At 40.4% G+C, this 144179-nt stretch overlaps 1 protein-coding gene across 1 annotated transcript; it reads left to right on the forward strand.

Annotated features, from left to right (window-relative positions):
* The first annotated feature begins 12126 nt into the window (after positions 1 to 12126).
* Positions 12127 to 117573, forward strand: PRDM6 (PR/SET domain 6). Its single transcript, XM_024247295.3, has 8 exons — positions 12127 to 12405; positions 12886 to 13486; positions 22609 to 22916; positions 79178 to 79305; positions 82806 to 82930; positions 94005 to 94347; positions 103462 to 103638; positions 110401 to 117573. Exons 2-8 carry the CDS (start codon positions 12901 to 12903, stop codon positions 110513 to 110515), a joined length of 1782 nt encoding a protein of 593 aa, XP_024103063.2. The 5' UTR covers positions 12127 to 12405; positions 12886 to 12900; the 3' UTR covers positions 110516 to 117573.
* Positions 117574 to 144179: the final 26606 nt, after the last annotated feature.

Genomic DNA, 144179 nt, shown 5'->3' on the forward strand with positions numbered 1-144179 from the left:
CATTCCAATAGACCAGAATATACATTTGACAAAATCCAACATCCTTTCATGGTAAATAAAATAAAATAAAATAAAATAACTAGGAAAAAACAAAACTGCATCAAACTGATAAAAGCTATGTTTGAAAAATTCACAGCTAACCTTGTAGAAGACTGATTGCGTTTTTCCCTAAGGTTAAGAAGGACAAGAATGTCTACTCTTGCTACTTCTCTTCAATATTGCACTGGCTCTAGCCAGGGAAATTAGGCAATAAAAAGAAACAAAAGACATCCAGATCGGAAAACAAAAAGTAAAATTACTTTTTTTCACAAATGACATGATCTTTTATGGAAAATCCTAATGAATCCACAAAATAACAAATTTTAAGTGATAAAGTTCAGCAAGGTTCCAGGATACAAGATCTACCCACAAAAATCAATTGTATTTATATATCCAACAATGAACAATACAAAAATGAAATTAAGAAAACAACTCCATATATAATAGCATCAAAATAATAAAATACTTAGGAATAAATTTAACAAAAAGTGCAAGACTCGTAACTGAAAACTACAAAACGTTGTCAAAAGAAATTAAAGAAGACAAATAAATGAAAAGACATCTCATGTTAATGCATCAGATGACTTAATATTGTTAAGAATATAATACTCCTTGAATCGATCTACAGATTCAACACATCCCTATAAAAATCTCAGCTAGCTTTTTTTGCAGAATTTGACAAGCTGTTCCTAAAACTCATATGGAAAGTAAAGAAGTTCAGAATAGCAAAGAAAAAAATATTGAAAAAGAAGAGCAAAACTGGAGAACTCCCACTTCATGATTTCAAAACTACACAGCTGCAATAATCAAGGCGGTGTGGTGCTAGTACAAGAAGAGATATGTAAGTCAGTGGAATAAAATTGAGAGTGCAGAAATAAGCCCTTACATTTATAGTCAATTGATTTTTCAAAAGGATACCAAAACTACTTAATGGTAAAATAATAGTCATCTCAAGAAATGGTACCTTGACAACTGAATATGCAAAAGGGTGAAGTTGGACCCCAACCTCATATCATCTACAAAAATTAACTCAAACTGCATCATAGACCTTAATATAAGAGTTAAAGCTATAAAACTCTTAGAATAAAATACAGGAGTAAATCTTAATGACTTTAGTCATAATATGACCCTAAAAGACCAGTGGGGAAAGAAAAAATAGGTAAATTGGACTGCGTGAAAATTTAAAACTTTTGTGCTTCAAAGAATACCATCAAGGAAATGAAAAGACAATGCACAGTTTAGGAGAAAATATTTGCACATTATATATCTGAGAGGAAACATATCCAGAATATACAAAGAATTCTTAGAACTCAACAACAAAAACATAAATAACCTAATTTAAACATGGGGAAAGGAATTAAATAGACATTTCTCCAAAGGAAATTTACAAGTGCCCATGAGACACAAAAAGGGCCAAGCACAGTGACCCACACCTGTAATCCCAGCATTTTGGGAGGTCAAGGCGGGAGGGTCCCTTCAGCCCAGGTGTTCAAGATCAGCCTGGGCAACACAGGGAGACCCTGTCCCTACTGACAAAAAATTTTAAAAATTAGCCGGATGTGGTGATGTGCACCCGTGGTCCTAGCTACTGGGGAGGCTGAGGCAGGAGGATCACTTGAGCCCAGGAGGTCAAGGTTGCAGTGAGCTGTGTTCATGCCACTGCACTCCAGCCTGGGTGACAGAGCAAAACCCTGTCTGAAAAACAAAAACAAAAACAAAAACAAAAGAAAAGAAAAAGAAAAAAGGACACACAAAAAGATGCTTAACATAATTAGCTATCAGAGAAATACAAATAAAAATCACAATGAGAAACCCATATCAAAAAGAATGGGTTTCTTTTTGAGGTGATGAAAATCTTTTGTAACTGGATAGTGCTAATTGTTGCACTACTCTGCAAATATACTACAAATCATTGAATTGCACACAGTTAAAATGAAAATTTTATAATATGTAACTTATATTTCAATAAAGCTGTTATTTTTAAAAAGCATGAGAGAAAATATTGATAAAGGTAGTTATAACAAATTTAAATAGCAAACAAAATTCTGGAGATAAAAAAAATGGGCAACTCATAACCCAGAACCCAAAGAAGGCTAATTGTCTTAACTTAAAAGGAGCTTTTACAAAACAAAAACAAAAAACAAAACCACACACAATCTAAAGGGAAAAATAGGCAAAGGATATAAATTGAGTTTTTTAATAAAAAGAAAACTCAACATATAAAAAGTTGCTAATTTCCAATAATAAGTGACATAAGTATTACAACCTCACAGAGAAACCAATTTCAACCATCAGATTAGCACAAATCAACAATTTTGATAACACTGTGCTGGTGAGGATTCAGGAAAAACTTTATAAAAGTTTTTGCCTATAATTTTTTTTCTCCAGAATTTTGTTTTCTATTTAAATTTGTTATGACTTTTGCAATGCAGATTATTCAAAGCTTTTTATGTAACTAAATAAAATAAGTGAGGGGCAAATTGGAGAGATAAATATATATATATATATGAACATTGCACATTCACATACCCTTTGACCCAGCAATTCTACTACTCGGAAGGTATTCAGTGGGAACTGTAAATACTTAACAATCAATTCTCCCCACAAAAAAGGGTAATGGAAGCGTTTTATTTGTAGACTTTGCCAATTTTAATGGTGTAAGTAGTTCCACCACACCAATTTCAAGCTACTGTCCTAACATCAACTAATATCAGAATTTCTGGACTTTTCACAAATGGCTGTCACAAACCTGTCTTAGCACACCACTGAATATTCATCAGGAAATGCAAAAGGATATATGTGCCAAATTGCAAAATTATGTGTAATAGTAAGAGATTTGAAACAATCTAAATGGCTATCAGTGAAGAACTGCTTATTAAAATACAGATGGCAGAGAAACAAAGTAGACAACTGCTTAAATTAATTAGAGCATAACATTATAAAAACACATTGAAAATCCTCTTTATATACAAGTATATAACAATCTCTAAGCTATATTTTTAAATGGAAACAACTAAGATGCAGAGCAGTGTATCATATAACATTTGAGGAAGAGGTGTAACTATATATGCACAGAATATCTCTGGAAGGATATTTAAGGTACTAGAATCATTTATTTCCTCAGGAGAGGAGAAATGGGTGACTCATCCACATACCTGATCAGCATGCTGCTGAACACTCTCCAGGACTCTGCGACTATCTGGACTATCCTCTTGAGTCCTCTGTTCTGCACTCTAGCCACCGTGGCCTCCCCAGAATCTTGGCTCCATCTCCTAGACTCAAGAAGTTGCTGGTCTCCACCTGGTTTCCTCCTCCTTGTGCCATGTCCTGAAGGCCGTTTCAATCTGTGTGGCTTGGTTAGGGCTCAGGTCCAGACCTGGCCAGTCAATGTACTCTATTTCCTTGGTTGTAATGGCTAGTTCAGGGATAACAGGGTGACCATATTAGTCTAAGACTCAATTCCAGAATTTCTGTTGGAAGTTTTTCTTCTGGGATTGCTATCTTATTCTAGAAGAATAAGTTGGAGGCAACCACATGAAAGATTCTGCCTGACATTAAATTCAGAACAGAGGAAGGCAGAACGAAGAGACAAAGAGACTGAGACTTCATGATGTTGTTTGAACCTCTGAATGCATCTATACCCGAAACCCATAACTTGTTTTTTTTTTTTTTTAATATTTGAGCCATCTAATCCTTTTTTTCCCAGTCGAGATCAGTTCAATTTAATTTCTGCGACCTGCAGTTGGATGAGTCCTCAGTAATATAGCTAAACTACATCAGCCCTGCTTCTTTTTAACACCCTCCTCAAACTTTGGGGATAAATCACAGTGGTCCTCTATCTTCACACACACACACACACACACACAGTCACTCACAGACTCACACCAACTTGATCCTCTCCTTTTTCATCAAGGAGAAGGGAGCGGAGGACTCATACCACCCATTCTGTATCTGGCAATGAAAAGACAAAGAGTGCCAATAATCATGTCACAAGTAAAATGGCATCTACACAAATGAAATGCAACATTGCTAAATGTGAATGTACTTCCAATTCATTTTTACCAAGAAAAAAATCATTTAAGAAATGCTTGCACTCATCTTAAAAAATCATTTTTTGGAGGACTAGCCCTGTAAAGCAACTCATGGAAATCTGTAAGAGAATGAGACCAACAGAAGATCCTGAGGGTGACAAAATAGTAGTGACAGTCCTAAGCGAGGAGCTGACTGGAATGTTTGACCTTCTCTACTGGCTCCAAGACAAACATTTGTTTTGAGGAAACAATTGTGAAAAATGCTTCTGTTTGAAAACATTAGCTTACGGAGCAAACAGTTGATTTTAAAATCTATACTTAAACTATTAGGTTTCTGCCAAATAAAACACTTGTCCACCCAAACATATGTTTCAATGAAAAATGCTTGCCATTGTAGACAGAGCAGAAGGAAATGCCCAAAATATGGTCAAACTTAGCAATATTTTAAAAATCAAGTTGTTAACCACTGAATTGTCAAGATGGTAATTTTCCAATCAATGTTCCAGTATCACTTGTCAATTATTATAATATAAAAATAGACCAAGAATGTATTTTATGATTATTCATCTTTTAAAACATTCTATTTAAGAATCTGGCAGTCTTATCAATGCAAAAAGTTTTTTTTCTTTGAGTGGCAGGAATCCTAAGTTGCTTTTTTGCAATTTCTTCCTCTTCCTCTTCCTCTTCCTCTTCCTCTTCCTCTTCTCCTTCTCCTTCTCCTTCTTCTTCTTTTTTGAAGGGACATTCACCATATAACTTGGAGTCTTCCCAAACATCTTTTCCTTACAGATTAACTTTACAGATTGGCACTCTTTGTCTTTGTTGTTTCATTCCAGAATACAGAGTAGGAGCCCCTCCACTCCCTTCTCCCTTACAGAAAGGAGAGAAAACCAAGTTGGTGTAAGTCTGTGAGGGACTGTGTATGCATGTGCATCTGTGTGTATGTGAAGTTAGAGGACCGTGGTCATTTGTCCCCAAAGTCTGAGAGAGAGGCATGTTAAAAAGAAGCAGGGCTGATGCAGTCTAGCTATATAACTACCGTTAATCTGTAAGGATCTTTGGGAAGTGTATTTGCTTATTCTAAAACATTTTCCTACATGGTCTTTACCTCAGATGTATCTGGATCACTAGTCTTTTAAACTTCATTTCATTCCTTTTTTTGTCGTAGTTCTTTATAGTTTAAAAAGAGCAGCTCAGAAAATCATAGTTTGTGCCATCCAGAGCTAGGAAATGGCATTGCCAAGCTCACCAAATCACAGTCCAGGAGAATATGTGTTGTATTGATGGCTTTATCCTGGAGCCCTCAACTGTTTTTCAATTGCCCTAATTGTGAGTTGATTCTCAGACTTAAGCCTGAGAATATTTTAGGTCACAACATTCTCGTAAAAGCATCTTTCAGAATCTGTGGAATATGACTTCAGGACCCCTAGTGAGATGAGGTCCTGGTTCTTAGGGAGGGCAGCTAGCCATCCAATTTTTCTCATGAATGGAGGAAGAAAAGTCACCTGGGCCTCTCAGACTGTGTAGGGACCAGTCTTTGGGTTTTTGCTCAGGCAGCCCCCGTCCTAGAACACTTTTCCTCAGTTCCTCCCTACCCACCTGAATGCACACAATCTTTATGGCCCAACTCGTTTGTGAAGCTTTGCTTGATTGTCTCCTAAAGGGATGGCTTTCTCTTCTGAATTCTTATGCCACTTGTCGGCTCTTGAACCCGAGCATTAGAGAGAGAAACTAGGTCTCTGAAAGATTTCCACAGTATAAGATTATGGAAGGCAGGGGTACCACAATTTACACACTTTTGGTTTTCCTCACAGTGACCTGCACGGTGTCTTTATTTTGGTTTAAAGACAAGTTTTCCAGTTTCAAAAGGAAACTGAAAATAGGTTATTTTTTTCTTTGAGAGGCTGTTACATAGAGAACATAGACTCACCGGAAACAATCCAATAAAAACAAGCCTTAGTGTCACCCTCTGACACCCCAGCTCAGAGGAGGGTAAAGGCATGCAGCCAGGCAGGAAAGTGTATGATGAGGGAGGCAGACAGGCTTCCTCAGGTTCCTCTAGGTATATGTAAGAGCCGCTGTGAGAATATGCATTCTCTTTCCTCAAGCCGCCCTGGGAGGGGGGAATCCTCAGGAACCCCCTCATTTAGAGGGTAGCTGGAAGCCGCTCCTAGAGACTGTTGCTGAGCACTCAGGGGAACCTACTATGCACTAGGAACTGCCAACCCTCAGAATGTGAATCAACCATAGCATATGTTTCTAATTCGAACAGATGCACTGTAAAATGCTTACCTCATCCTGGTTATGACTGAAGTCCTATAGGCTTCAACTAATTTAAGCAACAATCTGGTGACCAACAGAAGACTGTGTTTGAACCAGGTAGCATTTGCTAGAAGAGCTTCAAAGAAGATTGCCCCAGAGATGCCTACCAATAGTCTCGTGCACACAGTAGGTGTTCATTAGATATTCTGTACAGCTGTTAAATTGTAGGTAACTATAATTGGGCTTGTCTATCCTTACGGATGCTTGGAAAAATATAAGATTAAATTCCTGGGGAAAGGGTGGGATGGGAAGGAGATAGTGAAGGGAATTTGTGAGTTTCTGAAGGGATAGCTATTCTTGTCTAATCGTTTCTCTTTTCCTTGACTTGTCAAGACAAAAAAAAAAAAAAAAAAAGAGCAGTTGTTTTTCACCCAGTGGCTATTCATTAAATCTTTATGGGACTGAACTGCCACCAATATGTTTTAAACTCACGAGACCTTTGCAAATTATAATAGCTGATTTCCCTGCAAATGGAAAGGATATATTTAGAGGCTTTCCTGGGAGAATGAACTGGCCCCAGGAATTCATAATGGACTGTAGAGCCTTTCACCTCAAGGTCAGTAGGTCAAATCCAAATCAGGCCTGAGGTGGCTGAGAGACATCATTTGAGTGGCAGCTGTTGGGTGACCACGGTGAAAGGAGCTGGAGGCTTCGGCTGCATTTCAAGTAACATGAACAGGTGCTGTCTGCCAGGGTCCTGGAGGAGGATGAAAGAGAGTGGTCACAAATCTCTTGGGCTTGGTCTCCCGGACCCAGAGGCCATTTTTTACCTGGCAAAGTGAGGAGCTGAACTTCCAAGTACTTTTGTGAGAGGAGGAAAGCTGAGGGAAGGACATGTCTAAATGGCCAAGGCCTCAGAAGGGTAGGGTGTGTCAGATGAATGGCGAGGCGCCTGCTGCATCACCTGAGGCCAGAGCTGGCTTCTGCGTGCTAAGCATTTCACTGCCTTCTACCTCCTCTGCCTCACTCCTCGCACCCTTTCTTTCCAATGGTGGTTGGCACTGTCTTCTGTCACTAAGTAAGGATGAACAAGTGAAGATGCAAAGGGATCAACAGGCAGACTGCAGTGATTAAAATAAATGGTGAGGGTTTTCTAGTTTTTAGTTGTGCAATACATTTTACACGCTGCACATCTTAGACTCACAGCATGCAGGAGTGGGGTATAAAATATGTAATAGGGTGGGGGGTCAGAATTCGGTAGCTGCTTCATAAAAGCTTAGGACAGAACACTGCATTTGTCCTGCCTCTTCTTTGGACTGTTGAAGAAATTGAGGTCCAGATAGTTGGAGGTGGGTCACTGTGTCAGGGTCTGAGTTACCAGCAAGTTAGGCGACTCCAGTTGATGAGAACAGTCAATGGAGGTATTGAAAGGATATCGAGTAGTACACAGCAGCTTAAGGGAAGCAAGTGTGGCCAGTAGCGAGGAGGCAAATCCTTGACAGTTCTTTAGGAGAGGCCACTTTTACTGCTTTAGCCACTGGCTGTAGGTTAGGGCAGGGAATATCCTGCTCTGGACAGAAAACTGGCATCTTCTTGCTTCAAGTCTCTATTTAAATTTCACTTTCTAAGAGAAGCTTTCCCTGGCCACTATATGTAAAACAGTAACTCCTTCCACCTACACGCACTCCCTTTCCCTCTATCCTTTATTGCTTTCCATAGCACTTATTCCCATCTGACCATTACTAATTTATTACTTACTATTTACTTTCAGTCTCCGCCTCCAACCCCCTTCTCCAAGATCCCATTTCTGAGGGGTGGAGTGTCCTCCAAAAGTTGCTTGTGCCCTTAGGAGAGGAGGTTCCCTTAGATTCCAAGTCTGGGCAAGTTTCAAATCTCCTCCCTTGAGAACCTCATAGGGATGGGGGTGGGGTCCTGTTTTTTTCTCAGAGCTTTCCCCTTTTGCCTGCAATCCAAGATCCTCAGTGAGAAGGCTCTTCCCTGGTCCCAAACCATGGAGGAAAGGAGCTTTCTAAACAAGCGAATGAACAGGTATGGAAGGAAAAAGGGCCACCGCAGGCCAGAGTCTCTGGGCTGTTTAGATACTACATTTTCAATCAAGTTTTTGCTGGCAGGCTCAAGGGACCTGTCTGCTAATATGGCTTAGCAAAGATTCCTCCTAGCTATATCCAGCCTTTCTCTCTCCATTTTTCTTTTTCTCCTCCCGCCCCCCTCCTTTCACCTGCAGCCCACCCCCCCACCCCCATCCATTTCCTAGGAAAATAAATCTCTGGGAGGAGGCAGGAAGAGTGGATCTCAGCGAACCCTTCTGAATAAATGTCTATATTAATGAATTATTAACTCAGCCACCCGTGACCTTAAACCTAGAAGCAGGAGCACCCAGGGCAGAGCGGAGAGCTGCTGACTCCTTTATTGGAGTCCTGTCAAAGGCAACTGACCATTTGTTCCACTCCCCCATTAAGAAAAATAATTAATATGAAAGGCAAACTTTTGAATTGTGTGTCAAACGAAATCAGATAGAGGGTCTCCTGGACAGAACCCCCTTCTCTCCTCCTACCCCTTCTGCTGCTCCCTCCCTACCCTGGCCTCCAGCTCCATCGTTCCCCTCCCAGCTCAGGGTACAATGGGCTTCCCAAGGATAATTTTCGGGGCGAAAATGCTCGAGAAAATGATGAATTTGGGTAATTTATCGATCCTGGCTCCTCTTCCCACTTGTTTTATTTTAGAGGTCATTAATCAATGAAGAAAAACACCACCATGTCCCCCCGTTTGCATTTAATACACTCAGCCTCCTTATTTATTCCTCTGGAACAAATTCCCAGCAAATATTCACCCATCGATTTGGGAGCGATGGATTTTTATAAAGGTTTGATCGCTTTCTAAGTGGTCGAAGTGATTTGTTTCCGCGGTCTTCTCAGAATTGAAGGGGGTGGGGGAAGCGGATTTGAGGGGGTGCATGTCCTTGCCGTCGGTGGGCTCACTTTCTAAAAACTGCTGAGATGCGCCAGGGTGGCCGTGACCAAGCGGGCCCAGGGTCAACTGTGTGAGGGAGGAGCGCCCCTCAGAGCGCGCGCAGCGTCGGGGGTCCCGCTTACGCCGCTGCGCGCCCTTGTGCGCACCAGGGGAGGATGACGCGGACCCCACCTCAGCCGAGCTCTGCGGGCATCCCGGAAGCCGCGGTGGAGGCAGGGGCCCCGCCCGGCGCCGTGGGCCTGCTCGGGAGGCGCAGGGGAGGTCCAGACTCCTGGTCTATTCCCTTCCAGACCTTTTCGTTCGCTCCCGGACCTTCAGGGCTCTCCCTCAAACTTTCTCCTGCCCCCTTCACGGGAGGTCCCTGTACCCTCTGGGCCTTAGGGTCCCGTAAGCCTCGGGATCGACTTGTGCCCGGGGTGGGTGGGGCGGAAGCTTGAATCGGTTAACCCAGGTACGCCACCTGTAGACGTAGTGGGCGAGGGGGACTTCGCTACCTTCTTAGCTTCTTCCCTGGCCCCCGCAGCGAGGGGAACCAAATCTCTCCCATGGTACCCCCTCTGGCGTCAGTCTGGACCGAGTGGCTACAGGTTTGACTAGGGTGGGCAGAAGATGCACTTGGCACCTTACCGGTGTTTGAATCCGCCTCCATTACTCATTAATGGCGTGACCTTAGGCAACCCATCTAAACGTTCCGAACTTCAGCGGTCCCCATCTACAATATGGGGGTTAATGATAATGCCTTCTCCGCATGGTTGCTAGGTGGATTAAATGGACATAAAGCGCCTACCCGCGCCCGGCACGTCCAAAGCTCTCATTAACAGGTCAGCTAATCTTATTACGAGAGGAACCCTCCCTCCTCCGCTTCCCAGAGTGTGCGCGGCATGAGGCCACGGAAGCAGCTGCTGCAACTAGCATTTCAAAATCCGGAGACTTTCTAATGGTGGCAGAGGGTGAAGGGGTAGGGGGGAGGCGGGGTTGGGACAAGTAGAGGTAGGTTCTTTGGGACTTCCAGTCTTGGGGACCAAGCGCTTGGGAGTAGCTGGGTTTGGGCAGAAACAAGAAGGCAGATGACGGGACCCCGCGGAGTCCGGACTTCCATCCCTGGAGATCACTGTCTCTCCCAGGGAACAGAGGAGTGTCCTGGTTTCTCAGAAATGAACCAGGAGAGTGTGAGAAAGAGCATTTGTTTCTTCTCCCGTGGCCCGACAAGCCATTCTTCGGCAGTTCTGCGAGCAGATTAATTGAAACGGGCCTGGAACTTCATCCTCTCCTCCCGATGGAGTTGCTGGAGGTCTGCGGACACTGCCTGGTTAGCCTCCGGGACCACAGCGCCGTGGGTTTTCCCTCGTGGTGTCTGCCTTAAACTTGGGTGCTATCAATCTATCCAACAATGACGGATGACCTTGTCATAACGACGCCAGTCAAAACATTTTCGTTCTAACTCTGTTCCAACCAACATCGAAGCATCCTGAATGAGACCCGGATGAAGTCTAAACAGCACGTTTCCCAGGCTCAGACAACTTGAGTGGTGGGAAAAGAAAAAGAAACAAGCAGAAATCAGGAAAGAATGGCTATTAATTGTTCAGACTGGCAAGTGCTAAATAAGTTAGGTTGTTTGGAGAAAGATAAATGCCGTTTTTTTTCTTTGCGGTATGGCCAGAACCCCGGCGATGGGAAAGTACCTCCTGAATCGGTCAATTTCACACACCCTACCTGTGCCCTCTACCATCTACTACCGAAAATGCCAGGAAGAGCTGGGGGGCAAGTGCCTAATTCGTGGATGCGAGACTGCATCGAAGGGCTGCCCTGGCACAAAGTCTGGGGAGAGGGCATGGTGGAGGTGGGGCTGCACTCCCACCCTGCCCCTCTAACACCAGGTTTTGGGTAGAGAAACCTATGCGAGACCTCCTGGGGCAGCCGCAGGCAGCTGACTGCAAACAGCCTCGCCCGTGTCCCGGAGCAGTTGTGCCACCAGATGTAACACTGGATACTTGTCTGCGGGCCCCAACAAGGAGAGGGAAAGAGCCCTCCAGAAGACAACCCGAGAGGGGATCAGCAGAGCGCTGGGTGGTGTGCAGACTCTATTGCAGCCGCCTCCCAGCCCCACGGCCAAGCTTGAGTCCCTCCAGGACCAGCCGCTCTCGGTCCCAGGACCCTCGGTCCCACGCCTCCCTGCACCGACAAGCCTCCCTCCTGGGCTGCAGACAGAGGGTTTCACTGCAGCGCGCAACCCGTCCAGCTCCGCCCCCAACTTTTCTCCCCGGAGGATTTATGTTAGAGGTTGCGTGGCGGGCGAGTGGACTCTGGCACCCAGAAGCACTCCCGGAAAAACTGAGCCGGGCAAAAGCGCAAACCCGGTACTGGCGGCGCGGGCTTGCTCCAGCGCGGACACCACAGCATGTGCGGAGATGCATTCCGGTTCCCGCGTTTCCACTGCTTTCAAGATCAGGGCACTGAGCTGGGACCCAGAAAAGACATATCATGGGCAGAAAGAGACAACAGGCTAGCGGGAGACGTCACGCCAAAAAAAACGGGGGATGGGAGGGCGGAGGAGTTTGTGCGGGAAAGGCGCTCTGGCGGTGTGGGTCGGGCCGAGTTAGAACTTCCTTCTTCCCTCTCCCCTCCTCTTCTTCTGGCCTGCCTCCCCTCCCCCCTCCGTTCTCTCTCTCTCTCTCTCTCTCTCTCTCTCCCCCCCCCCCCCCCCGTCTCTCTCTCTCTCTCTCACACACACACACACACACACACACTCTCTCTCTCTCGTATTTTGTGCTGTCGTAAAACCCACGTGTCCAGCCGGGAGGCTGCCAGAGCGTGGAGCCAAGGAGCCAGGACTCGGCAGCGGCCAAGCGCAGCAGCCCACGGCGGTTGAGTCGGGCGCCCAGGTCCCCCCGCGCTCTCGCGCCCTCCGCGGGCCTCCCGATTTTCTCGCTCGCAGGTCGGGAGGGTTCCAGGCGGCACAATCTCTAGGACTCTCCTCCCGCGCTGCTCAGGGGCATGTAGCGCACCCAGGGCGCACACTCTCGCGCACCCGCACGCTCACCGAGACACCCGCACGCACCCACCGACAGCACCGAGTTTTCAGGTAAGGTGAGGCTCGTCTGGAACTTAGAGTCTAGGGCTTGGTAGATAGAAAGGTTGGTGGTCCTAGGTTGGGGGCGGGGGGCGAGACTGTTCTGCCTCCTGGCGCCTGAGGCCAACGCGGCTCGGGCGCTGCGCCACCCTGGCTCGGGTCGGCTCCGGGTGCTGGCTGAGGGCGGGGGCTGCATCCTGCAGCCGAGTTCTACGGGGCAGCGCCCTCCTGTCGGGCCCCAGCATTGCTGGATGGGAGCTGGACGCTGTGATCGGGGAGGCAGAGCAGGGTGCACACAGCTCCCTCTGTGCGGCGCCGCAGCTTTGGAGTAAACTTTGCGCCCAAGCGAAGTTGGGAAGAGGGAGCCGCGGAACCGGGCGGCCGCCGGCTGAACCACCGGCTCGGGCACTTTTCTCCAGAGTCCCAGCGGCCCTCTTCCCGGCCCCTTTCGCCCAGCTCACGCGCCCCCTCTTCCCTGCCCTCTGCCCCCAGTTCGAGGCGCCGGACATGCTGAAGCCCGGAGACCCCGGCGGTTCGGCCTTCCTCAAAGTGGACCCAGCCTACCTGCAGCACTGGCAGCAACTCTTCCCTCACGGCGGCGCCGGCCCGCTCAAGGGCAGCGGCGCCGCGGGTCCCCTGACCGCGCAGCAGCCTCTTCAGCCGCCGCCGCCCCCGCCGCTCCCGGAGCGCGCTGAGCCTCAGCCTGACAGCCTGCGCCCGCGGCCCGCCTCTCTCTCCTCCGCCTCGTCCACCCCAGCTTCCTCCTCCACCTCCGCCTCCTCCGCCTCCTCCTGCGCTGCTGCAGCCGCTGCTGCCGCGCTGGCTGGTCTCTCGGCCCTGCCGGTGTCGCAGCTGCCGGTGTTCGCGCCTCTAGCCGCCGCTGCCGTCGCCGCCGAGCCGCTGGCCCCCAAGGAACTGTGCCTTGGCGCCACCTCCGGCCCCGGGCCCGCCAAGTGCGGTGGCGGCGGCGGCGGGGATGGCCGGGGCGCCCCGCGCTTCCGCTGCAGCGCAGAGGAGCTGGACTATTACCTGTATGGCCAGCAGCGCATGGAGATCATCCCGCTCAACCAGCACACCAGCGACCCCAACAACCGTACGTAGCCGCAGCCCGCGCGCTGTCTCCCGGGGCGCCGGCGCCGGCGGGCGCGGGCGCCTGTCAGGGAAGCGAGACGGATAGGAGTGACACGGGGCCGGGGGGGAGCAGCTGGTCCTGGCCGCTGGCCCGCGCCTCCCCGATCTCTGTGACAAAAGTTTTCTGGCGTTGGAGAAGGAAAGAGAACGGATGGGACGGCCAGTGGCACTTTGGGGTTCCCTCTCTCTCCCTCTCCTCACCTGCTTCACAGTCCCAAGTGTTTGGGGCCGGAGTCTACCTTGGACCCGGCCTAACAGACCTCTGCCCTCCCGCCGGACAGTGCCCGGGGCCAGGCGGATACTGGCAGCGTGTGACAGGGGGTGTCTGGGACAGGCCCTGCCTGGCCTTAGCCGGGACGAGGGAGGGACCCTCAGCGTTTCTGGGGAGCACGCAGACCAGGGCTTGTTTTTGCTACTCTCCACCCCACCTCTGGAGGGGTCATTTTCGGGCGTCGGGGTTGTGTGGGAACCGGCCGGGAGCTGTTCGCTGGCCAGGTCTCACTGGAGTAGGAATTTTGGATGAAACTGAGTCCGTTTTTCCTTGAAGTCAGGCAGTATTCTTAGATCTACTATTCATTTAAAAAGAAGGAAAAGAAAAAAAAATGACTGCTACTTACTGAGAAGAAAATTTCTGTTCTCCTCCGATTCCGCTGATCCCGCTTTATCCGCGCACCTTTGACCCCGCAAACATTCATAACCCATGTTGGTTTATGTATTTATTTTTAGAAATTAGGGTGACTGTAATTTAGTAAAAGACGCTTACTCTCCTCTTCCTCCAAGTTAATAGCAAATGCCTAACTAAACATCAGAATTCCTGTAGCTTCGGTTTCTATATTCATAATTTGAAACGCTTATCACAAGTACAGTTCCATTTGGCGGTTTTGAAGCAAAACTCTAAATGAAGATCAAGCAATATGTACTGCTTTATACCTGCTTCTTTTTGATAATTTCAGAAGTTATACTGTGTTTACACCTATACTGTGTTGGGAGTGTTAAACGTGCTCCCAGAGACTTCTGGAGATAACATTAAAGTGTGTTAAGGCGTCATATTGAAAGCAATACAGGATTTGAAAGATCAGCATTCATTCAGCTATTTTCTTCGTCTCATTCCTTCGTCTGGCTTCTGTATGAGTAAAGTTAATTTAAAACATTTATTTTTATTCGATTTTGAATAAGTTGCTTCTTGCAAAATGTTTACCGCTCTGTGAACTTCTTAATTCGTTGTAAAAGCAAAATAAGTTCAGTTATAGCTTTTTAAAGGATTCCCTAAGTCGTTGATTTGATGAAAAAAGCCACTGGGCAACTGCCTCGTGGTTGAGGTCTATGAATATTTTCATTATGTTGGACATAGCTGTGATGGAATAATAATTACCAACAAAAAGGGCAATCGTATTTACTTTTTTCTTTATAAAGTTTGAGAGTAAAGCACTGGCTTAAAATAGTGGTTTCAACTCTTAATTTTGCTGTGCAGTTGAGAAGTCTTGTATTTCAGAGTTTCAGAAAGTTTTACAAAATTATACTCTCCCAATAGATTTCAAAAAATACTTATCTCCTACTGAATTTCTTGAATGTGTGTTTTTGAAGCAAGTATTTTAAATTATGAAATAAAAAGATTTTTAAACTGCCTTGGAAAAGGTACGTCTTACTGCTAAGTGAAATATAACCATTGCAGGCTGAGAATGCTTCATCAATCTTGCAACTGTACTTCTGAATTAAATATATGCTAGAGAAGTCACCAGCAGTACACCCCAAATCCCTGGCTGTGTGCTGAGCTCCTGTACTGTTTACAATGCAGTCTGGAAAATTAATACGTTTTCACCAGAGAAAACAGACTAATCCGAGAAAGAATTAGGATAGATTCCTAATTAATATATGGGTATTGAACCAGTTTATTGCCTGGATAACTTTTTTCTCTGGTTGGAGAAAATAAATTACAATTTTATTTAAATGATTTATATTGTGTTAATCTTCTGGTATCTCCTTTTGAGCCAACTGGATTGTTTCAGTGTGTGAAGTGCAGGGGAAAAGACAGAAGGGAAAGAAAATTAGATTGTCCTATTAGAGTTACACCCCACGTTGCTCACTAATTAAAGGGCAATTGAGAAAGAAAATAGAAAGCTGAGATAGCGCTGTGTAATGCTGGGAGACGAGATCTCCCATTCTTCCAGGAACTTCTCTGGACAAGCAAGCTTAGGCACTCATTTGAAGCCATGGGATGTACTTTTACAAAGATGAAACGTGATTGAGTTTAATCTAAGTAGGGGCTTAAAACAAGTCAGAAATGCAAATACTGGGAAACTCATTTCCTTTGGCAGGGGAAGTTGGCATAATGGTTATTGAAAGGCTGTGAAAAACAGAAGCTTCTCCTCATTCTCGAGTTGTATGTGAGTGGGGGTGGAGTGAAAGGAAGGGTGGAGGCAGAGGGAAGCTCCTATTAATTTATCATGTATAGATTTCCCTAGTTTTTCTTTTAGTTTTTTTGCCATCTCCCTCTAAAAGAATTCTGTGAAGTGACCACTTAGCATTGCTTCATTTTGTCACTTCGTACTTAAAAGGATAGGTATTGAGTTGTTTTCTCTTTTTCTCACAAGGCAAAATAAAAAGGGCGGGATGCGGGGGTGCCTCCTTACTTCTCCCTTCCCTTTAGCAAAGTAACTTTTTGCCTAGGATCAGCAATACATATCATTGCTCTGTAAGAAAAGAACTTAGGAACACTAGTTTCACCTTGAAACTTTATTGGCATCTATGGCAAATGTCACAGTGATGGGGCTTGTAGTTCTCTTTCGTTCTAAAAGATTTTAAAATAGCAGAAACTGCAAGCTACCCGGGTGAGCTTTTCCAGTATATTCCTAACTCCGTATCAATTTACCCTGTGACTGAAGTACACTTTCCACCGAAGGTCTGAATGCTTTGCTGCTGCTGCTGCTGCTGCCTTCTCTTAAAAATCAAGTGGTGCCTCTTGCGATATAAATGGGGGATGGGGCCCTTCCTTCCCCGTCTAATATTACTGGCTTCATTTGCTGCTGGGCTGCCTGAAGCCATTGATTTAGTCAGGCTCCATCGGAGTGGCCTCTTCCCGGGTTCTGGGAGCTGGTGCGTTGCCTGCTCTTGAAAAGTAGAGAGAGACAGTCACAGGGCGCTTCTGGCGTTTCTGAGGAGCATCCAGGCTGTTCTCTCAGCACAGCCCATTAGTTTTTCATGCCTTTTTTGTAAAGATGTGCTTCCCTAGGACCTGGGAGGGAGGCGGGAACTGAGCCACTTTGGGTGTCTCGGGGGAGAGTTGGACCACTTTGCAAATTCCCCAGTTGGGGGAGGGGTCTCTGTCCCCTCCCGATTTACTGGAACCCTCCTGCGCAGGGAACAGTGCTGGAAACAGCGCCGGTGTGTGAATGGGTGTGGGAGCGGGGCTTGAGGCTTCCTTGTTGGGAACGCCAGGCTTTCCAAGGGTTTAGAGAGAGGGGCTCGGGAGAGAAAAGGGAGTCTGGGCCTAACACTTGTTTGTCCGGTTGCTTGCTAAGGGATCAAGGAAAGAGGTAAAGGAGGGAGAGTGTTTTCTGACCTTCCCTAATCCCTTCGCACCCACGTGGAAAACGCGGGTCCTGTTTGGGCAACTTCGAGCCCAATGGCACACCAGTAGGCTTTTTGTGCAACCGAGGAACATCCACTGCGCCCCTTCTGCCCTGCGCCTCCTCTATCAAAGACCAGCGAGAGCCTTAGATTGCAGACCTGGTCCGGGTGGGAGGGAGCTTTGGCTTCAGTGCGTGGGCTTTTGTGTTTCTCTCTCCCTCTCTCTCTCTCGCGCGTGTGTGCAAGCCCAGCCTCATCCCGTAACACACATGATTTAGCTATTTTACATCTTTCGTTATCTAGCGCCCTGAAACCGAACATAGAGCCATATATTAGATTGAGGTTAGAAGAGGTGGCGACTGTTTATTCAAGGTGATAAAATGGTCCATCAGCAGTAATCTCCATCGATATGTGCCACCAGGAGATGAAGGATGAGGGGACAAGCCACAATTAATTGCCCTATAGTTTTGTAGGAGAGAGTGGAGCCAGCCCAGACCCGCTTCGATCTCCTCTCGCGGCTCCTATTCATCATCTCCGCATTGTATATGGCAGCCTCGCAGGGGCAGGGGCCGGCGAGGTTTATCTCTGCGCAATATTCTCTCACCCTCACAAACTGGCGCTCCCATTTAATTTATTAATACAGTCATCGGAAGACAAGTAAGACCCACATTTTCTCCCTCCCACCTTCTTGCCCTCTTCCTTTTGTCTCTCCCTCTTGGTCCCAGGGTCAAGCCTGCAGCCAGGCAGGGCAGAGAACGCCCAGAGCTTTTGCGATTCGCGGGGAGCTTTAAACTCGCGTAGAGGGAGAGTTCCTGAGAGAATTTCCAGGAGCTGGGCCGCCCCGCAGGATCGAGACTGAAATCAATTGGCTCCCCTTCCGGCGGCCAGGCAAACCTGCCTCGCCTCTGGATCTGCTTCTAGACCTGCTCCCGGGGCTTGGAAGACCCCTGCCGGGTAGAGGAGGAGGGCCAGGTGGGTGGCGGGGTGCAGTAGGGACGTCGGATCGTGGGTGGTGTCGGGGGCCACGCCTCACGTCAAAAGAGAGCCTTTCGTGGGCAGGAGCGGGGTGGGACCTTCAAAACTCAGCCTTCGGCGCTGAGGCCTGGGCGCGCCACCCCGCCCATCACTTCTTTTCAGCCATCGCATCTAGCCTATACCTCGAGAAGGCAGTGGGGGGACCGCAGGCTGGAGCCCCGGGGGCGTGAACCCCACGCGGGAGGTTCGGGCCCGGATGCTCTGCCTGCCCGCCCTCTGCCCGGCTTCCCAGCCCCCACGCCCCTCCCCGCCTAGGGCGCACGCGGCACTGCCAGCAGGCGGCACTCCTGGGTCCTCGTCGCCGGGCTGGGATCGATGGGCGCCGGCCCCTCAGGTCTCGGCCTGCGAGACTGAGGGCCGCGACCTTGGCGGCGGTAGGGGAGGATTTACAGCCGGGGTGGGTAGTAGCGTCCAGGCGGGGAAGCAGGCTTTTCACCTACTCCTTGGTTTCCTATATACAGGGCGGGTGAGAGCCAACGAAGGCCTCGGGCAGGTATTGGGGAGTGAAGATGTGGTGTAGCGCGCACTCCCCGCGCGCCTACACATGACTGTTGGCCTCTCCACACACCAAAAGCCCGGAAGCGTTTTATATTTCACCTTTCCTAGAACGAGAAATGAAATTCCAGAAAAGAAAACCATGGCCTGCTTTGCCGCCTTTACCTTAAAATAGATATATTGTAAAGATCTATTGCACTTTAAAGACATTGAAACAATACAGAAGGATAGGAAATGAAGAGTGAAAGTCTGCTCTTAACTGCACTTGGCCTGGCCTTCTGATGCCAGTAGGCGAACAAGTCTGTAACCTAAAGACAGCACCTTCCTTTACTCAGAGACCCTTAGACAGGAGCATTGACAGATTTATTCAAGATAGAAGAGGAACCATGGTCTCTTATATTACCTAATGCTAAAATGGCATTTCAAAGTGTGTTGCTTAGAGCATATGAAAGTATCTCTCACAAATGTAAAAAATTATTTATGAATAACAATTATAAACTTATACAAAAACTCTTCCCCTGATTTTAAGAGAAAGTATGAACATTTACTTGCTTCCTTGTTAGGAACCTAAGTAGTTGTATTATGTATTGCTTGGCCTGGAATGCTCTGTGTGTGTATATATAATATAATGACATATATTATATACATTTATACATAGTTTGGCCCTCTCATATAGCCTGCTTCTCTTTCACACCTTTTCATGTAGGTGTTTATACTCTGCTAGAATGTTTGTCTTCTTGAGCATATTTGTCAATCCCAAGAAATGTTACTTGTTTTTAATATCCTCAAGCTACCCTGAGACTCAGACATAAGTTAGAACCCAAATGTTTCAGCTGGGGGTATTTTGTGTATTAAAAAATAACATTGGAATATAACCTGTATCTTGATGGCAGTTGGTCAACTTTTCTGGCAGAGTATTTTGATATAGCATGAAGTGGTTCACAAATTAAGAAGACCCCTGTTGGGTGGACTAATTAAAGTTGATTGACTTTGTCTAGCCTGCTGTGGACCTAACACACAGATAGTCTTCTAGATATTGGGAGAGCCTCAGTTTTTCACTCTTAATAGTAGCATAATGCTATTAAGTTTTTCAACTCTTTATGGAGACAAATGAAACAATAAGTTGAAGGCGGCTTTAGAGGACTTCTTGGAGAAAGGCCTTAGCCACAGTTTTATTATCAAGCATTACAAATATTAGAAGTGTGCTTTTTGTCTATGGATGTAGTGGCTGGAGTTGGTACCTATGCTGATGTTGTTGATGGGATGACACGTATGGAGAAGCATGTTGGAAGTTGACTATCTCTGGTACAGGCTGCTAGGGAATGAAAACTAAACACTCTTACTTCTCACCATTTGCATCATTGAGTAAAGCAGAAAAAAAAAAATCAGTTAAGCAACTCCCTGGAGTGACTTATTTCTATTTCCATGGGCATATTGCCTTTGCTTATTGTCATTTGCTTTTAGCTATTTTTGCAAAGGTGCTGAAAGGCTGTCTCTGAAGTCAGACAGTAACATTCAAAATTATAGACATTATCTATGTATTTTCCTATCCAATCTCTTACTTTAATGTCCAAAAACACAAGAGTGTGGGAAAGAGAGAAACCTCTATAACTCAATCATGCTACAGCAATTTTCATGGCCCCCAAAGTTACTTCAGTGAAATATTTCAATTCAATTGAGTCATGAGTTTGAATGTTAAATTCTCCCAGCTTTCATTAGTCTTTTAAAAATCTCTGGGTTTAGAGGCCTTGCAGTCAGGCAGCCTTGACTGTGAATCTTTTCTCTGCCACTTTCTAGCTTCTTGTTCTTGGTGGAGATAATAGTGCTTGGGAATTGCTTTATCTGCAGAATGGGAATCATGATACTTAGATAATATGTTGGTTGTTGGTTCTAGACAGGTGTCTGACACATGGTATGCACTGTAATTGTGTTTATTGTCTTTCATGTAATTCCCAAAATGTCTTGAAGTTTTTATTTTCACAATCAATAAGCTTGAGAGGGTGTGTGAAGCGTGTGTGTTTCAGAGGGGTTGACATATGGATAAGTGTGAGAATACTCCCATCCAGGCCCTGGGGTCAAAAGCAGAGTCTGGAAGAATTTTAACAATAGTTTGTGTTGCTGGCAGAGGAGGGACAGAAGAGGGCCTTTGTGCGAGGGAGGCCCAGCGGCATGGACACTTCTCTACTTTCTGAAATAAGTTGTTGCTTTTCACCTCAGAGGTCTGGGGACATTTCTGAGAAGCTTGCAGCCCTCATTCTTCCAGCTCTCTTGGGAGGAATGGAGGAGTAGCTGCTGACTGAGGCGAAGGTTTGGCTGGGTAGAGCCCCCTCGAGTGAGACAGGAGGCTTACATAGTCAGCTCTCCTTTGCTGTGAAGCAAATGGCAAATCGAGGGCTCCCTTACCATGTTGGGTTGCGATTAGGTGTTCCTGACACAAACGTTTTGTACAGACTCACAAGTTTCTTGGGCATTTCGGCCGTTTCAGCGCAGATAGGGCACATCCAGGGTGATCCACCAGGCCTGGCTGCGGCGAAGGCTGGCGGCAGGTACCCGGGTGCCCCGAGGGCCACCCGCCGCCCCGCGCTTTCACCGTGGCCAGCTTTCACCGTGTCTGCCAGGCGGGACTCGCCAGGTGTCAGGCTCAGTGCCATAAGCCTGACACTTGCGCGGGGTCGCCGTGGCTCCTCAGGGAAGCTGGGCCAAGGAGGCTGGGTCGCGCGGCGGGCGCCGAGGCCACCTTCTCGGGGCAGGCCCTCCGCGCTGAGGCGCAGACACGGCGGCTCCTCCAGGCCCATTAATAACCCGGAGGGCGCTGCGATCCGACAGCGCAGTCGCCACAGGCTCTATTTCCCGTGGCCGCCTGCCCCCTTCCAGCCCAGTTCGAGTGGAGGGATACTGGGCGCCCACTACTGCCCGGCCCGGAGGGTGGGGGTCCCTCTCGCGCAGGCTGCTTTGGAGAGTGTCGGAGAGAGACAGCTTTATCTACAGCTTCACCCATTGTATAGCACAACAGAATCGCATTTAGCCTGGAGAACAGCCGTCTGGGCAGGAGTTGGTCCCTTCTCTAACAATTACGCTGATCGTTAAATTTGCTATTCGTTTATTTCCGGCGTCTAGGGAGAGCGTGCACACCAAATTCTCCAGAACAGCACCCCCGTCCCCCACTCCGCCCTACCTGTCCCCGCCCTGCTTCAGTGCCTGGAGGGAGAACTGACTGGTCGCTTGAGGGACCCCAGTTCGGGCGCGCCCTTGGAGTCCTGGGGCTGCGGCTCCTGCTCTACTGGGCTGCAGGCTTGCTCTGCCCTGTCGCGTGGCGTTTGGGAGGCAGTCGAGGAAGCCTCCGAGTCTCTGGGTCGAAGGAAGTGCGAATGGCACCCGCGATAGACTGGTCGTCTCTCCCACCCCGCCCCGTCTGGTGATTTTAAATCGTCTCCTGTGTAATTGTAAAAAGAGGAAAGCTAAATACCCAGACGACCAGTATAGAATCTCTTCGAGATAGCAGATTGGGCAAGAGACGGGCTTATTTTTCCGCAATACAAGGATAAACACATCCTGAAACTCCAGATAGAAACCTCAGGAATGGGCGAGAGGGTCAGAAGGAACGAGAGACAGTAGGGAAGAGAGAGAGAAAGAGAGACAGAGGGAGAGATGCAGAGAGACTGAAACGGGAAGAAGAAGCCTGGAACTGTCGGTTCCGTGGAGAGCGGACATGCTATCTGCACCCAGATCCGAAGGCTTTTTGGGGAGCCTAGAGTCCTGGCCCGGTACCAGGCAGATCTGGGTGCGGCGAATTCCAAGGGAGCGGCGCGGGTTCTCTTCTCCTCCTCCTCTGAGTTGCTTCGGTGCCCCCAAGGCATCACCTTCCTCAAAGGTGGCTTACCCAGGCGGGCGGTGATGCTGTTGTCTCGGGAGTTTACTCAAAGATGGGCCGCTCGGAGCGGCCGGATTAACTCGCTCCCTTCCCTTCCTCCTCCTTGTCTCCCGCAGGTTGCGACATGTGCGCGGACAACCGCAACGGCGAGTGCCCTATGCATGGGCCACTGCACTCGCTGCGCCGGCTTGTGGGCACCAGCAGCGCTGCGGCCGCCGCGCCCCCGCCGGAGCTGCCGGAGTGGCTGCGGGACCTGCCTCGCGAGGTGTGCCTCTGCACCAGTACTGTGCCCGGCCTGGCCTACGGCATCTGCGCGGCGCAGAGGATCCAGCAAGGCACCTGGATTGGACCTTTCCAAGGCGTGCTTTTGTCCCCAGAGAAGGTGCAGGCAGGCGCCGTGAGGAACACGCAGCACCTCTGGGAGGTAAGTGGCCGGCTGCACAGCGCCTCCTCACCGAGCAGGAGCCTTGGCCAGCAGGGAGCCTTGGCTGGCAGGGAACCTGGCCTTTGGCGGTGGCAACTGCGAAGAGAGCCTCCCTTGGCCCCCAGAGGGTAGCGGAGAATAGATTTCTCTGGTCCTGTAGATGCCTGGTGTCTGAAGCACCTGCAGTAAGGAGACTGACAGAGCTGGGACTGACACAATAGCAACCCAGCCAGGGAAACAGCCTACAGGTGTCTGAAGACAGAATCACCTTAACCTGCCTCCATTCCAGCTGGAATGGATTCGACCGTTGGTCTCTCTGAATTTTGAGAAAAAGAGAAAACAGCTGAGGAGATGGAGCAGAGGAGGGTGGGCATTAGAATGTTTGAGCTGGGTGACCTTTATGTCCCATTCCAAGCACTTCCAGTGTGTTTTTGTGTAGTGAGCAGAAAGGAACAGAAGCATAGAGGGGAGGAAGGAGAGGCTGGCCCCTTTTCTCAGATAAAAACAATTTTGTTAATGTTGAACGTGAGAGATCACATGTTTCACAACTTTCAAAGGGCCCAAAGTAAGCAAATTATATTGGGAATCAAAGGGCCCAAAATAAGCAAATTATATTGGGAATCAGAAATCGCAAATTCTGCTGCTTCTCTGACGAACGGAAATTATGTAATCTTCATCAAGATGGAAAATCAAAACCTGGGAACACTGTGAGCACTTTGGTGTAACCCAATTGAGGATAATACTTTAATGGCACAATCTTACCTGAAGCAATTATTTAAAAATAACCTATTTGAAAAATGTCAGCCTGAGGTTTCTCCCAAAATGTCATGGTGGATTATTGAGGTTCACTTCTGAAGAGATAGATGCTTATCATTAGGTCATCCCCCTACCAATCTTAGCCACCTCCATCCACGGAAAGTTGCTTATGTAATACAAGATGCCAGAAGTCATACCCTTAAACAATATGTAAATCTGACTAACTGGGCAAGTGGTATAATAAAGTGGGAAAAGCTAGAAAATAAAGTTTCTTAAATGCCAGGGGTCAAGTTGACATGAACCCCTGGGCTCCATTAATGCATCATTTCTGCAAGAGATTGCCTCTCGTACTTGGCTTGCTGGCCTGTCAAAATGATCTTTTTCACGTGAGCTGCCTTATATTCACTAAATAAAGCTCATGGGACTCATTAATCCAGTCAAATTTTTGATGAGTGCCCACTCTGGCCAGCACTATATTAGGCCGTGGAGATACAATGTGAAAAACAGACCTCGTATCCAGAACCCTCCCGTGACTGTTGGGGATGGGGTCCTGAGGCCTATGTCTGCAAAGCCTCTTTTAATGGAGGAGGAGCTGAGTGTCTGAGTCTACAGCCCAGCAGCCCAAAATGAGGACGTGGAAGCCAATGAACTACCTACCCTATAGTTATCTGCTGGAGTGCCCCGACTCAAAGCATTTGGTTTGGAAACATTTTGGTTTTTGTTTCTGACTAATTAATTGTAACCTCCAATGTGGTTTAAAGTTTATAAAACACTTTTAGGTACTTCTCATGTTCCAGTGGTGTTATTAGGAACTCTAATATCATATAGATAAAGGTCTGCCAATATTTTTCTAAGAAAATCGTACAGCAATTGTTCAATAGTACAAATTTACTCTACCTGAAAATGTTAAAACTGAACACTATTATATTGCCCTTTGATGCCTATCTATTTTTAGAGTGCCAGGGGACAAAGACATAAACATGAAAAAAAAATCTCATAGTTCATTGTGTGATTTTTCCCCCCCAGAAGGCTTCGAATGATTGGGATGTTGGCAGGAGGCCACTACACATATAGACTATAACAATGCATATTAACACTGACAACTATGAAACCTTGCTTTTCTACTTTTACTTGTACTTGATGAAGTTAAAATTTTGTTGTAGTAAAGAGACTGGGGAATTTAGTCAGTGTTTTTCTTTTTCTTGATACTTCAGTAGATATAAAGTGAATTTTATCTATTGTTCAGGGCATGTGAGTTGAGTGTGCTGGGATGGTTCTTAGACTTGGTTCTCTGTTAGAAAAAAGACTTGCTGGGTGTATGCTTGGATGATCTACAGGATCCAATTCCTAAATTCAGGACATAATCTATTTTTTTAATTATCTGTAACAACAGTTAGAATAAAGTACATTTGGGAATTGAAGGGATTTTAGAACTTCAGCCATACAAAATGTGTCAGTCTCCTGGGAGATCACGTGAAATGCGACTAACTGGGGCCAGGTAACTCAGTGCCAATATCCATTTGTAAAATAAAATACTTACTTTATAAAATAGGTTTCAGATTTTTATTAGCATAATGATTTTTAAGATATAGAGTATGAGTTTGAAATTTTTAAGCATTATGATTTATTTTTATGAAACATGACTGTTTGAATTGTTACATTTATAATACAATATTCCAAATGTTAGATTGTTCCTTAAATTTTAGTTCTTTCTTTCAAAGCTAAATTTTCTTCTGAAATTTAAAAAATCATCATATTATTCATATTAGAATCAGTAAGTAGAATACATTGTAGGTCTATCGGAAACGTTTGGCAATAATTGTTTAATGACTCATGTAATAATTATCCATTGCAAAAACTTATTCTTTTAGATGTCTTCCAGAATAGCAAGCCAACAAAGTGTATTAAAAAAATTAAAAGCAGTTGAATCATGGTTATTTTATTTTAAAAGGCAACTGTAATAATTTCTCTTCCTCACATTTTTTCAAGTCATTTGCTGATGAAGAAATATCTTTTTATTTCAAGTTCAATACTGAGGTCCTGATGGATCTTACCAGGGTTACTTATCTTTATTTCAGTACAATAAATGGATTGCTAATCTTTTCCCGTCACTGTTTCCAAGTAGATGATGGATTTTTGTTTCAGTTTACAGTTCATTGTTTTTAATATGGTTGTACTTTATTATACACATGAAGGCTTATTACAGAAACAATCAGATTCACCTTAGTTACTCCTTTTATTTAATCATTAAAAGCTCTATTTTCTTTGTAGAAAAATGACTTTTTGTTATTTAATATACATCAGCGATGGAGAGCTTGTTTGGTTTGTAAGCATGCAATCATTTTTTTAGTTAATGTTTTCTTTGTGTATAATCATAGTTCTTCAAAATACAGCAATTTAAAGGAAGTTAAATATCATTTCATTATATTCAATACATTTTGACTCTTCTGGGTATTTATGGGAAATTCCAAGAGAGTTTTTTTTCTTTTTTTGCAATAAGCCAAGGTAATTTTTTATTTTTTATAGTTTAAGAAGATTACAAGCTAAAAGCCAAATAATTAGTCATTTATTTTTGCCAGTTTCTTTTAGAATCAGAATTTTAATGTGTTTTTTAAACAATAATAAATTCAGATACTTTAAAACAAAACATTACAGGGTGCATCAGACAATGACTTGCCTTGGTTATATATATTTATTCCAAGACTTGGATGCATGATACATTTCTAGCTATTTGGACATAATATGAAATAAAATCTTTCTCAATGTTTTCCAACGAAAACAATCTTTCTCAGCAATTAGGTCTTATTGATGAGAATGAGATAATTTTATCCTAATGTGTTTTCCAATAAAGAAGTGAAAAGGTACATTTGATTCCAACATTTATGAAAACATTATCTCAATTATTAATGTGCCCCCTTTCCCTTGAGATAAATTAATCTAGTTGCACATGGTTTCCTCTTTCTGCTTAACATCAGAATTTAATATGACTGGACCTGAGGAATGTACCCAGTGTATACTTAAAATTCTACTGGAATAAAATACGGAAGTTTAAAATAAGGTTACAGTTTAAGAGAGGCTAGAATTACTCAGGCCTTTCAACTCAGTGTCTGACTTGACAAGAAATTTTGGCAAGAATGACAAAATAAATTGCACTTATTTTCACCCTAGAAAAATTATCCTGCTAATTGAAATAATGTAGTGACTTGTTAGTAATACAGTTAAGATACTAGAAAGGGCTTTAATTTTACAGAACCTGTCTTCTCTTTGCCTGAGTAAATTTGAGTGTCTCGTTTTCATTTGCACTGTGTGGAAACCTTCATTATTTTTCTTCAGAAAATCAAGGGGGATGACATAATGTGAGCCTTTTTGTGATTTGGTTTTGTGCCATAATATTTTAGATTTAATAAGAGTTTTGCTGTTAAGCAAATGGTCTATTTTTCATCATTACTGCTTAGCTTAAGTCAAAATATATTAATGAAAACCAATATTAAAAATATATTACACATTGCTAAATGTTTGTATTTCAAAGCCAATCATAGGTAATTGGTTCTAGAAGAAAATGAATTGATTTCATATTTTAAATATGTTATGTATGTTTCTATAAATGACTCAATTTCACATATACAGTACTGTACCCACTTATATGTATTTAGATGTTGAAAAAATTATTTTAAATTAATCATTTTCAATTAAATTAGAATCATTTAAAAGTTGTCCCAGTGATAGTACTGTAATTATATATTCCATATTCTGCTTTATAGACTTTGGCTCATTTTGGCGTGATTCACCAAGACACTAGGGGATAGAATTATGTGGCTGTCGCAGTTATATTGAAGTAAAAATCATGTTTTTCAGCAATTTATCATTTAATATAGTAGTCTGCCTGTCAGTTTGGTTTTGATTATGTCAAATTTGTGAAGTTCAAATAATTTGTCCTTAAAAATAAGCCATAGTAATGCTACTATTATGTTTTAAATTATGCAGAGTAACAGCTGCTGTATCTCTCTGGCTTTGCCTCATTTGATTTGAAGATGTCTTTTATAGTGGTGCCCATTTGATAGAGTGTGAGCATTTTGTAGTTTTACATAAACTGTAAAACCATCTGCCACCTCTTGGAATGGTTTCCAGCATTGTGTTAAAAGTCAAAACTTAGTACTTTAAGTTGCTTTGAAAATGTCCATTTAAAGTTCTGGTCCTTTTGGTTTATGTATCATGCTGCACAGTGCCACCCTTGGTTTTCTAAGTCCGAGAATAATTCTGCTTTAAAAAAAATTATAACAGCCATTTGGACATTCTCACATCAGTGAGGTTTAATCCCAACATGCATGTGACACTACAGTGCTTTAGCTGCAAATATTTTATAAAGACTGATGAGTTCTGTATCCACAGGATTATTTTTCTCGTTAGTTCAGTTTATCTATTTTTACAAATTGCTTCTTTTATCAATAGCATTTTGTCAATATGAAGAAAATAATTCACAAATATTTACTGGTCCATAAATGCATATTTTCTTATACCATGTAATTTTTTTTCTTTTCCCACACTGACTTAAAAGTAAGGTATAAAAAGAGAAATCAGTATCTCAGAGGTTAGTGGGTAAATGAAACCTGCCCTCCCCAGTCACTGCCTGGCAGCAAGTGATCTGATGGAAGTGTCATACCATAACACTGGTCCCAAGAAGCCTGCAGGGGAATCTTCTTATTTCACTGTGTAAATTAAAGCAGTTTTAATTTGAGAATATCTATTGTGTTACCCAGAAATCACTTACAGTTGTAGTATAATATGGATTAAAAATTGTTGTGATTGAATATGAAAAACTACACATTACTCAGCTGGGGAATATGCCTGCAATATCAAAGTCCTCTTGTCTCAGGAGATGGATTTAATACACTGGTAGTATGGGAAAAACCATTTGCTATTCTAAAGAACCCTATGTGTAGAACAACTATGAGCCTGCCTCCTTCGTTCTTTTTCTTTCATTCTTTTTTAGGATCGTATATACCCCAAGATTTCATCAGTTCAGACATTCCTTGTATATTTACACAAGAAATACAGACTTCGGTATAAGTACTTAGCATAAAAGCCAGAGAAACCAGAACAGAATATACTTTTCCTTGTAAGCATTTGCCACCTCACTCAGATAAGTTACAGAATTCCATTATCCAAATTGTTACACATGTGTGACAGAGGTTGACCTTTCGTCATGTCAATCCTTTTTGTGTAGGCCCCAGGCTCCAGCCTAATGGCTCAAACCCTGATTTACTCACTGTAATAAGGGCAGGAGGTCGAGCAATTGTCAGGCTGCCTGTTCGTACTCTTCTTGGAGCCTGGTTGAAGGCTGTTAACACAAAGCTTTTCAAAGTGAATTTACAACCAGCACCACTGACAGAGGCCAATCAGTGCACCATAAATGTCAGGTTAGTGAGATTGAGCAGTAAGTAAAGTACTGACAGCACACTATTGGCTGGAATCAATTGGCCAAGGTTTAACTGAGAAGAGCAATCTATGTGTGGCGGGCTTAGGGAAAGAGCATAGTGTGCAGCCTGGGTTTCCAGGTAGACTCCATATATTTACTGGTTAGTGGCAGCATAAGCGTTGGGACATCACACATTTGCTTCAGTGCATCCAGCATCATCCATGTTGATGTGATGCACAATCTGGGAGTTCAGTGTGGCCGGGCCTCCTGACTCTGAGGCTTGGTGGTAAAAAATGGCACAGCATTAGACAAAAAGGAGAGAGAGAGGAAAACTATTACAGTACGAGGCTGTCAGAACTGGAGGACACATCCAGTGCATTACAGTTCAATGACAGGTAATTTGTTCAAATTCCAAAACTGTAACAGGGATTTCCGCAAAGATACAGACACAATGCTTGCTCTTTCGCTCTTCCAAAGGCTCAGCAGTGTGAAACTTTCATGGAAGTCACTAATGAGTGATTATGGGTTGAGGGTCTGAATATCCATGAGATGTGGTTTCCACACCAGACGGAATGTTTTTATCATTTTGTGTAATGACAGCCTGGACAACAATTCATTTAGCTTTGAAGGCATCAGCATTAAAATAGAGGAATCTATTAAAATGCTGTATGCAAGGATTTATAAATTAGGCAATTTCCTTGATTATTGCAATCATTTACAAAATTGATCGTTCCAGTGTGGTATAGACAGATTTCAGCAATGATCATTGACAACAAGCACATTCCTTGATATCTATAGCTGCTGGTCACTAAACCAGGTTACTCTTCCCCCCACCCTGCTGTTCTTGGTCTCAAGGTCAGGTGGACTTTTCAAGGAATCTTACAATTATGAAATTTCATTTGTCTTCAGAGGAGACCCACCTAGGCTGTGAGAGCAGGTGCAGATTGTTTTAAAGGTTACATCATTGTTTTTGGACTTGAATCGTACTTTTGGGGGAGGGTTTTGATCATACTTATATGCTTCAAATCAGTAGCACAGATTTTGATATGATACCAATTTAAAAGGAAATAATTTTTGCAAATTGCAGCTGTAAATATTTGTTGGATTGCAGATCTAAAATTCAATAATGTATTTTATTTGTTGATACTTAGAGTTCTAATTATCCAACAGATATATTGTGGAATCACTGGATTTTAGGTCAATTAATTCTAGAAGGCCTAATACATTGTTACAAGTGTGAAATGCTCAAAATGCTGCAGGTTTTCCTATACAAGAACATACACACATCAAGTTCACTTGGTGCTTTATCATTAACCACAAACCACAGAGTTGCTTTTATTCCTGAAATATCAGAAATGGGCATGCCACATGTATCTGCAGGGCTCTTTCCAATGAAAGCTAGCCATGTGGTTTATGCTTAGTACAAAATAACTGACTTTGAGACATTTGTTTTTAATCATCCTTTTGTTTTCAGTCATCCTTTTCTCCCTTTAAAACTTTAACACAAACTGGGACTTGTAAAATAACACTTTAAAAAATTGTTTAACACAGTGTTGGGAATACAAACAATTTTTGTTCTGATTTTTGTCCTGTTTGTGAATACATAGTAATTTAATCTCAAGGTAGTTCTTTGTTTAAAAGGGGAAATGTTATATTTCAGGAAGTCCAGTGGTTTGGTGGCACCTTGCCTTTATTTGCTAATGTTGCCTAAGTCAGAAGTTCATTTTCATTTTTAGTTAGTTGTAAAATTGACTACTTAGAAATTTAGTAAAAACGTAATATTTTCAGTCAGTGTCTTGATATTATCTCCTCATTTTTAATTAATTTTTTTCACAGCATTTCTGGTTTCTGTTAAGACTTAAAAGCTGCGTGGTTAGCTCTGACTTGGGTGAACTGTGGTGAGGCACTCAGTATAACACATGCTTTTCCCAGTGCCCCTGTACATTTATTTAATAAACCAAAATCTACAGCATGCAATTGTGAAATAATGATGTGGGATTTAGCCCATTTTATTAAAATGAACAGTGTTTTTCACTCTCTGTGGTCATTTTAAATTAAAGCTGCCTCAGATAATGAAGTGTCTTCTATAGAAACATCCAGTATAATCTAATTCAGTAGAAACGTCTTAAGTGCTTTTTAATTGGAATCAAATTAAATGTAATCAAGTCATGTTTTCAGTGTCTTGTAAAGCACCAAGAGCTAAATATTGTTAGCACACCTGGGAATATTAATGTTTATCACAAAAGAACAGCATTAAATTACGAGATATCCATGTATACTTCAAAATGGTAGATAGCTCCTAAACAAATTCAAGGTTAGAATACAATGCTTTTGGAACCTGTTGTGTTTATCCCAAACTAATATTAAAATTTATTTATGATATTAAAATACAGAAATAGTTTCTGGGGGTGAGAGTCCTGAAAAATATTGGGCTACTAAGGAAAGCACTTAATTTCAATTTATTGCAATTAACTGCAGAGTAAAATTTCACCCAGATAATCCACAAAGTGGAAAATCTCAAAATTAAGCTTAAAAAGTGGAAATTAATTTTTATCTTACAAATAATGTGCTCATTAGAAATTCAAACTATATAAGGGTATAAAGCAGTGGTAACCATTGTTGATGGTTTTCATAATGGGTTTTTGAGACATGATTATGTAATATAATATAGATTTATTTCATTGAGTCACAGTTTTGGTAAAAGATATTTGCACTATCTCTTTGATACTGCAAAACACCTTGGAAATTGCAACCAATGGCACTGTTTTCACAGGGTTCCAGTAAATGTTTAAATTTGGCTCACCCATGAAAAGATTTTCATTTTGTCTAGTCTTACCCTCTCCACTCTGTATTCTCCTGGTGGAAAATTTTATTAACAGCCTGCAGAACCTTCTGATAGTATAAAAACACTTCTACCAATATCTTCATATATTTTATAGCACGTGTCTTTAATAAAAACAAAGCGTTTCTGGGGTCTATGAGGAGATTATAATGGTCCTCAGAAAAGGAAGGAGAAAATTTCTGTTTCCTTTTTATACATGAAAGTGTTAACAAAAAAAGGATCAAGTATCTTTGAAATGCTTTTTAAAGTAGGGAGACATTAATTTATCTAGTTGTGGTGAGACATTAGTGAAACAACTTAATTTCTTTATACCTCTTTTTTCCCCACATGTGAAGGAGAGTAATATTGATGGCTATGTAAATTACAGAGAAAATATTGATGACTTTTGTGTAGTAATTGAGATTTTCCCCCACTTTTCAGTTCGATTTTAATGGTAAATTTTGTCTGTAGTGGACTCTGCACATAGATATAAAGAGTATCATTATTTATTGATAAAACAAAAGATTGTATTAATGGTAGACCATGATGCATCGTTTGGATTTAATTACTTACTAAAAAATCAAGTTTAAGTAATATTTCAATGTAAATGTACTTAGCAATGCTTACAAATAAAAAACAATTATGTACTAAAGGGATATCACGCAACATGGATGTTAAAAAAAACCCCATTGGATGGCTCTCATTTTTAAAACTGTATTTTTAATGGAGGGCAACAAGGATGACTACAAATGTTGCCACATTTTTATTTCCTAAATGTACATGATTTCAGTAAGCAAAATGCTAGCTGAAAATCCTCACAACAAAGAACCGACTTGCAAGATGAAAATGTGAGAATTACTTAGTAACATCCAGAAAAATCATAAGGAAGCCCTAACATGTGACGGCTTTTTGACCACGGACCTCAAATCAGGAGCAATTCATTAGGTAGGTTTGACACTGGATATTGAATTCTGAATAGAAGATCATCTCAGTGTCCAGCGTATTGTGACCTGTCCATAAATATTAAATGACAACAAATCAACATAGTGACATATTTGGCACTGTCTGTAAAAATGTGTGTGCAGTTATATGTGTACCTGTGAATACAGACATAACAGTATATCATGCAAATTCTGAATATATGCCACTGTTGACCCTGTGAAAAGCAAGAATTCCAAGTGACACTCTGCAGTTAGAAATTTTAGATGAAAAAATAAACATAATTGCCAAAACATGTCATAAAGAACAAAAATTTTGACTAAAATTAATATTTTTCCTAATATATATTTATTTCATATTAATAATTTCCTTTTTTTTTTTTTGAGATGGAGTCTTGCTGGAGTGCAGTGGCACAATCCCGGCTCACTGCAACGTCTGCCTCCCAGGTTCAAGTGATTCTCCTTCCTCAGCCTCCCGAGTAGCTGGGATTACAGGCATCTGCCACCACGCCTGGTTAATTTTTGTATATTTAGTAGAGATGGGGTTTCACCATGTGGGCTAGGCGGGTTTCAAACTCCTGACCTCTAGTGATCCACCAGCCTCCCAAAGTGTGGGATTACAGGAGTGAGCCACCGCACCCGGCCTACTATTTTTTTTTTTTTTTGAGACGGAGTTTCACTCTTGTTGCTCAGGCTGGAGTGTAATGGCACAGTCTTGGCTCATCGCAACCTCCGCCTCCCGGGTTCAAGCTATTCTCCTGCCTCAGCTCCTGAGTAGCTGGGATTACAGGCATGCGGCACTAGGCCCAGCTTATTCTGTATTTTTAGTAGAGACGGGGTTTCTCCATGTTGGTCAGGCTGGTCTCGAACTCCCGACCTCGGTGATCTGCCCGCCTCGGCTTCCCAAAGTGCTGGGATTACAGGCGTGAGCCACCACATCCAGCAGTTTTTACTTTTATGGCAACCTAAGCAGGAGTGATAGTCAAACTATGTCACGACCAATCCAGGTTAGTCCCTGAGCCTCACATAATCTAGATTCCCACAATAATATCTGTGCCCCCTGATCTGCATATCAGCTCTGAATCTAGGATAGCTGGCTGAACTTCAGCAAAGCTATTCAACAAATTAACAGTAATAATAATAATATATATTATGTGTAGGGTTTCAGATATGCCATATGAAAACGTTCTGGAGATTGGTTGCATAACAATGTGAATAGACTTAACAGTACTTAACTGTACATTTAAAAATGGTTACAATGGTAAGTTTTGTGTTAGGTATATTTATTTTGCCATAATTAAAAAAAATCTATGTTTTCAATGACTTTCCTGCAGCTCAGTAGGTCTCAGCCTCTAGCAGGGAGTCAAGCATAGTGCAGTCTGGGGACCTGCCCCTAAATGATTCGGACTCAGTGGTCCTGGATTGGGGGTCAGGGGAATCTACTTTGTTAACAAATGTCCCAGGCAGTCCTGAAACTATCCTTAAGAAACAAAACGCGGCCGGGCGCGGTGGCTCACGCCTGTAATCCCAGCACTTTGGGAGACTGAGGCGGGCAGATCACGAGGTCAGGAGATCGAGACCATCCTGGCTAATACGGTGAAACCCTGTCTCTACTAAAAATACAAAAAATTATCCTGGTGTGGTGGCGGGCGCCTGTAGTCCCAGCTACTCGGGAGGCTGAGGCAGGAGAATGGTGTGACCCCGGGAGGCGGAGCTTGCAGTGAGCCAAGATTGCGCCACTGCACTCCAGCCGGGGTGATAGAGCAAGACTCCCTCTCAAAAAAAACAAAAAAGCAAAATGCCAGTCTCGTCCTTTCTCTTCCTTGCCCCTTGTGGTTGTTTGCCCCCCTTCCTTCCTCTTCCCTTGTCTTTGTTACTCTTGAGCTCATCTGGCCTCGCTTCTGCTTCAGGTCCACAGTTGGTTTAGTTCTGTTAACAATCCTGTGTTAATTCCTTGCCTTCACCCCTGCTACATCTTGGCTAATCTCCTGTGGACATTTCCAGTCTCTTCCTTTATCACCTCTCCCACCTCCCCAGATATAGATAGATGATAGATGTACATATTAAAGAACTACTAACAGACAGCAAAATGAACTCCCATGACTTCCATCTTTCTGTATTTCAGAACTCCGCCTGGCTAAGCATAAGGAGGCAGCCAAAACGGCAGAAAACACTGCGTGTAAACTGCTGTGTGTAATTAGCTCCTAAGTAATCAAGGTGTACTTCCAGAGGAGGTGGCCCACTGGAAGGTGTTTGGCAGTGTACAAAGGGCCTGGGTTCCAGCTCTCACTGGGTGTGAGCTATGTGACCACCTGCAGCACACCTTAAGTCCCTAAGCTCTTAGCAGTGCTGCATCCAGCGACACTGTCCTTTCCACTTCTCCTGCCAGCCCCCTCAGTGCAGTCCTATATCATATGGAGAACCCATATGTTCCTTGCATGACATTTGTGATTTGCAGTCTGTAAATTTTCCATATGCCAACTTTATCTGCTAATTTGCTGATCTTTTTCCCTCCTCGGCTTCCCATTGCTGCTGTTGATGGAAGTCATCCGAGCATGCAGCCTGTTTTCTGTTCTTTCTCACACCCGGAGAGCTCACCTGTTCTTCTTGTTTCAATTGCTCCCCAGAAGCGATGCTCTCAGATTCAGTATCCCGTACTGATCTCTCTTAAATCTTATATCCTTAGTTGTGAACATCTCCATTTGAAAGTCCTGACATTGTTTCAAACTGAGTTCACTAACTGCTGGCACTCACATCTCCCCTAATCTTTATCCTTATCTTTAATTTATGGTGCTCTCTTAGTCCTTTTTAACCTATGAACCCAACATTTTAGAATTACTCTAATGGCTTTTTTTTTTTTTTTTTTTTTTTTTTTTTTTTTTTTTTTTGCTATGCTGCATTCTTCTTTTATTTCATGTGTGCAAATTTAAATTTATGAAGTCAATCATTAGTGCCACAACTATAGCCTGACAATTTAAAATTTGGTTCACTTTTATAGTAAACAACATCTCAATCTAATGTTTAGACATTTAGCTGATTGTTAAACATTAGCTAAAATAGATCCTTTCCTGAAACAGTGTTGCCAGGTTTTAAAATATTAATAGACATTATGTTGTACACTTTTGAATTAACATAAAAATTGAAGGATGTTAATGCAGAAAGTTCTCATATCCCTTCCCCACTAGTTTTTTTCTTTTAATCACATCTTCCATTGGTGGTACATTTGTTACAATGACTGAACCGATACTGATGCATTACTATGAAGTAAAGTCCAGCGTTTACATTATGGTCTATGGATTTTGACAAACTCATAATGTCATTTATCACTATGTAAAAGCTTTTTTAAAATGTTTATATTCCTAGCAGCTAAGAATGCCTAGCATACATACAGCATTTAAAAATTCTCTTTATCTGATTGCAATAACGAGAGCTAACATACTTAAGCTGAGACTATCGGCCAGGCACTCTGCTAAGAGCTTTACAGGGGTTACTTTAATTTATTCTCACAATGACACAATAAGGTAAAGACTACTATACTCACTTTTCAGATGAAGAGCCTTTTTAGATGTAGGCATTGAGAGCCTTTTTAGATGAAGGCAGGTAAGTAACTTGCCCAAGGCCGTATGTAGTAAAGGCAGGATTTCCGCGTAGGTGTTGTGGACTGTAGAGTTCTTGCTCTTCACTGGTCTGCTCTTTGCTTTCTGCCCCTTCTCACTATCTGGCCTGTACTCCCATTAAATTACGGGGCCTCAGCCTCTGCCACAGGCCTCTTTATTCAGCTGACCCTGGCCTCTGGACCTGGAGGTGAGCTTTCTTTTCTAGGTGGGAACTTCACTGGTTTTTCAGACAGAGTAGTTATAGCTTCACAGAGACCCCATGGCTCAGGCCCTTGACATGGTTAGCCTATCTTGTGTTCCAGGGCCATGGGCTTCATATTTATTATCCTAGAAAGTTTAAACTCAGCATTCAGAGAAACACATTTATGGAGAACCTACCATGCATGAAGCATTGTACAGGTCACAAGGATGGAAAAGACCAACTCTGGCTTTCAAAGACAGTAAAGTAGTAGAGGATCATGAGTAACTCCAGTTGGGAGCAGTGTGCAAAAAGTGCTTTTGAGGTGCACAGAGGAGGCAGAGGTGACTTCCCGCCAGAAAGATTAGGGAAGGAGGGAGAGTTTGACCTGGAGAACATAGATGGCTAATTCACGGAGTCAAGGATCTGAAGGAAAGATGCCCCTGGGAGAGGGTCAGCCGCTCATTGGTGGGACTCCACTGTCTTTCCAATCCCAGGTCGGCTTCCTCTGTCAGCTCCTTCATGCAAACTAATAGAAGCACTTCTGTTTCCTTACCAATGTCTCACTAATTTTCACTGCTGTGATTTTGCCTGTGCTATTTATGTACCCAGAAGACTCTCTTCTTATTCTGATCAACCCGTCTCTTTTACTATTTTAGAGTCACATCTCCCAGGAATCCCTTCCAGGCTAATCCCAGGTCTTCATCACCCTTTCCACACTCACTTTCCTTCCAGCATCCCCCTGAGACTTGTTGAGGTTTTGCTTTCTCTCCCGATATTTCTTGTAGCCTCAGTCAGTTTCGTAAGCTTATTTGGGAAATAGTTATGCTAAAAAATTTATTTTTTTAAATGTAGAATTCAACATTGACTGGAGGTCCTTCATTTTTGTATGCTAAATTTGATCATTCAGGTTTAAGATTAAGGTGACAGTTGAGGACAGACACCTGATAGAAAAATGAATGACTCTTGTGACTGGGGAGGCCAGGGCGCTGAAAGCCTGGTGTTTTCAGAGGAGCATGGTGGGAAATAAGGTTATGGTAGTTGGGGTCAGATAAATTAGACTGTGGGAAAGACTTCATTTTATTCCAAGTGAAATAGATTTTGAGTGGCAGTAGTAGCATGAGCTGACTTATGTTTTCAAAGGGCCACTCTGGATGCTTGGTGGAGAACAGTCTGTAGTGGAACAGGGGTGGATATTGTTAGGAGGCACTCAGAGGACAGGACGTGGCTGGAGAAATAAATTAGGAGTTGTAAGTGCATAGCTGTTGTTTACATCCACAAGACTGCTTGAGGTCTGCTTGAGTGAGGGTATGCAGAGCTTTGACGAGAGGAGGTCTAAGACATCTGTAGTTCTATAAACCTGTGTGAATCAGATCTGCAAGTCAAATATGGGCTAATTACCATGTAGTAGGTGTAGTTGTGGATGCCTCATCTCATTCCCCTCCCCTGACAATAAAGGGAAGAGCTTTACTTTTGCCTTCATGGTTGCTGTGACTCAGTAGTGTAGTGACGTTGGAATGATGCTGCCACTCCTAAATGTGTTGGATCTGTGAACCGTGGGGCCTTTATATGTCCCAACTGAGGCCATACCAGAATCCTTCTCCAAGGAAAGGGATGCCTAATCTTACATACCTAAATGTTGTACCGAAAATCTCTTCTACCTCTTCTACTCATCGTGAGCCATGCTAGCCACACATGGGTGCAGATACACATGGGCACACGTTCACACACACACACTGTTCTCAAAATTTTTGCAGTATTTTTCCTCACTTTAATTATGTTTTATCATTAGAAGGGCTGAAAATATTTATAAAATGGAATTTTGAAAGTGTAGAAAAATATTTTAAAAAGAAAAAAACAAGAAAAAAAATTCATAGATGAAAGCATGCTGCTTGTCCTCATCATAAAACCATGGTAAGATTTCCCCATATTGAAAATCTTTGTGAACATAATTTCTATTGACTCCATACTCTTAATATGTTTGAATCCAATTGCTCAACATTTGTGTTGGTTCTTTCCTCCTCCCTCTTCTCTTCCCTTTCTCCCTTTCTTTCTTCTCTCCTCCTTTCCCTGATCCCGCTCTCCTCATTTTGAAAATATTACTAATCATTTGTTATCCTGAGCATATTGGATCATGCTTGCCAAAATACCTGCAGGAAAAGACACAGAGGAACTCCGTCTATACTAACAACAATAATGCTAGGAATAACAGTGATCATTTTTGTTGATCACTTTTTAATTTACAAGAGATTTCATCACAACTGGCTGGCTGTTTTGTTGCTGTGCCCTCTCAAATGCACGGAGTGCTCCGTGCTGCCTGGTGTGAGTGAGATAGGGAAGCTGTGGATCCCGGAGTCTGCTTTCTCAGTTCCTCCAAAGGTCGGGTGGAGCTGGCTCTTTTGACCCACATGCTCCAGGGGAGCTTTCCATCTGTCCAAATGTTAGCCTGGAACTAAACGCCTCCACACAGTGATGAAATCCCTAACAAATGTAGTGACAACACTGAACATAAGGCCTTAATTTTTTTCAAATTGCTTACATTTACAGTTAATTCAATTTGAATTATAAGTCACCTCCATGTGAATGACTCATGCACTCATTAGTAGGAGCTTTGCATTCTAAAATGTACAAAACAGAGAGGAGCTGGTTTGCAAACTCGGCATCACCAAGGTAATATTAAACTAGTTTCAGACTAAGAAAGTGGTTTCCTGTCATTGCACATCTTGTATTCCAGATACAGAGTTATCAAAGAAAACTGTCATATCTTTTAAGAACACCTTTGGATCACTGTATACAGTGGTTATTGGAGGGGATATGTATGGAAATCAAACTCAATTATGTAGCATAAGTGAAAAATATATTTTTTTTTCTGTTACAGGACATTTTGCTTTAGGCCAGTTGAAAACCTTTTCCAAGTCCAGACCTGTTGGGACCTAGAGGGACGGTCAGGCTAGGCTTTGTAAGTTGTGATGGAAGTGAAAAAATGACTTCAAAAGCAAGTAATTTTAACACTGTATAATGGACTGGGGAGAAATAGTAAGGAAATGCCCAGAAAACAACCATATAAATAGATAATTGCTGAAATATTTGGATAATTTCAAGAAAAAGTGCAGGCTAAATTTTTGGACAGTGAAATCAGCTTTCCATAATAACTCTGTCTCCCAGCCAGTAATTTCCTTGTTCTTCCTAATTTACTTCACTTCTCTGTAGCTGGAAAATTCCTGTGTTTTGTACCCTAATAAGCTGGCTCTGCAGCCACTAAGTTCTATTGTGGGATTTTGTCTTGCCTCCTGCTTTTATGTGCATAACTGGTCCCTGCCAGGGAGCTCTGGAGCCCCCAAATAGCTTTAAGCTTTCTGATGACTTTTCCCAGGGGTCCTCCAGGACTGCCCAGCAACCCAACAGTTCATTTAAATTTGGACCCAAGTCCCGAGTAACTCTAGGGTTATGTAATTTTAACAGTTTTAGAGCTTCTAGTAAGGGGTTGGGGGTGGGGCCTGGGGAAAAGACAATAAACATACCCATACCCAGGTTATCTCCGCTAGGGAGCTTATGGCTAAAGTAGTCACAACTCGGATTGGCCTGCCCTAGAAGGCAGTGGGTCATTTGAGGTACCTTTGGTTTTTGGCATTTTTTTTCCTCTGGCCAAGGCAGTGGCTTCTACTTCTGAAAACTCTGTTTAGTGGCCTGGCATGATGGAAATTTTCATAATCTTGACTGGATCACAGCAAGTTTGTGTCTGAAAAGTTTAAAAATGGGGACATATGAGAAAGGACTAGATAACCAGCAGGAAGGAAGATGGGTTTCTTTTTGGTGTCCCCATCACCTTTCCTGTTTGGTTAGAGTCACTGATGGATTTTCCTCAGATTCGTCCTGCTGGTGTAAGAACTCTAAAGCTAAAGTTGTATTTAATCTTGCTGAAGTTGCCAGAGCAAAGAACAACCATGGAGTGTGTCACATTGGGATGAATGTGAAGGCCTAAACAGCATTTGCTCATTTGCTTTGCATGTGCAGTGACTGTCATACCAAGAGCTGGACCAGAAATTGTAGATTATGTAAAGTGCTAATGGGCACAGTTCCAATTTTGGAGGAGCTTACAATGTGATAGGGGTGAGCCATTCATTCAATTATTCAACATATATTTGATAAGCTTCTCAATGTGCCAGGCACTTTAAAGAGTTGTCTGGGGATAGCATTGTCTTAGAAAGACACAGTCTATGACTAGATGGAGCTTACAGTCTATGACTAGATCGAGCTTACAGTCTATGAGGAAGACATTGGATACCTGAGGAAGATATTTAGGTGAACCTGGGCACCTGATTGTGAAAATCTAGAGGGATAACTGAGGAGATGAATGAAGAGCCAGTTGGGGAGGTGAGTCAACTCAAGCCTCCTCTGGATGTTAGTTTGCAATCAGGTTTTTCAGGATTAGTGTATGTGGAATAGTAATCATGAAGAGAGATGTAATTCAAGATGGGACAAAGGGCAAATGCAAAAGCCCAGAGGAGTAATAAGCAAGTTGTTTTGTTTAGAAGGTTGACTTGGAGTGTGGCTGTCTCTCAATAGGCTGATATTAAGAAATAAGGCTGATAAATTGGAGTTGCATCAGTGAACTTCTTGAAAACTAGGTAGAGAGTTGAGGTTTGAGATGCAAATAGGAAACTACAACATAATCTTTAGGAGGAAAACTTGAGGAGGGCAGGTTGCAGATAAAGAGAACATGGGTTTGACTCAACAAGTAAGGTAAAACTAGGTTTTGCAAGTTTCACCACCATCCAAGCTCTCCCCTTCATTTGGGCTGATAAAGATTACGATAAATCTAAGGACATCCCTGAACCCTTGTGAATTTCAATGACCAAAGCACAGACTGTCTTACACATGAGCTGTCAGTCAGGGTGCACAGCACTTTTAGGGCACTTGAGTGTTGTAATGTCTTACATTTGGTAGCATTCTAAGTAGAAGGACAAGAAGTAGAGAGCAAACAAGTATGGGTAGAATGGTGCTGGAATGGGGAAGAGGAGTCTAAGGCAGCAATTTTCTGCCCTAGAATTTTTTTTCTTTTCTTTCCTTTTCTGATGGTGATTGTGGTAACATCACGCACAGGCACAGGTATATGACCTTCTGTTGGAACAAAAGAGGACTGTCTTAGGTTTTGAGACAAATGAATGCATCTTGCTAGATTCGGGAGCTAAGTATCTTGGCTCTTATGCATCCTTCCACAAATGGCACTGAGTTGTGCTCAAAAATGGAGGAAACAAACACAAAAAACAAAGAAGACCCCACCTGTGTAGGGGCTTGGAGTTGAAAGATAGGGGTGATGGTGTTCATATGATAGTAGCAGAAAAAGTTGAATAATGCACCAGAGTGACTGATGTGTAGTAGATAGCATTAACTGTCACTATCTCCTACTCACAAATAAACAAACAAGAAAAAAACTAGCCTAAACCGACATCCAAACTAACAAGAAAACTAAGGAATGCAAATGTTTAAATGAGTAGAGATTAGAGTAGGGAAAAAACAAGATGAGAGATTTAAAAAAATGAGGAAACAAGAACAAAATGAGTGATAAGGGTTAGGACTTGAGAAGAGGACATGGGCAAAAGGATGACAGTTTCTGAGAAGGTGAGGAAAGAAGTGAAGGGAGAGAGAGGTCCTGAAAGCCGCTGGTGCTCAGGCGCCCATTGCAGGAAGGGCTTACAGTCCTGCCACCTTCAGGGCGGCTCTGCGGCTTCCTCAGCTGCAACATCTACACTCCTGCTACAGTGACCAGAAACTTCTGCCGGTGATGCCTGGCCCTGCCCCCTCTTGGAATTAGAGGAATGCATCTGTTTGTGGGCTGGAGATTAGAGCCCAGGGTTGGGGACTATGAGGAACGTTGTCTTTTTTTGGGTGGCCTCACAAGACATGCTTCAGACCCTAAGCTGATACATCTAAACTTCCTTCTCTGATAATCTATAATTTTCTGTTTTTAGAACTACATTGTCAGCGGTGTCAGAGAGACCCTTCTCAGATGATTCAGCCATTTAAAACCAGCGGTAATATCTTTTGTTTGGAAATTAAGCAACAGAAAGGAATTCAAACAGTCAAGCTAAGCAGAGACATTTTTTAAATGAAAATACACGCGTGGTTATACTACCAAGTTAAGTCAAGTCAGTTTTATTCCAGAGCTTTAAACAAGGTTAAAAAATTATATTTTAATTTATATTGCGTTTTTTAACTTAAAATTTTTTCATTCCATTAAAAAAATTTTAAGGTTTTTCCCTCGTCCTCTCTCCTAGAATGCTTAATATACATTAGGTATCTTACAAAGAGTTATTGGTTGATTTTGAATATTTTTTATTCTATTAAGGTTATTTATTTATCCTCAGTTAACTTCTTTCCAAAAAGATTTAAAGCGGGTCTTAGAAAGCTGAAGTTTAGAGATGGATAAATGTTTTGAGAAGATGAAAATGGAAAATTTTAAAGAGAAACAAATGTGCATAATTTAAAAATACTCTAGATGCTGTTTTGAAGCCGTCCTGTGTTATGTCCAAATAGTGTTGTTTTGATGCAGTTACCTGGTGTCATTATCCTCTAGGAATTCTGCTGTTTGTTTGTTGAGTGGAAATGGTGTGACCATGATGTGATGTTTGTCCTATCCTCTGGAGGCAGCGTCACACAGTGGACAGGGCGAGAGGTGTGGAGTTGAGCAGCTCAGTGGGGTGGTGGGGGTAGCTGGGATTTTATTTTTTAATATAAAATTAAGGGCTTTTCCTTTATTAAACAAGTAAATGATGTTCATTACCAAAAATTCAAAAATTACAGGAAAAAATTTTAAATTCTCACAGCTCACCATCTGGAGGCAAACTCTAAAATTTTAAATATATTTTTCCTTAGAAATTTTTACATATGCCTATGGACATGTATTATGGTGAATAGACTTTTAACTTTAAATTATTATCTAAACGTGCCCTAGTGTAATTAGTATTCTTTGTTACAATTATATTTAAAACATTGTCCATTAAATGGACAAGTCAGAATTTGCTTAACTGTTTCCTTACTGTTAAACCCTTAGCATCTAGGTTAATAGATTTTCATTATTTTAGTGAGCGTATTTGGACACGTTAGTTAATCTTTTGGAGCCATAGATTTGGCTTCTATATATTGGGAATTACCTCTCCTACAGGGTTATTGGCAGAAATGAATAAGGTAATAAATGATAAATAGTGGGTACTTATTAAATGTGGAAACTTTTTTCTTATGTTTGGGCTTAATACTGTTGTTTTAAACATCTGTGAGTTGATGTTTATAAATGTTAACTCACTGATGTTTTTAAAATGAAAATTACAAAAATGTAAAATTTATTACTTTGTACAAAAGAGAAGGGTCCTGAAAAGTTGCTTTAGGTCCAGTTTTGCAGACTTAAAACGGAGTATCTTTAAACCACTTGGCTCCCAAGCCACCAAGAAGCTTTTTTTACCTATGTTTTTATAGAAATTTCAAACATGCCCCGAAGTACAGAGAAATAAATAGTGAATAAGTCCTCTTGCACCAGCAACTTATTTTAAATATTTTCTTCTTTCTATTCTTGTTTTCTCTGTTTGCTCCAGCTTTTCTTTTTGTGCTTCATTTTTAATTTTGTATTGTTTTTTCTTTTTGTTTTGTTTTGCTTTTTTGAGACAGGATCTCACTCTGTCACCCAGTCGGAAGTGCAGTGGTGCAATCATAGCTCACTGCAGCCTCAAACTCCTGGGCTTAAGTGATCCTCCCATCTTGGCCTCCCAAAATGTTGGGATTACAGGTGTGAGCCACACACCAAGCCTGTTTTCTTGTTGGACTATGTTAATGTAAATCTCAGTCACCTTAACATTTCACCTATAAATATTTTAATATCTGTCTTTAAAAGACACAGATTAAAAAACCACCACATAACCACAATCGCATCCTCATACCTGATAATATTAACAATAATTTCTTAATGTTGTCTAAGTTCCATGTCTCTTCCTTTCCCCCCCAAATATTTTTTATAGTTAGTTTGTTTCAATAACAATAAAAACAAAGTCTTCACATTGTTGAAAAATCTCTTGCATCTCTTTTAATCTGTAACAGTTTAGTTGGGGAGTTTTTGTAGTTTTTTTTTTATTTTTTATTTTTTTAAGAATTCCTGAGGCTGGGTGCGGTGGCTCACGCCCATAATCCCAGCACTTTGGGAGGCCAAGGCAGGTGGATCACGAGGTCAGGAGTTTGAGACCAGCCTGGCCAACACAGGGAAACCCTGTCTCTACTGAAAATGGAAAAAATTAGCTGGGCTGGTGATGGGCGCCTGTAATCCCAGCTACTCGGGAGGCTGAGGCAGAAGAATCGTGTGAACCTGGGAGTCAGAGTTTGCAGTGAGCCGAGATCCCGCCATTGCACTCCAGCCCGGGCGACAGTGCGAGACTCCATCTCACAAAAAAAAAAAAAAAAAGAATTCCTGAGTCTCACCTGTAACCTACTGAATCAGAATCATCAGGGGTGTAGTCTGATGGCACACATTTTATAAATGTTCTAGTGGAGATTCTGATAGACAAACAGCCTTGAGAACCTCAGTACAAAGGAGTAAATTTAAGACACCTTTAAAATGAGTGTTTTAGTAAAGTAGTCAACCTTTTGAAATATAATTACCATCTAGTTCCCTAGTTTATTTATCTTGTGAATGTAAACATTTTATTTATTGGATTTCCCCGAAGCAGGACTAACTTCTTCTATGGGTGATGACTGAGATGGTTTATGGCTTCTTTCTGTGATTGCTTCTTTTTTTCCCGGTGATCATTTCTCGTTACAGGTGTTTTTCTGCTTTCTCTTGAGTACTCTCTACTTAAATCCCTCAATGTGTTTGCATCATATTTGTAGTTATCAATCTTTTCATTGCAATTTTTTTATTACGTAGGATAATTGCTATAGAAAACTGGGAAGAGGTTAAGCAGTAAGAAGAAAATAAAAATTACCTATAATGTCTCTAGCTGGAGGTAATAACTTGGTATTTTCACTGTATTTAATTCTAGTTTTTTTCCTGTGGCAATAAACCTTTAAAAAAAGTTTAAAATCCTACTACAAGAATTTTGGTAATGTTTAAAACATAATATATTGTAAAATATTTTAAATTATGAAACATTCTTTACTACGAGTTTAATGATTGCCTAGTATCCTAGCATATGGATATGGCCTAATTTTGGATATTTGAGTTGCTTAAATTTTTCCCCTGGAATGGAAATCCTTATTTGAATCCTTATAGATTCTTATAGATTCTTTTGGCATACCTATTACTATTTTATTGATATAAATTTTTTATATTTCTGAGTTAAATTACTTATATATTTTAAAAGCTTTTAATTTTGCCTAATTTACCCTCAGAAAGGTTGTATCAGTTTACACTCCCCTGATAGGGTGAGAGTATTTGTTTCTCTGATTCCTTGTCTATATTCGGTACTTTTTCTATTATAAACCATTTATATATCTTTTCCTCTTTCATATTAGTGGCTTTTAACAGATTACCTGAGTATGTGCTTTCCAGGCACATCACACCTAAGGATCCAGTATTTGGCCCTTTTGACTCTTGAGTGTTAGGAAAACACCTTTTGGAGGTCTGGGAAGCCACCTGTAGTGAGTTCAAAGCTTTTGGCCCTCATTCCAGAGATTAAGGATGTGTAGAATCATGTGGCTGACTATTGAGATTTTTCATTTAGTCGGTTACTTTTACATACTGCATTGCCACAGAGATCATGAAATGCCGTGGTTCTGGAGGTGGCTGCATTTCATTGGTAGGCTTTAAAATAAATCCAAAACAAATAAACTTTCTCAATTGTCTTTGGGATCCTTGGAATCCATGTTTGCAGAAAAAATATTTTACAATTGGTTATTTCTATTGCCTTTTGTTCTCTTCCCACATTTATACTGATGCTTTAAATAGGCATGATTTCTCATTCCCCCCATGCAAACTCTTAATGCCACTCTGATAACATTGGAAACTTTAGGCCCATTTGATACAAACCCTTAGATGTACTTCTGATTTCTTACCTGGCTTTTCTGGCTGCCTCAGTCCTGTCTCTTGTATCAGATGAGAGTTCTATGGACTCTCGTTAGAGGGCAAGTGAAAGAGAAATAACATGGAGAAGAAAAAAGAGAGAGCTGAGGTATGGGTGGAGAAAGGGAGAGCTGGGGTATTTGAATATTCTGAAAAACTGGAGAATCCATGGTTTAGAGTAGGTGACATTCCTTAAACGATACTCATTAGAGTGACATGAGCAAGGGCAGGGAAGACAGGGTTCCTGCCAAACTTTGACCTGGTCCAGGTCAGGCCAACCTTAGAGACTGACTCGCCAGATTGAATGGCTGCTCCTTCTGTGTTAAAGGCAAGTTGGGTTGGGCATCCTTGTTTTGTGCTGCCGTTGTCCTGCAGCACAGCAATAATACCTTAATTCTCTGCATGTATGACTGTTTATGCAGCACGACAGGAAGAGCCAATCTGGTGGTATTCTGAATATTTATTTCATTGTAGATGTCCAGCAGGATAATGCAGACGCCCTACGTCCACTTTAGCCACTCGCATTGGTAGAATGAATGTTGCCAAATTTCAGTTTACTTTTGTGCTGTTTAGACACACTTCATATAGCGCTTTAAAAGACCTCGAAGTGTTTTTATGGAACAGACAGACACGGGAAGTTTGGTTCTAAAGGGCTAAGACAAAAATATTATTGCTCCATTGGTAAATGTATTTACCCAAATCTGTTCTTTCAGACAATAGCCCAACTTAGCGCTGGCATTAAATGGAATAATTCTGTTCTTTTACTGATACAGTGTCTAATTTAGAAACTTTGCTGTTTTTGGCAATCACACTGCCTTGATTTAGGTGGGACAGGGATCAGGGATTTAAATGGCTCTTCCCAAGAGGAAAGTAGACAAGTTTGACAGCACTGAAAACCAAGACATTGCTGCATCCGGAAAATTTATGGTTAAGACCGGAGAAGTCTGGAAAGTTGGGCAGCTCTGTCATTTATTAATTTATTGGCCTATGTAAGATGTTTTTATTTTAGAAAACTGATCTACGACCTCTGAAAGGATATGTCTTCAAACTCTGTATTTTTTTCTACGTGTAAAATAAAGATATTCTACATACAATTTTCTAAAAGAAAAAAGAAAGTAAAACAAAGTGGGAAAAAAGGTCCATGATATTGCATCCAGATCTGTGAAAAACTTTTCCTTTTTCTCTATTCACGTTTTGTGTATTCTGAAGGTTTGATGCCAGAATTTCATCATTACCCTGGAGACTGAATGCAGGCAACTTACAACGTTTCTTTTTTTTTTTTTGGAATCTTGTGTTGCATTTTTCTGAAAACCCTCCCAGTACCTTGCTCAATTTGTGTAATTACATAACCCCCCCCCCCCCAAACACACACACACGAGTGGCAAAAAAGCCACAGTGCATAGATTCCAGGGACTTTAGCTGTGGGTTCCCTTTGCGTTCCTAACTCAGCTGGGCTTATTGTACATTTTAAGTCTTTGTGACTCATAGTCTGTTTGTTGTGTTGCCTCATTTAAATTGTGGCATCATAAATCATTTCATTTTTTAATCATTTGAGTAGCAAACACCCCAAAGCATTAAAGTTAAACAATGTTAATGGAGGTTTACTTTGGATCCCATTGTTTTAATATGACAAATGGCCATGCATCAAGCTGCGTAGCACAGTTTATTTATGCAGACATAATTAGCCCTTTGAAATGAAATATACAGTGAGCCATTTGCCAGAAATTCAAAGTCTACTTGACATGGCCCATCCTCCGATCTTACTCCTTCTATGTGCTTGATAGGTTCAAGGCAGAATGTAAGCAAGGATACTCTTGGCTGGGGGAAATTGGAATTAGGATTAAGGAAGAAGTTACCTTGTATTCAGAATGGAACACTTTCTTCTCCGTTTCTTTGACCTTTTGGGGGACTTCCAATAGGAGAGACTTGAAAAGTTGGAAAAGAAATTATTTTTGGTTCTAAATATGTGAAGAAGGGGTAGTTTCCCAAAAGAGTCTCATTGAAGACAGGGAGTTTCATGCACTGGAAGACACTGGGCTCTAACATGCAGGTTCTGGGGAGAAACTGTAGAATATTCTTTCTCAGAGATCTTGGAGAACAACATATGTATGCTAATTTTCAGGATCTTATCAAAACTTTATAGGGTCTTTTTCCCTGTATGTGTTTACTCTGTTGTGCTTATATGTGTGTGTGGGTGGATTGGGGGGAGGGGAGCAGGAATAGAAGATGTAGTAGTTCATTCATGGATGCAGTTACTGCTTTAAGAACTCAATTACTTACATTTTAATAGCTAGTGCATAGGGACCATGTTGGCATAACAGACAAGTTCTGGGAATGATGAGTCATCCCTCACAAATTCATTTCAGCTTCCCACTCTTGTACATGCATAAGTAGGCCCAATCTTCCTCATTAATCTGAGGGGTAGTATCAATGAAGGCAGAAAGAGGGGACAGGGGCTGCTTCCAGGGTTCCATAAGTTATGTCACACTGATGGCAATCACTATATCTCTTTTGCTTAGCATGAAATGTCAAAGGAGGTGAGTGACCGCTTAGAAGTCTGGGCTCTGATGGACCAAGTGTTTTGTTTTTTTTTTTCTGTTGAAATTAATGTAGCATCTCCTTAATAACAGAGGGCCAGGACTCCAGCAGTGAGCAGTGGATCAGTACTATTTGGGATGAGCCTTTTCTCTGGGCTCAGCTAATTAGTTATGGAATTGGCCTCATGCCAGCCACCACCATACATATCTGGGTTCTGACATGCTCTCAGAACCAGCCTGGTGCTTTTTAAGATGCCAATAGATTCTTGGATTCCATTTTGACCAAATTTTGTCTGTTTAAGCAAAATATATCTCCTGGACAAGAGATGATACATATTTCTACATTTTCTTAGAATGTAGGAAATAGGATTTTAGGGAGGCTATTCCTAGCCAATAACAAGAATTTCCAGAAGTTTTACACCTGTTTCTACCTTCGTTTCCAAGAAAAGCCTCCTAGCTATTCACCTAATCCTAGCCTCCCAGGAGTTACTATCATAATCTCTGTCCATATAGTTATTAATAAACCTTTTATGTTTTATAATGTGACACAAAGTAGTCTTCTTTTGGGGTGAGTACTGTTCAATGAATGTTGATTGTTGTTGCCCTGGTGCAAATGACCTACCAGTAAATTTCCGGGAAAACCCTGGCTCCCAGAACTTAGACAGACCCTACCCCACTCCCAACACTTAACTATTTTTTTTTTTTGAGATGGAGTCTTGCTCTGTTGCCCAGGCTGGAGTGCAGTAGTGTGATCTCGGCTGTCTGCAACCTCCACCTCTTAGGTTCAAGTGATTCTCCTGCCTCAGCCTCCAGAGCAGCTGGGATTACAGGCACACACCACCATGCCTGGCTAATTTTTGTATGTTTAGTAGAGACAGGGTTTCAACATGTTGGCCAGGCTGGTCTCGAACTCTTGACCTCAGGTGATCTACCCACCATGGCCTCCCAAAGTGCTGGGATTACAGGCATGAGCCACCGTGCCTGGCCCCAATACTTAACTTTCTTTTACTCCTATTTACTGGAAGCATTGGGAAAATATAACAGTTGGGGAGGAAGGAAAACACAAGAGGTTGGGAAGTTCTCATTTCTAATCTCTGGAACTGTAAATTCAGTCTCTGTGTGTAGCATCGTTGGGAGAAGTAAATGGAGAATTGACTACTTTTTTGGGGTTGAAAAAATTTAAGCATTATTAGTTGTGAGACTTAATCCCATTCAAGTTTTATTAAATTTTAAATCTGTGCCTGAACGATCTATGGATGAAAATAAAGCAAAGGCTTTTGATCCGAAAACAGTGCTTTTAGAGAAATGCTGTTCTAAGGGATTTCTTCTTTCTTTCTTTCTTTTTTATTATACTTTATGTTCTAGGGTACATGTGCATAACGTGCAGGTTTGATACATAGGTATACATGTGCCATGTTGGTTTGCTGGACCCATCAACTCGTCATTTACATTGGGTATTTCTCCTAATGCTATCCATACCCCAGTCCCCCATCCCGTGACAGATCCTGGTGTGTGATGTTCCCCACCCCGTGTTCAAGTGTTCTCATTGTTCAATTCCCACCTATGAGTGAGAACATGTGGTGTTTGGTTTTCTGTCCTTGTGATAGTTTGCTGAGAATGATGGTTCCCAGCTTCATCCATGTCCCTGCAAAGGACATGAACTCAGCCTTTTTAATGGCTGCATAGTATTCCATGGTGTATATGTGCCACATTTTCTTAATCCAGTCTATCATTGATGGACATTTGGGTTGGTTCCAAGTCTTTGCTAATGTGAATAGTGCCACAATAAACATACGTGTGCATGTGTCTTTATAGTAGCATGATTTATAATCCTTTGGGTGTATACCCAGTAATGGGATGCCTGGGTCAAATGGTATTTCTAGTTCTAGATCCTTGAGGAATCGCCTCACTGTCTTCCACAATGGTTGAACAAATTTACACTCCCACCAACAGTGTAAAAGCGTTCCTATTTCTCCACATCCTCTCCAGCACCTGTTGTTTCCTGACTTTTTAATGATCGCCATTGTAACTGGCATGAGATGGTATCTCATTGTGGTTTTGATTTGCATTTCTCTGATGACCATGATGATGAACATTTTTTCATGTGTCTTTTGGCTGCATAAATGTCTTCTTTTGAGGAGTGTCTGTTCATATCCTTTGCCCACTTGTTGATGGGGTTGTTTGTTTTTTTCTTGTAAATTTGTCTGAGTTCATTATAGATTCTGGATATTAGCCCTTTGTCAGATAAGTAGATTGCAAAAATTTTCTCCCATTCTGTAGGTTGCCTGTTCACTCTGATGGTAGTTTCTTTTGCTGTGCAGAAGCTCTTTAGTTTAATTAGATCCCATTTGTCAATTTTGGCTTTTGTTGTCATTGCTTTTGGTGTTTTAGATGTGAAGTCCTTGCCCACACCTATGTTCTGAATGGTATTGCCTAGGTTTTCTTCTAGGGTTTTTATGGTTTTAGGTCTAACATTTAAGTCTTTAATCCATCTTGAATTAATTTTTGTATAAGGTGTAAGGAAGGGATCCAGTTTCAGCTTTCTCCATATGGCTAGCCAGTTTTCCCAGCACCATTTATTAAACAGGGAATCGTTTCCCCATTTCTTATTTTTGTCAGGTTTATCAAAGATCAGATGGTTGTAGATGTGTAGTGTTATTTCTGAGGGCTCTGTTCTGTTCCATTGGTCTATGTCTCTGTTTTGGTACCAGTACCATGCTGATTTGGTTACTATAGCCTTGTAGTATAGTTTGAAATCAGGTAGCGTGATGCCTCCAGCTTTGTTCTTTTGGCTTAGGATTGTCTTGGCAATGCGGGCTCTTTTTTGGTTCCATATGAACTTTAAAGTAGTTTTCCAATTCTGTGAAGAAAGTCATTGGTAGCATGATGGGGATAGCATTGAATCTATAAATTACCTTGGGCAGTGTCCTTTTTCACAATATTGATTCTTCCTATCCATGAGCATGGAATGTTCTTCCATTTGTTTGTGTCCTCTTGTATTTTGTTGAGCAGTGATTTGTAGTTATCCTTCACATCCTCTGAGGGATTTCTTATAGAGCAGGGTAAGAAGAAAGGGAAGGAGTGATATTTTACCATGAAACCATATAAAACATACTAAATTCACGACTTGGTATATCATTATCATCAACTATAATTATCATTAACAAATAACATCTTCAAATTCTAAGTATGGCAAAAATCTCCTGGGGTATTTATTAAACCTGTAGGTCTGTCCTAAATGCACTGAATTTAGGTGTGTGAGAAACACCTTGCATTGTAAACAAGCACAAAATTTGAGGACATTAAATAAAGGTACACTGCTTATCATATCATCATGTGTCTATAAATATTTCCTTTCCTTTATTTCATTAAAAAATATCTGGAGTATTAAGATCTGTTCCACTTAGGATCTAAGACAGGGAGAATCAGAAAATTTAATATTTCAAACCTAAGCAATTCCTGTTTATAAAAATAGCATCTGCACTGATTGGCAGCTTGCCTGCCTGCCTGCCCACCTTCCTTCCTCCTTCCCTCCCTTCCCCTTCCCCTTTACTTTCCCTTCCCATTTCCCTTTCCCTTTCCCTTTCCCTTCCTTTCCCTTCCCTTCCCTTTCCTTTCCTTCTCTTTCCTTTCCTTCCCTTCCTTTCCTTTCTGTTCCCTCCCCTCCCCTCCCCTCCTCTCCCCTTCCCCTTCCCTCCCCTTCCCTCCCCTTCCCTCCCCTCTACTTCCTCTCCCCTTCCCTCCCCTTCCCTCCCCTCTCCTTCCTCTCCCCTTCCCTCCCCTCTCCTTCCTCTCCCCTTCCCTCCCCTTCCCTCCCCTTCCCTCCCTTCCCCTTCCTCTCCCCTTCCCCTTCCCTTCCCTCCCCTCCCCCTCCTCTCCCCTTCCCCTTCCCTTCCCTCCCCTCCCCTTTCTCTCCCCTTCCCCTTCCTTCCCCTCCCCTCCCCTTCCCTTCCCTTCCCTTCCTCTCCCCTTCCCTTACCTTCCTCTCCCCTTCCCTATTCCCTTCCCTACCTCTCCCCTCCCCTATTCCCTTCCCTTCCTCTCCCCTCCCCTTCCCTCCCCTTCCCTTCCCTTCTCTTCCCTTCCCTTCCTCTCCCCTCCCCTTCCCTCCCCTTCCCTTCCCTTCTCTTCCCTTCCCTTCCCTTCCTCTCCCCTTCCCTTCCCTTCCTCTCCCCTACCCTTTCTTCCCTTTCCCTTCCTCTCCCCTTCCCTTCCCTCCCCTTCCTTTCCTCTCCCCTTCCATTCCCTCCCCTCCCCTCCCCTTCCCTTCCTTCTCTCCCTCCCTCCTTCCTTCCCTTTTTCTCTCCCTCCTTTTTTTCTTCCCTCCTCCTTTTTTCTCTCTTTATCTTTCTCAATAGCAGTTAGCCCTGAAAGATTACCTTAAAGAATTAAGAAATTTTCAAGCATGAGGAATAGCTATTTTCTTAATATATTTAGCAGTACACATATGTTTTTTGGTAAGAATCAGGCACAGAGAATCTTTTAGTAGTGACTTTATTTAAATGCTGTCATTTATTTAGGATTTTTTTTTTTTTTTTGAGACAGAGTTTCTTTCTTGTTTCTCAGGCTGGAGTGCAATGGTGCGATCTTGGCTCACTGCAACCTCTGCCTCCTGGGTTCAAATGATTCTTCTGCCTCAGCCTCCTCAGTAGCTAAGATTACAGGCATGCATCACCATGCCCGTCTGTATTTTTAGTAGAGACGGGGTTTCTCCATGTTGGTCAGGCTGGTCTCGAACTCCTGACCTCAGGTGATCCGCCTGCCTCGGTCTCCCAAAGTGCTGGGATTACAGGCGTGAGCCACCACGTCCAGCCTAGGAATATTTTTAAAATGATAAAGTTCATGTGTTCCATTAAAGTGTTTATGGCATTAAGTGATTAAAAATTGCTTTTGAGCCAAATGATAGCCAATAAACAGTTACTAGTTCTCTCAATAGATGGTCTGGGAATTCAGTGCAACTGCAATCCTGCTTACACTTCTTTATTCTTAATAGCACACAGTATTGTCTGCTACTCTTTTCATTATATTAAAAATTATGGTGATGCACATGTTCTCACTCATATGTGGGAGCTAAAAAATTGATCTAATGGAAGCAGTGAATAGGATGGTGGTTACTAGAAGCTACGAAGGCTAGTGGGGAGGGGAGATAAGGAGGGTTTGGTAAATGGGCACAAAAATACAGTTAGGAGGAGTAAGATCTAGTGGTCACTAGCACAATAGGGCAACCATAGTTAACAAGAATTTATTGTGTATTTCAAAATAGCCAGAAGAGTAAGTTTGGAATGTTTCCCACACAAAGAAATAATAAATATTTGAGGTGATGGCTAGCTCAGTTACCCATATTTGATTATTATCTGTTGTATGCTTGCATCAAAATTTCACATATATTCTATAAATATGTACCAGTATTATATAAAAAAAGAAAAGTTAAAGAAATTATTATTAATGTTGACAGCATTTACCATATTCCTGGCATTGTTCTGTGCACTTTGCACATATTATCCACCTTAATCCTTGAATCATCCTTTTGAGGGTGGTTTAATTATTTCCATTTACTATGTCAGAAACCGAAGCCTCGAGTGACTGTGTCTATCACAACACCATGATGCATCAGAGTCATAAATTTTAATATCTATCTTTCTCAGCAGATTGGATAAAAGTAACTTGAGGCCAAAGATCATGTCTGACTCAAATGTATATTCTCAAGTTTTGATACATATTTTCTGAATGAACAATGAATGATAAGAGTTATTTATTGATATTGAATGCTTATTATATGTCTGGTACAGTGCCAGATGTTTTGCGTAGGACTACCTAGGGTTGCATATCAGCTCTGTTCCTTACTAGAAGTGAGTTCTTGGGTTAGTTGTTTAGCCTTTCTGTACCCTGGGTGCCTCAAAGACAAAATGGAAATAGTAATAGTATCTGTTCCATAAAGCAGTTTGAGAATGACGTGAGTTAACATATAAAGCACTTAGAACAGTGCCTGGCACAGAGCGGGCAGCTTGTGCATATTAACTATCATTATTATTTCCAACCTAGACATATCCCATTCTGAAGTATGTGCCCTCTTCATAACAGCTATCCTACTTTATGTCATACTTAAAAATTTTTATGTAGAGAGTTCCAAACTTCCTTTGTCTATTGCTTGAGCCAAACTTCTATATTGTAGTATTTTCAGTGCTAAGAATCCCATTCATTACCACGTGGGGTGTATAAATGTAGAGAAACATCTTAGGCCTTTCAAAATTAGAATTATTGCTAGTTCTAATTAAATTAAAGTTATCAATTTTCACATAAGTAGGATAAACAAATTCCTCGTTGAAGTAATAGCAAGTTATGTGGGTTGTTGTGTGTGTGTGTGTGTGTGTGTGTGTGTGTGTTTCCTCTTTCTAACTTATCAAAGAGAAGTTTTGAAATCTTGGATTTTCTATAAGCGCTTTCTAATGGGTTTCCTTGTTTAGTTTTTCACAAGAGCAGGTATATCATCCCCATATCTCTGGTGAAGCACTCTCCAAGTGTGTTGACATTTCAGGAAGCCTTGAATGTTGCTAAATGCACCTGTGTTTTCTGCTGAGTGGTTGGCCCAGACTCAAGAAAGTGTGCCTACACAAGATAATTTCCAAGTATGATTTCTAACATGATAGAATTGTAGTTGTACACACATATGTGTATATGCAGGTCAATATCGCTTAGAGGCCCCTGCCTTTTTTATTAACATCATTGTTTTAGAAGTTTTTAGTTCATTTAAATTAAAATTTATTGTTTTAATTATTTAAAAAATTATGTCCCAGATATATTAGCTTTTTGATATTTTTTTCCTATTTTGCCAGGATGTAGAAATTATATCTTTACAGTTGTTGAAATTTGATTAACTCTTACATGTTATCTTTAACAAATATTATCATGAAGACTATTCTCTGACAAAAAGTATATTTTGTCCATTCAATTCTCCTAGCTTGCAAAATGTACAGTATTCTAATAGTTATCTCCCTAGTAAAGGCTATGTAAGGAGAGAGGGCACCTTGATATTGATAACATATTTTGTTTTGGAAAGAAGATATAAAGTCAGTGACATACAGTGTGAGAGGCCTGTGAATATGAAAGTAAAAAGGAAATAATTACTTGATTGCAGAAATAGTGTTAGTCATCTCTGTCATAATCTCCTTTTCCATTTAAAAGAAAGTATTCTTACTATTATAGGTAATGCATTTTGCCAAGCAAAGGGGATAGAAGCAGGAATCTTATATAAATCCTTCCTATGCAAACACGTGTGTTTCTCCTACAACTGAAAGAAATAACTACCTTTGATAGTACTAGTAATTTTTCCTTTTGAAATTGAGTTAGTGAAAGCTTCCACCATAGGAAGGAAGAAAACTTCTAGTAGCTTATTACACATTCCTGAAAAAAAAAAAGACAAAAGAGCAAAACACAACCTAAATATCCTTTTTTATTAAAAGTCAGAATTAGCATTGCAAATACAATCCAGAACTTCAGAGCTGTCACTTAGCATGAACCTTTTGATAAATTGGATCCTGATTATTTACAAAATCTATTAAAATACAACCAATAGTGTGTTTGTTTATATGTTGACAAGTTGATATACAACCTGAAGGTCAAGGGTGATGTGAACTGTTATGGTGTTCTTGTCAAAGTAGCTAAAAAAAGTGGGGTGGTGGCTATTTAAAGAGTTTTGATGGAATAATGGCTTTACCACAAGTGTGAGAGCAAATGCAAAGATCATCTTGAAAAAGTTCAGTTGATTTGAAACAAAAATCTATGATGTTTATCAATCAAAAAAAAAAAAAAGGAAAGTCTCTTCTTCCTTCTGTAGCATGTTAGAAAGTTGGCAGCTCAAATGGAAAAACAAATAGTGAAGTTAAACAGAAAGAAAAGCATTGATTTAACTTCTTGGGTGGTTTATCAAATGCCACACGAACTTTTCATTCTGTCTTGTCATTTATTAATTACCCTCTTTTAATCAAGCCAGTTAAAGATCAGTTTACAAACTTTTGGGTTACTTCTGTGTAAATAGTTCCAACAACTCAAAGTCACTTTGTCCTTTTACTAAATAATCTTCTCTAATTGTTAGCCAAGTTGTGCTTCTTTTTCTCTCATAAAAACTCAAAATTTATCTGAAAAATAAATGTGGGATTTAAATATTGCTTTTCCCAGCATGATTTTATTACTGCATTTAAGTTCCTTGTTCTCTTTTTCTTAACAATGGTAACAGCCTTAGTTATTAGAGATGTTAGCTCAAAAATGTAACACCGAAAAGAATGTAAATGCATTAAAGGTCAGTTAAGTTTTTCAGTACAGATCTTTATTTTAGTGTTTCAAACTAGCATCTAGAAAAAAACTGAGTAAAAACTGTATATGTTAATTTCAAAGTAATAAAGTTTATTTTAACGAAAGGAATTGGTACAGTATGTTAACCAAATATGAATTGATATAAGAAGATAGATTTGGATGTTAGATCCCTCCATCTATTTAGAAAGCATTTAAATTTTTATGTATTTTAAATTATAGCACACACAGAAAGCTAATTTTATGGGCTTTTTTGAATTTAATGTCAAAAGGAACTGAGCTTTTTAATGTGTTTGTCATAAAATGGTTTAATTAAATGAAATTAAGCCAGAATAACTGTAAACAGACATAAAAATTATTAACCTCATATCTCTACCAATCATTTTCAATATAGGATTTCTGCTAAACAGTATGTGGTTTAGCTCCCAGGAATTAATTCTTTGAGTACATTTAAATAAATTGGATCATCTCAAGTTACTGTTCCGAAGGCGGAGATCTGCAGTAGAATGTTACCTAAGACGTCAGTGTTTTAAGAAGCTAATCACATCACAATGCAGGGACATTTAACCTGCAGTGGTTGACACATTCAGCCTCCACAGGCAATAAGGACAACCAGATCTTATCAAAATAATGCATTAAAAAGAGCAAAAGTATTCTTAAAAAAAAAACCAACTCACTGATCCCTGTACTCCTTAAATAATTAAAAACTTTTGCTGAAAGCAAATTATCTCTGTGGTTTTCTTGACTTACAGGTTCATGATCACCTCAGAATTAGCAATTATTAGATGGTTTACACAGGCCGGAAACTGTGGTGAGGTAAACATATATCAAAGTATTATGAAAACAATTAAGTGCTACACAAGTGCGAAGTGTTATCATCTTAACATGAATGAAGCTGCCTTTGCCTGTGTGCATTTAAAACATTTTATTTATTCTATCAGATGAAGGTTTAGAAATCAGCAACTCAGACACAAGTAGTGGAAAATCTTTAAGGCAACATTAAGACTTCTGAAATTCACCATGCTGAAAAAGCTAAGGTTGTTGCCCAAAACAAAAATAAAACAGAACAGAAAGACATCATTAACTGTAAGAGTGAATGCAGACATTTCTCCACTCAGGTGGCTTGTACATGTCCAAGGGCTGAGCTCAGCTTTGTATTAAAGACCTGTGGATTTAATAAAACTTTAGGGTGAACCAATTTATGGTTGCTACAGATGGAAAGTTAGTAACACAACATTACAACAACCACCCTCCCTCCACCCCCTGCAACTCCCTAGCCTAGAGCCCTCTAAGCCATTAAACTATTACTAAAGCTGATTAATCAACCCTGACTGCTTCGAAATAAAACAAATGATTTAAGTTAAAGTTTCTGTATCCTATTATCAAACTCATTAAGTCATCTCAAACTGCTGAATTTTGGATGAATTTCTAAATTCCTAAGAATCTATTCATACACATTTATTCTCCCCTCCCCATATTTATCCATGATACACAAATATTAAAATAATCAGACCAATCCACTTGGACAGTGGAGATCAACATAATTACTTTAAAGTTTTGTTAGATTGTTTTGTTAACTGTCATACTGCCTTGGGATATTTTAAAATAATTTTTTATTACTTTTTCACTCATACTAAAGTAATGGAAATTAAAGTATTAACATTTTATTTGCAGACGGTCTAAGATCTTACAGTAGAAATGAAACTTTCTTGTTGGGCCAACTCTCACTGTTCTGCTAGACGTGCATGGGTTTTGCAGAGGCCTCTTTGAAGTGAGAGTGACCAGATTTCTTGTGAGTTTCAGGGAAGATTTCAATTACAAGGTTATGTTTTCAACCCCATCTCTCTCTGAAGTCAGACCTTTATCTCCTTTTGGAAATCATTCCATTTACAAGTTTTAAGACTATGATCATATGACTACAATTTGAATATATTCTTTGGCATGTTACATGGTGACCCACCACTTCTATTTTATTTCTGTCCTGGTCGTTTTAATGTGTTTATAGGGTTCGTGTTGGCCGAGAACTGCTGTGAGATATGGGACGTTATTCACCGAACAGAGTAGACTGTTTTGCAAAGTAGACACCCGAGAGGCTAAAGTGTTTTTCATTGTTATTATTTTCTTTTATTTTGTAGAAAGAATGAAAATATAAAAAAAAAACAATTAGAAACTAAGTAGCGAGTACATCTAAGAGATTACACATATATTTTAGCACATTTGACTCTATTTTGGAGCCTTTTGACCAAATTTTTCTTCTGAATTTTAATTCTCTTATTTGGGAATAAGGGGCTGGAGATGTTATTTGGATTGATGTTTTAATTTGCCAATGGTGGTAGAAAAAGGTTTAATATAGGTGATTTTATGTGTGCTGAATTTAGGCAAAAGAGTACATGTTTCAGTGTATTTCCTCTTCATTTCTTTCTCATTTTCCATCATTTACTTTCCATATTATTTTCAGCGTTCTCTCTCTGTCTCACCCACTGCTCTCCTCACTTCCCAGAGTCTGGCTGGCAATGTGTGCATGGGAACCTTAGCAACTGAGGGGCATCCCAAGTTTGCATTGTGGTTTGGTGGCAACAACCCACACTCTGCAACCAAGCTCTTGGGGCTTTAATTCCCAGCTACATCTCTTTCTAACTGTATAATCTTGTGCAAGACACTTCTTCTCTTCATGCCTTAGTTTCCTATATGTGAAATAGGTTAATGGATGGTTGTGAGGATGAAGTGAGATAATATATGGTGCATCCTTCAAACTGTCCCTGACATGAGGTAAGCACCAGATATTTGTTTGCTGTCATTTCACAATATACCCGTTTCTAAGTTACTTGCACATTTGTGTGGACAGTGGGATGTGGAAGAGTAAATTGGAACATGAAATTGGGAGTTGAGAATTCCAAGACCTGAATCTGATTCTGCTGTGAGTCAGTGTGCAAGGTGACTGCAAATCACTATTGGTGTCTTGGGATCATCGAATTTTAGGATTTAAAAATTTTCATATTACCCTGGCATTTTACTTATGTATGAGCAAGCCAAGAAATCCTTAGAGCTTAAAATTACTCACCTATAGCACACATTGCTAGGGCAGAGCCGGCCTTGGAAGCCAGTGCAGTGTCTTACTTCTTAAGCCAGTGTTTCCCAAAGTGTGGTATGTTGTTTTATTTAAAACCATCCTTCTCAGCAAACTAACACAAGAACAGAAAACCAAACACTGCATGTTCTCACTCGTAAGTGGGAGTTGAACAATGAGAACACATGGACACAGGGAGGGGAACATCACACACCTGGGCCTGTCGGGGGGTGGGGGGCTAAGGGAAGGATAGCATTAGGAGAAATACCTAATGTAGATGATGGGTTGATGGGTGCAGCAAACCCACATGGCATGTGTATACCTATGTAACAAACCTGCACGTTCTGCACATGTATCTCAGAACTTAAAGTATAATAAAAAATAGAAACAAATAATTTTAGGTGATATACAGAAAAGTATTCTTAATATACCTGGCACATCAAACCCACAGTTTTACAAATAGTACTGCTTATGATGAGGCTAAGTACCAGGAACAAATTGATTTCAAGTCATTTTAAGAATAGTAAGTACGTAACGGTATGGGTGGTATAAAGATACAGCAAAAACCATGAATGCTGATGCTGAAGTATGGGAAATCCTGCCTACTCTGGGTTCACCCCACCCCCTTTCAAATACTGATATAGGCCAGAATTATATGACAGCCCACATGGTTTTCCATGATGTAAGAATTTTTCTTTTTCACTCATGATTTCTTGCCCAAAGAAAAGAAACTTAGGCCTGGGGAGTTTTTCCTGTTCTAATGACTTTAAAAAACAAGCACATGAGGGAATATTGGTAAATAATATGACTTATGATACCAAAGCATAGGAATCCATGTTCTGGAATCCTAAATGCAAAAGGAAGCAGTAGTTGTTGGCAATTGTACCAAGCTAAGAGAAGTGTGAAACATACTTTAGAGGGAAAAGGCAGATATGAAAACCAAAATGTCAGGAATGGTTCTGATAGCAGGTTATCTTATCACATGCATATAAGCATTTACTCATTTGCTTTCAGCAGAGATTATTAAGCACCTATATAATCTCTGCTCTTTATCAGTGTGTACACAAAGGTAAAACCTATTTCACACAGCAACTATATTTTTGAAACATTATAATTTGAATTTGCTTTATTCAAGTCATACTTTAGGGATTTGGGAAAGTTGAATGTTTTCAGGAAAACTAGTAAAGTTTTTTGTCAAACGAAATTATTCCTTTATCTCTTTGGTAAATTCGGATTTTTATATATCACATCTGTAAAAAGCAAAGCAAACATAATCATAGAATTTTCAATATTTGGACACTTTAGATGACAAGTATTTGGTTTTGTTTCAGTTGTTTGCTGTTTCTTTTTGAAGGCATGGAAAGAAGCTATTGAAAAAGTCAGCTGGTCTAAGGAGAGAAGCAGCAGGGCCCTTCCTTAGCCTTGTTAAGCACCATGCTTCCTGCGCCTTCCCTTTAAAGTACATGATATGGTTTGGCTCTGTGTCCTCGCCCAAATCTCATCTTGAACTGTAATCCTCACGTGTTGAGGGAGTGGGATGATTGAATCATGGGGGTGGTTTCCCCCATGCTGTTCTCCTGATAGTGAGTTCTCATGAGATCTAATGGTTTTATAAGCGTCTGGCATTTCCCCTGCTGGCACTTTTCTCTCCTGCCTCCTTGTGAAAAAAGTACTTGCTTCCCCTTTGCCTTCTGCCATGATTCTAAGTTTCCTGAGGCTTCTCCTACCATGCGGAAGTGTGAGTCAATCAAACCTCTTTCCTTTATAAATTACCCAGTCTTTTGTATTTCTTTATAGCAGTGTGAAAACAGACTAATATAGTGCACTAGTTCAGTTTTTAAATGAATGAAAATTCTAATATTAAATTAGCAGTTCTTTGACAAGAAAAAGAATTTATTATTTCTTAAAGTAGAGGTCTAAACTGGCTGAAGTGGTCTTAAAGTATACTATAGAATCTCTTGGTGGATTCCGTATTAGGCATATATCTTGTTTAGGTAGTCTGTGAAATGATCTTCTCATGGAAACATTCAGAAGAGATGCAGCTAATAGTTTATGGATGATATTCAGTGAAAATTAGATTTTGCATCTATTTTTTTGGGAGGTGTGAGTGTGTGTGTGTGTGTGTGTGTGTATTTTAGCATGTGGATGGTGTGGTCCATAGATTCTTTGCTGTTCTTGAAAGGGTCTTTAGAGAATCATTACTAGTATATGCTGAACCAGTCCTCAGGGATGCAGGTGTCACTCACTGTGTGTGGCCTGTGCTGGACCCTGGTGACTTTATTTCTATAGGGTCACTGCATCTACTGTTTTGATTCCTTTGACTTATCCAACCAATTTTCAAAATGTGAAGATTTGGGGACCTTGGGTTTATTACAGGTACAGAATTGAATTGAAAGATATTGGAGATTCTGGAACCAAGATGTGGTTGGAGAGGAGCATGAGGGATGGGGTGGGTGCTGTGGGAGTACGACCTGGAAGGAGGAAGGATGGGTGGTAAAAAGGATGCTGCAGGAAGGGCTTCTGTTTGATATAAATGTTTTTATGATTTGTTTGTAGAAAAGATGCTGACACACTTGTAACCCTTATTTCAAAGGGCAGCAAATCTTGTACTTGATTTTTCTGTGTAAATAAACTGTGTAATTGGTAATAGTTTATATCAAACCATTCAAAAATTTTCTAAGCAGTATTGCCAGCTTGTAGACTTCCCAAGTGATATCATAATATCATAATTACTGCGGCTTATGAAAAAAATGGGTTAAGTTCTAAGATGTAGTAACATCTTTAATCTGAAATTATCTGTGCTTGGCCAAATCAGTTTTCCTGTATTTTCTTTCACAAAACATTTGGTCCCAATTGTAGTTTTGTTTCTTTCAGAAAAAAAAAAAAAGGTCAGAAAAAGTTCAAAATGACATGATGGAATATATTTGTTTGGAAAAATGATCTGGTTATTGCCATGGCAGCTATATTAAATTTTTAGGGTTATGTGATATAGTTTTTATATTAATACCATCTTTGAAATTTATTTACGTGATGTAACAGCTCTGATGGTTACATTACATCTTTGAAAGCAAAAATGTACAAACTAGCCAAGATTTATGCAGCTTCTCAGCAGGACAAAATTATTCACTTTAAAGGGAAAAAAAGATATTTGTTGGATTTTAATTATACCATTTAGATGTTGACATGTATTAAATTTATTGCAAAAGAAATGCAAAGATGACTTACAGAAAAAAAATTCTTACCTAATAAAAAATGGCACATATCTTGATAGGCTATGAATTTTTGCTTTCCGATGAAATTGTTACAAAGTAAATGTCTAAAAAACAGGTTTCATGAATAAGACAGAATCTTTACATTCAGTCTTTCTTCTGGTGCATAGGATTGTTTTATGTGTTTACTCTTGCTGAGACTTAGGCTTGTAAATGGCTTACTAATAAACAGAAGGCAAGTTGTTAATTCTTAAATTTTAATTATAGATATTATTATTTTTAAAGTTGTTTACAGGCTATTCTTTCATCAGGCATGTCCCCCTTTTAAATTGAACCTCAGATTCTAAGTTAAAATTTTTTTTATAAAGTCAATTATTTTTTAGAGTTAATTCTGATAATTTTTACAAGGGTGATTATAGAAATTAAATAGCTAAAAGTATAAACCATGTGCAATTTATCATGATTATACTTCCTTGGTTTTATAAACCCAGTTTTGAGAAATTATATCCCAACTCAACATTATTTTATAAAATAAATATATCAAATTCTGATTGTTTTGGGGATATGGAAGTAATATTATTTCCTCCCTTTAAAATATTATTTTAACTTAAAAAGAAATATGATGTGATGCAATGAGATACATCTGAAATGATTTAGAAATTTTGAAGAAAATTTTCAAGTTTGAATTTCCCTGAATTAACATATTAAACATTATTTAATATCTTGGCATTTATGTAATTAATTCATTATATAATTAAAGCAATTGTATAGGAATTTTTCAGAATTTTTTATTATTTGTGAAAGGGGATCACTGAGCTACAGCAAAAAAAAGATTTTTATTTTTCTAGAAATTCCCTTTTGTAATTGTATGTCAGGCACTATTTGCAGCCCTTGATATGTCATATTTCTCTTAGTCCTTGCTTACTCTATAGAGTTATTATTCTCTTCTTACACACAAGAATGAGCTTGGAGAAATTAAGTAACTTATCTGAAGTCACCCAGCTGAGACTTGATTCCTGCTCTGCCCAGTTCCACTTAATACACAATACCCAAAGGCCCAGAATTCTGTCATTTCTTCTGTATTTAGCTATTCCTAGTTTTTCAGAAATATTGAAGTAGAAGGAAATTTGTTTTGGAAAGGGAAATTAAAACCCACCAATAGAAAATAATGATAATGGTGCTGTTTGAGCACTTACTGTGTGTCAGGCTCTTCACATGGACAATCTCATTTTATCCTCACAGAAACTCTGTAATATGTCATCTTACAAATGACTTAAGTGTTTTGCTGAATCCCAGATTCAGAACCAGGCTGATTCACTCCACGACCATGCCTCCTTTTCATTTAAATCTAAATGCAAAGCTTAAACATTTGTATAACTGAATTCAGTTTTAATTATGTGGAATTTTAAAAAATACATCTCTTTAACAGTTTATTCTTGACTCAACGGCTCGGAAGGCATAAATTATGATTAAATTTGCCTAGGTCTAATAAAAGATTGTGACTTAGGTTATCCCACCTCCCTCTTACTGGGTATTGAAATTTTTTTATATACTTGAAGTGGTTGCATTATGACTCTTATCCTTCTTGGTTCCAACAGTCAAGTACTTATATTAAGACATATTTACATAGTCATCAATTCATGGGGTCATGGAAATGGGCTGGAGAATCCCAAAGATCATCTTATTTAAAGCCCGTGCTTCACAATGGAGCACATGGAGATTCAAGTTTAGTGACTTAGTAGGTTATACAGTTAATACTGCCAGAGTAAGAAGTAGAACACAGGATTCCTCATCTGTAGCTCATCTAGCAACTAATTAACTAGGGGATATGAGGGGGTAAGCCAGAGGGAGATTAACAATGCCTAATTTATACAAAATTTACAGCTCACAAAGGTAATGATTCTATTGAATGAGCTAATTTAATATGATTATATGTTTTCTTTTTAGTAGGAAAAATGGTGGCATCATAGGATTTGATCAAAGCTTTGGTGTCTTAATAACCACTGACTCACTAAATCCAGCAATAGGCAGTGCTAAATGTTCACAAAGCTGAAATATTGAGCAGCTCAGTGTAATCTGGCCCACACACATGATTTCTAACCTAAAAATATCTGTCTTATGAAATAAACCAACCAAAGGATTCTATTTCAGTTTGCTTTTCTAGCGGTCCTGAAGATGTGATCAGGGATTTAGGTAAAACCAGTATATCACAACCCAATTGCAATCAAATTCAAAATGAAAGCACAGTGAAAACAAACAAACAAAAAAGCAAACCAAAGTGAAACAAAACAAAAAAAACTCAGGATTTCTAGCTCAGGAAAGGAGGAAATGAGAGTGAGATCAAGTACTTCAGAGACCAAAGAAACCCATCAACCTTTGAAGAGAACCTCCTTCAAAGTACATTAAACACCCCAAGGACTCTAACTCAGTCACGGATGTTCTCATTTCCTTTTCTCCAGTCAGTACTATCCTTTTATCTGAAAGTATGGGATTTGGCAGTAGTTTTTAAAGTGTGTGTGTGTGTGTGTGTGTGTGTGTGTGTACACACCTCCTTTGAGAATCTAATAAAAACTATGAACCTTCTTCCCAGAAGGTTACTCATATGCACACACACCATTTTCTTGTGGTTTCAAGGTATTTGTAGCCCTGCCTGAAGTTTCTCTATAGACCCCGACGTAAGAGATTTCATCCATTATTTCCTTTCAGCCCACAGATGCTTCCTGTGGAAAGAAGGGAATCAATCCCACGTCCTGTCTAGAATTTAGGAAGCCTACAGGTTATAACAATGTGTAACTAGGTGCCTTCTTTTCTTTGGGGACTGATGTGAGCCATAACCTCTGCAAAACAAAGGATCGGCAAACCTTGTGTCCCAGACATTCGGGTTGACGGGATCTCTTGGTTAGATTTCCTGGGAACCAAACCTCACAACACAAATGCCCATCCAGAAACACAGGGTGTTTCTCTGGGAGACAGCATGGTGTCCCAGTGCTGGCTGCACACTTGCCAGCCTCCCGCCCAGCTGTGTGAAAGGAGCTTTATTAGCCAGCCCAAACCAGGCCTGTTTGGAGTCCTGGGCCACTTCCATTTTCTGAGGCTCTTGATATATTGAAAAATGAAAAAAATGCCAAAATAGGGTTACAAAAACAGTGGTATACTTTAAATGTTTACCTTTAACAACTTAATGCTTTTAATACCAGAAACATAGAACTGTGCTATTCATAAGTTAATTACAGGATTTATAAAAATGTTAATTTATGGTTTGCTACAGGCAGTGTGGTCCAGTCATGGGACCCAATTTAGAGTTGTGCAAAGAAGGCCTCCTTCTTTCAATCCTGTCAGTCTATCTCTGTGATTGTATGCATAACCTCATCTGGAAATGGCTTCAGAGGTCTAAATTTGAGGCTCTTTATGAAAGTGGGGCTGAGTGGCCCTGCTAGCACCCCCTGGAGAGGACTTGCAGAAAGCTCTTCTGAGGAGGAGCTGGGGTTGCCCTTGTCACCAGCATCCCTTGCCTTCTCCTTTGAGTCTCACCCTCCTCAGGGAGCCTGTGCTCCTGTACTAGGACTGCAGCAGCATGATGGGCAGCTTCCCCTAGAGCTCTATAAGGACTAACACAGCCATCTATGCAATGGGAAGGATCCTGGGAATGGCAATCTGCTCTCCCCCATAATGGATGACTTCAGCCCTTACTACACATTTTTGAATTCCTATAAAAGTTCATTGCCCCCTTTCAAACTTCACTTAAGGATAAAGCTCAAAATGCAAATATTCTTTTCAAGAGTAGCTCCTTGACCCACCTTCACAACTAGGTATAAATTACCGCTACCAGGATCCTTATGAGAGGAGAACTGGGGCCTGAAGAGAAGCACTGAGGCATGAATAGGGTGGGGGAATGGTTTGAGGAGTCAGTAAAAGGGAAGACTAGGGATGGTAACAGTAGTCCTCAGCGTGGAACAGTTTTAGGGATTGGAATGGGAGGAGGACCAACACTTGGAGAGAGAGAGGTACATGCTAGGCCTCTCCATTGGGTGAAGTCTTTATCCTGCTGCTTTGTAGCAGCCTCAACTCTGCAGACACTTTTGGACATTTTTAAAGGAAATGTTCATTTTAACCATTGAGGCAAGGCATACTTTTGAAAGCAACCTTGTATCCCATAAAATTCTCCCAGGGCATACTCAACTCTGCCTTAGCTGTTTTGGTTCACTCACAGAGCAGAGAGACATGGCCCAGCCCTTAATGCTTGGGTACCTGGCAGGCATCGTATCCTTTTATCTATATATCCACCTGACTGTCCATCTCTTCGTCCAGCTACCCATCCAAGCAGCTATCCATCCAAACAACCAACCAACTGACAGACATTCCCAACACAAGGCACTATATGCCAAGCACCATGCTAATGCTTAGGGATACCACGGCAAACAAGACAGATTTTATCCTTGCCCTCATTGAGGTTATATCCTTGCATGCTTGTTTAATGCTGCCTTTTAAATCCAGCATTGGTTTAAATGATTAGCTTTGCCTCTCTTTAAGTCCTGATGTCATTTTTGCAAAATTATAATGGATTACCTTTTCCACACGTAGGAATCCCATTCTAGACAACAAATATCCAAAGGTTGGATGGGAAAATCTACAGATTTGGTACCAGATAAGATGTCTTATGATTTGTTTTACATGTCTCTCACCTATGGCACTGTAAATTACTTGAGGGCAGAGAGTGGGTCTGAGGTTTTTAATGCTCTGCACCAAGCACAGTGGCTGGAGCACAGTAGCTGCTTACTAAATTTTTGTTGAAAGAATGCTGTCTGGGAAGTCAGAGGTCTAAATTTGAGACTCATCATTACTGTCATCACCCTCTATACTTGGTGCCTCATCTCTTGGATCTTGATGGGGAGGAAACGTATGGCAAGTAAATGTCTTTGATGTAGGCCAGTAGTGGCTCTTACTTGCTCCCTTTCTTGAGCACCCTGAGTCTGAGGGGTGGCTTCATTTCTTCCATTGTTTTCTGATCCAGGTGTAATGTTTTCTGATCCATTGTTTTCTGATCCCAGTGTAAACTGGGAACTGAGGGCATGCTCAGCACTGTCCCAACGTGACATAAGGAATGTCTTCTCAATTATTTAAGATCTGAAAATATGTTTTCTATCCTTGACAGACGGCCACTTTTCCCTTAATAAAGCATGTCTGACAATCACACTTTATTGGTGTGGTTAGGAAAAGAATGTCGTAGACTTAGGAAAACGTAATAATTTAAAGAGTGACACATTTCAGTAAAGAAATAAAGCTGTTGCCTGCTCTCAAAAGAAGTAAAACCATAGGAAACCATTACTTCATTGGGACAAACATTCTGTGTCTTTAGAAAGTTCTCACTAAAAAAAAGCGGGTGAGCTCTAGGGCATAGTGTGTGTCTACGCATATATAGAAGTAGTCTCTCTGATTTTTTAGAGATGTTCCCTTTACAAACATTTCCCACTTAATACTTTGTAAATATTTAATACGATTGCTGTCTAACATAGCAGTTTGCACCTAGGCTTTGGTCCAAGATGCTTCTTGGAAATCGTATTTTTCAATAGCTACTAGGCTGAGGTGTAGTCAGTAACTGAGGTATAGTCAGGTTTCAGCAAGGTCTATTCGGTATTGTACCCACTAGACTATATAAACCAAAATTTTCACTACAATAAAGAGTTAAATAGTACTCCATAAGATGTGTTGCACGAGCCATATAGAGATTTCAAGTGTGCATCGCAGTGTGAGCATTAACTTAAATGTGTCATTTTATAGTTCTCTAGTGCAGAACTATTTGGTGTATGATTGTATGTAACGTGCAAATCCCATCAGTTCACACTACTATTATTTGTAGGATTATTTTAACAAAATAGTAGTTCCATTTCCTGTTTGGTACAAAATTAAGGCTTTATTTTTAAAAGTGGAGGAAGATGTTAATACAAATTTCTCTGTGGTTTATTTTCCAAAATTGATACTTTCTCACATGTAGCATGTTGTTGTTGTGTTGTTTTTTCCAAAATCCATCTTTCGCTGACACGAGAAAGGATGCTGAGTAGCTCTTCACATTTGCTAGCCACAGTCTGAGATTATTTGCAAGGCAGGATTCTCTGATGCCAAGGGCTGAGGTCTAGTTTACTGATCCCCTTCCATCTCAGCAAAAGTGTATATGAGAGAGAAGAGAGAGAAAAGCCAGAATAGGAGGGAAGCTGGAAACTGTGGTGCTTACTCGTTCATCTCAGGATATGGAGACAAACGTGGTAATAATGAAAGCTGCCCTTTGTTTACAATACACACAGTTTGTGGCAGCAATCTTTATAAGCCCCCACATGGCACTTAATAAATAAAAGAAGATACAGGTTTTCTTGATTAGTTAGATATAAATATTTACTCAAACTTTCATGAGAGTTTTCTTTATTTTTACAGAGCTCTCTCTGCTCAAATGAACACGTGAATGAATGTCTATTTTTTTAATGTGAACTCAGTATATACAAAATAAGTTTTTGCAGGATCCAAATTCATTTCATTTGTAAATATATTTAATAGATGTCAAGAATTCTTGTTGACTGCTTTAATTAAAGATAGATTTTTAAAGACTGGATTTAAGCAATTTTTAAATGGGTAGATTGTGTCAAAGAATTTTGCAGTCTGTGAAATACATTAACAGTGATACTAAAAAGAGAGAGAGAGAAAAAAAAACAAAAAAGAAACTACTCCATGCAAATATTTTCAAGGTTGTTCCTAGCAATGTAGGGTTATAATTTTTTTCCTTTTTAGTGTTGATGTTGTGTGGACACTGGAGACAGTTGTGCACTGTGGATATTATTGCTGCAACGGAGAAGAGAGAAAAAGATAGGTTTGCAGCAGAGCCTGTGGATGGCACCAAGCCAGTGCCGTGAAAAATGGCAAACATGTCACAGCTAACAGCTGGATGCAGAAATATTTCTCTTTAATTTGGATGGATAAAATTTTTTTCACAGCAGGGCACTCTCAAAAGAGTACAACATCAAAGAGGGCGGGTCTCACCAGTCAGACATCAGCTGGCTCCAGGATGGAGCAAAATGAATGAACTGTCAGGACTTTTCCAGCATATATGCTTCTGCCAAGTGAAAAGTTAAAGTTTCAGTGGCTTGTTCAGATCACAGACAAAATCCTGATAATGGAAGCCTGATTCCCCAAAGTCTTCCTCTGATCAACAGACAGAGGATGCCTGAAGAAGACTCCAGATTGATGGATGGCAGGCTTCATACCGACGGCTGCTGCCATCTTCAGAGATAAGTGGAATTCACCAAATGCTCAACAGTTCTCAGGAGTGCCTGAGTCTCCATGTCATAATCCTCAGAGTCACCGACTCTCCTCTGCTAACTTGACACTTACCAGTAGCTGACCCACAGTGTGACCAAAATACCCATTTCCATTTCTTCACATGGCCGGCTCTCTGAAGAAGGCTTTGCAAACACCACCACGGGTGTTTTACAGTTTATTGACACTTTTCAACTGTTTTTCTGATTACCATATTTCAGTCTTGACTTATATGTTAGTATTATCTGCAAACTCAACATAAACCTCTAATGATTTTCTAATATTTCTGGAACTTGATGAATGTGAATTGACAAAGTACAGTATACAGCTTTATATCAGCATTACTGAAAATACAGCAATGGTGTATATAACCATTACTCACTTATTTTATGGGGCATTTATTACTTGACCTTTGAAGCCACATTTTAGAATCTTGGCATTCAAGACATTCCAAAATATTCCAAACCAAAGTGAGGAAAGGATTTCCTTATTAGAAACAACAACAAAATAAGTTAATTATAATGGATGGAGGAGGGAGAAACTATTAAAATGAAAACATGTATAATATTATATATTTGAGAAAAAATAAAAAGCTGAACACACATAATATGGGCACACTAGTCGGTGTTTAATGAAGAAGCGTTATTGTAAAATATGCATATTCACGGTCTTATGCATTGTCTTTTTTTTTTTTTAATGTTGCTGGTCATTATGACACATTGCAATAAGCAGAAATGGGGATTTGTGTCTTTATCCATTGCATGGTTGCTGGTTGTTTACATTTTAATAACAGATTCAGTAATTCTCACTAAATTGACATTTGTTCTAAAAATAGAAATTTGATTGATAAAGAACTTTATTAATCATTATGAATGTTTTTATGACCCTCATTTGGAGAATTTCAGTTAGTTTTAAAGGAAGAGCTCTACATTTCTCTCTGATAGGGCAAATCGGATGTGGTGAAAAAAGCAATAACATGGTGGCCTATGATTCACATTTCCCAACTATATAACTGCAAGCAAATCATTTCATCTTTCTCAGCTCAAGGCTTATTACCTGTAAAACAGAATAATATTCTCAGCTTCCGTTGTAGGTCAGTTATACAGATAAATAAGTCTGTAAAAGTATTTTATAAACTCAAATGCCACACGAGTATGTATGACTTGGTCATTAACTGATGTTCTTTCCTTGTGTGAAGGTGGAGGCAGATGCTTTCACTTGTTTTGAAAATTTTATTTTATGATCTTTCTTCTCAAGCCTTGATTTAGCTTTATTTGAAAGTTTAAAACCAGAAAGGTTAGTAGGCCACGCTGTTGCGGTATTTGCTGTTTTCCTCTCTAGACTGGGGAGCAGTGCTGGATCTCTGTGGTTCTGAGACTCCAGGCTGAAATCCACAAATGTCCCGGGCTCTGGATCCAGGTACATGTGACTGCATAGACAGCTCACCTACCTTGAACATACTGAGTGTTCATGCAGGAATATGGCACTGTAAGTTGGGGCTCCCTCTGGTCAAAAATGTCAGTGACTTCAGAGGTCAAGCAATCCTATATAGTAGGTGATGTTCAGTGAGAGATATTGGGATATTGGGGTTCTAAAGCCACAGCTAATTAAAACATTTGTAATAAATACTTGTTAATTTCAAGCATGCTCCAGAAATGTTCTCAAAGATATAGTGGGTGCCTATGTCTTTTGCATGACAAGCGACACTGCAATGAACTAAAAACTGATTAACTTTAGGGAAGTGTGGAGTTGAAGAAATGCTTCCTTACCGTTTTCTGGGCAGTATTTACATTCATATACCATTTCTTATTTTGACATAGTTTGTTTTATTTTAAAAATAGATTCATCTGGGAGATAAAATATAAACTATTAATACATCAAGTGTTTTACTCCTGTATTCCCTTGATGTCATTCCAAATCTTTTTCTTCTTTCTCCTTTCTTTTTCAACAAAAGTTGATTTCCTGGTGTGTACAAAACCCTGTGTAAGGTACCTATCAGTAAATTAAAAAATGATTAAAATGCACTCCTGCCCTCAATGAGTTTATGCTCTGGTAACCTTAGAAATAGTTTATTTGCATATGCTGCACATAATATATTGTGGCCAGTGTCCGTGAGCAAGTTAGTAGATTATGTCTAGGCTGATGTTTCTCATCTAATAATAGTGTTGGTCTAAGGCTGGCTATGTTCTTTGAGCTCTTACTAGATGTCCAGCATTGTTTTAAGTCTTTTACATATACTCACTTATTTGGTTTTTATATCAGCTCTTTGAGGTAGGGATTATTATTAGCACCATTTTTTTTTCCTCAGAAAAAGAAAGTCTCAGTTTCCTTAAGAGGTTAAATAACTGACCAAAATCACATCACCACAATTGTAACTCACATGCATTGAAACTGACACCCACATGCAAGCTCTTAACCTCTGTACTCTACACCCTACAGTCGCCCTTAACCATAGTGGTTTATATCGTGTGTTTTCACTGAGAATACTTAAGAAGGTCTCCTTTAACAACCACCGTTCACCTTTTAAAAATCTTTTATTTAGCAATAAAAGTATTCTGGTTACTAATTTTTCATAGTCAAAACAGCCAAGAATCATTTTTTTGAGTAAATGGTTGTAGAGCTGTCTTATGGACTATGAAATACTGGGCCTCTACCTCCTGACACAGAGAGGAATTGTGTAGTAAAACATATTTATCTATGTTGGCAAACAGTATGCTTTCTTAAATTTCTAATACACTTGACCGTTGGAACCCCAGTTTTCTGAATTTTACAGAAAGATGGGGCTGTGTAAAGGCACTGTGTAAATAGGTAGAGGATATCTGAGAAACCGTGCCTTTTTATCTGGTCTTCCCTGGATACTCCATGAGCTGTGAAAGGATTTTAAACAGCACTGGGTTTACAGGTCTATACTGGAAATCTCCAATGACCTTTTCTGGGCCCTTTCTGTGGTAATTGTTTATTCCATTTTAAATCATCATATGAAATTCACCTTTGTATTTCATAGAGTTGAAAGAGATTGGCTTCAAAAAGAACATAATATTTTTAAATCCTAGTTGTTAATACTTAGAATCAAGGTTTAATGGCATTTAGTGGTAATTTCTTCTTAAGCTTTGAGTAAAATCCAAGATCTTTAAGAAGATACAGAATTATTGTGAGAATTCAATTACTTCGGCATGCATTGGATTCCTCCTATGTGTTGGGCCCTGTGTTAGGTGTATGGGCACAAAATATGCTTCCTCACCTCAGCTGCTTGGCAAAAACTGAAGGAGGCTGGCACTTCAACACACAACCAAATGCCAGTATCTGGAGCCTTGGCACAGGGATATGCCAGGGTTGGGAACACGGGAGAGGGCGTCTGAAATGTCTCCTCACTCCCTGAAAACTGGCTAATCCCTTTTATATGAAAACTTCGGATCCCGCTTCCCCCTCCCCATGCTGAAATCCAGGGAATCTGTTCGGGGAGGAACAGATTCATAATTAAGGTATAATTCAAATTCCTTTTGTCTGAGGTCATTGGCTGTCTTCAGGATATTTACAGGACTGAATGAGGTGAGGAAGGCCTCAGCACACTCCCAGATGGGGAGGCAGAGAAGTGGCGAGAAGGTGAGAAGGCCTGGAGATGAGGTCTGGTTCTGTCATGGACTAGTCGTCTCACTTTGCTTAAAGTACTAACTTTTGTAGATGCCATTTCCTTCTGTATAAATGGATGGGGTTGGAACAGATGGTCTCTGAGGTCCCTTCCAAATCTGATTTTCCTGGGCTCTAAATTTAGCCACAGTGCTCGGCATTCTAGCAGAAGAGTTGGTGACTGAGTTCTTCACGGAGGCCTTATCTACTGGAGGAAATGTGCTGCTTGTGCTTTTTCACACAGGGTCCCCCAGCTCACCATGGGCCCCTAGAGTTGTCCTGGGAACTATCTCAGAGAGTCATGGTGGGGTTAGTTGTGCTGGTGAGGTGCTCCCATCAACCCCTCATTTTTTAACCAGGGCAACTTTCATCTGTTTTTATAGTGGAATTACATTTAAGCCTTCCTTGAATTAAAGGGGATCCTTCACTTAAAAAGACCTTTGAAAGCCTGCGCTGGTAAAAATGAAGGGAAATTAAAAACAAAAACAAAACAAAACAAAACAAAACAAAGCTCTGCACTCCCCTTCACTGGAAAACTACAGGACAGAATGCTTGGATCTTGGGTCAGTTGATGGCATCTGGGAAGCACAGGAGTGATGAATGTTTGCAGTGTTCCTAGGCTGTCACTTCTAACAGTTTTCTTTGAAAGTGCCCCCAGCTGTAATGGACTGATTTTCAGTGGTGGCAGGAATTCCCTTACAGCTGGGCTTACAAACGTAAATGTCTAATGAGGCTAAACAGGTAAGTAAATTAGTGAGGTAAGCAGCATGTAAGACAGTAGGGAGTGGTAGAGACTGCAGAACTGGAAAAGCTGAAGCCCAGTCTAAAGGGAGCCATCTTTTCTTACCTTAAGGGGATCACTGCCGGAGATCGAGGACCCATCTTTTGATTTTTCAGAAGTTAGAAATCTTAACTAGATAAAATTAAAAAAAAATTTAAACATTGTGCAGGGAAAACAAGGTTGGTCTATTGCTTGAATTTAGCCTGAGAGCCACTAGTTTGCAAAGGAGAAACACTTTGCTCAGAGCCACCAATACACACAATTCCTATCATTTGGCAGATGGTATTATGCTTATGTTAAAACGAGCTTAGATCAGTCACTAGCTTATACCATTTCTATGATTATTGTTATCGTAGGCTGGCAGCCTTGGTAAATGACAAAGCAGTGGACAAGCCACTCACAGCCAGTTGTTGTAACATGCAACCCTGGTGCATATTTTACTCCTGCTGCTCTTATTTAAAGCTAGATTTTGCACAAGGAAAATAAGAGCATGGGAGAAAGTGGCACTTCCTAATATCCAGGATCACAATACAACTCCTTTCTTGTGGTAGCTTTTGGTTAATGCCATGCATGATTTGTAATGAGTGAGAAATTGTGTGATCATTATTTCAACCATACGTGTGATGTCCCAATAAATAGAATTAGATTCAATACTGTTAAAATCCCCTTAAAAAGGTAAGAATTAGGTCTCCCTTTTTCTCATATTTCTACTCCTATTGATAAAAGATAAAGAACAGACTAAAAGCAATGGTTTGAAAATAGCAGCAACAACAATCACAAAAGAAATCAGAGGCTGATAGTATAGTGATATGTATTACAAATATTTTCCCAAGAGGATAACAGATAGTTTTTAACATTAGGTAACATAGCTTCTCTGTTTTAACAATGCATGCAAAAACTGAACTACAAAAAAAAAAAAAAGGGCTAGGTTTTCTTTTCATTTATTTTTCTCTCTAATGTTTTTTGAAATCAGTTAAGAGGCTCTTGCTATACTTTAGGTGAGAAAAAAAATCTCATTTGGGCTAAAATGGTTAACAGTGGAGAGAATGACATAAATGCACTTGAAAAGTACATAGAAGGCAAATTCAACTGGATTTGATGATGGCTAGGCTCTGGGGGCTGAGGGAGAAAGCAGTATCAAGGTTGAATGAGTCTGTTCAACTCTGGGTATGTAGTTATGGGGTTTAAGTAGGTGCATGGGATTTGCGTCACAGTTTCATGTGAAATATTATAATATTAGTATTAGCTAAAGCCAGGAAAGCCAAACCTCATGCCATGTGCTACATTGTGTGATATTTGGGAAAAGCCTGACAAATAGCCTTTTACTTTTCCTCAAGGCAAGTAGCAGTTTATATCAGGCAGGCAAAAATTGTAGATTTCCTTGTAGTCACAATATACTTAGTTAAGATTACTGCTGAAACAAGAGTGTAGGGGGAAACACTTTCCATACTAATTTTCAAGGTGGACTGGTTAGTGGCTGGTGATCAAATGAGCCAACAGTTAAGACAGCCCCCACTAGTTAGAAATGTTAGAGGATTTTACTTGCTGTTGAAGATAGTGGCTTGATGCACAAAGGAGGATTGTTGTGTGTACTTCTCAAAATGCTTCATAATAATTTTCACCAGCAGTCCCTATGGAAGGTTTATTCTTGAGGGAAAGGAGGGTAGGGGGCTGGGTCATCAACATTTCTTACTCCATTAAAGATTAACAGTGGCATTAAGGGAACCAAATGGCTTTGGTCAATGTTGCAATTTTAAAGAAACTGGTTAAGATTAAAAATTTCACCTAAAGTATAATAATAATAATAATCATAATAATAATAAAAGAAAAAAAAAATTTCAACTCTGAGGCTGTCAACAACAGTTTCTGAGTTGAAATTTTGAATCTTAACTAGTTTTTTTCAAAAAACAGAAACAGAAACAAAACCCCACAACAACAAACACAGAAACAACTACAGTGTAATCAATCCTAAATATGTTGTCTATCATTAGATTGCTCATGTAGCAGATGTAGCCACCCCATGCAATGTTTCCATTTTTTGCCATTATCCAAAACCTAGAAATTTGAAGAAGTCATTAGGCTTAAATAAATATAATCCAAGAATCTCTTCACTCTTCTCAAGCTAAATTGATTATCAGCTGTGATCACTCTGGTGTGTTTACCCAGTCATAACTTCTCAATTGTTTTTAACAGATTAATGTTTGTCTTTCATTGTGGGGTTAGTGGAAAGGTTGGGGTTGGAGAGGAATGAGTTCAAGAAAAGCAAAAAATAAAATAAAATAAAATAAATAAAGTAAAAAAAAAACTCAGCTGTTTTTAAATGACCAGTGATAGTAAAAAGAAACTGTCATCACTAAGCCCGTTTGCACCCCCTCCCCCAGAATAGAACTGCTGAGCTAAACTAATATGAATGACCATACTAATTTTGGAGCCTAAATGTAACCAGTGAGGCTCTCTCTAACACTTATTTTCCATGCTTATTTGAAAAGGAAAAGTGGAAGGACTGACTAGCAAGAGTGAGAGATATGATTTGTCAGGATGCTCTGGAGAAGTAGCTACCAGAAGGATCCCACTGCTGATTTTATCTGAAAAGGTGCAGTGTATGATGGTCCTTCTGAGAACCATACCCTTAGAAAACTTTTTAAACCCTTAGAAAACTTTTTAAACTGTCCCTGCTTCCTGGATGGCCCCAGGACTGGGAGTGACTTTCTAGAATTGCTGTGGATACATGACCTCCTCATCTCCCACTTCTCTAGATACCATGTCCCCCTAAGTGCCCTGTATCTGAAATCTTTTCTGGAAAGGCAAGCTGTTGCCTCTGCTGTTGGCACTGACTCTGTGTTTGCTTGGCTCCCTAGTTGCTTTCACAAGACTTTTTGTCCCATGCTTATTGAGTGGTTTGAAGCGGATTTCATTTTCTCAAATGCTTTCTTGAAAGGAAATATGCTTGAACTGATGTGAGGCAGTAACAATTAGACAACTCAGTTAAGAAATGTAGGATTCATAGGAGGCAGCCATTTTTTTCTTTCCTTTTTTGAGGGTCTCTCTTTTTTTTTTTTTTTTTTAATGACTCCTCTCCTACTAGTTTCAGGTCCTGAAAACTGAAGCCCTACATCTTCTTTGAGGTGAGAGTCCATTTATTTCACCCAAATCAGAGTCTGTTTTGCCAGTTCTTTACAGCTCCATAACTCTCCAACTGCCTTCTGCTGGGTGTCGCCCAGCCTGTTGAACAGGCAGTTACTGCCTCCTGAATGCCTCTGGGCAGTTGTGTGTTTGAGACTGGGGGGCCACGAATGTGGATGTTCCAACAATGTCAGTGCGGCCTCTCCTTTCAGCTTGCTTTGTTTATCCAGCAGCTCATTACTTAAGACTAGCCTGTCAAAATCAGTTAAATATTCTTTGGGAAATATGGTCACATCCGTGAGATACCGCAAATATGTTTAATACAGAGAAGATTGGCTTGATAAGAAAAACATGATCGACTTGCATCATCAAAACATATTTTCCTGTTATTCCGGTTGAGTGTCCACAAGCATCAATAAGCACTGGCAAACCTAAGGGCAATAAATTTCTGCAGCTGACACATAAAGACACCAAGGGAAGCAGGGAAAATGATTGCTGATGATTCGTTCTAACTACTTGACCTTCTGACCTCTTCTCCAGATATATGACCAGGATGGGACACTACAGCACTTTATTGATGGTGGGGAACCTAGTAAGTCGAGCTGGATGAGGTATATCCGATGTGCAAGGCACTGCGGAGAACAGAATCTAACAGTAGTTCAGTACAGGTAAAGTATATCTTGATTTACCACCTACAGAGCTGAAGCCATTTGGCTTGCATATACAAATTCAGGCTTGCCGCTGGTGGGTAAAAAAAATCCTGCAGAACTCTGCAAGGACTGGCATTTTTTTTTTTTTTTTGCTAGGTTTCTGAAACCTCCTTAGTTCCTATGACAGTAAGAGCATTCATGAACATTTAGGATTAAAAGTTCTAGTAGATGGCCTCCTTCACTCTGTGCACATGGTGAAGTTACTCCCATGTCATTAGAACTTCCAGAATGGTCTGAATGAGCCCAGCAAACCCACTGACTTGGGGTGCTTTTCCCAAGCAGACGTATTCACACAGATAAGTAGAAGGTCAGAGATTCAGCCTCAGGTCTCTTGCTTTCAGTCTCCTTCATGCTGTCTCCTTTGAGGAATAGCTTTATTTGCACAACAGCATGGGAAACCAAGAACTCTCTACCTTCCCAAGGATACCTTTCCAAAACCGTTAGACTTAGTGGCAGTGACAGAGCCAGGGTAACTCTCCTGCTCCGTTTAAAGGTGGCAGTGGGTTTGGCCCTTTGATGATTCAGGATTCGTTTCAGTTGATGAGGCAGCTTCCGGGCATAGAGAAGCCCCTGGTTTCCTGAAAGGTATGGGCAAAACCCAGAGGATAACAAAGGCAGGGTGGAGCCATCCCCATTTCCCTTAGGGGGTCCACATAGGGAGGCCTCTGGGGAGCTGAGAAGCAGGGTGGATTCCCCGGACGCTCAGCCAGTTCTTCTCAGTGCACCTGCTGGTGAAGCATTTCCACTTAGTGCTAAGGAAGGCTGGAGTGGAGATGAGAGGGCAAAAACAAATCAAATAGGAAAAAAGCCCCACCACTAAGCCTTCTTTTCTTAAAATCCCTCGAAAACGTGTGCCATATAAATATATGACCTCAGTTATAAACAGTCGTGTTCCCTTTAGAATCAGAAGCAACTGTTTAGCTTTATTAGGCACCACAGACACATCAAAGCAGAGGGCTCTGTGCTCAGCAACTTGGAGTCCTGCCTATGGCTATTTATTTTCCTTTCCTCTTTTTTTTTTTAAACGAAGCTTAAGTTTTTTCTTTTTAACTTTCTTCCCCTTGTTGGTTAAAGGCTGCACAAATTTGGCTTGCTCTCTGAGGTCTTCAATTAAAAAAAATTTGGGCAGTATGTGACTCACCGCCTTGGTTTTCAGTGCAGTTTTATTTCATCAAGCAACGGTTTAAATGAAGTAGCACAAGACAGTATTTCGTTACACTGCTGTATGTGGGCTTTATTCACCTTTATTACAGCTGCATTTCTGTTGTGATGTTTTTTATAAAACTCTGAGCTAGAAAATTAGTGAAGATTGTGCTTGTCCACTTAGTAAGAGATAGTTTGGTTCTGTAATGGGTACCCAGGGAGCTATTGAGGCAAATTCTGAATTTGGGAAAACAAGAACCCCCTAAGAGGAAGGTGGACATGGGTAAGTCATTGCCTATCTGTCAATATTAAGTGGGTTTTCTACAACTCTCCCTTTCATGATGGCGCTTACACTATGAGCTCTCTCTGCCGATCTGTTTTCGATTACTTCAGATCTTTACAAAATGAAATACAAAAACACAATTTTAAAAACTGGCATTCATCACCAGTGACCACGTCCAAGAGTAAGAAAATAGAAAAGTTGGACCCTGAAGAGCCAGGCTAATTTTTATTGTACATGAATGTCCTCTTCACAAAAAGTCAGCTGGTTTAAATTCATTCTGTTATGATTTGTAATATCTAAATGGAATTTTCTTCAAAGCGCCCTTGATTGATTGACCCTTAGCTGAACGTTTTGTTTTTATTTTGAGGCTGACAATAATGTTTGTTGGCATGTGTTCCACTTCAACTGCGTTGGGACGCCATGAAGCTATCTTTATGAGTCATCCAACCACAATACTAAATACATGTCAGCAAAGGAAATATTATCTGAAAAGGGAAAAATCCCTTTGATGTGCTTCAACATGCAGAGATTTCTGCGAGTTTTGGAAGCTCTGCCCACTTGTAAGGAATGGTGTATGCTTACACATTTTTTCCCCCTTTCGGCCTACTCGGTGCCTCAGAAGACCACCCATTGCTTGAAAACAGTTCTGCTCTTTCAGCAGCAAAGTGTGTCATTTGGTTTTAGCACATTCATTTGCTGGGCGCAGTGTTTATATTAAGGGAAGCCAAACCGAGAGATGAAATGTTGCAAGGGTGAAGTACAAAGTAGACTCAATTTTTCTCAAGTTAGGAGATGCCAGTGATTTATAGCTCAGCTCCAATTTTGATTTTTTTATGCAGCAGTGGAAAGAATTAATAAAATGCACAGCTCTTGGAGATGCAGAGGGAGGAAGGGTAGCAAGAGCTAGGCAACTGGCTGGAGTTTTTGTCAGATATTCATAGAATGTTGGGAAAAACATTCTGCTTAGGCTAGCAGTGCCCTCGTGAGACAGAATGGCAGCAAGTAAGGAAAATAACAAGATAAATGAAATTTTTGCAGCTGCAAGTAAAATATTGAGAATCTGCACTTTTTTATTGATCTTTATGATCCTATTGCCAAGAGCCACTTTGTGGTGACAAAATATGTTGACAAGTGCATATCTCACTGCCATGAAAAATGTGGAGAAGCATTCGCCTTATGTCTGCAGTGTTGTACAAGGAACAAATTGCCCTGCTACAGCCAATTCCTTACAGAAAGGAGAAATTTAAGGCCCACCAACCCTACACACTTTTATCTTGAACTTGAGGTTCATATTTGTAGCAATTCTTCATTGAGAAAACCAGTCTCGGTCTCCTCATTTTTTTAATCTGCAGGTTTTTTTTTTTACAGTACCAAAGCTATTATAAAAAATGTTCATTTCTCGGTACCTTCACTGTATCATTTCAGAGTGTAATCTTTCAGCCAGAGTAAAGTGCTCCTCTTGTATTTATTGAATTTCCATCCATTTCACATAAGATGGTTTTTCTCTTCTCCTGTATCAAACTTTAGAAGAAGAGCAGTGGAGAGGATTTTTATTTCCCTGAGTCCTTATATCACAAAGCTGCTTAATTTTATTACAAATTTTGGAACTCCCAATGCCAAGTTGCAATAATACATTTAATGTTTTTCCTTCAAATAAGAAATCAATAGTATTTATATATGAGGTTGGGGCACCAGTGTCTTTGCAGTTTTCCAGAGAGGGAATTTTCTCATTAGTGTGAGATGAAATTTTTTTTTAATGAATTCTTCCTTTCTGATATCTCCTGGGCTAAATATCTGTCTCTTCAGCCAATTCATTCTAGGGAGGGTCATTGTGGAAATTAACTGAATGCTGTTTATCATACTGAGTTACATACTCTAATTGGTTGCTGGGGACAATCAGTTGGGTGTAAATTTATTACAAACAAACTGTTTAGATGCAGCTGTGCAGAACTTTTTCGGGGCAATAAAAATATGGATGGGGGCACATGAGTCCTATGTATTACTAAGCTGGGTTTTCTTTTGTTTTGAATAGGTCGAATATATTCTACCGAGCCTGTATAGATATCCCTAGGGGCACCGAGCTTCTGGTGTGGTACAATGACAGCTATACGTCTTTCTTTGGGATCCCCTTACAATGCATTGCCCAGGATGAAAACTGTAAGAATTTATTTTAGCTCTGAATTCACATTTCAATATACCTATTTCAAAGCTAACTTTTTAAGAGCTTTTTTTGAAACTCATGAAACGTGGTTCACTATAATAAGTAACACAAACATATACAAGTCTGTTCTATCGTTTTCTTTTCCCTGCATGTCGTCTGCTTTCTCTAGGGTATCTTAACCTGTATGGGCCAGTCCTTCACTTATTAACAACTTCAAAGCCTTTGCCAGAATTTTAAATTTTAAATAATAGTGGAAGCAAGTTAAGTCAGCTGGTATTCACTGAGTACCTACTATGTGTCTGGTTCTGTGCTTGCCACCTTAGGGATTACAAGAGCAGTGTAAGATTCACCTTCTGCTCTGAAGGGATGTACCGTCTTGTGGGAGCCACACTGTATGCAAAAATGAAGTAATAAGAAAGCAATGATATTTAATTGGGGTAACACCCCTTTAGTTGATTGGGTGTGCTTCCTCCTACATAGTCATTTACATGAGAAATAATATTTAAAATGGTAGATATGTGACTGAGGAATTTGTGTCTTTCTAAATTTTTTGTCTAAAACCATGTCTGGAAACATGTAATTTTCTCCTATCTTTATTACCGTGCCAACCATTATCTTTAAAAGAATTAACATCTAGGCAAATGTGAACTTGCAGCAACTTTCATGTAAACTTTATATTTCTGCTCTATCCGTTATTTGAAAAGTATTTTAAAGTGATTTCCAGTATTTGGAACAGAATTAGGTTATTCTGATATGCTTCAGTGAGAAACACTGGTTTTAGTGATATTGTGTTTTCTTGTCACCAAACTGACTAATTTGTGAACTGATAATTTGATGTTATGCTACAAAAAGAAACAAAGATAACAGTTATCTTTTGATAATGGATAAGACACTTCATTTTGAAAAAAGTGTTTTTTTTTTTCATTCTCTTCTCCACTTTCTAACACATGCACTCACATACACAAAAACTACAATTTAAAAGCGCCCATATTATGACTGATCAAAATGCTGATGGTCAGATATTTCTTTCCCATTTTGTCTTTAATTTCTTTGTAAAAAGAAAAATCATCAAAAAGCCTATTACTATCAACTTTCCTTTTCTATTTTACCCTAACCCCAAAACCAATCTCAAATCAAGAAATAAATCTTTGGACATATAGTACATTCCTCTGATTTTGCAAGCTTCCACTGGAAAGTTTCTTTTCTGCAGCCATATTCCTGTTTGAGGGAGTTCCTGTTTTCATAGGAGAAAATCTCAGTGTTGGCCATGAGTATGCAGTGAGAGGCAAATGTAGACGTAGAAGCCACTGTGCTCTGCCTCAAACAGAAAGGCTCCATGCCCCATGCTCCCAAAACTAGATCTTTATCTATGCACAGAAAGGCGTCAGCATCAGCCAGCCTCCCCATCTACTAACATGGACTTGTCTGTAGGTTGGAACCTGACGACTACAACCTGCTACAGACTCTGAAGCTGTTGTTGTGGTGTGTGTGTTGAGGAATGTCTAGAGTAAACATATCAAGGCCAAATATTTATTCATTCATTGTTCAGATGTGTAAGGAACACCTACCATGAGCCAGTGTCTTTGCTGGGTGATATAAATACAGCAGTGAACAAAATGGACAAGAATCCCTGCCCTCATGGAGCTTACATTTTAATGGGGGAAGACAGATTATCAACAGATATATAAGTGAATAAATAGTTGGTCAGATGGTGATAAGTGTTGTGGGCTAATAAAGCAGAAAAGGGGTAAAGAGGTGCCAGGAGTTGGGAGTTACAGTTTCAGAGAGTGAACAGGGTAAGCTCCACTGGGAAGGTGGCCTTTGCGCAAAGACTTAAGATGGTGAAGGAATAAGCCATGTGTTAGTAGGTAGAAGAGCATTCCTGGCAGCCAGACAATTTTAAGTCCCAAGATGGGAATGTTCCTGGCATGTTGGAAGAGCATCACAGAGGTCAGCATGGGTGCAGCTGAGTGAGCGAGGTGAAGAGGGATTAACTTAGATGTGGGTGTGTGCTAGGGCAGGGAAGACCTTGTAGGTCCCTGGAGGCCATTGTCAGGACCCTGGCTCTAACTCTGTGTGAGCTGGGCAAAGGGAGCTGTTGTAGGGTTTTGAGAAAAAGAACGATTTGACTGAATTTTTTTCAGGAATAATCCCTGAGTGGAGACTGGACAGTAGACTGGACAGGGGGAAGAGCAGGGAATCCAGCTAGAGGCTCTTGCAGGAATCCAGGGGAGAGATGATGGTGGTTTGGATTAGTATGGAAGTGGTGGAGGTGGTGAGAAGTAGTTGGATTCTGGATATGTTTTAAAAGTAAATCCAACAGCATTTTCTGACACATTAGATGCTGAGTGAGAAAGAGGAGTCAGGGATGACTTTGAGGCTTTTGGCCTGAGGAGCTGGAAGGATGGCATGACCACTTACTAAGCTCTGAGCCAGAAATGGAAACTGTGGAGTGACCACTTAGGAAATGCATTTCTTACCCTCGATCTGGATCTCTGGAGTGGGAGACTCATATCCACATGGTGCTTCCACCTGACAATGCTGTCTGTCACATGGACGGGAGGGATTGAGGGGTTGGAGTAGAGCATTTTTGGGTCTGTGCGCCATTCACATCCACCTAACAATGGGTGTCTAAGAGCATACCACTGGCCTTCAGATTTGGTGCCACCATGCCAAAAATGTACTTTCTGGAAAAAACATACCAGTTTGCTTTTCAGTTCTTCTTTCTGCTAGTGTCTAACCTGAGTGAAGCATTCTTGAGATTGATGATTAAGAGTATTGAATAAACTCTACCAGGATGTATGATATATCATTTAGCACCTGAAGTCCTTGAAAGAAAATTTGCAAAGCTACATCAGCTTGAAGTATTGTAGACTCAGTAGGAAAACTAAGTAGTTCTTTTGGGTTCCGTTCAGAGCTCTAAGTAAGGGTTGAGGGAAGTTTAAAAGGAATTAAGCCATTGACTAAAGTGCTCAACAGTGACAATCCCCTTTCCCCCAAGGGTATTATAGGAATTTTATTTTAGTTCCTGTCTCAGAGTCATATATCTGTCATGTGATTGGCCACCCAAGAAACCAGCAGAAGGCTTCATCAGATAGTGTTGGGTAGATATATGACTTTGACTGCCTCTAAGATGGATTCTCATTCCATGTGATTCACTGGGAGACCTGGGAACACCTAAATGAGGATTCCTTCTTCTGTGCTAAGAAAATACTCTGTGATTTAAAAGCACAAATGTGTAAAAGGGCATGGACAGATAATTTAACAGATAGCCTTCCACAGCCCTGAGTAATTTAAATCATCTCCACTGGATTAGCAATTCCAAGACAATTTTTATCCCACTGAACTGGCCACAAAATAAATTAGGTACCTAAAAAGAAGCTTCTTGAGATCAAAGACTTTTTCGATAAAATACCTCCACAGAGCCTCTTTATAGGGCTCTGCACACAGTGAACAATGAAGAAATGTGCACTGAATAAATACTGAGAATTTCTATTACCATTATTAGAATGGATTAAATATTTCAGGCAGATTTTTTGTTGTTGTTAATGAAATTGATACCTGGACCAAGGCATTCAAAGAAAATATGATTTTACTTAGTGAGTAATATTAAGCACTTTCATTTATAAAAATATAACTTTATTCCCATGGTTCTTTCAACATTGAAAGTACACATTTCCTATCGAGAGTGTTCGGTGGGTTTGGGTTCAGGACGTACCCGCTCCGCCGGCGGCCCCAAAGCAGGGCGGCCGTGGGTACACTCACTGCCCGGACAGCTCATTGAAAGCTGCCTTGACTCAGAGAAGACAGCAGTTCACACAGGCATTTGGGTTCTGGAAGCAATTCCTATGTTATTTTCTTTTTAAAAAAGTCATATTATAAATGTAATACAGCTCCAAAAAGAGTGCCTTTCCATCCACTGTGGGCCTTTCAAAAGAGCCTGAAGGAACGCCTGTGTCGACAGATCGCATCCGCAAAAAGGAATGAGGTTCCCCAAAGCTTCCAGTGGGGGATTAGCTCCTGCAGAGTGTAAAGACCTTAGTGTATTCATATTCGTTTCAGAGGAAATTAAAAAAAATCCTGGGAATAAATGTTAAACAAGTCTTCCTGCTGCTTTTTCAGTCTCAGCATATGAAGCTGAGGTGGCAGAATGTGAACCTTGATGGCAACAGGGGAGTTGCTGCACTGGAGTAAACCCTGCCTGGAGGAGTCCTGCCTTTTTATTTTGATTTTAAAGAGCAGAAAATAAAAAGGGGGACCTCTGCACGGTGCCCCTCACCCCCACCGTTCCACCAACAGCGAGAAACTAGGTCAGAGTCAGGAAGGCCCTACTCAAGCCCTTAGCGGTGACCTTTAGAAGATAATGTATAGTTCAGTCCATAAGACCATCTGTGCAGGGCCCCAGGGGAAGCATTGTGATGGGTGCAAAAACCCAGGCCCTGTCCTGGAGGAGCTCAGTCTACAAGAGAACACATAAGCACATAACCACGATATCAAACACTGTGCAGATGCTGTGTGAGGTGGCCACAGCAGAGAGCTTGAGCTCGGGGCTGTCAGGCTCTCTAAGTCATTCAGCTGGGAGGAGTCAAGGTTCCAGGCCTCTTGTGTACAGTGCAAAGCTGGGATTGGCTTAGAACCAGGAACCAAAAGATACTATCCTGTCCCTGAATGGGGAATAGAAAAATGCTGCCCTCAAGCCAGTAAGCTAAGGAACTGTCCATCTTGGGGCATTGGTGAAAACGAAGTCACACTCTAAAACCTAGCCCTAGCCATAGGATGTTATGAGGCTTGATTTTGCACTACTTGCCAGCTATGGAAACCCTGAGCCAGGAAACTAATATAAAAATTGGTCTAGAGCTGTTGAAACCTGTAGGTTCCTAGAAGAAGAAAGAAGTCACTCCCCAGGGATGCTTCTGACTCTTCTACAAGACTCCAACAAGAAGGTGTTGACAGAGACAAATGACAAAGGTCTCAGGGAAAGTCACAGTTATGAGAGATTTGACTTTTTGCGTGCTGTAGGATATTGTGGTGTGCTGCCTCAAGCCCAGCTTTGCTACTGGATGGAGATGGTCATTCCGACTGTTTGTGGGAGTGTAGGGGGCTGACATCTTGGATGAGTTGTTTCCAGGAATTACCTTTAGCCCACTTGAACCACCTCGCCCTTGGTCATACTTCCTCCCACAGTAGCCCATGTCCAATGACTGGTCAATGTGGGGTGTATAAAGGACTGGTTCCCTTGCCTCAAACCAGGACAACCCTAAAGGACATTCATTCCATCCAGCTCCAGAGCTGTTAAACTCCTCCCTCAGCCCAGTGCTGCTTGCCTCACTTCCCAACAGGTGTTGATCCTGAGAGCAATCCCCAAACCCCAAATCCCCATTTCAGAGTCTGTTTCCTGTGTGACCTAATTTGAGACAGGTACTCCCAGATTTCCATTTTCAATCCAGACCTCTTTACTGAGCCCCAGACTCCTCTCCAGCTGTCTTGGCAACATCTTCACTTCCGTGTCTCACATGCATCTCCAACCAAACCTGTGTAAAACTAAAACCACTCTATTCACTCCCACTAACTGCCTCTCCCATCTTTCAGCAGCTGTCACTCCCAATCATCCAATTGCTCTATCGAGAAACCTTGACACCTCACTCTTGCTCACCCTTCTATCCAATCAGCCACCAAGTCCTGTTGATTGCATATTCTTAATGCATTTCTTCACTTCATTTCTGCTGCCACCTGACTAGTGTCACCATCCACTCTGGCTTGGACCCCTGCGGTAGCCTTCTGCATGACTTCACACTTTCTTTCTTTAGTTCATGGTGGCCAGAGTGAAGTTTCAACCACTTGCTTATTTTATTGTTTCAGTTTATTCACTTGTTTTGTTAATAGGTAGCACTGTCCCATAGACCAAAATGCAGAAAGTACTGTGGACATATAAGTCTAGTCTCCTTCCAAGATGCCATCAATAATGTTGGCAGATTCTCAGGTATTCTTTCAGAGATAATTTTTACCTATTTGAGCATCTAATCATATTCCCCCTTTTATTCTCTGGCTGTCATTCTCCCACATGTGTATGTAGCACACTGTATACACTGTTCTGTACTTTGTTTCTTTATTTACCGATACAGAGTGATGATGCCTTTAAAGCATAAATCTGATCATCTCACACCCAAGCTTAAAATCTTTTTTTGGCTTGCCATTACTCTTTGCTAAATCCCCAGTTCCTTAATATGGTAGCCTATGGGTCACATAGAGTCTCCAGAAACATTTTCTACAGCCCATATAGCATTTTACAAGATTAGATTCCAAACATCTCTAGACTGGCCATGCCCTGTTCAGAATGTTACCACCCCCACCATCCTCTGTTGCGTTAACCCGCCTCCCATCATCCCGTCAGATATTTCCGTGGCCTGTCCATCTCCCACAGGCATTGGCAATTGTGCTGCCTTCCTCTCCAGCCTCGGCTGCAGCCCGTCTCCTCTTCTCTCTCTGGCCACATTGCATTTTTTTCCATTCCTTTAGTGTCCTGAGCTCCTTCCTACCTCAGCATGGCACAAGACTCTATGGCAAAGCTGCCGATATTCCATCTTTTTGCATTGCCTTTTCCTCCCTTTGCACTTGAATGATGTCCGTGTACCCCTCAGGAACTCAGATTCTCTCATACCCCAAGTTTAGCCATCCCTGATTTATCATTTCCTGATATCCTCTCTTTTCTCTAACAGCACTTACCACACTTGTCTTAACTGTATTTTGTCAATTCTAAAATTTATGGGTTTTTTTTTACATTTTAATCTTTCTGAAACTGGTGTCTTGCAATTAATGGTGACTTATAATTATAATGGTGAAATTAATGGAATGTTACATTTGATGAAACTGAGTAAATATTTATCTGTAAAAACATCAGCTTAATATCTATCTTTCCCACTAGAGTTTATGTGCCAGAGGGCAGTGACTATGGTTTTCCTGATCCCCTTCTATCCATGGTGCCTAGCACAGGGTCAGGCATGTAATAGATGCTCAGCAACTATTTGTGGACTGAATGAATGAATGAGGAAGGGGTAAACTGAACTTTGTTTTATAGATCCTGAATTTGCCTCTCTCAATATTTTAACTGTCCAAATTTCATGAGTTCATGTTCTTCCTTGACTGTATCCTTTAAGGCTTTGAGAGTTTGCCCTCTTCCCCTTAATCTTTGCGTTTCCAAACTGAAGAGATTGACTAGCTCAATATTGCTTCTTGCAGAAACCACTTCATCTTTTTGGTCATTTTAATAACCCATCTCTGCACCTTTTGCCATTGTCTATGTTGTCTTTCTTGTGTTGGGATGAAATTTCTTGTCCTTTTTCTGAAAATTTCTTGTGTTTAGTTTATACCTTTAATGGCCATAATCAGTGAGGCAAATATTTAGGAAGAATAATCTTGCGTGTCTCCTAAAAAGTGCTGCTTTAAATTTTTTTTAGGAGATAGAGTCTTACTCTGTCACCCAGGCTGGAGTGCAGTGGCATGATCATATACAATAGAGCATTGTAAACTATCGTCACCGTACTGATCTATCAAACACTAGATCTTATTTCTTCTACCAAATTGTAAATGTCTACCCATGAATCAATCTCTCTTTATCCCTACTCCCCTGTCACCCACACATTCTTTTGTTTTAATATAAAAGGTTATGTGACCTTAACAATTTTTTAGAATTAATCAGTTAGGTTACTTTTTTTTTTTTGAGACAGAGTTTCACTCTTGTTACCCAGGCTGGAGTGCAATGGCACGGTCTCGGCTCACCGCAACCTCTGCCTCCCAGGTTCAAGTGATTCTTCTGCCCCAGCCTCCCAAGTAGCTGGGATTACGGGCATGTGCCACCACGCCTGGCTAATTTTGTATTTTTAGTAGAGACAGGGTTTCTCCATGTTGGTCAGGCTGGTCTTGAACTCCTGACCTCAGGTGATCTGCTCGCATCGGCCTCCCAAAGTGCTGGGATTACAGGCCTGAGCTACGGTGCCCGGCTCAGTTAGGTTACTTTCTAGGAGTGTAAGTCAGAGCTCAGCATCTATCATCTACACTTAGAGTATTATTTGTACTATTTACCCCCAGAAGCATTTTATTCCTTTTCCTACAGTGAAGCAGCTGGTCAGTGTTTCCCGCTCTCTTGCATGTTGATGACATCTTCATTCTATGGTTTTTCTCACCGTGCATTACTTCCTGTTAGTCTGAAATTGCCTGGCCTGTGAAAGCTTAGTGTTACCTAAAACCTTGTGGGCTTCCCTGTGCCTTGCCTCTTCTGGATTAGTAATGAAAGGGCCAAACAAGAAGGTTCTACCCCAATCTCTGACAATGCTGCTGTTTTTATGTTTTATTTAAAAAAATGCCAGAACATGGCAAAACATTCCTTCTTGTCTTTCAGTGCCTATTTAAAAAGTAACAATCTGTGTGCCATAAAATATTTTTTAAGTGTAAAAACTGTCCACAAATTCTATATTGATTATATTCTTTTGCCCCAGAACTGAAATATACATAAATATTTGTATATAGAATAAAGACATACATACAAACATATGTACGTAGGTGTATATAAGTATAGGTATAACCTAAGTATATATAACATGTATATTTATGTATATAATACACACAAAACAATGTACTAGCTGTAAAAACGTCCTTTAAATTTTGAAACACAGCTATTGAGCAGGCATGCTATGAGTGTATGGTCAGAAAAAAAAATTCTGTCTTAAAAGTCTGAAAGCTAAAACTTGCCACCTGGATGTGTCCTTAAGTGAATGTGTGACCCAGGGTAAGTTACTGGACCTTCATGGGATTCGGCTTTTGTCATTTGTGACAGGAGAAGGTAGGATTAGATCAGTGATTCTCAGCCCTGATTTCACTTTAGAAGCAGTTGGGGAACTTTAAAAAATGTAGATGCCCAGGCCCTATGGAGAGATTATAATGTAATTTTTAAAGATTCTCCTGTGTGAGTCTAATGTGCAGTAGCCAAGGTTAAGAACTGTCAACTAGACAAATGCTAGGCTCTTTCTAGGTCTGCAAGTCTCTTGCTTTACTTTTCTTTCCTAAGATAGTATGGGCTATGCTGACGGAGCGCTGCAGACAGAGCTAGTCCTCTGGTTGGATTTGCTTAACACATGTGATTCTACAGAATGTTCTCAGTTGAAGAGTGCTTAGGCAGCACACTTACCCCTTTCTGTGCCCACACATGGCATCTCCCTGTCCACTTGAGCACAGAGCTTCGTGGTAGTCATAGTCCCCTACCATTGAGGATGCCTGCGTCTTCGTGCCATGTAGCATTCTCAGCGATGGTCTGTGGCAGGGCATGAGGAGTGCTCCCAGGTCATGTGTTTCCTGCCACGCAGCCTTGAACTGGTAGCCAGTGGCCATAGTCTGCATTATTTTGTTACTTGCTATCACAGTCTTTTTGCCAATATCCTTTTCAAAATTTTTGGTCTCTAATTTCATTGTCTTGACCACCTGGTAACTTTAATCTCTCAGCCTTGAAATGACCCATAGATATAGTAGTTAAAATAAAAAAAGAAGAATTTTTAAGCCTATTAGGTTCTAATCACTTCTGGACCTATGAAATGACCAGCAAATAGTTTATAAATATTATTAACTCACTAATGTCTTAATAAAAAGAACAACAAATTCTATATATATTATTAGATTTATCTCCTGAGAAGTATTTCTTCTAGTTCTCTCCCCACTTCCACTGCCACCACCCCAGTTTAGGGCCATCTCCCTCACAGCTGTCGCTTCTCCTTCTATAATAAAAATGGTAGTTGCTGTTCATGGTAGGCCCTATAGTAAGTACTTTCATTGATGTATTGAAACCTTGTAAAAGGGGACTTTAAAGATGAGGATGCTAAGGCTCATAGGGCCGAACATCTGTTTAGTGTCAATCATAGGTCAAGCTCTTTACTAAATGCTGTCTCTATATTATGTCATTCAGTCCTGAGAGTGACTATTTTACATTATACCAGGGACCAAACCACGGATTTAGATGTTCCATACTTGCCCAAGGCTAGTAAATAGTGGAGTTAAAACCTCAGCCATCTCAGCTACCACACCATGCTGCTATTATTTTTAGAAGCATTAGTACCACTGTCCTCATTTTATAGATGGAATAACTGTGGCCCAGAGCTATTGAATAGTTTGCCTAAGACCACTAAGCTAATAAGAGGCAGAGGCAGGATTTGAACCTAGGTCTTTCAGATTCCAAAGCCCGAGTCACAAGCACCACACTTGGTTGCCTCCTACTCTTTCCTTATCCACTTGCATCCCATCTATAAATCAGGTCTCTCTCAAGCCCTTCCTGAACACTGATTCTATTTTTCTTGCTATCCCTCTGCTCAGGAATAGTCTGTGTCTACTTCCTAGGTCTGAAATATCTTATTTATTTGGACTTTTAAGGCCCTCTGAGGTCTCCTTCTGACCCCCAATCCTTATTCCTAGAGTGACCAGATTCCATGCCCTGCTCAGTCAGCCCATCTCCCTTACTGCATGCTAGACTCCTCCTGCCTCCTCTCACCTGCATGCTAGACTTCTCCTGCCTCCAGGTGTCTTTCATCTCGTTCCCTTCATCTCTTCAAATAGCTTTTCCTGGATACCTATCCTGTGCTGCCAAAATCTGGAGGAAAGCCTGAAATTCTCCATCAGTCAAGCTGAATCCATTTTCTCTGCACTGCTCAGGGCTACCCTCTCTGGGCAACATCCCCTGCTCACTCCGTCTCCCTTGCTGTGCCTCCCATCTAAACTCCCTCCAGGCATAGGTGCAGTGTGGTGCTCACTATGGACTCCTGTATGTCTCAAGTCATAAGTGAACTCCATGAGGGCAAAGGCCATGTAAAACAATCCTGAGCATATAGTTGCTTAATAAATAGGCATCAGATGAGTTATTAATCTGTGATAATAGTTTTTCCCCTCAAATCAGATGGTTTGTTATGTTAATTCTGCATCCAGAAACACAAATTTTTAAAATGTTGATTTATTTGATTTTTTTAAAGTATGTGTTATTGTGCTTATTTTAAAGGCTAATAAAACTGTTCTTCTAAACTATTGCTATTCTCCTAGTAAATGTCCCTTCAACGGTAATGGAAGCCATGTGCAGACAAGACACCCTGCAGCCCTTCAACAAAAGCAGCAAACTCGCCCCTACCACCCAGCAGCGCTCCGTTGTTTTCCCCCAGACTCCATGCAGCAGGAACTTCTCTCTTCTGGATAAGTCTGGGCCCATTGAATCAGGATTTAATCAAATCAACGTGAAAAACCAGCGAGTCCTTGCGAGCCCAACTTCCACAAGCCAGCTCCACTCGGAGTTCAGTGACTGGCATCTTTGGAAATGTGGGCAGTGCTTTAAGACTTTCACCCAGCGGATCCTCTTACAGATGCACGTGTGCACGCAGAACCCCGACAGGTAACCCTGACTCTCACTGCTGACAGTGTATTTGCTTAGTGAGACCCACTGCTTGCCTTCCCGCCAACTTCTGAGCACCTCCACAGGGGAAGCCCTGTGATAAGTGGTGTCTGCAATTCTGGAAGGTCAGAGAGAAATGCGAGACCACTGCTTGACTTTCTTGCATATAAGGGCTGCACAGACAGGTTGGTGGCTGCAGAGAGGAATTTGCACTTGCCTTCCAAACAGTTCTACCCAAGCCTAAAAGGGAGAGAAATAGAAGGAATGTTTATGAATATCATAGGTGGAAAAATGAGGTCAGGATAATTAGAATCTTCTCTGTCTTCCAAAGATAATATAGCTGGCTGCTCTGCTGCTGTCACAGTCATTTCAGGGTTCACCTCCAGTGTGCCGTGGGTATGAACTTAATTAAGTACTAAGAGGTAATGAATTGGAATTTTTTGCTTAGTACTATTTTTCTTCAGAGCATGCAAACCCATAAATCCTGCAAAGCTGTCAAAAGGAAATACCTACTCTGCTAGTGATGTGGAGGAAAACAGATGCCACTTATTCAATAAACTAATATCCACACAGAAGAAAAATGTTGACTAGATACCTCAGAGTCAAAGTTGGTTTGAAAGTTTGTCAATAAAGAATTTTATGGCCATGAACTGAGGATGAAATTTAGCTGAACAAGTGAATTAAAATTTCAGGTACTCTGACGAATGGCACAGTAGATATAATGGAACTATTATTTACGAATCAAAACTGGTTTATTTGACAGTTTTGATAGCTGGGAGCACAAAAGACAAAAATCAAATTAATTCAATAAGAAAGGATTGCTTGTGTTTTTAATCTCTCCTTCATGTTCTATGAAAACTTGATTAAAACCCAAGTATCTAAAAATAGCATTCAAAATGCACTTTGAATATAAAAGCAGAAGATAATTTTTGAAGCTAGGGTAAGAGACTTGGAAGCAGAGCTCTTGGGTTATTTTCTTAATTTTGCCACTAATTTAAGCAAGCCACTTGGCTCTCCTCGCCTAATAATGTACACCCAGCTCTTCCCTCCCAGCTCTGTAGGATACACAGTGTGCCTAGAAAACCCAAGCAGAGGTGGGGAGGATGGCGGTGGGGGGAGAGGGAGTGGATATTTTGTAAAATAATAAGAATCAATTACAGGATACATGTGCACATTACACATGCATACATTTTTATTTGTGCTGTTGGAAAAACTACTTTCTTAGCATCAACATTGCTGTAGCTAATTAATGTTGAAACATTAATTAGGGTTGTTAAGGCAGCTATGTCTTCACAATCTTTATTTTCAATAGGTGAGCCCCCTGGTGAGAATATCAACAGACTTCTCTACATCTTAGTACTATTGGTGTAGAGGTGATACAAAAGTTAAAAATGTTTTCCTCATTCAGAAAAAATTTCTTTTTTCAAAATTTGCCTTCCTTGCAAGTATACGTAGAACCTCAAGATATGTCTCTTATAAGTTTGCAAAGCATTTTAGTAGTCTTTAAAATACAAAAGATGCATTAAAATCTGATTATAAACTTGCTTTTTAAATAGAGTGAATTCAGATGTTTGGATCTATTATTTGCAAAGGTTCATTATAGTCATAATAACTAATTATGCCAGGTAAAATAAAATAATAGTTGACGAATTTCTGGATAGTAGAACTTTAAAAGTTTAGCTTTGAGGATGAGATGAGATGAGTTTATGCTGAATGCCATATAAAGCAATGAAACCATTTCATGGTAAGTAGATACTGAAACAGACTGTTTTGTCTGATCTCAGTTACACTTAGAAAATCATATGTGTGGGGCTGGGCGCGGTGGCTCACGCCTGTAATCCCAGCACTTTGGGAGGCCGAGGCGGGCGGATCATGAGGTCAGGAGATCCAGACCATCCTGGCTAACATGGTGAAACCCTGTCTCTACTAAAAACACAAAAAAATTAGCCGGGCGTGGTGGCAGGCGCCTGTAGTCCCAGCTACTCAGGACGCTGAGGCAGGAGAATGGTGTGAACCCGGGAGTTGGAGCTTGCAGTGAGCCGAGATCGCGCCTCTGCACTCCAGCCTGGGCGACAGAGTGAGACTCCATCTCAAAAAAAAAAAAAAAAAAAAAAAAAAAAATCAAATGTATGTGTTATGATGTCTGTCCTGTAAAATAATAATGTCATAATTCGTAATATACTTATGTATATTATGTATATTATCAGAAAAAATACCTGAAAAACTAGAAAGCTTACATATTCAAAATACATTTCAGTGGGAGATTGTTAGGTCTATACTGATTCCAAGCTAATTTAGAGTTATTGGCAAAAATCTAGGCGGCATGAGACTCCTGTCTTATCATGGACCCTGATGGGCTTATTTGATTCAGATGTCCAAGTGTGGAATTGCCAGCCTTTCCAGATGAGGTGAAGTAATGGGCTTGTTATCTGGGAAGGTGCCAGAGTGGGATTAAATTACTGAAGCAGTGGGTTCTTTCCCTGCACTTTGTTGGTAAAGACTTGAGAGGTGTTCACCATCAGTCTTGAATAAGTTAAAATAAAAAATTACTTCAAAAGATCAGTTCCTTTATAAGCAAAGTAATAAAGTACAATGTTTCTTAGTAATGATGAGGAAATGCTTGAATTACATCATCACATCTGAGTTGACTGTTGAAGATACGGGGAAATAGAGGGAGATATCCAGTCACTTGGACCCCCTAGTTTCATTCTAGTTACATAATTTGCTTTTAGTATAAAGGGCTGGAATGGCTCATTTCTGTTCAGGAACCCAGAATGCTCTGTTTGTACCAGAAAGTTTGGAGGTAAGAGATACTCTCCATAATTTCTTAACCACATGGGTGAATTGCTAAATGGAAAAAATATGCAGAACTATAATGGAACATCAGATTTGTTCATGACAGTAGCTATGTTTGGAACCTTTTTATGGTTATTATCCACATGGATTACAACTGCTGAATACAGGTTGAGTATCCCTTGTCCAAAATTCTTGGGACCAGAAGAGTTTTTGATTTTGGGTTGTTTTGGATTTGGGATGTTTGTATTATACTCACTGGGTTAGCATGCCAAATCTGAAAATCTGAAATCTGAAATGCACCAATGAGCATTTCCTTTGAGCAACATGTTGCTGTTCATAAAATTTTGGATTTTGGAGCATTTTGGATTTTCATATTTGGGATGCTCAACCTGTATACATATATTCTTTAGTGATTGATTCCATAGATCAGCTGGCCTTTAGTCTTTAGCAATATATGCCCATTCAGCCATTTACAGTGAAAAGGCTGAATAGTTAGAATGCATTTTCCTTGCTCAAAAAACTCAAAAGCTTTATTTTGATAGGAAAATCTTGCTAGAACCAGGTACAAGAAAGGCAAGAAAGGCAAGAAAGGGGGACACAGGAGAGAAAGCCAGAAGGTAAAACAGGTTTGAGTTTCAAAGAAGTCCAAATTTGAAACAGGCCCTTGAATCTGAGGTCCAAATGATTTTTTATTCAATGGACTGAATATTTGGCCATGAAACCCCAGATATTTGAACCTCCATCCAAGAGACGTTGTGTCTGTATTCATGAGCTTTTTCATGTGAGGTACCATCAAAAGACTATGCCTTGATATAAAGGAAAGAAATCCGTAGATCCTCAGGGATCCCAGCCTCACCATTTATTTTATTTTATTTTATTTTATTTTACTTTATTTTATTTTTTACCACTGCATTATTCACATTTAACACAGAAAAAAAAAATCTGTCTGACCTGGCAAAGTAGAAATCAGCACTAAATACAAAAAACACACCCATGAGGGTCCAGGAACCACGGAATTATTATTTCTTGATTTTGTTCTGTTAAGCAAAATGAAAATCTCTTCCTCCTTTTTCCCAGGCTACTGACTTTTTCTTTTCCTGAATAAATTCGAAGAGAAGAAACTGTTGGAATCTAAATCAACCAAAATTTTGTTCAGGGACTTTATAAACATTTGGGGTTTTGCATAAGTTTATTGCCTAGGCCAAAGTACCTTTTCTTGCTTTTGCTCGAACCAGGAGTTAGAAATCCCTTTTCTCTTCTGTTTTTCTGCTGCAGAAACTGTCAACACTCCCATTGGGGCAGTATGGTGGTGGGGGGTATGCTCCAGAAAGGAGTAAGCAAAGCCTTCAATCACAATGGATTGTTTTCTGACAAGTATGTTCTCTTTTATTTTCTGCAGAAAGTGTCTTTATAATGCTTATTTTTATTTTGCATCCCTTTTCTTTTCCCTTCTCCTTTTTGACTGTTTGTGCCACATGGGGCAAGCCTGCCTTCAGCCTCCTGGGCACACCATCACCTATTCACATTTGTGTTTTAAGTATCATTGTTTGTAAGAGATGTGGTGGGATCAGAGGGTAAAATGACATTAGAAGGGGCACTCTGATAGGAGGGCCTGGAGAGAATTCATCCATAATAGTTTCTTAGAATATATCAGTATTCTTGTGTCCCACTTCTTCCCTATCCCTCAAGTGTGAAGTTTATCTTCTTTCTAGCTCTGATGTTCTTTGGGCTGTTTGGTCTTGCACTTCTGTCACTGTCCTGAAATATTTTTCTCCTTATGTAGAACTAAGTTCTTTTCTCACTCCACCCAGCCAGCAGTGACCTAAGTAATCTCCCTTTGAAGTCTTGAGAGATTTGCACTTGAGCTGGCTGATGTTGAGCAAGGAGAGATTGTGGCCTCAACTGAACAAGTTTTGTCCTGGAGGCCATGGAAGAAAAAATCAAAGCAGGATTAATATTTTTAAGCCAAACCATACTTAATTTTGTTAAATGTTTCATCCTTTTCCCATGTATACACCAAACCAATTACAGATTAAAAGCAGATGAATTGCACATTTTACCGGAGTTATCTTTGGCAAAGGAGGTGCCAGTGACCAGGAGTGCCAGGAGATGTGCAAGATTGTCTCTCTGCCTTCTTTCTGCTTAAACATTTACCAGTATTGATATATGCCAACTAAATCTAACCAGGTGTTTTCTGTTCTTCAGTTCTTTCTTTCTTAAGGAGCACCTTTCTGTTTTTTCATCAAGCTGGATATTTCTGTGTCAGAACTAGCCACACAAAGCTATTTACATTTAAATTAATCCAAATTAAGTAAAATAGTACTTCAGTTTCTCAGGCGCACTAGCCACACATGAAGTGTGCAGTAGTTGCATGTGGCTCATGGCTCCAGTATTGGGTAGCTCACATACAGAACAGCTCCATCGTTAGACAACACTACTACAGATCTCAAATGGTAAAAAAAAAAAAAAAAAAAACCACAAGTTACTTGTGGTTGTGAGATACTGTCCTTTTGTGAGGCATACTGATTGCCTTTGCTTTGAGAAGAGTGGAGTGCTGTATGTCTATGATGATTTAGAGAGAATAAAGTGCTTTAAAAAGGATATTTTGGGACTGGGCGCAGTGGCTCGCACCTGTAATCCCAACACTTTGGGAGGCCAAGTCAGGCAGATCACTTGAGCCCAGGAGTTTGAGACCAGCCTGGGCAACCTGGTGAAACCCCATCTCTACAAAAAATATAAAAATTAGCTGGGCATGGTGGCACATGCCTGTAGTCCCAGCTACTCAGGAGGCTGAGAGGTGGAAGGATCACTTGAGCACAGGAGTTTGAGGCTGCAGTGAACCACGATCATGCCACTGTACTCCAGCCTGGGCAACAGAGCGAGACCCTGTCTCAAAAAATTAAAAAAATTAAAGAAGATTTCCATTTAGTTGTGCAATGTCATGAGATCCTGGAAAGAGTAAAGCTAAACCCAGCACTCAAGAATGTCAGTCCTTAAGAGTGTCTCTGAGTATGACACATCGAGGGAGGCAGAACTTCAGAATTGATTATATCCAAAAGTTTAATAAGTCTTACCTTTTGGCCAGACCTTGGAAAATTAATGGGAATGTTAGTTGTCAGAATAAAAAGCTGAGTAATGACAATTAATTGTGTGCTCCAAAGGCCCTTTGGCTGTATATTGAGAGATGTGGAGTTAGGATGTGCTAATTGAAACATGCAAACATAGTCTTAACTCCTGTGGCCAGTTGTCCCAAAAGAAGTTGTGATGCCTGAGATTCCAAAGTGATGATAATGTTTCCTAAGCTCTGCTGTTGGGCCTGAAGATTTAATTTTTGAATGTATTCCTATGTCCCTGGATGAAACCCTAGGCACATAATGAATTTTAAAATTACTTTTTGATCATTTTCTTTTATTCATATTTTAAGGAAATATTGAAAATACAAGAAAAGGAGGTTTAAAGGAATCTTATCTACTTACAGTGTAACTTCTGTACTTTCTAAGGGCTAACTTTCTATAAATTTCTAGGCTGAAAGAGACACTGTTATTATAGTGGCAGGTGAGGTACATCTTTCAGTTCTAAATTCTATACAGAATCAGCCTCTGCAAAGGTGAATGTGACCAGGTATTCTAAAATCTTATTTTTCAATGTACCTAAGAACGAAGGAATATTGCTTTGCTTTTAGAGATTAACTAAAACAAGGTTTGGTCCTATATTTTGGTACTAGATTTTCTTACTCTGAATTCTCAATTTTTTACCAATGCATTTAAATTTTCCATATTCCAATGAGCATGTACACACACACAGAACCATAGAAAGCTCCATGTATAGGAAGCTGACTTGTAGACGTGATGGAGAATAGAGATCATATTGGTGATGCTGTATCTTGGGAGGCAGTGTATTGTACAGATTTCCTGGGTGATGCACATTCGTCAATTACCTGAAAGCAAGAACAAGCATGAGATGCAAGAGATCATCATCTTCAGTCCATTCCCCTTACCAGGCAGATGAGAAAACAGGTCAGGGAAGTTGAGTGGCTTGTCCAAATGCCACAGCTAATCAGAGTCAGGGGCCCTATCTCTCTCGTTCTAGCCTCTTCTGTTCAGTCAAACTGAGTTCTGCGAAGTTTTAAAAACTGTGCCATAGGTCACTGCATCCCTAGCATATGCCTCTCAAGCCAGTGCCAGGCAAAGGTGATGTTTTAGAATCCGATTTGCCTTCCATTGACGTTACTTTGATATAAGAATTCAACATAAGCCTCTCTGTGGTCATTTCTGCTCTCCTGTGTGTAAATCTTTACCACCGTGAACTATTAACATAAAAAGGATGGATTGACTTCTGACTGTGAGAAATAAATCACCCCAACTTTTGACAGCAGAGTTAGAAAAAAAAGAAAAGATTAATTGGTTTTATTTAGTGGCTTATTGTTTATTGTGACAGCCATCAAAAATAGATAACCAGAGGCTAATAAATGTTAATGGTCCCTTCACTATTAGAAAAATCAATTGTCAGTGGATATAGCATATGTTAATATATTATTTTGTTTATAATCTTCAATAACACTTAAGAAAATTCAACCCTGAAGAATTATTTTTTCAGGAACCCTTTAAGGTTAATGTTTACCACAAAGAACAGATTCGGCAGGAGGACATTTTCATCTACGTATAATTTTAATGGCTTTCAAAGGATTATTTTATAATTATAATAAAATGCATACGTAATTTGGCAAGATTGATAAACTCCTTACCAAAGACTTTTTATGTATTTATTTGAAACTTGTTTGAGAGCAGTTAGATTTCTAAATGTAAGTAATTAAAATTGTATAGTATTGAGTTATTGACCAATCCTTGGCTGTTAATCAAGCTAAAAAATTCTACAATCAGGGCTCAGTGTGCTGAAGCCTGGTAAAATAACAGTATTTGTGTTCAGTGAGGCAAGTAGCCACAATTAAGCAGTTCACTTGACAAATGAGAGGGTACACTTTATTTTGCACTTAATTGAATTGTTGTACATGCTCAGTCACCATTGTCTCCTGGCCCTTCATTTTGGTTTCTGGTCATTGGAGCTTATGCATTTGTTAAAGGTTGAGCAATTAAGTCTGCTTTCACCATTGGTTTCTAAATGCAGCCAGAAATGTCTGGCTCATAAGCCAGGGCTTAGTGAATGCTGTTAATATCCCTCACAACAGATTATTAATTATCTGAACAAAAATTTTGATAAACAAATTAGAATCCTGTCAAGGAATGATATGAAATAGCTTTGAATAGGGAAAACTCCCTGGGTTTTATATCACTCATCAGATTCTGCTTAAGTAAGCAGAAGAACTTCTGTAGAGAAGACAGAATTTTAATCTATTTTATGAAAACCAAAATTGATTTACTTCTCGTGAGCTGGGAAGAATGTGCTCTGATAATCTTACTAATTATCAGGTATTTGTCACCACTTCCTTCCATTTGCTTTTGCATCAGTCATCCTTCTGCAAGCACAGTGACATCCCATCATTTCTGTGCTGCTGAAAATCATGCCTTGCTGCCAGATTCAACTGGGGAGATGATGTTCAAGAGAAAGATCTGATGGATAAATATTTGGAGGAGGGAATAGTAGGTAGAAGTCAGGATATCTTTGACAAAGAGACACATCTGGGTGTACATCTGTGTTCATCTGTGCAATACCAGTGATTATGCTATAAGTCTACCACAGTTTAATATCCGTTAAAACACACATGTAACTTGCTGACTTGCCTGTATGTTTACCTGGTACTTAGGATAAGGTCCAAACATCCTAGAACGGCCTTAGTTTCAAGAGCTTGTGTCCCGGGAGGACAGTTTATCCTCAGTTTTCTGAACTAACAGAGATAATAGCAACTGCCTTCTCTGTCCCAGGGGATTATCATAAAGATTAAACTGGATAACTGATTTTAAAGCACTTTAAAAAGATAAAAGTGCCATGGAAGCATAAGAGACAATTATATATTTTCTCTTGTAACAGTTTGCTTAATGAAGTCTGTACTTTCACTACTTACAAAAGTACCCTAACATTTGCCTGGGGGAAGACAAAAATAAGAAAGTAGGGGTTTCCAAAATGGTATGATTAGTACTGGAAAGGGATATTCATTCAGGAATTGATGTGTCTCAGCAGCTTTGTGAATTTTGTTCCTGTAGCAACAAGTAAAGTAGTGGGAATCCAGTGGCCAAAGCTCTATGCCCTGTCTTAGAAACTGAGAAAATGTCACCAATAAGTTTTGGCCCCTTGTCATATGATTCTGACTTCCACTGACCAACGCAGAAAATAATGACCAGACAGTCTGTTTATTTGTTTCAGACCCTACCAATGCGGCCACTGCTCCCAGTCCTTTTCCCAACCTTCGGAACTGAGGAACCACGTGGTCACTCACTCTAGTGACCGGCCTTTCAAGTGCGGCTACTGTGGTCGTGCCTTTGCCGGGGCCACCACCCTCAACAACCACATCCGAACCCACACTGGAGAAAAGCCCTTCAAGTAAGTAGTGGCTAGCCCTCCACCCTCTCTTTCTCTTAGCCTTTCCCAAGAGCCAGCAGATGCATCAGCACAGTGCTGCATGGCTTAGCCAGCTGGCAAAGGCTACTTGGAAGGCCAGTGTCCAGGCTGCAAACGAATCTCTCCTTGTTTAGTGGCTGACATTTGAAAAAATGAAGTCAGGAAACCTATGCACTGGTCCTGGCTCAAGTTGCCAACCTTGGTCATGAGACAAATCTTCTGGGTCTGTTTTCTCATCATTAAAATAAAGAGGTAGGAGTAAATGATTTTAATATTTTTTTCAGTCCCTGATGATATGTACTTCTGGAATTTTATCTAGGAGCCACACAGAGCTCCTGTGGCCATCAGCAAGCCTTATGATCATCAGAAAGGTGACCACAAGTTTAGAACATCAGAATAATCCCCTCTTGGAGAACTTGAACCCTTCAGGATTCTGATGAAATATATCTTCCTCTTTCCTATGTGTTAAAGAGTTTGAACCTATTATAGCAGCCAACTTGTGACTTTTCAGTGTATACTTTGGACTTTAGAATTACCATGTTGGTGAAAAAAGAAAAACAAAACCTAACCCGGAGTACATTGACTTTTTGAGGATTCAGGGAATGTGGAAAGAGATGGAATTGAATTCTAAGGGCTTTGGCAAGATAATGGCATCTGAGCAAGAGAGTGTGTTTCTACACATGGCACACTTATCCAAATGATGGACCTCTGAATCCATGCAAGATGGTCTGTTCATTCACTTATTCACTCATTCATTCATTTACTCATTCTGGTATGTATGTGTTCATTCATTCAGCTGGTATTTACCAAGTACGTACTTTTTTGCTAGGCACCCTGGTAGGTACAAGAGATACAAAGGTGAATGACATTTAGCTGTTCCTCCTTTTCTCCATCTTTGAAAACCTCAAAGTCTAAGGGGAAGCCCAATTAGTAAATGTATTATAGGGTGAAAAGTACAATAGTAAGACATGTATGTATGATGTTTCACAGTAGCACAGAAATGGAGTAATCAATGCTATCTGGAAATGATGTTTGAGATACATTTTGAAGGATGAGTAGGAGCTTTCTAGACATACGGGCCATGGGGGAAGGTATTTTGGGCTGTCCAAACAGCAGGTGGAAAGGCCTGAGAGTGTGAGTCAGCATGCATGGTTGGTTGGTGTTCTCAGAGCAGTTTTTATGGTCTGTGTGATGAACTCTTTTCAGTTCAACCCTCTTACAGCTCTCTTCACTCATTTGCTATACTGGCTTTTTCTGTTTGAGAAGGAGAATTAAAAGAACAGAGTTACCCCCTTATGTACCTTCTGTAGGACAAGATCAAGCAAGAGAGGAAATGATTCAGGCAGTAGGAGACTAATCCGCCTGCTCAGCCTCAGCCAAGAAGTCTTCCCAGAGCCTCATTACCCAGGATTTTCCATCCAGACCTGCTGTCGTGGCGCACTTTGTGCTCAGCCTGAGGCCAGGCTCAGCTTGGGAAACAGAGTCCTGTGGTCTGGGTCCTGCCTTCCTCTCTGTCTGCCAGTGACGGGAGAAGTTCATAAAAGATGGTCATTGTCCCTCTTCTCCTCAATAATTAGTTACTTTATTCAGCATTCTTAACTACTGTCCAACATAGTTTAATTTATGGTGTTAATAATCAAAATAGTGATAATTTTTGTTGTGGTACATAGGCGCAGCTTGTTCACTGCATAAGAGCATCTGGCTAAGGGGGGAGGATGGGGCCTAAAATCAAGTCTGCACTGTGCCACCCATGCTGTGCCGCCTGAGGCTGCAATAGCCCAAAGAGGGCATCTTTTTCTAATCCCCCCTAAGGAGCTGCATGGGCTACCACAGTCCTAGGAGTTCCCTATCACCAGTGCTTGTATCCTGCCTAGTGGACTTTGTCATTGCCTTCAGGCCTGAGCCCCATAGGGTTCCTAGATTCTGGCTTCACTGCTCTGGAGGAGGGCATTGACAATGAGTGGCACGTTGCCTGTGCCTTTGAGCAAGAGAGCTTTTCAAAAGCAGAGATACAGGAGGGTTCAGGATCCTTCTGGCCCCTTATATTAGAAAGGGCAGCCAGACCAATACAGTGCCAGGAGTCAGATTGATTTTTATCTTGTTGCTGTGTAAATAGATTTTAGTAATTAATTGAAGAGGTTTCAGGGTCAAAATGGGAAATAGATTTCTATTAATGTTAAGGTGTTACTTATGTGTAACCTTGTTGACTCCACTCAATTTTTTTCCTTTAACATCTGTTTTTGTCATATTTCCAACAGAGTTGCCATTTTAACATAATTTTAATTCATCAGATTAATATTTGAAGGGCTTTGATGATTGTATTTTTCCTTTTCCAAAAATATATGTTTTGATCATACCTACTTTCATCTGGAAAAAAAAGGAAACAACCAAGGTTGCTGGCTTAAATTCTGTGTATATGTTTTAGTTCTTTCTGTTCCTACTTTTATCTAGACAGCCACATGCTGTAGTTGTTTTTTTTTTTTTAATTTATCAAATAGATATTCCCAGGGGAGAGCTGAGTGTATGCTTATTTTGAAAGTGCAATATTTAAACATCTTCTAGGAAATGGAAAGTTAAATCCTTTAGTGTATACAACCAGGTCTTTCAGAATTGATCTATCCCAAGGGAATTTTGGGAATCTTCCAACCATAGCTCATGGATATTCATCCAGTGGACATTTGTAAATATTATGAAGATATCCTTTTACAAGCTTATAAAACAAACATTTTTAAAAACCTTTTTTTTGCAGATTAGTCAATAAAATGGGTTTCTCTACAACAGTTAATTTTACTACTTCAACTAATGGATATTGGCTTACACAATGTTACAAAGAAGGAGAAGAATCTCGTAAAGGCACATAACCCTCAACTGTATGTCTTGGGGAGTTTCCAAATAGATGCCCCAGATGGCTCAGTCCCCAAATTGTCCCACCCACCCAGGGCTCAGGAGGCCTTTACAGAATTCTCAGGGTTGAGCTGAGATTAAGCTTGCCATGTCAGAGAAAGCCCTTTCCAACTTCTAAAATCTTCTGCTGAGAAGTGGTTTTTGAAGGCATATCAAGATTACTGCCATCCAAAGAAGGCTGCAGAAGATTTGGCATGAAGAGGTCAGAGTTTCAGTCCAGGCTTTGCCTCATATCTGATTGGCTGAAATTCCACTGAAAGAATCCATCTCCCAAGTTCTAGGTAGATGATGGGCCTGTCAGCAGCTACCCTAGGCTGTAGACTTAGGATTTCTAAGATAAAGGAGCATGTACGAAAAATAAAAATCGGAGGATCACATTGAAGGTCTTGGCTTTCAATTTGCTCTATGATACTGGAAGTCATGGAAAACAAGGAGCAAAAGCAAGATATCATTTAACAGCAATGGCCAAGCATTTTATTGCAGGTGGGCAGGAAGGAAGGAAATAAGGAAGTTAGTTGGCAGTCTAAAAATTATTCTATGCAGCAAGGACTCCTTCTTCCTTCTTACTAAACAGAGTGTCTTGATATTTCAGTGGGCTGCTCTGCTCTGCTGGAGAGGATCTGTGTGAGCTGCCCGAGGCCTGGCTTTCTGAACCTAGGAAACTGAGAACAGGCCAGAATTTTCCTTAGGAGGGGTTCTTCATTATTGTTAGAAGCAAGGAGCATCATTCATCGCTATGTTCTTGCATCAAGAAAATGGAGTTTGGCTCAGTATGAAAAAAATCAAAGGAAATTCCAAAGGACATCTAATATTTGAACAAGATCTAAGCAAAATTAAAGCAAATCCAAGAAGCAAATCTGTAAATATGCATTGAACACATCATACATACAAAGCCCTGTGCAATTTGGTTCAATTCAAAAAGTATTTTGTGGCATATCATAGAGGCACAGAAAGCTTGTTGCAGGTTTTCTGTGGTAACAGAACTTGACATCACTTTGTTAAGCTCATTGTACATATAATCCAGTCAACCATCATAGTAAGTAAAGAATGATCTCAAACTTTAGAGGTAATTAAGTCTAATTAAGATGCTCACAATGGTGTAATAGAAAGAAACTCCTCACAATGAGGAGTTTCTTTTTGCTGAAATACTTAGTAGACTTTCCACTTCATTGTTCCTGAGATACTCCCGCCAAGGCTGTGGCATCAGCTCCTATGCTAAGGGAAGACACAACGAAGCCCCTGAGTGCAAAGGCGCTTTTCCCTCCTGACGCATTACCTGCATCTTTTCTTCCTTCTTATTCTGTTACACTGCACGAAGTCCAGGCTTAGAGATGCCCCTGCCAGTCAGTCATCAGGGATTGTAATTCAGGGTTAGTTTAGATGCCAACCAAGTGAAGTCTGGCTCTGACTTCTGTTGAGTCAGTTCTGTTGAGATGAGTTTCATTAAAGTATGAAAATATTTTGTGGAAGAGATTTCTCTAAAATGTAACATAATGAACATAAAACTGAAGTCCTTCTCTTATTTTAAAAAAGTATTTTTATATCTAGCTCTTCCTCAAATATATAAATTGCATTCTTGTCATTCCCAAACAACATAGATATTATTTCTAGTAGCGTTCTTTCCTCAAGAAGGAGAACTCCCTGAGAAAAGATTCTAAATTAAGGTAATTTCTACACGTCTGCTTGTATTTCTACTCACGCTTGGTGTGCAGATGGCTCTAGAAATGATTTTTCTGGAATACTCTTCTTATGCACCCTATATATTGGACAAATTTTCTGACTATTACAACAAATTGTTCCATGTGTGTAAATATCTGCAGTGCATTTAGGCAAACACTTGAGAAAAATGTGTTTTTCTCTTAATGTCTCCATCCAATCTGGATGTTAAAATATTACATATAGACATACACTTTTGCCTTATATGAAGCACTAAACTGCCAACTCGTGTATTCCTCATATTCTAATACACAAGATTAAAAATGCAAAACCATGACCCAGGCACATTTTCATTCCTCACAATTGTTCAAGCTATTCTACTCTCTTTGAAATTGATTCTAGAGCTTCAAGATAAAAAAAAAGGAATATAATAATTTGAAAGTTTGTCAAGCAGTGAAAGGTAGTATATTTTGACACACTAATCCAGTAACTAATCAGTTTTCTAATAAACAATCAGCAGTTCGCTAACGTGTCATCAGCACTCCAGGAGCTCTGGAGAGGGGATGAGCTGCCCACGGACGTTAATGAATACACCAAAAATCATTAGGTGATCAATACTTCTGAGTTATTTTCATTGGGCTGATAGGTCTGATACATTAAAGCTGACATTATACATTTGTCAAGATCACAGTGCAGTTTTTAACAGTGGAAAAGGCTGCTAAAAATATTCCCTGAAAGACAATCAAAGAAACACAACTTCTTCCCCCGACACACTCCGCTGGTGCAGGAGCCCTGAAAAATCCAAATGGGAAGTGAAGCTCCTGCCTCCCAATGTTCAAAAACACGCAAGAATTCCCAGAGTGGATGGATGTGTTCTATTTTATAGGTACTTATTTCCAAGACAGGGCACTTAATATAATTTACTGAAGAGGAGAAAGAGTGGAATGCCTAACAGATAACAGGGCTTGTGGCTTTCTTGTCTGTGATAAGGAAGGGAGACTATGTCATGGTGGCTTTTGCCACAGCTTTCATAGCGCAGGGGCTCACAAACTGGAGGTTGCATTATTTAAAATGGGACAATTATCTGTAGCTCTTCTTGAATATCTTTTTCTTCAAAGGTTTGAGGAAAGGGCATTAGGGGTGGCTGAGGTGGCCTCTGAGCTGTATTAGTTGCTGGGCCAGTGCTCTAGGCAGCCCAGGTAAGTAAGGTGGTGATGGGGAAGTCGCTGTCTGTCCCCAGCCAGCTGCCACAGTTCATCTGTGGGTGTGTGTATTTACACACACAATCACAATCAGGCAGCGACAACATCCACAGAAAAACAACAGGCTCCCACTAGATTTTGAGTGTGTGTTCTGCTTTTTGTAGACTGAGTAGCCACCAAGCTAGTAAGTGAAGGTTGTTTGGAAGATATGGACATGGGAGATAGGGAGGAACTCAAGGTCTCTAGATTACAGTCTTTTGTTGTTGTTGTTTCTCATTTAAGTTAAAAAGAAGAGATAAATCTTGAAGTGTGACATTTTCTCCTCAACAGACACACTGCCCTTAATTCTAGCCCATATGTACATCCTTTCCACTGTGCCACTGCAAATTCTAGTTTTATAAATTATTTTAACCCTAAGTTTGGTTAGGCTGTGACACTGTAACCAGCTTTTGCAAAAAAGCAGCGACCACGCCTACTGCCCCTCACAGTCACTGCAATCTAACGCGTTGCTTCCTCTAGTTTCCAAATTCCAAGGTGTACGCTCTTTGGCTGCTGTTCTGAAGGGAGTAGAATTCCCAATTGTAAATTAGCAGTAGGTGAAATTCTATTTGTCATCAATTTCTCTTTGGGGTTACAGAGTAGAAAACTGCAGGCAAGCTGCTTCTTTGATGGCTCACTCCTAAAAATCTCTTTTTGTTCTTTATCTATTTGAACTGACAGTGATCAGAACTGCAGCAGGACAGGGCTCTCTGGAGAAATCACCTTCCCCCTGCCTATTGACAGATCCCTCTGTTCTGCATCAGACGGGCTTTATCCCATCACAGGCATCCAGGCCTTGGAAGAAGCCACCAATTAAACCTCTTGAGCTGGTAAAATCTGAAGCCACTTTGGAGTGTCTGTTCTGATTAGGCAGGATGAGAGGAAGCCCATCACCCTGCAGGCCCCGCTCCCTGGTCTCAATTTTCTCTCTTGCCTCCACCAGGTGCGAGAGGTGTGAGAGGAGCTTCACGCAGGCCACCCAGCTGAGCCGACACCAGCGGATGCCCAATGAGTGCAAGCCAATAACCGAGAGTCCAGAATCAATCGAAGTGGATTAACTGATTGACTGGTTGGAATTAAACTGCAAGGAAAGTCATGATTAAATGTCACGGACACTTAAGCAAAACCAAAGATTTCCTCTGAGCAACTTTCAATCAGTCCCAGAAAACCAAAAGCAGTAATAAAATAAGTAAGATGTTAAGAGATATTGATCCTGGCATGGAAGTCAGACCAGGAAAGAGATTATTTATTTATGACTTAGGGATGAGACTTATTTCTGTGGACAACTAACCTGGGATGGTTAACATTTCCAGTCCCACCATGTATTTTGCTTTGTTTCTAAAAAGCTTTTTAAAAACTGTTATTTAATACCAAAGGGAGGAATCGTATGGGTTCTTCTGCCCACCGTTGTGACTAAGAATGCACAGGGACTTGGTTCTCATTGCACCTTTTTTTAGTAACATGTTTCATGGGGACCCACTGTACAGCCCTTCATTCTGCTGTGTCAGTTTGGCCTGGCCTGACACTGGCTGCCCCAGCGGGGACCACAGAAGCAGAGCGAGAGCCTTCGCTGAGTCAATGCTACCTTCAGCCCCAGACGCATCCCATTTCCATGTCTTCCATGCTCACTGCTCATGCACTTTTTACACGGTTTTTTCCAAACAGCCCGGTCTTGATGCAGGAGAGTCTGGAAAAGGAAGAAAATGGTTTCAGTTTCAAAATTCAAAGGAAAAAGTTGAGGACTTATTTTGTCCTGTCAAGATTGCAAGAACATGTAAAATGTATGGAGCTTGATAGTACGTTATATTGTTCCGAAGCAGCTCATTGAGAAACGTTTGTTTTCAATAACATTTTAGCTTAAAAAAAAAAAAGAAAATGAAAATAAAGTTCTTTGGTCTAAGGCTGGAGATAAGGTGTTAGGCTTCATGTAATTTTTTTAGTTGTTTCTGTGAAAGTGTTGAACATGTGAAGAAAAATAGTGCCAAACCCCATCGTCAAGGCCCTTTTAGCAGTTTTATCTTTCTTCCTCTTACAGATGAACCCCAGGAGCCCCCTTTCCTCTCTCCTGAGTGTGGGAGGAGTATGTCTACAAATACAGGTGAAAATAGCCCAGACAAGGAGACTTTGAGAGGAGGAACCATGGAGAAGGTTGTGGTTAGAACAGATAGCCCAGGAACAGCTAATTTTATCAATAGAATTACTTTTTCTTTTCTCAAGATTGATTAATTGAAAGAGAAGGAATTCTCCACACAATTTCACTATTCTTTGGGTGCTTAGAATGTGAGTTTAATTTCAGCTAGCCTGTTGGTGGTTCAACAGTGGTGCTCAATGAAATTGGGTCACATTTAATGAAATGATCTAGTGTTGGGAAGAACTGATAGCTCCCAGCAGCATCTCAGAGACTGTCTACCTCGATGGCCAGTTTAGATAAAAACTGTTCAGTTTTATCTAGAGTGTTTAATAACAACAATTTCTGTTTGTAAATTTCATCATCACCTGATATCAGGACACAGTCTTTTAAGGAACTCCTTGTCTTTGAGCTTTCCCATTGTCTTCCCTCAATAAAAATGAGACACATAACTGAACTCACTACTAAAAGGCAAGGATACTGTATGGTTTAGTTTAATCTATTGTTATGTATCTGGCTCTCAGAAAATCTCGCTTCCCTTTTAATTTTGCTTCTCTATTCCTTAGCACCCCAGCTACCACATTTTAAATGGAATTCAACAGGGTCTAATTAATAAGTGTTTATAGTTATTATTTATATACGTATATATACATATATACACATAATAATAATCTCTAGAACCCTGGGCCATAAAGAGAAATATGGCTAATTCTGACCTCTGTTGCCCAATCTCAAGCCATTCACCTAGAATTTTCCTCCAGTTCTTATTGTCTCCTGGTCATGAAAGTAGTAAGGAATCTATGCTGCTGTATAACAGTAGCTGATTGAAACTATTCTCTCTGGTAGTTAGGAATGTGTTCTGATTTTACAGTTCCCCGCCCTAAGTGATGGATACGTTTGCAAACAATGTGTGTCATTGGGAAGGGTGAATTAAATGTAGCCATATTAACCTGAAACCTGCAAGAAAAGGACAGATCAGCTTCACAGATGAGTAAGCTGTTCCATTTGTTAAGGTTGAAAGATTTACTCGAACTTTTTGAAAACAGCAGTAGGGAATCACCTGTATGTTTCTAATATTTTTTTTTTTCATTTGAAGAATCAGCTCAGCCATTTGCCATATTTCACAGTGGAACACCATGTACCTACTTAGTTCTCATGAGCTTCAGAACGTGGGAGAGTGAGAAGGCTTCCCTCCTCCCTTGATATCTGGCATGGGAAGGTTTTCCTTAACAAAGATCTCTCTGCCACCCTGATGGCTTTGCTAGCTGATCCCAAACTTCCACTGAATGTGGCAGTAACCTCTACTCCAAAACACTCCATTTAAATCTATTTTTATCCTCTATTATTAAGAGAAATTGTTGGCATATATATTCCACCAAATTTGGTCAGAAAATATTTTCTGCTTAACAGATAGAAAATTGGATACTCTAATTTTCCAGGAATGTGGACACATTCACAATTTTTACTTTGCTGTCCTATTGCCAGCTTCTAGCAGACCAGCCTAGGCTGACTGTCCACAAAGACAGGCTTACACCTGGACATTGACTTGAAACCCTGAAGCAGGTACTGAGATCATTTGGGTCCAAAATGATTTTAATCTAAGTGTATGCTGGGGAGGAGGTTTCTCTCTGAAACTTCCTAACAATTGCTTTAGCCTTCTCTATTTAAAGTGGACACACAGTCCCCTGGGATACAGCAAATGGGTGGTAGAAATTGCAGTCATAAAGATTTGCCAGTTTTTCTTATTAGTAACTTCCTAATTAGTAGTGCTATAAAGAGAGTAAACGCTCTGAATCACTGGGGAAAGGATATTTAAGATAAGAAAGGTAGTCTGTCAGAGCTGAATCAGGGTTTGGCTCTTGAAGCAATCCTTCTTTACTCTTTTCCTTCAATGGGGACAGAATAATAATAATTTTTTCAGAATAAGACTTTTCATCCTAGCGTATGCTCCTTTATTTAGCAAAAAGTCTAAGACGTAAGGTAATGCCAGGGAAAAGTCAGGGTGCAATAGGATGAGAGATGGAGCTGCAGACCTTTGCATTTCCAGAAAAATCTCAATATCCCAAGGCAAAGTTGTATTTTTCCCAGGATATGTGCATACATTTTTCATAGATAAGCTTTTCATTTTTGTTTTGTTTTTATCTTTAAAAATGACTTTTTTTGGAGGAGATATACTTCTAAAAAGTTATTGTGTGGCTAATTAAAGCTATAAAACTTAATCTTATATAATTTATATAATTTGATTCAGTTGGTACATTTTTTATTGTGTTCATTTAAATGTAGCCTTCTTGGGAAACTGTGTATAACAGGAAAAGATCATGACATCATTGTATCCTCATAGGGCTCATAATTGAATTTTACCTTGTAAAAATTTCATTCTGGCCCAGGTATGCAAAGATTTATACGAACATTTAGCAATTCATCAATTTTTAAATCAAATGTTCATTTTTTCATTCATTTATTCAACAAGTATTTATTGAAATTTTATTTTATATAAAGACCTCATTTTATATGTTCACCATAAGCAGCATTATTTAAGTGACTATTCATGATAAAATAATATTCTCCTCCTAAGTGGCTGCTAGTAAAATGGGTATTTTAGTCCTTTAGACCATTGTCTCAGTGAAGTTAAAGATTTTGTTCCAACTGGGAAAATCTGAGAGAGGTAAATTCATCTGGGGACCAGAAAATAGCATGTTGCAAAACAAGTTAAGATGCACAACTTGGTTGTCTTTGCTTAACTCACTGGGCTATTGGTTGTTAGCAGCAGTATCAAGAGACCAGGATTAGGGCCTGGGTCTTGGGTTTTTATGACCCCCCTTTCAATGATAAGGCAACAAGTGGGGTACAAGGCTGGAGTTGCTCAGGGAAGGAGATCTGTGACCCTGAATGGGTCGGAGTTGCCTCATTAGTGATAAGTGTTGGCAGTGTAGTCCCTTTCCCCAGTGTGCAGATGTAACATTATTTGTTTTCCACTAATTTAAAATATAAAATGCAAGTATCTATTAAGTTGTTTAAAATGGGAAACATGGCACATCTCACAAAGAGGGCATTTCCAGAACAGCAGGGTTAATGGGTCACTCTGAGTGTACCCAGCAGCCTGCGTTTAGGAGCAAATTCATTGTTCTCATATTAAGGCTATGCATGCCTACAGAAACCAGGCCAGGAAAAAGAAATAAATAATCACATTTCCTGAAATGTTTATCTTTTTCTTCCTTGACATGAATTTAATTTTTATTTCCCAGAGGCTTTACTAGATCCTGACATCAGATTTTAAAAGATACTGAGATATATGCTTCTTTAAATGATAACTATAAGTTCCAGCAACGTTATTTGCTTGTCAGGATCCTTTTAAGGTGAAGAGCTTTGGAAAATTTTATGCGCTGACTAGATACCTGGGTGATCATCAATCCAAAGTTTAAGGTTCTCCCCTCACTAGCATTTATCTGAACTACCACAAAACAACAACGCAGGTTACTAGGAAGGCACCTATTTCAGCCCTCCCCAAGATTGTATTCTACAAACCCAAAGATCGGCTGTCAGGTACAACTGGCTAGACAGAGCCAAACTGAAAAGAATATTGCTTTATCTGTGGAAACCTTGCCACAGATGTTTAACCTGTAGTCCATGGCTGTGTTTGACATTTAAAATATTTATTTAGTTTCTTCCTTTAAATAATAAATGCCAGATGTTTCATCAGATCAATATGTAAAACGATAACAAAAAATACGTCAGAAAACAGGTCAAAGTCATGAAACATTTGAATTGTCTTTCCTATAGACTGAATATGCTACCACCGCACTTAGAATCTGTGGAGGAAATTTTAATGGAAAAATAAGGACCTTCTGCGCTTATTCCCACAGATGTTGATGGGAATGATGATAATGATTATAAATTATATTGTGCAATTACTGTCATGCCTTGTTCTAACGCTTAATGTGGATTATCTCTTTTAATCCTTAGTAACTCTATAACAAAGATACTATCATTATCCCCTTCTCATATATGCTTAACAGTTTTAGCTTTGTAGTTTCTTTAGTTTTTTTCCTCTTTCAAAGCCATAAACAGGCAATTGTTAAAAGAGGAAATTACTTCTCTACATAAAGCTTTTTTTTGAGAACAAGAGCTTTTAAAAATTAATAAACACAAGTATAATTTATTTATAAAATGTGTTTGTGGAAACAATACTGAAATGCTATTAAAACATGTATCATCATAGTTGCTGATTTTGTCATGCCCAAATCTCGTTGCTAGACAGAATTTCAACTATTCCATTGCTGTCAGGCATTGTTTTTGTTTTTCTAAGCAGGAAACTAAAATTCCACATTGAAAGAAAAAAAACTAACTCTCTCAAGTGTGATATACATTAGGACAAATGGCAACAGGCAGGAAGGGCAGATTGTATTGGAGAGTGGCCAGAAGAGAATGAGGCTCGAACACTATCGACAGGTAAAAACACATCCTCAACGGGGCTAAGTGAAATCTCGTTTTCTTTCTTTGTTCTGACTGAATGCTAAGTGAGTTACTTTTCGGGCATCAATGGAGTCATTATGCAGTTATGTGCCTTAAGAATATGGGCTTATGTGGTTAGCCTGTTGGTTTAAAGCAGTGAAGTAGAAAGACTGGAGTCACTATAGGTTTGGTTTGTCAAAGGCACAAATAATGTAGTTACATGCATAAGGTACTCAAGGAACCAGTTCAAGTTCTGGGGCACAATCTAGATGAAACTGTGAGGTTTGTTCAGAAAGTAAGTGTACAGAATTTCATCATGAACTGGCTTTATTACAAGGCAACTCTTTACCATGGTATATTGAAACCACAATGTATACTACTTTCCTCCAGATTCTGATTCTAATGGGCACATTTGTTTGTTGAAATGATAAATGTATTTTCCTCGTCAAACATGGTGGGCTCCTGGTTGATATTTCCTGTTTCCTGCCTTGAAAAACATCCTCGTTGGTGCCTTTCTCCCACTTTGGCACATCACTCCCAGCTGAAAATAGTCTAGATATAAACTTTAACAAGTTGGAGATCTATTTCTACAGCACAACTCTTTCATGTTTAAAAGCAGTTATACCATATCAGGTGATTGCCACATGTTGGGGAAAGCAGCCATCTTAGAGCAAAAGTCTGCCAACCCACAGTCCCTGTTGATCCACATGTGGGCATTGTCTAATGTTAACAAAATCAGCCCTTGTAGACTCACTTTCTCTGAACGATCTAGTACACTTCTCTAGTTTCTCCCAACCTGGAGAAAATGTGTAGCAAAAGCCAGAGGCAAAAGTATTCTCCTTAGCAGTTCTAAGTATTTCATGAAAAAGCCTTCCCCCAGTTCAAACGCAGAGGCTAAGGTGATGACTAACGTATTAAGGAAAACTTTGGCTCAGATCCGTGAAATTATTTTGGAAACTTAACGTCCAAGCTAATTATTTTTTTTATATCAAGGGGAAGACATCCAGTTCTGTAGGATGCTAATAGAAGTGTGATATTTAGATGCTATTAGGACATTGTATAAATTTCTTTAATGTGGTTATTTTAAGTTTAGGACTTAAAGTGTTCCCTACTGGAATAGAAATATGTCTCTCTCCAACTTTCCACCAAATAAAATGGTTAGAGTGAATGCCCGGTTTCACATCTGCCTTTTGGAGGTTGGAAAGCTTAAACAAGTCAGTTAAGAGAATGAGAAGAATCTCACTGTGGGTGATAAGGAGTGTGTAGTTTGCTGTAAGGGCCACTGATAGGACAAGAATGATTACCCCACAGTAAGAATGGGTAAAACTTAATAAAGTTTTCTAACTTTATTAAACTCACATTATTTAATTAAAAAAAACTGCAAAGGACCAATGAGATCATGCATGCTGCTGTAGTCTTGTGATAGAATCTACCAGGATTAAGTTGTATTTAAATGAAAAAACAGGTACACATTTAGAGATCATTGACAAAGAAATGTAAATATATTTGATTAATAAAACATTTTTATGATGACTCTATCTTCCCTTGGATTCTGTCTTTTCCAGTCCCACAGTCATTTTTCAAGCACCATCTGTTTGATTCTGGTGTGCAGCTTAGGTAGTAGGCTGTCAACAAACTCTTGTTGGGGAAGTATAAGCTAGAAAATACACCTAGCAAGCAGGAAGGTTGTTAAAATTCAGCCCTGAGGTTTATTCGGATGCATTTGAGATTACTCTTTTCCTCATTCATGTGCTCACTTGCTCATTTGCCCAACCAAGTCAGGTGCACAGCTTCTTAAGGAAACTGTGCACAGAGACCCAGCCACAAATCTGTGGCAGGCTGGACTTGATATTTGACCTCTAACCCCGTAAGCCTTGGAGCAGAGTAGAAAGCACTTGCCCAGAAAGTGGCCTGGGGCTGTGACTCTTCTGAATGTATGTGATTAGGGGACTCTCAGAAAGAAAGCCAAAGTCAGCTGTTTGTCTCTTGTTCTGTTGGAAAATAAAATTTCACTTAGAAAAAATATGTGAGCATCTAGGAATAGCAAGAAGGACACTGATGCTGGAGTGGATTGAAAGAGGTGGAAATTGCAGGAGGTAAGGTCAAAGAGACAAAGTGGGCTGGACCATATAGAGCCTTGAAGACCATTGTGAGAACTTGGCATTTCCTCTGAGTGAGGTGGGAAAATCTCATTTTGAGCAGAGGCAGGATGTTATCTGACCTAAAGTGATAATTTTTGCTTCTCTGTTGAGAATAGATTGTGGGAGAACACAGACTGAAGACAGGAGATGGTTAAGAGGAGATTTCAACACAGCTGAAAGATAGATGATGGTACCTTCCTCTAGGGCAGTAATGGTGAAGGTGGCAGGAAGTAGTTAAATTCTGGATATAATTTGAAAATTGAACAGTATTTGCTGATGGGTTGGATGTTGGATATTAGATAAAGAGAGAAATCAAGGATCACTCTAAGACTTTTTGGTCTAAGCAACTGAAAAGGTGGAGTTTTTAGATATGGGGGTTTACACTCCATTTTGCATTACTTGTCCTTTTCCATAAGTACCAGGACTATTCCAGTATAATAAATGTGCAAATGATAGTGCATACCAGGCAGCTATCTTACAAAACTGTTGACTGTCCCAGAGTAGCCAAGCTTAGCACCTAGCCCCACCTGGAACAAAAAGTTGAATTTCATCTTGCTGCTTCTGCTGTAGCACAGGGTTATTCCATTGCCCAAGAATGGCATGCCTATGTTTCTTGAGAAAAAATATTACATCAGAAGTGAAGATATACTTTTTAAATAGTAGCACTCTCCATCCACGGGGCACCTGAGCCTCATTCTGGAAATTTTTTAAGGAAAGGGTACTCTGGGAATATACATGGACTCTTTACCGTGTCTAGCTTATTTCTTTGCTTACGCTTTAGGCTCAGTGTGGAAGGCAGTGCCAACCACAGGGGTGGTTGGTGGTTTTCAGCCTCTTGGATGGGATGATTCTGAGCACCTTTAATGAGACATCTTGTCTACAGACAACTAATGTTTGCCATTCATCCATCCGTTCATACATCCTCTTGACAAAGAGTTTCAAAAATCTATGTGCTAAGGTGCTTATATACGAAAATGAATAGGACTTGGTGGGTTACAAAATCTGGATGGGAGAGAAAGACATGTAATCAAGTAAACTACAGAGGTTGTAAGTAGCTATACAGGAACCAATGGGGACAAAATTGAGTGAGTAGTCAGTTCTTCCTGGAGGGAGGAGGTCTGGTAAATCCAAAGAGTTGCTTTCTGAGATGTGAGTTGAAATGAACAGAGACAAGTGTTTGAATCCCCTGCTAAACAGCAACCATAAGGTACTGTTCACGTGGGCTCATTTGGAAGATCTGCCAACTATGTTGGTGTCTATCCAGTGTGCCCTTCCCTGGGACGTTTGTCTCACATGTGAATCAAAGGTTTTTCTGTTATTGTGTATATATATATATATATATATATATACACACATATACATACACACACACACACACACATATATATATATAATTGTTGTTCTTCCTGTGTGAATAATACTATTGCACATGGAAACTAAAGAATCTTCCAAAGGTCAACAGCAAACATGGTTCATGGCATTGAGCCAACATGTGGCTATTCTTACCTTTCTGAGGTAATGGACTTCTTCGGGAATGTGATTTTAAAATAGACTGCTCCACAGAAAAGTTTCAGAAACACGCCAAACTTTATATTGAATTTCAAGGAGGGGAGGCTGCACTCCAAGACCCCTAAATCTAAGATCTTGCATTTGGAATGGTGCTTTTCAATAGTCAATTATAGCTTCAAAAGACTGAGCAGAGATGAAAATAAAAGACCCCTAGTAGATAGTAAAAACAGATGTATTTCTTGATGACTCTAAATAACAAGGAAGAACAGAGAGTTGATTGGCTAACTCTCACAGCTAGGGAGGCAAGGGACTTAGGAAGCAGAATCTTCTCTCCCTGTTTATGGTTTAGTATGAGTCCCATAGACACCCAGAAAGAAAACCAGCCTAATCAACCTATTAGTGAGATCACCTTGTTATCATTTATAAGGGTAGCTCATGGCCAGGCAGAGATTTTCCCCGCTTGTTATCATCCGAGATTATTCCCTTTTCCTATCCTCAAGTTAAAAGCAAACGTGTATATAGAAATTATGCATGTCATGTGCCCAATTGTAAGGAGATACTAATTATTTGGAATCCCAGTTATAACCAAAATTAGTTATTTGACAAATATCAGGTAAAACAGAACATTTAATCCCAAACTTCTCATATAATAAAGAGTAATCTTATAGGGTCTTTCTTCCAGTTTTCCCTGCTCTCAGGTAGCATGCGCGCGTGCACACACACACACACACACACACAACACACACACACACACATACACACAAGAAATATTCATAATAATCTGTTTTATTTTTAACATCTGTAATAAGAGAATTTCAAGCTTCTGTTACTTATATTCTCTTGTGAGTTTTTACCATCTTTACCATTCGCAGTGGGTTGAATGGTGCCCTATGCTCACAAGATAATTCACAGAACTGTGAATTTGACCTTATTTTGAAAAAGGGTTCTTGCAGATGTAATTAAATTAAGGATTTTGAACTTATCTTGGATTATCCAAGTGGGTCCTAAATCCAATGACAATGGGTCTTTAGAAGACACAAAAGAAGAGAAGGCATACCGAGGGGAAGTCCACGGATGGAGGCAAAGATTAGAGCTATGCATCCACAAGCCAAGGAATGTCTGGATCCACCAGAAACTGAAAGGGAAGAAAAGATTATTCCCTAGAGCCTTTGGAGGGAGGATTGCCTTGCTGACACCTTGATTTCAGATCCCTGAAGCCTCCAGAACTGTGAGATAATAAATTTCTGTCATTTCGGTTATTTGTCATGACAGCCCTAGAAAACTAACACACCATTATAGTTCATAACCCGACATCTTGCAAACAAGAAATGGGTAATAGTTAAATTTTGATCAAATTCACTTTTAGGAAATTCTCTTCATCAAGATAATTTCATTTCCTCTTACTCTTATTGGTCAATAAGGCTTGCCATGTTGCTTTTGCAACACAGAATGATAACACTCTCTAATGAGAACTATTCTTAAATATGACTGCAAGTACTTGGATTTTATGGAATCTATGTACCACTGACCTCAGGGCAAAGCTCTTTTTGCAAGCTCATTTTCATTCACTTGATAACTTTCATTTTATTTTATTTTATTTTTGTGACAGAGTCTCACTCTGTTGCCCAGGTGGGAAGCGCAGTAGCAGACCTCGGCTCACCGTAACTTCCACCTCCCAGGTTCAAGTGATTTTCCTGCCTCAGCCTCCAAAGTACCTGGGATTACAGGCATGGGCCACGATGTCCAGCTAATTTTTGTATTTTTAGTAGAGATGGAGTTTCGCCATGTTGGCCAGGCTGGTCTCAAACTCCTGACCTCAAGTGATCCGCCCGCCTCAGCCTCCCAAAGTGCTGGGATTACAGGTGTAAGCCATGGCAGCTGGCCATTGATTACTTTTTTAATCAGTTCAGGCTGCTATAACAAAATGTCATAGACTGTGTGGCTTAAACAGTGGACATTTATGTCTCACAGCTCTGGAGGCTGGAAAGTCCGAGATCGGTTCCTGGTGAGAGCATGCTTTCTAAGTTGCAGATGACCACTTTCTCACCCCACCTGTAAACTGGGGCTTCAACATACAAATTTTGGGGACGTAAAACATTCAGTCCATAACACTGACAATTACTTGATTTTTAAAGTTTTACTCTTTGCAGAGCATATAATAGCAGAGAGCATACATGTAGCACACCGATTTTAGGCATATATTTAAAAGAGTTATACATTTTAAAATAAAAAATAAAACATTTAAAAATTAGTCATAATTTTTTTCACGTAAACTGTAGGAATGATAGTGTCTGTAAACTTTCCCCAAATTATCTTCCTGAAAAGGCATTTGGTCATCTGGCTTCATGATAGATAGCTTGAGCTATAGGTCTGTTTCTTCATCTTGTCAGTTTCTTTTCTTTTTCTTTATTTCCTTTCATTCAAAACCCTTAATCCCCAGTTGTAAGTTACTGGCAATGGCAGCAGCTATTAATCGCTCTGTGAAAGTTGTTGACATTCAGGTTAAACACGAACCCAAGAATTAAGGAGAATTTTTGCACTGAAAATTACTGTCAGCACTCTGTTGGACTCTAACCTGAAGAACTCTCATTTCAATTTGAGAGTTAAAAGCAAGTGATTTCCTAATCTACTCTAGTTGTATATGGCTACAGAAGGTACTTCTTCCTATTCTGTTGTAGCATTTGTTTATGGTTTTAACATGTGTCCAATAATACAGCATTGTGTCTTTTTCCCTCCAACAAACGATGAAAATGATCAAGTACCAGAAAAGCTTGGCAGTTAGACATTTGCATTCCAGTTTGGGCTTATTAAGGAATTATGATTTCAACTTAAAAATTACAATATCTTAGCATTGATTATAGAATCAGAGTGTTCTCAACTGTTTGACAACCACAGAGCTCATTGTGAGCAGTCCATATAAATACAGCCCACTAATGTTAGGTACACTTAAAAAAGTGCATCACTAGGATATCAAATCTTGGGATGAGGGTGCAACATTTTGAATCGTGGACATGTCCTTCTATTTTGTCCCTCTTTGTAGTCATTCCCTTTGCCATGTAAGCTTGTAGTTTGGGTCACTAAAGAGGTGGAGTCTATTTTCCCACACCTCAAATATGGGCCAATTTTGGCTTGTTTGGCCAATAGAATGTGGTGGCAGTGCTGGTTTTGAGCCTAGGCCTTGAGGTTTTACATGTTTCTGCTTGCTCTTTTGCACCTCTTTCATTGCCACAAGAATATGCCTAGGGTAGTCAGCTGGAGGAGGAGAGACACTTGGAACTGAGCCAAGTTGCCCCAGTAGCCCCAGGTGATCGCCAGTCAATGCCTAAATGTATATGAGCCCAGCCAAATTCAACAGTGCTACCAAACTAATCCCCAAATGATTCCAGCTGCATGAGCGATATGTAAATTGTGCTTGCCACAAAGCTTTTGTGATCCTTTGTTGCCTGGAATAACTATGGCAATAGATCATCAATACCATAGCCAACAGAGCTTGGCGTGGAGAACCAGCATGCTTGTATTCGCCATTGCCTTTTTATACGGCTCATGCAAAAAACAGTCAGTGGCTGTGAGTTGATTATGTTTACAGTTTTCATTGTTTCCTTCAACATTTAATTAAGTTTTGGAGGCATGTTTTTGGCCACCTACTGTTATTTGTGAATGAAGCTAGATATGGATTGACACTTAAGGACAATTATCTTACTCTTATTCTTGCTGCATGCATAGCTAGTGCCCCTTCAACACTCAAACTAACTCATCTTTCTCTCTATATCATAGCTCATAAAATAATTGTTAACAAAATCTCTTCTGTAGTATGTTCTCTCACTGTTTTTGTTTGTTTGTTTGTTTGTTTTTGAGACTGAATCTTGCTCCGCCGTCCAGGCTGGAGTGCAGTGGCACAATCTCGGCTCACTGCAACCTCTGCCTCCTAGGTTCAAGCAATTCTTTTGCTTCAGCCTCCCGAGTAGCTGGGATTACAGGTGCGTGCCACCATGCCTGGCTAATTTTTGCATTTTAGTGGAGACCGGGTTTCACCATGTTGACCAGGCTGGTCTCGAACTCCTGACCTCAAGTGATCCACCCGCCTTGGCCTCCCAAAGTGCTGGGATTACAGGCATGAGCCACTGTGCCTGGCCTGCTCTCACTATTGATTAGAACAAAAAGTCATCACATTTCTCCCCATCTGTATTACATAAATGTTGAATTTGTATACTGTATAGCAGTGGTTTTGTCCAACTGCAAGGTGAAATATCCTCACACGTTTTGTTTACTTACTTGACAGACATTTATATAGCCGGTACCTTGTGCCAGGCACTGTCCTAAGTGCTTTACAGTATTGATTTACTTAGTCCTCTTAGCAGCTCTAGGTAGGTACTATTATTATCCCTATTTTACACATGGGGAAACTGAGGCACAGAGACGTTAAGTATCTTGCCCAAGTTCGTATTGCTAGCAAGTGGTAGAGTTGGGATGTGGATTTAGGCACTCTGAAGTCCACTCCACAGTCCGTGTTTTCCATCACTACACGTGATGGTAATTGCTCCTCCACACTTCATGTCATTGTTCTTACGTGAAACCCATGATACCATTTGAAAAGGGAGCTTCTCCAGTAGCTTGTTCTGCTTTCTTGCCAAACACAATATCCATCAGTAAGTATATAGCTGGCTCTAGAGGCTTATTGGCAATGATGTGACTTGTTTTGCTGTAGAGAAGGACACTTTAAATGACAGTTCTGTACTTTTGGTCTCACCTATGCCTTGGCAGCACAATTTGTAAATTTTTTACTGGAAAGTATTATTTTGCACTTGTTTCAGAAAACCTCTGTTGGTTTATCAGGAAGGTTGTTATGCTCTGTTTAAAAATAAGGGGAAAGCTTGAGTTGCTTCATGACCCTATATGACAAAGTTTCGTAACAGAAAATGCACTAGAGACAAGTGGTGAATGCATGAATAATCTTATAAAATCTATTGGATTTACTTGTCCCGGTCTGTCTGTCTGTCTGTCTATCTATCTATCTATCTATCTATCATCTATCTAAATATATATAGAGAGAGGTAAAATATTCATACTTGAGTTTTGGTGATCATTTTCATTTACATTACCCTGAGTCATATGTTTTTACTACTATTTTATTACTTTTTTTGCATTTCAGTATACTCCGTTGGTGTGTGTGTGTGTGTGTGTGTGTTTGAATTGGGAATAAAATAACACAAAATTGAGAGGCAGCAGAGAGTTAAAGTTTATGGATTTAAGCCAGATTGCCTGGAGTCAAATTCCAAATTCAGCAGTTGATCTCTCCCTGACACAGTTTTCTCATCTATAAAATGGAGATAATAATAATACCTACCTCGTTAGAGGTAGATATTAATTTTGAAAATTAAATGTGTTCACTTGAAACAAGTATATATGGTGTATATGTATGTGGCATATAGTAAGTGCTTTGTAAATACTTGCCATCTAACAAATGAAACATATGGATAACAAAAATGAAAATATAACAGTTGTAAATAATAATATGTAAATATAATGAAGAACTGTACCCTGCTGACTGAAAGTTAGCCACGACAAAATGACAACATGGAATCCTAATAGTGTTTGTATAACTTTTAGGAACATAATGGTTATTGAGGACAGAATGAGATTTTTCTTTTTTTTTTTTTTGAGATGGAGTCTCGCTCTGTTGCCCATGCTGGAGTGCAGTGGTGCAATCTCAGCTCACTGCAACCTCCGCCTCCCAGGTTCAAGTGATTTTGCTGCCCCAGCCTCCCAAGTAGCTGGAATTACAGGTGCATGCCACCACATCTGGCTATTTTTTGTATTTTTAGTAGAGACGTGGTTTCGCCATGTTGGCCAGGCTGGTCTTGAACTCCTGACCTCAGGTGATCCGCCTGCCTTGGCCTCCCAGAGTGCTGGGATCATAGGCCTGAGCCACCACGCCTGGCCAGAATGAGATTTTTAAAAAACCTATAACTAACCTTACATTGCAAATTTGTGACCTGTATATAAACAAAGTTGCCTCTTACCTTTTCCTCTCCTACTGGCAGACCACATTCAGGTTACTATTGCTGCATAACCAATTCCCCTAAATTTTAGCAGCTTAAAACAATCTTTATATTTTGCCTACAATCTTGTGGATAAGGAATCTGAGAAGGGTTCTGCTGGGCAGTTCTTGTTTGGAATCGTCTAGCAATGGCAACCAGCATTTGGATGGTGCTGGATCATCTGAAGGTTTGACTGGGCTGGATGTCCAAGATATTCTAGTGTGGCTTGCAGTTGATGCTGGATATCAGCTGGGAGATTAGCTGGGACTACTGAACAAAGTGCTTAGACATGGCCTTGCTAGTGTGGCAGTCTTAGGGGAGTTTGACATGTCACATAGTGGCTGGCTCCCCCAGGGTGAGGATCCCAGGAGGACCAGCCTTGGAAGTCACATAACATCACTTCTGCCATATTCTATTGGTTGAAGCCTGCCCAGATTCAAGGGAGGGACCATTGACCCCACTTCTCAGTGGAAGAAATGTCAAAGAATTCTGGGGCCATGTTTTTAAATTGCCACAGAACACTTAATAGAATTCCGGTAACTACTACAGATCTGTAGAAACATTCCTCTGGGATGTGTATATCTAGGTTATTCAATTCTAGTTTCTTTAACTTTGTCGTAAAGATCTAATGTTTTACCATGTGAGCCATTCACAGAGGTTTATTCTGAGCCTTTTATAATAGAAATATCCCAGGGCCAGGACAAGGAAAACTCAGAAATCAGGTAAAACTTCGAAAGAGTGAGGAGAATCCAGTGAAATTTATTGAAAGCCATTGGTAATAAAAAGTTCATCTCCTTGATGCTTGGAGGTCTCACTAGTCCTGCAACCACAAGTCATTTAAATAGCTCCCCTTAGGGACTGCCTCAGATCAACTCAGCCTTTCCTTAGACTTTGGAAATGAATCGCTATTTCTTGGGCCTGTTACTTCTCCAAGTAAATCTTGTACATGACTCTGGAAAAAAAAAACCTCTTCATACCATATTCTGTTTTAGTTCTCCTGCACGCACTGCCCATTCTTGTTTCCCTGACTTTGAGTCTTCAAGTACCTCTTGACTGGGCCCCCCTTTTTTAGGAGCAGGAAGAGATCTGATCCATCGAGTCCCTAATATGAGGGCACCGCCTACATAGAACAGGCCAAAGCAAGTGCTCTAATATAAATTGTTCTTCGATGAATCCACGTGGAAATAGGCCAATGTCCACAGCTGGATGAGATCTGTTTTCAGGTTTGGAAATAGTTTGCTTTCTAAAAGTTGACATTGTCCATGGGACAAATATATTTGATATCTCCCATTGCTACTGACTGGGGGCAACTTTGATGAATATGCATTGGACCAAATAAAAAAAGAGGGCCACTAGTACCCCCAGATGAAGCAAATAAGCTGGATTCATTGTGGAAATTCTTTGAGTCTCACAAAGTCAGGTTAGAAGAACCATGAATAGATTTGACTCATCTTTTAAAACACCATCTCCTACAGTTAAGAGCATCCTTTTGCATCCTGCTCTTCTTCTTACTTTCCAGCTTCCTTTTCCATGTAAGATGGCTTTCCTGGAATGCCTTGTTTTCATGTGTGCCCTGAGCACCAGCCTGCTAAGGCAACACTGCTCTTCGGCAGGCTGCGTCTTCATGAACATGGCAGCCACGAGGCAAGACCTGGATCCCAGCCTGCTCTCCTGCTTTTGACAGGAGAAGGCTTAAGGAGTTAGAATTCACCCAAGCTCACTTTTCAGGTACCCAGAGTTCTGTAACTGTCATTCTGCAGCATTTCCTTGCAGCCCTTTTCCTCTGGGTCAGGTTTTGAAAGTACTCAAACTCCACAGGCCTGTGTTTTGGATGTGAATTTGAGTCTTACTGCTTTGTGGTCTTCTGGCCAATCATAAAGCCCCTTTGATTAAAAACAAAGGAGTCAAGAAGAGGCTAAGGTTTTCTTGACATCAACAAGCTCTTCAAAGCAACATTTCAAAAAGTGCTAATGACTCAGACCAGATGGAGTCTATTTCCATGAAAAAGCTGAGTGTCTAAAGAAGCAGGAAGTAAAGCTCATGCAGACCACTGTCTTTTGGTTTTCTGAACTCCAGCCTCACTCCAAACACCACCAAGCTGCATGCTGCCTTCTCTCTTCTGTCTGCTTGAACTGCCATTGCCCTTCAGCTTTTCAAAGAAACCGGACTTAGCCCATATGGAAAATAATCTCAGACTTCAAACCTGGACTGGGATTCTTAGACAACTTTGGTTACCGAAATGCTTTCAGTTCAAAGTAGTCTCTTATTTAACTTTGATTTTTTTTTAGTTGTGGAAAATATGCATAACATAAAACTTACCACTTTAAATATTTTTAAGTGCACAGTTTAGTGGTATTAAATACATTCACATTGTTGTTCAACCATCACCACCATCCATCTTTAGAGCTATTTTGTCTTCTCCAACTACAACTCTGTACCCGTTAAACAGTAACTCACCATTCCCCCTCCTGCTAACCCTTGACATCCACCATTCTACTTTCTGTCTCTATTATTTTACTGTTCTCAGTGCCTCATTAAATGCAATCATCCAATATTTTTCAATTTGTGACTGGCTTATTTCACTTAGTGTAATGTCTTCAGATTTCATCCATGTTGTAGCATGTGTGAGAATTTCCTTTCTCTTTGGCTTATAATATTCCACTCTATGTATGCACTATATTTTGTTTCTCTATTCATCCATCAGTGCAAAGGTGTGTCTGCCTCCTGGGTTCAAGCGATTCTCCTGCCTCAGCCTCCCCAGTAGCTGGGAATACAGGTGCCCACCACCACAGCCAGCTAATTTTTTGTATTTTTGGTACAGATTCAATCTTGCCATGTTGGTCAGGCTGGTCTTGAACTCCTGACCTCAGGTGATCTGCCCACCTTGGCCTCCCAAAGTGCTGGGATCACAGCCATGAGCCACCGCACCCAGCCCAGTTCTTTCTGTATAAAAGAATTATACTATGTTGTCTGAGCAAATGAGTAACACAGCTCTGAAAGTGCTAGTGGGCTGATGTAGGAGGGAGCGTAATGAACAAGCCATTATGTATATGATGAGTGTGAGAAAGTGGGAAAAATGGGTGTCTTTGAGATATATAATAGCTTGGGATTTAAGGAAACTTTCTCGACCAAATGAAGCCCATTCTGAAAGCTCAAGGATCAACAAGAGTTAGTTTGGTGAAGAGTTGGAGGAATGAGTTTCAGGCAAGGGAACAGTGTGTATTGAGTCTTCTCTGGTTCTCTGAATACGCTTTGACAATATTAAGAGCCACATAGAATTAAAATCATATGTTTCCTTATACGTCTCCCTCCTTAGATTTGAAGTTTCTTGAGGACAGGATTGTGTGGTATTCACCTTTGTATCTTCAGTGGCTAGCACTGAAGTGCTTGCTCAGAGTGAGAGTTCAGAAAATGCTTATTTTATCAGACCAACGAACACTGAGCATGCATCTTTGGTTTCTGACAGCTTCTAAGCCAGACATCACCATCAAATGAAGCTTTTTTTTAATGTAGAGTCTCTGATTTTCTCTTCCTAGCTACCCTGTGAGATAGGCATTGTGATCTAGTTTAGAGATTTTTTAAAAACCTAAGGTTCATAGTCCAAGGTTGCACAGCTAGTAAGTGGAAAAGTCAGGATTGAACCCAGGTCTAATTGACATAAAAAGTTATGGTCTTGTCATTATTTTATGCTGCTTAATTTTGCGTATTCACAGATAATTCATAATCAGGAGTGGGGAAATTAGCTTTCACTGAGGGCCTAGATATTGTCCCAGGGGCTTATGTTGTAATAGCTTACTTTGAGCACTTACCAGATTGTTTTAAGCACTTTGCATGTTTTTTTTCATTGAATTCTCGTAACAGCCCTATAAGGTGGAGACTACAATTATTTCTACTTTACAGATGAGAAAAACTAAGGCACAAAGAGCCAGGGTCTGACGGAGGCAGACAGACTAGTGAGACGGCATCACAGCATGCTGGGCTGTTGCCCTGAGCCCCTCGGAACCTCTGGGAGGCAATCAGTATTACCTCTATCTTAAAGAGGAGGGAACTGGGTCAGAGGAGTGATATTTACTGTCTTTGCTCTTGGTTTTAAATCCTTTGTATTATCTGGAAAGAACTCTTCTTTCTTCTGTCAGGCCCTCAACTGCCTCCACATAATCAGAAAAATCACTTACAGTGGGGCAGAATCTAAGAAATTCTTTCTCCCAAGCAGAAGTTGAGGCATTTAAACACCCAGTCCTTCTCTGAGGTTTTGACTATTTGATGTTCTTTCTGCCTTGGGAGGGTTGATTAAGAGCCCTACAAAGAGAGAAGCTTTAGACCTTCTGAGCTCTGAAAGGGTTCCTTGACCCCGGGCACCCCAGCAGCTGGGTCAGACATGGTGATCATGATTTATAGATCAATAAACAGACCCTTTCCAAACCACTTTACCCCTCCTTGCTAGGGAGTGGGCAATCAACTTTCTTAGTGTAAAACCTACTTTTCATAAAATATTTTTGTTTGTTATTGAGGAAAGCCTCAGCATTTGGGGTAGGGGCAAGGATAGTGAGAGTGACAGCCAGGAATAACATGCAGAAATTAAACAACAAAGGGATACTTAAAATACTTAAGGGCACAAACACCTAAACCATTCTGATTTAGAAGGTTGTACCCAGTCAAATGCTATCTATTCATGTCTGTTTTTTACCCCTACAAACTGCATTTGCAGACGGTGACTGTTGGCTCATGTATTCCCCTAAGGAGAAAAAATTACACATGTGGGAAATAAGATTCTCCTCCCCTTCCTCCTTCCTCCCCACCCCCGCCCACCCCTAAGCCCTCAAAACACCCAAACATTTTTTGAGCTACATGATGCAATATGATTTTTTTTTCTGCACAGAGGAGCAGCAATTTTTTTTTCTCAATTAATTTTTATTCCAAGACCTCACAAAGCGTGAGGAGAATAACTTCCTGAGTAGAGAAAGCATTCGAGTGTCTGCATCTAAAGATACACAAATCCCAGAATTTAATGGGAGTAGGGTGGAGACTAAAGGGAATGAAAACAGAAGAAAGTCATTCCTACTACAGGGATATTAAAAACCAACACCCTCACTCATTTGCCTTCACTTTCTCCCTTTCTTTGTCTTTCTGTTTCTTTCTTTCTCTTTCTGTTTTTCATCATTCCCTATGTCTATAAAGAACCCTATAGACTTTAAATAAACTCAACTTTTTCAGCTTGAAAAAATACTAAGGCACTTTTTCCTTTTTCCTTTAAAGAGCCGAGTCACTGATTATTGGGATATCAAAGGTTCTTAGGAGATGTTACTCCAATAAGTTCTACTCTGACCTATTGGGTTGTTAAATTATAAATTCTATTAAGGCATATTTTTCTCCAGTTTCAACTCCAGCAAGTTTTCCTTGTATAAAATACTCAGATTACACACAAGTGAGCACTAAAGTGGAGACGGCTGGAGGAGGATAGATAAGCGTTAGGCGTCACATCCAGAAAATTCCTGTAGCCACAAACCTAGGGGCACACAATTAGCAGGCCTCTCAGGAAGGTTATACATCATGTCCAGGACTTTACATTAAAATGACTTTTTACTTGAGTCATTTGTTAGTCCATTACCAGTTCACATATCAGATTGCATTTCATCTTGTATTAAATCAAGGTAATCTGGCATGTAAAAATAGCTCCCTCAGTTCACTTCCAGCTCTCAGCAAGACTGGAGATTCCCGCAGCATTTTGCCTCACACTCCTCCACAAGGTCTGCAGAATCACGACCTTTTGCTGAAAGTATTCATCATTGATTGAATCTCAGATTCTCCCACAAAAACATGCAATTGACAGATGAAGGCCTAATCGTGTGCTAAATGCTGATTTTTCTCTTTAGGGTTCAACTCCTTCTCCTCCAACTACAGTCCTAAGAGGACCCGAGACTGTGTGATCCCTGTTGCTAATCCTACAATCATTACAGGCAGAAAAAGCAGAAAAGAGACCCAGAACTAATTACAAAGGAGCAGAGGAAACCTGCATAAAGAAGCTACATTTGTAGACTTTGAGGCCAACTGTATCCTCCTTATATGATGACTAGCTCCGTTTCCAAGCATTGCGTCCTTTTATGGGGGAGTGGGGCTATGACCAAGTGCTGGATAATGACCAAGACTTCACTGGGAGGAAAACTGAACCTCCATATAATTCCCTCTATTTATTGCATGAAGGTACTTTTAGGTTATTGTGCCACCGTGATGCAAATGTCTAGTTTTAGAGTGAAATCCTGCCCACCACAGGCCCAAACCACAAGTGTCACATCCATTATGTCCCTAATGCTCTTCCCTGTTACCCCTGTGTTTCTAAACGCTTAATGCTCCTATGAGTAAATGATTTCTTTCCACTACTGCTTAAAGTGCCAGAAGGCAAGAGAAATTTAAACAGACCTAAGATCAACATTGTGAGTTTACTTGGCCTCCCCGTCTAGCAACACTGCCATAAATTTCTTCGGCTTCTTAGTTGGGAATTTAAAAGGCCTATAGTCTTGGCAAGGTTTATATAACAATGTTTCTTCTATATGGATTATAAACTTGCAAAATCCTAAGCAGTGGTGGGTATCATTTGGTCAGTGGGTCAACCTGAGAAGCCAACAGAAAAACTCAACACCATGTTCAGCCAAAGACTTTTTCTGGATTTGGCCTGGTGGGTGGAAACAGCTTGATCAGCTCCATCTCTGACAAGGTCAGAAGCCTGGGTCTTGGGGAGTGTTATGAGCTTCTAAAAATTTTCCTTTGGGGCTTTGCTATATTAGAGTCCAGTCTTTTGTGGCCCTTGCAAAGCCAAGGACCCTAAGCAATGTTATAGCTGGCAGAGCCTTCATGGAATCTCCGTTGGGACATTACTAGCTCCAGTTTCATGAGGCTGTCTCAGACAGCCACTCCTCAGAGTGCAGGAAAGCTCAGAGAATAGGAATCAGCACTGGTTTGTGCTGAGTTTGGCCCTGGGAGGCCTGGGGTTCATCAGCCAGGCAAGCGTGCTTGATTCCATCAAAGCAGCCTTTGTGATAAGTAGGTGCCCCTCCTTTCCTGCCTGCACATTTTCCTCTTCAGGATGACCTGCTGCTGAAGTTATTACCTATGCCTCTTTTCCCAGGTGCATGGTAGTTAGCATGGACACTCTTGCACAGGACTAGTAGGTAGAACTTTTAAGTGACTTGGCTTCAAGGGGATTCCAAATGTCCCTCACTAAAGACAAAGAACATTTCTTTAATGAGAGCTGGTGTCCCCTGTATGAAGCTCTCCCCTCAAAACAAGTGTCAAGCTTTCTGTCTCTTATGGGATGACTCAGTAGAACAAGGAGGCTTAACATTGAACATGACTCATTATGTGCAGAAAGCTATGTGTTAGGAACTAAAGGCTGAAAGTGGTGTGAAAACTGGCCAGCCATTGGTTGGCTCCAATCTCCAAGAATCAGAGTGATGCATGCACAGACCTATCTTTCCCTGCTGCCAGGAAAAGCACACAACTATGGAACTTTGCTCTGACTTTGGAGAGACGTTTGAGTTTTACTCTCTGCAAGACAAATTGTGAAGATTGTTCTCATAGCTCTAATTCGTCTTCCAGGATGGGCTGAAAATGAAGTTTCCAACCATCAAGACTGATCAGCAAGAAAAGGAGAGAAGTCTACAAGGTTCCTGGGTTGATGAGAACAAAGAGGTCAAGTTTTCATTTTACCAAGGCTTTTCTTATTATTAGAAGGAAACTGAAGTATAAAGATATGAAAATAATAAAGAAGACCAATTAGAAGACAACAGTTTATAGTATTTAGCCAGTAAGGTGTGTCAGGGAGAAATAACAGACATTTAAGTAATGCACAGTCACACAGGTGTTTCTGATTTGTTCTCTTATAATTCAAGGCCCAGACAGTATTCAATTAAATCCAAAGGCTTCCACTGAAAATCGATTCAAGGATATACCTTTAAGTCTATGAATCATTAACCTATAATACTCATTGCCTGGGAGTAGTATTTAGGTCCAAGATAAGAAGAAAAACATTAATGATTGGAAGTACAGGTTAGGTCAGCAATTTTTCAACTTTTTAAAATAAGTGGAACTTTTAAAAAATGAAGAATGAAATCACGGTATGTGAAACAGATAAAAGTGGAAATGTATTTGGGGGGAACTACTAACCTCCTCTTTTCCACTTGAAGCACTTTTGGCTTCATAAAACAGTGATGAAATGTGTGTTATAGGTAATTATTTAAAAAACTAGTCACTGTGGAAGCATTAGACCACATATTTTCAATAATCCTTTTCCCAAGGAGCCATAGCTGATGAACGTTATAGCCTCAGCATTTCTAGAGATGAAGTTTCTAGGCTTGATTTGCCGTGAACGATGATGTTAGAAACATCATGCTACTGGCTCCTATCACTTTCCAATTGCCTTGTAACATGGCAGTTACTTTATGTACCAGCATCCCAAAGGTGTGATTGAATGTGGATTATCAATTCACACAGGGTCTCTCTGGTGCTGGATACCTGTTATAATCACTCTCTAATTCCTAGATTTTCTGGTGTTTAGAAATCTGAAAGGTATCAGAAAAACAGATTTTATCACAATTTTTGGCTACTGAAAATATCAGTAACATATTTTTTTAAGCACTGTACCTGTAGAATTATTCTTACAAAAAATTCATTTGGGTCTCCAGAAACTGTTAGCAAAAGCTAAAGAGGGCATTTATTTTCTGACTTCTTTCATACCCCTTCCTGAGGATTGAATATCTATCTTAATAATCTGGGATGTGCTTATAAATGAATTGATATTCAAATCAGATACCTCTGCCCTGTGTCAGGCTTTGGTTGCACAAGTAATGGGTGACTCACCTTACCTTCTGTTCCACATGTGAAGCCAACACCTGTTGAAGCCAAATTTCTATAGCTTTTGAAAATACAGTGTTACTCTTGGTATTGGGTTAACTGAAAATGAAATAAACAGGTTAGCAAAAAAGGTACAAATCTTATCTAAATGTCTGACATCAAGTATGGATATTCACTTCTAAATCAATTCAGTATCAAATTGATTTTTGGTGTCAATCCCCAAAGGTAGGTAAATATAGATGAGATGGCTCTACCTTAGAGAGTTGAATGATTCCTCCATATTTAAAACTGTTCAACTTAGTGAGAAGAGATTATTAAGATATGTAATGAAGTCCTATTTTGTATGGAGATTTGATTCCAACCTCAGTATTTAAGGCAAAAAATGTATGTAGTCCAATCATCCTTGACAAACCCTTATAATGCATATAAAGTATAGTAATATGTATGTATAAAAGTTTATATAGTAAAACACAATATGTAATAAAGATTACATATGCAATTAATAATTTGTAATATTTTTAAATGCACAAAAGCCAAGTAGACTGTGTCTGATTTTACGCGGCTGAGCTGTTTTAAGTTAAATGTATGCATGTACGGCCTCTTCTCTCAGACATGTGTCTGTGTGGGCCACACAGGCGCTGGGGCCAAGGCTAAATAATTCCTCTGTATTCACATGCCTTCACTCCCAGAGTTTGTTTATCTGTCATCCAGTTCTGTTTTTATGGTCCCATTTCTTTGCAATATCTCGTAGTTTCTTGGCCTCTGATTCACTTTCCTTGAGATGATATGTAAGAGGATTGACATTTTAAAATTTAGATGAGTTGTCATCTATTTAATACACTCTTCTGGTATGAAGAACTAGTTTTATAATGAGTCAGAAATCAGCCTTGTAAAATAAAGGTGAACACACTGGGCCAAATGCAAATAGGCTAATACCAATTTCTAATTGTTTCCTTCCCAACATTTTGGTTCAAGATGGGGTGAGGTGTGTCTTCCCTTCCACACTTACTGGAGTTAGATGTGATTAAAATCGTAGTGCTAAAAGATACACTAGCAACTGTTACACTAATATTTCAGTTAAGAAGAATTACAGCAGAACTCCTTTATCCGAGGTTTTGCTTTCCAAGGCCTCAGTTACCTCTGGTCAACCAGTCTAAAAAAAAATAAATGAAATATTCCATAAATAAACAATTCGTAAGTTTTTAATTGTTTTCCAGGGGTGTGGTGACAAAAGGAATTCTGTGGGGGTTGGTCCTCTCTCAGTACCCATGATGGAAAACAGGCCCATTTCTCTACATCTGATTACTAGCCCCCTTCCTGGGCAAGGCATCTACCCCCATCTCAGGGCCACCCATGGCTGTCTCAGCAATCTCTTCCCCTTGCCAGCTCTAAGGATTGCTATTGTGGGTGGAGGTGAGAAATAGAATTCCAGGGAGACTGATTCAGTTTGATTCTCACCACTTCTTCTGTCATACTCCAGGATAAGGGGCTTTTGGATTTAAAAACTCATAATGTGTCCGTTTGTTCACCCATCCCCTCAGAAACTAGCCTTCAGTGGAGGCCATATGTCTAACAATCCTAGTGGGAGATGCTCGCAGAATCACAAGGCTTAAAAAACTGCAAAAGAAAAAACCCCATATAATATATATATATATCTCAAGCTAATATATCAAATTATTATCCCACCACACTAAGAAGTATGTAGAGATTTGATACATGACTATTAAATAGAAAACATATACGATCATATAACTGTAGCTCCCTTCTCTAAAAGCCAAAGACAAATGGTCCATCAAAAAGTCTATAAAGTTACAGCTGAAACAGTCCTGCAAATCATATGTGCCCAAGGAACCATTAAAACATGCATCATTTTAAAGAGAAGTAGAACTGGAACCCTCCAAAGTGAAATTCACATTTGGTGAAACCTCAATGTTATAAGTTGAAAAGCGGGTAACTCCATATGTTTAAACTTCAGTGGTAATCATTTTTGCAATAGCCTGGTTTAGAAATTGTTAGTATCTTGTTAACCTTACAGTGGACTTTTAATGTTGTTTTTCCCAACACTTAGAAGTGAAATTTATAATATATAGATCACTAAATAAAAATGCAGAATGTCATCTTTGAAGCATACTGATTGATGCAAAATTGACTCAAATAAATGCAATTTGTGGCTATCTTCCAGCAAGTGCTTTCGATGCTAAAGTGTCCCATACAATAGATTTCCATTTTCAAAATCACATCAATTTTTACTTAGGGCATTTCTGAAAACAGGTGCCGCCACTTCCAGTCAGCTGCCTGGCTATAATTTAAGATTCTCTTTCCATCAAGTTTCCATTATGTTGTAGAAACTTGACCAATGTATGGCAAGATCTCATTGCTTTGGTGTCTTGATCTGGAAATCACTATTTCCAGTACTGCCAAGGATTGTGCCATCAGTTGCTGTGGGATGAAGAAAAAAAAAATTACCCAGAACTTTTCTTGGAGTTTGGAGTCACATCATTTGGAAGACGGAGATGAGTCTTGGGCCAAGCTCTCTTCCATGACTACACGTTTGGAACAGGAAGCTTCTCTGTGACTGGAGAATTGATTGATTGCTTGATATTTATTGAGCACCCACGGTGGGTTTGGTTCTCAATATATATGAACACATCAATAGTTTTCTTTCCCAACCAGAGATATGATGCTTCAAGATGCTACCTTAAGTATTTTCCAAAACAGTTCTACCTGGAGTCATTCCTGTATCCTTTCAGAATGGTTATAAAAAACAACAACAACAACAAAAAAGTAAATGTGGTTTGATCAGAAGTTTCTTGTCTTTTCCCAATGGTCCTCAACTACTTCTCAGTATTGTGCCCAATCTATAAGTAGAATTAGAATTAGCGATGTCTGTGGGAGCCAAGCCCTCTGTGACCTCCACAGCAACAATTGTTGTATTTCAAAGCAAAGGTCATCTGGAATTGGGAGGAATCCTCTAATTTCTATCACTAGCAGGAACAAAAGCCCCAGGCTTGGCAAACCTAATGGACAGCCTATGCTTCCAAAGTGACTGCCCAGGAGGATTGCTCTCCTCTGGGCTAGATGATTTCATTAATTGGTGTCTAACTCATAAGTCTGAGTTATTTATTGTAAAACCAAATAACGACCATATGACTTTGAAGATCTGATCAGACCAGGCTGTGTGGGCCAGATACTGAGCAGATCAAGCCTCCCAGCATTAATCTGTCACAGTCCATTTTTCACTTGCTACATCATCTTTATGCAAATCTTCCCCTAGAGGGGCTCACCTACTCAAGAACCCCTCTCCTTCACCTCCCACAGCTGTGGATGTTTTTGAGCTATAGGCACATAAACTTAAGTCTTTAGATGTGCACTTAGAATTTTAGAGCAGGAAGAGATATTAGCAGTCATCTTGTATAAGCCCTGATTTAACATAAGGCAAAAGTGTGATGAAATGACCTGTCCAAGATCACAGAGCCAAAATGACGACAAGAAGAGAAAATTGTTATCATGTAAGTTATGCATAAGTAGGTCTAGAAAAAGCCCACTGGCTTATTCAGCCATTGGAAAGCATTCCTCATTACTAGGAGCTTGCCATATTTCCCCTTCTACCTCACCTTATTTAATAGGTTATAAAAGCAAAACATAATGTGAACAAGCACATCAGCAAGCAAAAGCAATATATATTTTGCAAGCTCTCAACTATTCTACTCATAAATAACTGCTGTTAATTTTTGATGCATATACTTTCACTCTTTTTGACTTAGGCATAAAGGGCATATGATTTCTGGTTGTTGTTGTTGTGTGTGTGTGTTTTTTTTTTTTTTAGACAGAGTCTCATTCTGTTGCCCAGGCTGGAGTACAGTGGCTGCAGGCTCGACCTGCCTAGGCTCAGATGATCCTTCCACCTCAGCCTTCTAAGTAGCTGGGACTATAGGCACGTGCCACCACGCCTGGCTAGTTTTCGTATTTTTTGTAGAGGCAGAGTTTTGCCTTATTGTCCAGGCTGGTCTCAAACTCCTGGACCTAAGCAATTTGCCCACCTCAGCCCCCCAAAGTGCAAGGATTATAGGCATGAGCCACTGCGCACGATAAGCATATGACATTTTATAAAACTTCCGATTGCATTAAAATCAGTAAGAGTAGAATTAGTTGCAAGGCTTTTTTACTTCATTCTACAAACAGACTAAAATGTTGTACTGGTTATAGGGAACTGCAGAGCTGTTTAAGACATAGCCTTTCTCTGATATATGTAAACATAGAGCTCTTATTTGGGTTCTGATTTGTTTATGGGAAGCCCAGGTCTCTGGATTCAGGAATGATACCTTTCTGACACAAATTTTGTCCTGTAGATGTCTACTATCCTGCTGCAATGACTTCTGACACCAACAATCTAGAATTAGGCTTCACAGGTTGAGAGCACAGTCCTCCACAAGACTGCCCTCACTTTAGACACAAGCTGCAAGTTCAGGGTCACCAGACCACCTGCACTTATGACCAGCTTGCTACGAATCTGAGAGTTCCCATTACCTTCTCAGATTACAAAACTTGCTAGAATGACTTGAAGAACTCAGCAAAGTGCTGTACTTAGGATTACAGTTTTATATAGCAAAGGATACAAATCAGAACCAGCCAAAAGCCAAAAGAAGACCTGCACAAGGAGAGGTCTGAGAGGATCCCAAATGCAAAGTTTTGTGTCCTCAAGGATATGTCATTCTCCCAGCACATCAATGTGTGACAATAGGCAGGATAATGCCATCAGGGAAGCATGCCCAAGCTTTAATGTCCAGAGTTTTGTTTGTTTGTTAGTTTCATTGTGTAGGCATGATTTCTTGAGTCATTGTCCACATAGCTAGTGTTTGGATAACTAAGCTCCCAATTCCCAAGATTGCCTGGAATGTCTAAAGCTTTGGTGTTGATCTCATCTAAGATCTGTAGTTTTCTGTCCCTCACTGATGACCCCGATCATTTAATTTCCTAAATTGACCACTAGGCAAACCCTTAGTCTACACATATAGTGAGGAGAAAATTCCCTTAGCTTCATTTGTGAACTGCTGGTATTTTTCTTACTCTAGTTCAGCTGAGTATCTCTCCTCCTTCCAAAACACTAAGAGGGAAAAAGTGTATGTTTTCAGGGAAGTGGTGCAGAATGGGTCATGGTGTGGGGTGGAAGCATTGGAAGCACCAAGAAATACAAACATCTATCTCTGGAGTCAGACTTTCTATTTGTTTGTTTGTTTGTTTGTTTAGCACTCCCTCTAGTGACACCAGAATTCCCTCAGGTTACAATTGGAACACAAAGTAGCACATGATAAGCATCTTTAAAAAAGTTTAAGGCGCTACGTGATTAGAGAGAGGAGGCATTGTTTCCATTTGGAAGTGGCAGATGACCTAAGACTTGGAAGATGATTGTAGCCTGGAAATGTGAAAATAGAAAGAGAAACAAACACACTAGCTAAGACCTGGAAGGAAAGAGAATCAAGCAAACAAAGAGTTGACCAATGTGATTGAGATTTGAGCTCATAAGGAGGAATCATGGGGGATATGTAGGAAAAGGTTCTAAATTTCAGGGTCCATGAAGGGCCAGGCCAGGCATGATGGAGCCAGCGATCTAGGTTCTATTGATTCCGAAACATTTTGCTTTGTTCTTCTACTTCTGAGGCTCACGGGCCCAATCCTATTCCTTCCCCATCCACAGAGCAGGCACATATGCAAACTGTCACAGGCAGATGGGTAAACACCCAGTGATCTCAAAGCTCCTTAGGGAAGAAAGTACCATCTGATCATGTGCTGCCTGTGAGTCCATGCTTTGGGTCTGTATCTGGGCCTTCTTCATTTGTGAGAAAAAGTTGTAAAAAATAGGGGACTGATAACATTTGGCCATTCCCAAATACTGACTTAAATATGAAAAACAAGGTTTCACAGACTTTACTCAAAATGCTTCTCATGTCTCTGCAGAGAAAAAGTGGCCAATTTAATTCTGTTTTGATTTTCCCTGATGTGTGAGCTGATCTGTGGGCTAGATTTCCAGAGTCACAGTTGTGCCAAACCCCATTAGTGTTTAAGGCATACTCATGCCCAAATATGGATTGCTCATGTTTTGTGTTGACCATGCGCCTGAGTCCAACTGTCCAATCCAGGGCAGACTCCTCGCCAGGGCTCTAACAGACACAACATAGACTAGCATTATGTGATGTATAAACAATTTTGCCTAAAATGACAGCATGTGAATAGCTCAGCTGGTAGATTTGTGAGCAGGAAATATGATGTAGCATGAATGGCTGCTCCTAAAATCACAATCTAATTGTTTCCTGCCAGCTCTAATCCCAGCCTCTAAAGCAAGGACAAGGAGGTGCTTAACTCTTCTTTGGAGCTTCTAAGTTCCACTGTCTTCTAGAGAGAGACCTATAAAGAATGATGGGATAGAAAAGAGAATAGACACTAAAGAAGAAGGAAGGAAGGAAGGAAGGAAGGAAGGAAGGAAGGGAAGGAAGGAAGGAAAGAAAGAAGGAAGGAAGAAGAGGGAGGGAGAAAGGGGGGAGGGAGGGGTGGAAAGAAGGAAGGCAGGAAGGAAAGAATGGAGGGATGGAAACAGTTAACGGGAGATAGAGACTCAGAAGGAAATAGGATGGTAGAAAGAGGCAGGAGGAAGAGACTGGAAGGTGAACGGGAAAGGACATAGGTGGGAGCAACAATGGGGAAAGCTCCTAAGGATAAGGGCCACCACTCAAGAAGGTCAAATGAGGCTCACCATCTGGTTTACGTGGTATCCATTATCTAATGTCTGTTTCAGAGGAAACTTCAGGGAGCCCACATTTTCTGTGGCATTGAGAAAGTCTGAGTGGATTGTCTGCCTACCTATCACCTAGTGTGGTTATGCTTAAATCATTCCAATCCTGTGAACTATCTGCTAATGTTGATTTAAGAGGGTCAACACCTGACACTGTGCTAAAGTCTGGGTGTTTGTATTGGGCTTAAATGCAGAGATTCTAGAACTGTAATCTGCACATCTACTCCGTGATTCTGATGGCCTGGATATAGTTCAGGTCCACAACACTCAAGAAACTCGGTTAGGGAGAATGTCAATATCTATGTCTTGTTAGTGTGTGTGTGTGTGTGTGTGCACATGCACATGTGTTTTATTTGTATTATTTCTCCTTTCCCTTCGTGTTCCTCCTTCTGCAAGAAGCCACATTTCCCAAAACGTGTGTCCTATATATTAGCTGCCTGATAAATCCTTGTTATATGAATGAAGTTTTATCTCATGTAGAGTTTTTTATCCACTCACTGAGGTCTACATACATTTATTTATTCATTTTAACAAACACTATCGAGCACTTTCTTTGTGCCAGACAGTGTTCATAGAGGGTGGAAAAGATCTGTCTTCACAGACTCACAGTCTAGTGAGTTTGGGCTCAAGGTATCTCATTGGTTGCTTCTCTCTGCTTTCATTATTTATTTATATAGACTCATTTACTATATAGAGACACTCTCAAAATAATTCTATTTCCATGTTTAAAATCTTTAAAAATTATCTCTCTCAGTGTCCTTGTGAGGATGGATGATCATGAGGATTAAGTGTGGTAGAGTGAGTAAAGCACCTTACATACCATGTGTGCTTAGCAAATGCTAGTTCTCTTCCACTTTAAGAGGAAAAAATAGTACTATTGTGTTAGGACAAAAATCCCGGTCCTCCAGCAATTAGAGCTGAGGATGGGCTCCACTTACAAGTCATGTGATCTTAACCTTTGTAGTTTCCTCATCTGTAAAGGTTGGATGAGGTAAGCAAGTAAAGTTCTTACCACAGTAACGGGTGTTAACAAGAATTCAGATACTACTCTTCATACTGGGATAATTCAATCCCAGTGTGGGATAGTCCCAGACTTGGATTGTCATCTGGATGATCTAAGCAAAGATATTGACAGGCTAGAATGCTAGGCTGAAATTATTAAGAAGAAATTAAACAGGATTGCTTGTAAAAATCTACACTCCAATTTAAAATAATTACTCATTCTAATGGGGAGTGGGGGCTTGGAAGTGGTGAGAAGGTCTAGGAGTTGTTGATTGATTAAAGTCAATAGTTGATTGATTAGAGATTTGGCCTCTAATATAATGAGATCTCCTGGACTGCATTCATAGATGATGATTCCAGAAAAGAGAAATAATTTAGGTCACACATTCCCTAAATTACAACATAAATTATTGTGTTCAGTTCTGAAAAAAAAAATGTAGACAGACTAAGAACATCCAGAAGAGGGAGACCCAAGGGCTACAACATCTGGACGCCTGCTCTTCTGTGAAACAGTATCGCACGTTTTAAAAGCATGGCTTCAGAGCCAGATAGACTTGGGTTCTAGCAACGGATGCCCCTCTAACTAAATAAGTCATCCTGAACAAATCATCTAACTTCTCTAATTCTTTCATCTATTAAATGGATATTAAATAAGATAATGCATTGTGTTTATTAAAGTAGAAGTAACTGCTGTAACAGATAAAACTTCTCACTGACCCAATGCAATTAAAGTTTATTTCTTGCCCATATCACAGTCCAATGTGGGTGTTCCTGTTCGATGGCCTTCCATGAGGTCATTCAGGGACCCAGGATCCTTCTATCTTATGAACTGCAGATGAGGAGAGTTCACCTTCTTTTTAACCTCTTCAGCAGGAAAGTGACATAGCCCATTTCCACTTACATTCTATTGACAAGAATTCAGCCCTATGGGAACACTGAAATGCGAGGATTCTGGAAACTATACTCTGTGTTCCTACGAGGAAAGAAAATGAGTTTTAGTGAGCATGTAGAAATCTGTACCACAGTCCAGCGTTCTGGTTACCGGCTACCCATTTCCTTCTTCCTCCACACTCACCTCTTTCCCAAAGGAGACAATCCCAAGTTCCATCCAGTAACTGCATCTGGCTTGAAGTCCAGGATCTCTAGGTGAACCCAAATTCTTTCCATCAGGTATAGAAGATGGAAACAATGGCCTTGCTTGTGATGAGAAACTCTGCCTATGGTTCTCCATGGCTACTGCCACCACCCTCTGGGGAACTGTCCTGGTCTATTCGTTAGCCTCCACAAATACACCTGAATTGGGAGTTGAGTATGCCTCCTTTGCAGGCTGTTCATCTTCTTAATGGTGTAAGTCTGGGAGCCTGAAGTTGTTTTAAGGTTTAAATGGTCAAAGGGGTTTTGGGTTTTGTTTTTTGGTCCAGGTTCAGAGTTTCTTTGACAATAGAATGTTATCTTAAATTTAGGAGGCTTCTGATTTGTTTGCTTCAGTCAGTTCCTTGTGCTCACAACCACACACAAGGCTTTTCTTAGATATTATTCTCAAGCCTTCATATTCCTTTGCCTTGTTGTCTCCATACCTCCCTCTTAATTAAATGGCAGTTTTGTTGAGGTCACAGAATGTGGGGAGGTATACCTTTAATCTGGTTTTTACTCTAGAGCAGCATCACTTTGTTTAACTGACAAGTCTTACTGGGCCATTATTACCAAAGCATTCTTTGCACTCTTGGATTACAAAGCATCTCTTACTCTTTGGAGGCCCAGAAGCAATTGACCCTTTCAAGTTTGTAAGATTCTTTCTTTGTTCCTGCCCAACCTTGC

Source organism: Pongo abelii, chromosome 4, assembly GCF_028885655.2.
Source record: "Pongo abelii isolate AG06213 chromosome 4, NHGRI_mPonAbe1-v2.0_pri, whole genome shotgun sequence".
In the NCBI taxonomy this organism is placed as follows: Eukaryota; Metazoa; Chordata; class Mammalia; order Primates; family Hominidae; genus Pongo; species Pongo abelii.

Excerpts from the sequence above, each read along its gene's own strand:
- PRDM6 (XM_024247295.3), top strand. The coding sequence starts at position 12,901 with ATGCTGAAGCCCGGAGACCCCGGCGGTTCGGCCTTCCTCAAAGTGGAC. Across the intron at positions 82,931-94,004 it reads CATTGCCCAGGATGAAAACT|TAAATGTCCCTTCAACGGTA; the intron begins GTAAGAATTTAT and ends CTATTCTCCTAG. Across the intron at positions 103,639-110,400 it reads ACTGGAGAAAAGCCCTTCAA|GTGCGAGAGGTGTGAGAGGA; the intron begins GTAAGTAGTGGC and ends TGCCTCCACCAG.